The following is a 144,179-nucleotide window of genomic DNA, read 5'->3' as shown; positions in this document are numbered from 1 at the left end:
TGCTGGCCTCAAGAAATGTGGATATTCAGTTGTCCCAGCACTTTGTTAGAGGTAGTATTCACAAATTCCCTCCTCTTGTATTTTGAGAGGAACTGATGTTAATTCTTTAAATTTTGATAGATTTCATCAGTGAAGTAAGCTGGTCTTGTGCTTTTCTTTGTTGGGAGGTTTTTCATTATTGATTCAGTTTCTCTGTTGTAGGTCTGTTTGGGTTTTCTGTTTCTTCTTGTGTCAGTTTTGATTGAATGTTTCTTGGAATTTTTCCATTTCGTGAAAATTATCTAATTATACAATTATAATCTTAATAACAGTGGTAACCTTTTTTTCTCTATAATGTCAGTAGTAATGTGCCTACTTTTCTTTCTGATTTTAGTAATTTGAGTCTTTTCTCTTTTTTATTGGTCAGTCTAGCTAAACATTTGTCAGTTTTGTCAATCTTCTTGAAGAACTAGCTATTTTTCATTTCAATTATACTTTTCAGCTCCAGAATTTCTATTTGATTCCTTCTTATAATTTCCATTTTTAATTGATAATCTATTTGGTGAGACATTGTTCTGGTTCCCTTTAGTTCTTTGAGCATATTTAAGACAGTTGATTTAAAGTCTTTGTCTAGTAAATCCAGTATCTGGCTTTCCTCTAGGACCGTTTCTGTTAAACTTTTTTGTTATGAATAGGATATACTTTTGTTGTGTTTGCGTGCCTAAAGGTTTTTTTTGTTGTTGTTGTTGGAAACTAGACATTTTTAATATTATAGTGTAGTTGGAAATCCAATTCTTGCCTGTCTCCAGGGATTATTATTGCTGCTTGTTTTGAGTTATTATTTGTTTGTTTAATGACTCTTCTGAACTATTTTTATAGTCTATATTATTTATTGTTTGTGACCACTGAATTCTCTGTTCCATTCTCTTAGTGGTCAGCTATGATTTGGCAGAGATTTTTCTTAAATACCTCAATCAAAAAACAAAACAGGCCGGGCGCGGTGGCTCACGCCTGTAATCCTAGCACTCTGGGAGGCCGAGGTGGGCGGATCGTTTGAGCTCAGGAGTTCGAGACCAGCCTGAGCAAGAGCGAGACCCCACCTCTACTAAAAATACAAAGAAATTATATGGACAGCTAAAAATATATATAGAAAAAATTAGCCGGGCATGGTGGCGCATGCCTGTAGTCCCAGCTACTCGGGAGGCTGAGACAGGAGGATCGCTTGAGCTCAGGAGTTTGAGGTTGCTGTGAGCTAGGCTGACGCCACGGCACTCACTCTAGCCTGGGCAACAGAGTGAGACTCTGTCTCAAAAAAAAAAAAAAAAAAAAAAAAACAACCCAGACAAAAACCAAAAAGACTCTCCTGGTCTTTGCAAATTGCTTCTTTGTTGGGGTATTCAATGCTCAGTCAAGCCTTACTACTCTGCCTTAGCCCTCACTCACTCCGTGCTTCCACAGAGCTGAAAGATGAGCCAGAGGTGAAGGTTTAGGGTCTCATGGAGTCTTTTCTGAGTATATGGCCAGTCCTTGGCATGCGTGTGGCCTTCTAGATTTTGCTGTGTATGTGGGAGCTTTGCAAAGCTTTTATTTCCTTAAGGATCTCTTTCCCCAGCTTCTTCCTTTCCATGCTTTTTTAGGTCTGCCAATTGCTTGACCTAACTGTTATCTCTTATCATGCATGGCTGTGGCTATTTACCTTTAAATGCTTTTGATAGACACCACCTAGGAAGCTGCTTCAGGCCTATGAATCTTCAAGCCAGGTGGAACAAAGACAAGCCCTTGAGCCAGTCCTTCAGGGAGCCACCACATAGTTCCAAATACGCAACCACATTCTTTGAGAATAAGGTCCATATTGGTCTTTTTGGTGCCAACAGTGCACACCACTGTGGACTGCTATTATTGTGGCTGTGGCCATGTAGGGGACTTAGGAGTGGTAGGCAGGTAAGTTAAAATTCCATAGGGCTTTCTTACCCAAAACTCAGCTTTTTTCTTTATTACGTGTTCCCTTGGTTGTTGTAAGATTTTGATTAGATTCTAGACTTATGAAAATGTTGATTCTCATCATTTTTGCCAGCTTACTCATTGGTTTTTTTTTTTTAGAGAGAGTGTTCTGGAGTTCCCTATTCTGCCACATTTTGAGATGTCATTCCCACTTTTTTGAATGAGCAGAATATAAATGGATATAATGTTCATTATCTTGAATCATCTTAAAAGCTATTTTTTTAAATATTGTGTTTAAAAATAAGGAAATGTGCATATTTACATTTTTTAAAGGTAAATCTTTGTTCATATATTTAAGTATTGGTGTTAAGATGGAGAAAATATCTGTCTGTTACTATCTAGTCTAATGCTGCTTTATTCAAGTTGTTTTTACCAGATTCTGAGGACCATAACCACTAGGTTCCTTTAGCTTTTTATTTTTATTATTATTTTTTTAGAGACAGGATCTCTAAAACAGGTCTCTTGTCAGGCTGGAGTGTGGTGGCGAAAGCATAGCTCACTGTAACCTCAAACTCCTGGCCTCAGGCAATCCTCATGCCTTGGCTTCCCAAAGCACTGGGATTATTGGCTTAACGCACTGCACCCAGCATTCTTTTGCTTTTTGTAGTAAACTCACCATTCTAAGAAATCATTAATTTAAATCAGTGTTTCTCAACCTGGGGCAGTATTGCTCCCCAGGGGACAATTTGGCAATACGTGGAGACATTTCTAGTTCATCACAATTTGGGAACAGGTTATGCTATTTGGCATCTAGTGGGTAGAGGCCAGGGATGCTGCTAAACATCCTCCAATACATAGGACTGGACTCCACAACAAAGAATTGTATGTCCTAAAATGTTGGAAGTGCCAACATTGAGGAACCCTGATTTGGATTTATCAGATCTCCCAGATTCCTTAAATTGGCTGCTGTATGTGTTGCTATAAAGTTTAGTGACTGAGTTTGGACCTCTAACCACTTTAACTTTCTTTCTTTTGTGACTACTCTTTCTGAAATAGTGTTACCTGTGAATAGAATAATAGGGAGATGTTGATCTAAATTTGCATTACTTTCTCTTCGTGAAACATCACTATAAATTGAATTTAATTTTTAATATAACTTAATTCTTAAACTTTCAAAGAGAAAAGACTTTAATAAACCTCTATGAATTGATTACCCAGCTTCAACAATTATTAACATTTTATCATTCCCCAATGTTTTTGGAGTATTTAAAGCAAATTGAGTTTTCATTTCATTTTCATTTTCTTTATGTCAGATGTCTTTTGAAGGTTAGTTTGTTAGAATAGATCTAAATAGTTTGAACACTGCATGTGATTAAGTCTTTCTATAACAGGTTCCCCCTCCCTTTTTAAAAATCCATGTATTTGTTGAAGTACTTGTGCCATTTGTTCTGTAGAATGTCTGACATTCTGGCTTGGCTGATTGTATCTTTGTGGTATCATTTAACATATTCCTCTTCCCCTATTTTTCTCTGTAAATTGGTAGCTTTAGAGATTTGATTAGATTCAACGGGGTTTTTTAAAAGCAAGAATGTCGGTATAATAAAGCAGGTATTAACATACGTATAACCACCTATCACTTTATTCTATGTCACGTGTGTTATAGATTGATAATATATGCATATAATAAATACATATATGTAAATATGAACACATACATATATAGATCCACAGCAGGTGGGCACATAACAAGTTCCATTCTTAATGATAATACTGATCCGTGTAAATGTTGTCAATTCAATGCATCATGTTTCCATCAATCTTTTACCTAATGTTTTCATTGATGATTATCAAAAATGATGATTGGTCTTAAATTATTTCCTGTGTAGTTCTGTGTGGCCAAATTAATATTCCATGTACAAATCACCGTATCTTAATCTTTTGCTTTGTGCCTTTGAGGGCAGGGGATTTTTTTATTTTGTCAGCTCAGCTTGGCTAGCATAGTACTTTACACATGCCCTATCAGTGATTCTAAACCTTGGCTCTGAATTAGAATCATTTGTTTAAAATTATGGATTCCCAGGTTCCACCCCTAGAAATTTTTAATTTAATTGGTCCAGCAGCCTTTGTGTTGGAGGAAAATAGACTGACAGAGTAAAATGAATCTGTCTTTATACATTTCAGCTATTTATTGAGCAAGCCTTGTTCTAAGTACATTAGTATGCATCTAATTCATCTGTGTAACTTTTAAAATTTAATTTTAATAGGAAATCTTATGGTTCATGATCTAAAAGGAATAAAAAAGTTATAAAGTAAAAATTCTCTTCTACCTTTATCCACATCATCCCCAAGTCATCTGGTTCCCTTTACTATAACCAATCAAAATTATTTTGTTTATACCTAGAGATTTTACAACTATATAAGCAAATATTTTTGTTACTCCCATTTTCCAAATGGATTATCCATTTGTTCCAGGACCATTTGTTGGAAAGATTATTCTTTCTCTGTTGAATTGCCTTTGTACCTTTGTCAAAAGTCAGTTGACCAAATATATGTAGATCTGTTTCTGGACTTTCTGTTTCATTCCGTTGGATCTGTATGTCTGTCCTTACTTCAGAATCACTACTGTAGCTTTCTAGTAGCATGAATCCTCCAACTTTATTCTTTTTCAAAATTGTTTTGACTCTTCTAATTTCTTTGCCTTTCTATATAAACTTTGAATCAGTTTATTTTTATAACAAAAAGCACTCTGGGATTTTGATTGGAATTGTGTTTCACCTATAGATTCAGTGAGGAAAAACTGACATTTTAAGAAAGTCTGGCTGGGAGCAATGGCTCACGCCTGTAATCCTAGCACTCTGGGAGGCTGAGGCAGGAGGATCGCTCGAGGTCAGGAGCTCGAGACCAGCCTCAGCAAGAGGAGACCCCATCTCTACTGAAAATAGAAAGAAATTAGCCAGACAACTAAAAATATATAGAAAAAATTAGCCAGGCATGGTGACGCATGCCTGTAGTCCCAGCTATTTGGGAGGCTGAGGCAAAAGGATTGCTTGAGCCCAGGAGTTTGAGATTGCTGTGAGCTAGGCTGACACCATGGCACTCTAGCCTGGGCAACAGAATGAGACTCTGTCTCAATTTTTTTTTTTTTTTTTTTTTTAAATCTTCCCATCTGCCAGTGTGGTAGTTCCCCCTTATCCAAGGTTTTGCTTTCTGCAATTTCAGTTACCTGTGGTCAACCATGGCCTGAAAATATTAAGATATTTTGAGAGAGAGACTATATTCACATCACTTTTATTACAGTATATTGTTATAATTATTCTATTTTATTATTACTTGTTAATTTCTTACTGTGCCTAATTTATAAATTAAACTTTATCATAGGTATGTATGCACAGATTGAGTATCCTTTGTCTTAAATGCTTAGGAACAGAAGTGTTTCAGATTTGGGGTTTTTTTTCCCTCAATTTTGGAATATTTGCATATATGTAATAAGATATCTTGGGGATAGGACCCAAGTCCAAACACAAAATTAATTTTATGTTTCACATATGCCTTATACACCTTGCCCAAAGGTAATTTTATACAATATTTTTAATTTGTGCTTGAAACAAAGTGTGTTAAGTACTTAAGTGTGAAATTTTTCACTTGTGATGTCCTGTCAGTGCTCAAAAAGTTTCAGAGCTTGGGCCCGGTGCAGTGGCTCACGCCTGTAATTCCAACACTTTGGGAGGCCAAGGTGGGAGGATCACTTGAGGCCAGGAGTTGGAGACCAGGCCAGGCAACATAGCGAAACCCGTCTCTACAAAAAAAAAAAAAAATTTAGCTGGGCCTGGTGGTGCGTGCCTGTAGTCCTGGCTATTTGGCAGGCTGAAGCTGGAGGATCATTTGAGCCCAGGAGTTCCAGGTTACAGGTGAGCTGTGATCCTGCCACTGCACTCCAGCCTGGGTGACAGACCAAGACTATGTCTCTTTAAAAAAAAAAAAAAAAAAAAGATCTTGGAGCATTTCAGATTTTGAATTTTTGGATTAGGGATGCTCAATCTGTATAGGAAAAAACATAGTATATGTGGGGTTCTGAGGTTTCAGGCATCTGCTGGGGGTCCTGGAACATACCCTCTGCTGATAAGGGGGACGGTTATATCTCACGTCGTTTAAATTGTCTTTGATTTCTCTTGCTGATATTTTGTAATTTTTGGCATACAGATTCTATACATGTTTTGTTAAATTTATTCCTTAGTATTTCCAAGTTTTTTGCTTGGAAAAGCATATTATAACTGGTCCAAACTATTATAAATGGTGCTGTTTAAGGTTTTGATTTCCAGTTTTTCATTGGTAGTATGTAGGAATAATTGGAGTCTATGACTTTGTTAAACTTACTAGTTCTAGGAATTTTTTTTTTGTAGATTCTGTGGAATTTTCTATAGAGACAATAGTGTTGTCTGCTAATATAGGCAGTATTCTTTCCTCCTTTCCAAATTTGCATATCTTTTATTTATTCTTATAGCCCTATTACAGTGCTGGATCTTTCAGTATGATACTAAATAGGAGTGGTAAGAGGAGACATTCCTGCCTTGTTTCCCATCTTAGGAAGAAATCAGTCAGTGGTTTTCCTGGTACTTTTATATCTTTCTAAATATGTAAATCTCAGTATAGTGATCACTTAGCAAAGGAATCTTATTTAATTTTATTTTCCAGGTTGGTCTCCAGTTTTTCTCATATCATTTGTCACCTGATATATCTTGTAATTCCTAACATACCAGATGCATTAGAAATCACAAGATACACTGTGTATGTCTATCTCCCTCTCTCAAACACAAACACACACATGTGAACTTCTATGAAATCACTTATTGTACTACTTTGTTGTTTACTTTTTACTTATCTTTCTCCTTACTAGACAATGAGCACTTAGGGGAATGAGACATGGTGCCTACCCTCTGCTAACTTATGTTGTGTACAAATGATACTAGGTTGGACCATGTGAAATTGCCAATGTTAATTTATAACTTATAAAATCTTGTATCTAATTAGAACCAAAAAAAAAAAAGGAAAAACCCATTATTTCTGCTGACAAGATACAATCATTAGTATGAGAAATTGTTCATCACTGTTATGTGTTAAGCAAAATCATAGAGCTGGGTATACTGACGAGGTGAATGAGACACAACCCCTACCCTTGTAGGGATGTTCTCTGTGGAATACTGGACCTTTACAATATTCAGATGTGTTTAACTCCGATTAATTTGTTGATATATGTACAAATTTAGTCTCAGTTTGAATCCACATGTGATGATGCTTCACAGTGTCTTGGACTATAAGACGCTTTGGCAGTAACTTCTATAAATAAATTATTAAGTTTCATATACTTTGTTATGTGATACTAGTGTGTTGCTCTATTAATACATACATTTTTCACTTTTTTTTTTTTTTTTTGAGACAGAGTCTCACTTTGTTGCCCAGGCTAGAGTGAGTGCCGTGGCGTGAGCCACCGCGCCCGGCCCCATTTTTCACTTTTTGATGTAAATTAAATACTTCAGTCACTTAGTATCTAGTGGGTTGAATAAACAGGGTAGTAAATAAAGGACACCAAACATTTGTCCTTTGAAATAATTTGATATTTAAATAGAATAGAAAGACATTAAGGCAATCATAATAGAAAAAATAAAACTTCCTTACTCTAATTTTTTTTGTGTAGTGTTTTTTTCACTGTAAATTATAGATGGAGAGGAGGTATAATATTTTTGATCCATAGGCTCTCAAGCTGGTCTTTACTACCCCGTATTACAAATCTGGGAAATGGAAATAGATGAGAGATTTTGTGTAAGTTCCATGAAGCCAGAACCGATTTCTCATGTTCAATGCTGTATTCCTTACATTTAGCACATAGTAGTATTAACAGACAGTTGTTAAGTATTTGTGGAGGTATGAGGCTAGGTTAGCTGGATTGGTTGAAATAAGAAAATGTAGGCCAGGCGCGGTGGCTCATGGCTATAATTCTAGCACTCTGGGAGACTGAGGCAGGTGGATCGTTTGAGCTCAGGAATTCAAGACCAGCCTGAGCAAGAGCGAGACCCCGTCTCTACTAAAAATAGAAAGAAATTATATGGACAAATAAAAAAAATGTATACAGAAAAAATTAGCCGGGCATGGTGGTGCATACCTGTAGTCCCAGCTACTCGGGAGGCTGAGCCAGTAGGATCGCTTGAGCCCAGGAGTTTGAGGTTACTGTGAGCTAGGCTGACGCCACGGCACTCTAGCCTGGGCAACAGAGTGAAACTCTGTCTCAAAAAAAAAAAAAGAGAGAGAATGAGAGATGTAAATTTAAGTTAATAAAATTAAAGTCATTGCAATTACATGTTGCTTGATAAGCATCAAAAGTCACATAGTTTGAGGCAATTAAATTGTTTTGGCCAATGCTATTGTTACAGAAGGCTATTTCAGTCAGAAATTTGTTCATGATATTGTTTTGAGCTTGACCTTTAGTATAACAAAATATTAAAATATAATTATCAAAACCTCCTCTTTCATTTGTTTAAAATACATGACTCAGGGAAGACTTTACATTTGTATTGATAATACAGTAAATAGAAGTGCTCAGGAAATTTATTTTCTTTTGTATTTGCTGCCACCAAATGGCAAATTATGTTACCGTGTCTGTTATATGCTGTAGAACACACATACTAAAAATAATGTCCCTTTAATATTTTTTGATGAGGTTGATTTGTTCATAGATAATATTGACAAGAGGAGAAATAACAAATTTTATTATGTTTAGAACTACAGCTAGCCTTCTTCCACCAGAACGTATAAGATAGTTTATATCTTCTAACATTTTGGAAGGGCATATTAGGACAATAAGAGTAATTACTATGACAAAGATGATGATAACTGATGATTCTTCCAGACTAATAAGAAATGTGGTTGGCAGCATAGTTTATATAGGGAATTTAATTCTGACATTTGTTCTTTCCAGGTCATTGCACCTGAGAATTATGGCTCCATAATTTTTTAGTCCTATTTTATTTATTTGAAGACATACCATTTCACTCAGGTTAACTGGTGAGAAATTTATTTTTATCCTGGGAAAATTATTATATAAGAATATATAATCTTAGAAAAAATATTATATAAGAATTTAAAAATAGATGAACCCAAATTTTTAATCTTAGGAAATTGGCGAAATAGGATATTACTTTCAAGTGGAATTTTACATAGTCATTCAAAGTGTTTTAGAGGAATGTTTAAGGACCTGGGTAAGGTCCACATTAAGTGGGAAGAGACGGGGAGAAGCAAGTTACTAAATAATATATATTATTATATTATCCTAATCTTTTTAAAAGTACATATATAGAAAGTAATTATCAGAGTTTATCTTTGGGAGATATAGAGATTTCTTAAATTTATATATTTCTCAAATGAATATGTTTTACATATTCAAAAATTATATAGATTGAATATTTTATATTTAGTACTTGAATATGTTATTATTAGTGAATATTTGAATAGATTTTGTATCTATGTTAAAGATATACGAGGGCAACTTGTTGCTAGCAATTCTAAGAAACAAATCATATTTTTTGAGTCTCTTCTGGGAAGCCAATTCTGTTTCATATATAAAGCCTTTAAAAAAAAGTCTTGTTACACAGACTAGTAATTTTTTTTTCTTAGTAGAAGGATAAAACTAAATTCCAAATTAGTAAAATCCAAAGTAAGTGTTTGAATATCATCTAATAATTCAATGTTTTGTCAAGGTGTACTAGTTATTTATAACATAGCCCTTCATTTCTAGGATCAGCATATTCTTGCTTTTGATATGTGTGTTCTGCCACAGGGCTGTGATTGGGATTGAAACAATACAACTACTGCTTCTACCAGAGGAAAATAGTATGGGAATTCCTATTATGGTAGGTTATTTTCTGGTAGTCTCTCTGCAGTAATATAGGCAGCTCTTATAATACATCAGTTTGTTGCTATTTATGCCTCCTCATACCTTAAACTTGACTTTTATGTATAACTGTGAATAAATACTTAGTGTCAGCCAAACTTCTTTCTTTACTGTAGACATTTTGTTTAAAGTAGTGGGCCCTGTGTTAGAGGAAGACTTAGTATAGCAAATTAATAATTCAAATAGATTTCCAGGGGAGGGGCTTATAAATCTGATTTAAAATCACTGTTTTGGAGAAGAAAATATTAAGTAACTGAAAACAATGGTATTGTAACTAGTTTTGTTTTGTGCTGAAAAACTAATAAATTACTAGATGTTTTCATAGATTTGTCCAGTTACATGCATCACTTTGCTCATGGCTCATTCTCTTACGTATTAAATGTTTGTGGTACACACTTTAAACATTATCAGCATTCAATAGTCACTGGGGAACTTCAATTATATGAGTGACTCCTATGTTTTTAATGAAAGTAGTTTTTAAAATCTCATAAACCCTAGAGGTGTTGGACTGAAGGCACTAGTTGAAGACAGTATAAGCTTGTTTGATATCATTAGTATTTGTTAGACTACTTATTTGAAATTCAGACATATTGAAAGATTCTAGTGGTCCCCAGCCTTTTTGGTAACAGGGACTGGTTTCATGGGCAACAGTTTTTCCACAGATGGGGCAGGGGTGGGTAGGTTGGGGTAGGTGGAGCTCAGGCAGTGATGCAAGTGATGGGGAGCCACTGTAAATACAGATGAGGCTTCCTTGGCTCACCCAGTGCTCACTACCTGCTGTGCGGCCCCCCATCTCCACCCCTGGTTCCTAAGTTTCATGGAAGAGAATTTTTCCATGGGGGGAGAGAAGGGGCGGGGTGCAGCAGAGCTCTGGGACCTGGTTCCTAACATGCCGCAGCCCGGTAGTGGCCTGGGGGTTGGGGACCGCAGTAAGGAAGAAAACTATGGCCCAGTAACTTTTTTACCATTACCAAGCTGCAATATGCTGTACTTTTTGTTAATTAAATATCTTATGATCCCAAATAGTAATACCATTTGATACTAAGTGAAGTGCATTGGTGGTATAGTGGTGAGCATAGTTCCCTTCCATTTGATACTAAGATTTGATGCAAAGTTGTTTCAAAATGAAAAATCACCCTTACTGGGTTTTTGTTCTGGTTTGTTTTTAGTTGTATTAAACTTTTAATTAATTTATTTATTTTAAGGAAGAGGAGGTGATTAAAAAGCTGTTATGTTGGAAACTGAAAGATTTTATCCATCTGTTTTCTGGTGGGAGAGGAGCAGATTATTGGAAACACGCTATTTAGCTGGTCATTTTCTTTAAATTGGAGTAAATATGATCACATTCAAGATTCATGTTTCCTTTAGAAATCCTAAATTCTGTATGAAACAACTGATTGTAAATCTTTACCTGGCTGTTTTTCAGGAAAATCTAGATTACCTACCAAATGTTCACTTTTTTCTTTTAAGTGCATAGGCTGACTCATTTGTTGTTACTTGGGGGATGGCTGTTGGTGACTAGAATTCCACTGGAAATTCACCCCCTCACACACTATATTCCTGATCTTTATAAACCATTTTCTAGCCTCTGACTCAGTAAAAGCTTTGGATGCATCGTAGTAATGCTCCTATCCTAATTCTATTCTTAATCAAGCATTTGAGTAATGGGGTGGGCAAGACATGGAAACAAAAAAATGCCAAACCTAAGACAGTAAGGATAAGATTTGATTAGGAAAATGGTGACAATTAGCAGAGACCATCAACATTATATAGGCCATTTATTTTTTTCTCTCCTGGTAATGTGCATTGGGGAAAAGGCAAAGTCACAAAACATTTAACAACTTTTGCCTTTATCACAGTATAAATTGTAATTATCATCTTTTGCCACTGGATGGTGCTTTTGCATTGGTTACTGCAAACTCTTTCTAAATTTACATAAGGGAATCATTTGAAAATTCATCATAAAGAACAATGAAATTCCGATAATGGTATAGTTGGACATACAGATAGGCAAATTCAAACTAGTAAAACATAACTATCACTTGTGATATAACATGCAAATTATATATTTTTAAAAGATAAATCCTTGTATATGAATGAAATTGGTTAAGAGCTATACCTGGCTGTATTTTCTAATATAATGTTTTGTTGTTATTGTTGAATACTTAGGTCTGTAGAGTTTATTTGAGATTATAACAAGATTATGGAAATCTCAATTCAGAGAAATAATAATCTCATGTAATAAAGTATTCTCTTATTTTTTTAAAGAGCAAAATAAGTACAGACTCTAGAACATTAATGTTCCTTAACAGCTTATTCTGAGGCCTTCTTTCTCTAATTCTGCCTGTCATTATTTTCTTCTCTGTTCTTCGAAGTGTTACTTTAGATAAAAATAAAGTTGTAAAAACAAGCATTTTAAACTACCTCCTTCTTATAGTCTGCTTTTCGTCACTAGCTATTTTATAGCTTTTTATTTATGAATTTAGAGGCTGTTGTAGCCCAGCAAATTTAAAGTCTCAGAAGCTTTGGTCTGCCTTCAAGGCCCAACTATTCTAGACTCAGAAGAGCTGTGGGTTAAATGGCTTTGTCTTTGCACATTTGCTTCTTGGCAGTGAGTCTTCATGTAGGCAGTGTTCAAGTTTTGGTCATAACTCTCTGAATGTGAACTTTTGTCGTTTAACCTCTCTATGCCTTATTTTTCTTACCTATGAAGTAGTGATTGAATTTAGCAAATAAAGATCATGGTTAAGGAATTATGTTACTCAGAAAAAAAGAAATATGTGAACAAATTACCCATAATCCTACCTCTAACCTAACAGATCTACTTTGCTTCTTTAAAAAAATGTTTAAATCCTTTTATTATGTAACATAATTAAGATTATTTTGTATGTAGTGTAGTGTTGTGTTCCTCGTAACATTTTTTAGTATTATCCTATGTTTTTAGAAATTCTCTAAAAATTTGGTTTCTAAATATCAGATACAATTTCACTATATGAGATATACTATATTTTAAATCATTCTTTTGTTCAACATTTAGGTTTTCATGCTTTTGTTATAAATGATACTTAAGTAAAATCTTGATAAATATATTTTGTGGGCCTCACATTATTTCCTAATGTTTACATTCTTGCAAGTGGAAAGGCTGTTTAAAGAGTTTAAAAGGCTTATCAGTGCTATTGCTAGCTATTGCCAAGCTTTGTTTTTTTTTCCTAGAGAAGTTGTCCCAATTTATTCCTTTCACCACCTCAGGTGGCCTGTGGCTTAGACTATTGCAATGGCCTGCTAATTGTTTTCTTTGCCTTTAGTATCACCTCATTTTTAGGTCACCCTTCATGCTGCATCCACAGTGAGTCCTCCAAAATATGTCTGATTTTGTCACATTTTGACTTAAAATTGTGTAGGTTTACGTGTATATACTTTGATGTGTCCTTGAAGGCCTTTCATGATTTGGCTGCTATCTAATTTTCCACCTTATTTTGTGCAACCCCACTGTATATTTTGTGAATAAGGAGGTAGGAGGGGAATATTCTAGGCAGAAGGAACAGAATATATTGATACAGCGACACAGCTGCATAAAATGGCATGGTGTATTTGAATTGCAATAAGCACATTGATATATGTGAAACTTAAAGGCAGGGTAGTGATAGAAGTCTTTAGTGTACTTTAATAAAATTTAGTTGACTAAAAGTAAACACAACATTTTATCTGTGATTTAGAAAAGTACTTGGTAGTATAGAGAACTGTTAATCAGGATTGTTGGTTACCAATGATGGAACTCCAATTCAAACTTTCTTACACAACAAAGGAAATTTTTTAGCCAGGCAGTGGGGATGGTCAGGCAGAGTTTTTTTGTTTGTTTGTTTTGTTTTGTTTTGTTTTTTATGTCTCCTTCTGCAGGCAGTTTAAAATACTGGGATTGTGTCCTTATTCACAATCCCAAAAGAAAAGAGTATTTTTCCTGATAGCCTTGGCAGGAAGTAAAGTCCTGAGGAAGACCTTGTCTGGTTTCAGTCATGTGCTCGTTCCTAAACTAGGCATGTGGCTAGGGGTATGTGGTACTCTGGCCAGGTCTGGGTTTCTTGTAAGTCTCCGGACCAGAGGCACCGCTTAAAGGATGGGATTCTTGTGAAAGAACCTGTATCTGCTACAGCATGGATAGAACTAGAGGGAGAAAAGTCAAGAGTTAAGAGACTTGTTAGAAGGCAGATAGGATAGCTTAGGTGAGGACTGAAGTGGGTTTAAATTAGGTCACTGTAAAGGAAGAGTGTTCATGAAGCTTTTAGGTAGAATGAGTAGAACTTGGTGACTAAAAGTGGGAGATGAAGTAAGGGAAGTCTACTGTGTGTTGGGTTACTGTTCATATGGTGATGCCATTATTGTTAACCAATGTGAGAATTCAGAAAAAGAATGCTTTGGGGGGAGTAAGCTAGAGATGATAAGTTGAATTTTGACATGGGATCGTCCAGAAAAGAGAGAAAAGCAGTTGAAGAGAAAACAAGTATTTTTAAGTATGGGCGGTACAAGAAAAGCCAAGTGAAAAGAGCCAAAAAAAAGATTTAGAAAAATAGGTGAAAATTTTATATAAGCAACAAGAAGAGAGTTGGATAACACCCCGCTAGCTTGCTTACATAAAACACTGCTGTGAGGACCCAATGGGAGAATAGATGTGAAAACATTCTTAAACTATTAGGAAGTATTGATACTAATGGAAGGAAGTAATACTTCATTTTTAGCATCTTAATTTTGAACAGGACTTCAAATCAGATGATATTTGGTTCTTACCAGCTCAAAAATCCTGTTTGCTTCCTTAACAACTGCTTTTAGGTATGTCATATGTGGGAAGAGTTGGGGCTTTGGAGATGGATGGGCCTGGGATAGAATCCAGTTTTCCTTACTAGTTAGCCTTATGATTTCTAGTATTTAACTAGTCCAACTCAGTTTTTTGTTTGTGAAATTGGGGTTAAAAACTACTTTGCAGGCATGTTGCTAACAATTAAGTGAGTGTGCATAAAGTGCTTACAACCATAGTAGCTGTTTAGGTTACCTGGAATGTTCATCCCTACCCCAAAGAGTAGCCAACCTTGTTACATCTTCAGATTAAAAAAATGCTGGATAAAAGTACTGTCTGATATTGAACCAGATTTTGTCTTCCTGTGTTTTATTAATTGCTTCTAGTTGTTATCTCTAGAGCTGTGCAGTTTGATATCTCTTCACAATGACAGCACTTCAAATATTTTAAAGCTATTATACTCTCCCTGACTCCTTTTCAACCAAAACATCTTCAGCTTTATCAACCCTTAACGACATGGTTTCTAGATTATCCATTATCCTGGCTGCCTTCCTTGAATTTGTTCTAGTTTCATTACTCTAGATGTGATCTGCCCAGTGTCTAGCAATTAGCCTTTTCATAGAGGAGAAAAGTGAGATTAATAGGAAATATTTTGGTGGTAAAACTTTCATTTTAACTGGCCAAAACTAAGGTGTAATTTTACTGTTTCATATTCTTAAGTATATTGTTTTCTAAGTTTTACGTGTTTCTTGTTATGTCAATGCCATTTATAAAATGATTTAGTCTATTTTAAGGTGGATTACTGATTACTGATTTGTTTTCCCCCTTTTAAAAATCTTTAGGGCTCTCAAAGTGTCTAGTACTAATATTTTGTGATTAATTTGTAGTGATGGGAAAATTAAATTACTGTAAGAAGATGCCAAGGTTTAATTTTTCTATGTAACACTACATAGCATCTTGTTGATTGTCTCATTATGGGCCATTACCCTCTTCCTTCTTGCATGCTTACCCCCAGTTTTGTTTGGGAAATCATGACTAGTCTAAGCTAGTCATGATAAAACTGTTTTGCCTAATACTGATTTGTTTGGGAAGAGACATGTGATCTCAGCCTGGCCCTTTGCATGTCAGGGAAAGTCAGCAAACTTCTAGTAAAGTCTTCCTTGTACCTAAAAAGGGACAAGGAAACAGAAGGAAACTCCCACTCCTACTGGATGACAATATGTGTTTTACATGATGCCATGAAGTATGGTAAGTATCTTGTGACTATTAAGGGAGTTATCCTAAGGTCCGTGCTGAGTCTGACAGAGGAAAAAGCTGAAAGGAGCCTAGGTCATATGTGATAGCATTGAATAACTGAATTAGTCACCCTGTTTGTGATGATGATCCTTTTAATATTGAAGCCAGTTGAGTGTAACATGTTACTTTTATAAAGTATTTTCAATTTAAGATAGCCTTAATAGTAAAGAACAGATATATTTAATAATCTATTACATATTTTGTGGAAGGTTCACTAAGATATAACGATGAACCTTATAATTTTAAGATCAGCATTATATTGGGTTAAAAGTTTTATAAGTATTCTTGCAATACTGGATGTCCTGAATATAAACAAAACAAAATTTCTATAATACATATGGTTTGCAGGTTTAGCAACCCTTGTTTGTCAGGAATAGGCTAGGTATTCTGACAGGGCCTCTTCTTCACATTTAAGAAGTTTAAAATTGACTACATCTAAAGGGCTTGACATTGTTTTACTCTGGATTAACATTAAGTTATAAGCATGGTTTTTTTTGAGGTTTATCAAGGGCATGAAAAATCTATTTATACAAAAAAGAAACTCCACATCTGAAACACATTAGAAACACAGTTTCCTTCTTTCAGCAATAGAAGTTGCTGTATAAAAATTATAGCACTCTTTGATAAAAGGAATGAAGGAATATGAAAAATGTTCTAAACTATGAGTCATTACTTGAATTTTAAAATAGTTATGTTCATTCTTTTTGTCTCCACCCTTCCATGGTTCAGAAAGACATGAGTCATTTTGTTTAGTATTTCCCAAATGATAGCTACTTTGAAACGGAAGTGATATATGCAGTCAGGTTCAATATGTATGTGAAATAACCAGTATGTACTTCAGATACTGATCTTACTGTACTTGTGGGAGTTCCTTGGATGTCTCATGTAATTATTGCTTATGAAAGTAAACATTGTGTAACTATAGCAACTTATTTTTAAATTGAAAATTTTCTCCCTTCAGCTTTTAAAGTGCAGTAACTTGATACTACATTTACCCCAATGTCACCATATTATAGAAACCAGAATAAATTGCAGATAATTTTTCCTCAATCTATGTTTTAAGAAGGGCAAAAATTCAGCCTGTTTAAAATAAAAATTTTATATTCCACTGATTTGTAATATGTGAGCTAAGTTGTCTTTAATACAGTTGCTGAAAGACAATTAACTATGGAAATAATAATATAATTAGATTTCAAAAAATGTGTTTATCCTGGGCCTGATAGAACATAAATCATATGCCAGGGATACTGCTAATCACATAAATCCTGGCTAAAAAATTATACTAATAACAGACTGAATAGGATATTTGAAAGTAATACAACTTCCAAAAAAAAAAAAAAAAAAAAATCACCATGCCCAGCCCTCAAACTACTTTTCAGAGTAATCAAAATTATGAAGAAAATCTAGCTTTTAAAAATATTACTTAAATATAGTACTACATTCTTGCTAACAGAGTAGTTTTTCCCCCTTCTTAGTTTTGACATATTAGGTATATTCTAGAAAGCTAATTTGTATGTTGGGCTTGTTGAATTTTTTTGTGTATATTCTTTTGAAAGGAAATAGTTCTTTCAAGACTCAAATCTGAAAATAGTCATCTAAATACTGATTTAAACCTTAAGTTCTTATGTATAATTATATTGCCTCAGAAAGTCTATTTCATCTCCTGAACTAAAACTCAATATTTTTTATAAGTACATGCTTCTCCAGAGGTCTTCTCAAGTGTTAGCTCTTCCTTTGCTCACATCCAGTATATCTTGGGAGAGTGTGTGTGTGTGTGTGTGTGTGTGTGTGTTGGGAAGAGAGTAGAGGGAGCAAAGTCAGCATTCTATTCCCCCATTATAGTCTTAAAATGTTACTAGTACTGTCTATCTATAAAAACCTTCCTTCTTTTGAGTCACATGCCATCTGGCTAGGTGACCCTTCTATTTCTTGTTGCTATCATCTATCAAATCTCACTCTCCAGTTCTACATCTGGATCATATTTGTCTCAGTCATCCAGGGGATTTCATTTCTTCATAGATGACATTTGGAACATCATACTTAACTCCACACTGGTGCTCATCTCTACTTGGCTTTAACCATGCCAGTGACTACATCTACAACTTGAATCTCATCTCCTGAAACTACCTTCACTTCTCTTTGTTCTTATCCAGCCTAGACACCATGATCACTCATATTCTTTCTCAACTTAGTCTTTTCTCTTCTGCTCATTAATTTACCCACACAACCCTTCCATCTGATTTCAGAGGCAGAAGGTTCATAACTCAAGATAAATTTTTCTACTGTAAGACCCACCCCGCTTTCCTGCATCTTTGTGATTTTCCTTCACCAGTTATTCCTCTTTCCTACATCTATTCTTTTTGAAAATAAGTTCGTTAGCCTTCAACAATGTTCATCTTCGTCTTTAAAATAGGGAGGTGGGGGTGAGAAAAAAAGAAAGAAAGAAAATAAACTTTAAAAAAAACTCTTCTTCAACAATTGCTCAATTTATTCTTTCTTCATAGTCAAACTTCTTGTGAAAACCTAATCTGTGGTCACTACCACCTCATTTGGTACTTCCCTTTTATTAATCAACCTACTCTTAACAGAGAAAAGGGACATAAACTTAGAAAATTCTAGAACTGAAAACAACTAGAAAAATAATTTGATCAATTTCATTTTTAACAATAAAATGAAGATACTTAAAAAAATGAAATAATAGGCTAGCAGATAGGTAACTGACTTTTGTTAACTTCAATTTATGAAACCTATATGGATCCCTAATGTATGTGAAGAGGCAGACCCCTGAATAATGAAGAACACATTGGCTATGAAATTGGTGCAGTTTGTTTTGTGAGAAAATATGGTGTCGCTCTCAAGCCATGGTTAATGTTGTAATAAAATTTAAAAGGGGTATGTGTGTTTTAAGGGAAGACACAAGAGAGGGAGAACTAATCAGCCATTCAAGTTAGGGCAGAAATGGGAAAAGTCAGCTAAAGCCATTAGTTGCTAATGTGGTTATTGTACTATAAAGTGATCTAACAGTGTATATTCATATCATTGACTCTGGGCCACCATAAAAACCTAAACCATGTTCTTTTCCTTGAGACACTGATATAGATAGCATATTTTAGATTTCTGTCTAGAACAGTTAAACTTTGAAAAAGTTGGTCCTTATAGGACCAATCGTTGTTGTGCAATGTGATAGTTACTACTAGCCAAATGCTGATAATTAATGTAACTGAAGAACTGAATTCTTAATTTTGTTTAATTAATTTAAATTTTTAAAAAATAGTTGATAGTTATTGGAAAACTTACAAGTATGTTTGGAACCACTTGGGCACATATATGTACTTCCTCAACTGTAAATTTTATGAAATCTAAATACAGATTAGTTATGTTCAATGAAAATATAATATTCATGTTGAGATATACGATAAGTGTAAAATACATAACAAATTTTGAAGACTATTAAAAATGTAAGATATATAATAACTTTATATTGATTCTAAGTTGAAATAATATTTTGGATATGTTGGGTTACATAAAATATTGTTAAAATTAGTTTCATCAGTTTTGTTTTACCTTTTTAAAATGTAGTTACTAGAAAGTTTAAGCTTATATATGTGGCTGTCTTTATACTTCTTCTAGACCATACAGATCTAAACTTTGGGTAGCTAAACACTTATTCATGTATTATAAATAATAGTTTTACATTTTTAATCATTTTTTCAAAAATATAATTTAGAGTAAGATTTGATATGAAATGTTCTAGCTAGTAGACCATGGGTTTCTTTGAGAAAGTATCTTTCCAATTTTTCGAAAGAGGAAAAAGTAACAATGAAGTTTATGGGTAGCTTTATAAAAAAATGTCCTTTTTTTTTTTTTTTTTTTTTTAGAAAATGGACAGTTAGAAGTATCTTTATATGTCAATTACAATTAATAAACTTATATGCTGCACTCTTTCCATGATGGAATTAGTGGCAGATATAGTCTATATCTAGTATTTAGGCCTTCAGTATACAGTGCCTTTAGTATTACATCTTTTGTGCCCTTACCTTGTGCTGGTTAAATTTTTTCATGTATAATATAGTGCCCTATTTAAGTTGCATAAGGTCTTTGAAGGTGATATATGATACTTTATAATTCCTTGACATGGCATGCATAGTAGAAATATGAATACTAAATGTTTGCTGAGTCAGTGCTCTGGTATTTTTGGTGAATGTTTTAAAAATAAGGTATCCTTGCCAAAAGGTTTTTAGATGATTTTGAAGTACTGGACTGAGTAGAATTGAGCTAGGTCTCACCATTCTTTGTGAACTTTTTAATCTTCACCTACTTTTAGGCAACATTGAAATTGTTAAGCACTTCATTTTGAAATCGTGAGGGTAGATGCTAAGATATGGGCTTGGATTAAGATTTAAAACCGACTTCTAGAGCTTGAAAGGAACCTTAGGTATTGATAAAACAAGTCACATTCCTCATTATACAAATTTGGAAACTGAAAAAGGCCCAAAGGGAGTTGTTTGTGGTTATCATCTTCTCCCTCATCAGCGTGTCCTATAAATCCTATTTCTAAAATATATCTCTATCTTCCCATCTGCATACCAGCATCCTGGTTCAAATCACTCTATTGGATTACTGCAATAGTCTCCTTTTTTTTTTTTTTTTTTTTTGAGACAGAGTCTCACTTTGTTGCCCAGGCTAGAGTGTGCCGTGGCGTCAGCCTAGCTCACAGCAACCTCAAACTCCTGGGCTCAAGGGATCCTCCTGTCTCAGCCTCCCGAGTAGTTGGGACTACAGGCATGCACCACCATGCCCGGCTAATTTTTTCTATATATATTTTTAGCTGTCCATATAATTTCTTTCTATTTTTAGTAGAGATGGGGTCTCGCTCTTTCTCAGGCTGGTCTCGAACTCCTGAGCTCAAAAGATCCGCCCACCTCGGCCTCCCAGAGTGCTAGGATTACAGGCGTGAGCCACCGCGCCTGGCCTGCAATAGTCTCTTAACTACTCCCTTGGCTTCCATTCTTATACCCCTTTAATCCATTCTTTACACTAAAGCCACATAAATCTTTTTAAAGCATAACGCAAATCATGACTGCCTTACTTAGAAATCTTTAATAAGTTTGCAATCACTTAACAAAGATACAAACTTTGTAACTTAGCTTATAAGGCTACTGTATAACATAACTTTACCTGTTTCTCCAACTACATGTGTTATTGTCTCTCATGATTCCTTGCTCCAGCCACATGAGCGTGCCTTCAGTTCCTTGCCCTTCAGAAATTTTTTTTCTTGCAGAATTTATCAGTTTGCTGTTAGATAGTATTTATTTGTGGTCTATTAGAACAAGGATTGACTGTGTATTCATAATTGTGTTTTCTCTGCCTGGCACAAAGACTGGTACATAGTAGATGATGAATGAATACTAGATGAATGGGTGCGGTGGATAAGTGATTGGGTGACTGGATGATGCTGAGCCTTTGTTTGCCATATATAAATTAGATAAGAGTACCCACCAATGGTGGCTAAGAATTCATTAAGAATATTTGTGATAACTGTTTGTTTCCTTTTCCTTCCTCTGATTTCGTTCACTTACCCAGGATAATACATGAATTGTTTTCCAAGCAGATTTCTGGTCAGTTACTGTTTCTAGTACAATTTGTTAGAGCTAGTGTTTCTAATCCATCTTACTAAAAATTTAAGTAGCTATGCTGTACTGGAATATAGATGGTGGAAGAACAAGGCAGGAAGGATATATGCCCACTCATAGATAAATTAAAGGAAAAGTAAGATTATCACTTAAAGTTAGGTTCAGCTCCAAGTCCCAGAGACACAAAATTACAGTGACTTAAATAAAGCAGAAGTTTTTATTTCTGTCTAACATAAAAGTCAGAAAGCAGGCAGACCAGGACTTGTATGGCAGTTCTGTTCCGGTCCTTTCTAGCCTTGTAGTTCTACTACCCTAGACTTGGTTTATGATGGTGGCCAATCATATGTGTTCCCAGAAGCAGGCTGGATATACCAGTTGGCCTTTAAGGAAGTTTTCTGAAAGCCACATTAACACCTCTGCTTAAAATGCTGATCAGAACTTTGTCATGTGGCTCCTAGCTACAAGGGAGGCTGAGAAATGTAGTCTTTATTCTGTGAAACTCTGTATTTACCTAAAAGCTAATTATTATAGTTCAGTCGAAGACTGGAAGAATAGATGCAAAATACAGATCTTTGCAAAGAATGTGTGTAACATTAATGTGTGCTAGCAATCTGCAGAATACAATAATATTCAAAGGGTTAACAATTTATTACCATTGTAACGTACTGGTGGGATCTTCAGATAACATTGGTTATTAACAGTTTTTGAAATATGACTGGGTAAACATTTTTTAAAATGTCCTAGGTCATAAATATATTACATGTAGAGAGTTAAATCTGATGTATTTTGAGGATTTTGTGTTCATTCATTGTGTTTTAAATATATAGTGAATTCTTACAGTGGCTCTTCTAATCCTATAGTTGCATAGCTTCTGACCTGTAGCCTAGAATGCAGCAGTTATTTCTTGATTTTTCTTTTTCCTCCTCTTACTGTCCACCTCATTTTCTGTAAACTCTATTCATAAGACTTTTTTCCTTAAAGTATATGGATAGATAGATGAAGCATAGCTCAAGAAGATTGTTCAGGATTCTTAATCTACCAGAAATGTTTTCTGAAACATGGTTTGAACCCACTTTGTTATCTTTCACCACAAGCTTTTTATTTTTGAATACTCAGAGACTAGTTTGGCACTTGGCACAGAGAAGCCAATTAATATATCCTAAGTAAAGTATTTTATTCTATGGTAATCATTATGGAGCTCGCAGATGTGTAAACTATAAGGTGAGGTTTAGGTTGAATCTCAATGCAGAAGGGAAAAATCATTTGTGCCAAAAAAAAGGAATTTTGGTGTAACAAAATTAGGAACCTAAAAATAATCTTTCAGAGCTTTGAGGGTTTTTTTTTTTTTATCAGTAAAGATTTAAACTAGTGTAGCCATTATGTAATCCTATCAATAGTAGAATAAGCTCTTGGTGGAATACATTTTAGTATAAAGAATGGAAGGATTATGAAGTTGTCAGTGTTGAACTTGTTAGTTTATTTAAAACTTAATATAATTTGGCCTAAAAGAAATAAATACCTAAAATAAAAACTACATCTTTTTGCTATTTCTCTAACTGGAAAAAAAAATGTTGAACTTACAGTTTTTACAATCTTTGTCAGTAATTTTTCATCTGAAGTACTTTCTCCATTTTTAACTTCTTAAATAGTTATTTACCTCTCTCCTTTTCCTTTAAGATGTGAGTTCCTTTGAGGGTAGGGGCTTGTCTTAGTAGAAGTTAAGAATATACAAAATAAGGCTATATATGGTGCTGCTAATTTAAATAATTAACAATGGAAGTCTTTCCCATCTATTTTTGATTTTATAATATACCTTGGGCCAGTAATTTCTACCCTTTTTCTTTCCCTAAACTGTAAAATACAGTGAGTGTGGAAGAATGGAAAAGCTTGTAGACCTTTTTGCCTGAATTTAATGCTCCCTGCCCGCAATAACACTTGTCTGGTTACTGGAGTCTAAACCAAGCTTCTAGCAATCTCTTTAAAGAAAGGCTCTATAAAGTGTGGGGACTTAGCAACTGAAGGGAACTCTAGACACTGGTCTAAATTACCTCACTGGTACTGGGATTGGGAGGAATTCAATAGCCTTTTATTCATTTACTGGCTTCACAAGTGATTTCATTCAACTACCTGACATATCCATAATATTATAATCTTGTTTAAACTTTACAACACTGTATTCTGTTAATAACATTTAAAAGATGTTGAACACAGAGAGGTTAAATAACTTCTTCAAGGTCACAGAGTTAGGTTACTTAGTGGGGAAGTCTCGATGAGAACTCCAGGCAATTTGACTACAAAGCCTCCACTCTCATGCACTATGTTGTTACTGTATTTCTCCTGATAAAACTTTCTGGAGATGATTATTCTTGTTTTGTAAGTGTCAAGGAATTTAGGCTCAGGGAATTTAAGTAGCTTACCCAGGCATAGATCTAGGAAATGATAGAATCAGAATTTGAACTTCAAGCAGGCTGATTTCTGAGCCCTTCATTTTAGCCATCACTTTATATCCTTGTTTTATATCCTGTCAACTTCTGAATTTTAGTTTTTCCCTTATTAAAGGTACAAAACTCAATTTGTTGCACCTTAATGCCTCCTATATTTTCTGATTAAAGTATATCAACACCCCCTCAATTGTTTTTTATAATTCTGCCACTCTATTCCAGAGTCTGTGACATATAGAATTCATTTCAATAAAATTATTTACAGGTGGAAGAAAATGGATGGAAACAATATGTATGTAACATGGTCTGTGCCTTCAAGGAGCTTACTTTCTGGTTGGGAAAGACCTAAGTATGGAGGTTGACCTAGAACAAGAAACAGGATACACCTGCTTAAATCAAAGTGGGTGAATTTATGCACTAGATACTTTAGAACAAGATTGTCTATATAAAAGATTTTGTTTTGGTGGGGTGGGGGGACCCTGAAGATGGAATATAGGATATTGTTGCTGTAGTGGTTTCATTTTCAGATATTTCAACTATTAAGATGATATTTTTGATAAGTCATGTAGAGATGAATAACATCATTTGTATATGTTAAAACATTTGCATACCTTAATTTGGCTTAAAAGCATTTTATATATTTTAAAATATAACTAGTGAATTGTTAGCATATTTTAGTTATCTTGGTACAGATAAACTAGGGTTATAGCTTCTTTCATGAATTGATATAGTGTAGCTTTCAATGCTTTTTTGTTCATAAATTCTGGCATTCTTATTTATATCATGCTGGGTTTTTGTTTTTCTTTTTATGGTTTTATAAATTAACTTAAACACATGAGGTAAGACTAGCTTTGACATAACCATTTAAAAATAATGTGTTTTGGAATATTGCAATAAATAATATATTCCTTTGTTACTGAAACTTTTCATAACTGTTTAGGGTACCTGTTAAGCTCACTTTTGCAAGCTAGTTTTATAGGTTGCAAAAGATCTGGAGAGAGTATGTGTGTACTCAGTGGGAGCAGAATAGCTTAGAAAGAGCATGTGTTTGGAATTAGATACAACTTTACTAATTTGCATAACTGAGTAAAATACTTCATTTCTGAGTTTGTTTTTTCCTGTAGTAATATGAGAATATAGCAAGGTTATTGTATTAGATGAGCATGTACAGCACCTAGCACATCATAAATGTTAAAAAAAAAAAAACTTATTGATGAAAATGCTAGTTAATAGAAGAAAGAACACAGATTGAAGGGGGACCATGGTATTTTCTTTGTAAGTTTTCTTTTGGGAAATATCCTCATTGTTGAGTAAACAGAGAAAAGAGGAAAAAGCCAACTACAAAATGATTGGTTTTGACACTTATTTGTAGCTTTGGGAAAATAATTTTATAAGGAGGGAGGTTTTTTGGGGTTTTTTTTTGTTTTTTTTGGCATTACCTTATGCCCTTTGACATATAGGTAATTCAGGACCAAGGACAATCATTTCTTGTAGCTGTTTTATAGATTTTTAAGGCTTTATTCCATAACCAGATGGGAAGGTAAGATTATTTAATTTATTCAGTGAAAATTCAAATATTCATAGAATTTTGGTTACGATTTCTACATTATGGAATTTTTATTTTTCACTTTAAAAATATGAATCAATGATTGGCTAAATGTACCAATTTAGAAATTGTTAGAAAAACTTAAAAATGTCTTTGCATTCTAGAAAATAACATCTGGCAGATTTAAAATGGTCTTGGTAAAAATAAAACTCAAACCATAACTTAGTTCCATGATTTTTATAATCTCATAACATATTTCTCTTTCGTTTCTAAATCTCTTTTTGAGTTCACTGCACATGTTCTTAACTGCATTTGTCATTATAGGGTTAAACATTTGCTATATTGTAACATACGAAAGCAGTTAAGCTGTTTGGAATTGTTTACTTGCTAAAACCGGTGTTAGTCAGCAGAGGCAGTACACCAGATTTCCTTGTGGCTTTTAGTGGAAAATGTTAAAAGCGCACTCATTTTTCAGTTATAGAATTTTTCAGTTTGATCTGGATTAGTCACAGAACTGGCATGAACCTTCTAATTGTGAAGGCTGTCCAAATGCACTATTTTTTTCTTCTGCTAGAGGAAGTTACATCCTGAGCAGTAGCTCAGATCTCTGGTAAGTGTAACATGTGAGCATTACTAGGCATTTCATCCTGCGGGTCTGCAGTCTTTGCTCTTCAGACTGTTGCTCAATTGGAATGCTTCTGTGGGTCCGATCCTGAGGTTCTATAGATATTTTTAAGGATCTACTCACTTGGGAATGGCAGTGGCATTTTGCAAGATCATCTGATGAACAGGAAAGCATCTGAAATCTACTGAAAAAGGATAACTGTAGCGGTTTTCACAGGGGAAGGAAACTATATTGGCACAGAAGCAGATGATTGAATAAAGTAGTTGGCCCAGAAGATGCACAGTCTGCTGTTTTTTCCTCTGAATGAAGACTATTTAATGGGAGCTGTATTCATGTGGAGATCAAAGGAAACACTGGAATGATAAACTACTGGGTTTTTTTTTTTTTTTTAAACAAAAAGCTGAAGCAGTAATTTGAGCTCAGATGCCTTCTAATTCCTTCGCAGCCTGCTTGTTGTATTAGGATTCGCCACTAACACCATTTCTGCCTGGTGCCTGTGCCCTTTTGCTGGAGCAGCCGCAGACAACTGCCTGAGGGAGAAAGAATGAACGCTCTGCCTTGCTTTTGCTATCGATGGGAATAAAGCTATCTGTGTTTCTTCTATTATATTGGAAATCTGGATTAATCAAGCTGTATTCTAGTACCAAGAGTCCTATTGTCTCTTGTGGTCTGACTCATCACATGTAAATGTACTGCAGCTTTGCTATTAATGCAGAGTGCTTTTTTTTTCCCCCTTTTCTAAACACAGAAAGAATTGTCAACCTCTGAGCTTCATTTTCAGGATTTGTGCTGAGCTCTAGATCTTTTTTTTTTTTTTTTTTTTTTTCTGGATACTATCTGTAATAAACCAGTGAAGCTAAAGAAATGAAGACAAATTAGAAGTGGAAACAGAATAGTGAGATTTCATTTTTATTGTCAATTATAAGCAAGCCAGCTTCTGGTAACTATATGACCTTGCGGGCAAGAGTGGGTATAGCTGTGATCATCTCTGTCACAGCACTTGTTTCTCATTTCATTCTTCATCGGGTGGTGTTTGGGTCATCAAAAACAATAATCATTTTGTCAAGTAAATTTCAAAGATAGAGCAATATGACTATTTTGGTAGGGAAAAATATTTTTAAATGAGCCTATACTGGACTCAGTTTTAATTATTGACATATTGATGTGAAATTTCTTTTAAGTATTGCAGTAACCCAACAGAAAACAACAGAATTTTATTATTTTTAGGAAGTTACAAGTTATGTAGTCATAATTTTAAACTTCAGTTTTTCCAGTAGTACTTAACTTTAAAAAACCAGCTGCGCTGTTCAGAGAATGTTTATAAGTATTGTACAGAAGAGGAAAAACTACTTGTGCCCTTCCAACTGTGACTTTTATCACATAGCTTGGAATTTAGCATTTTAAAAGAGCGAATGAGTCGAGTGTGTATTGTTGTTTTGGAGGAGGTAGAAGATGAATCTCCTGCATTCATTTCTAAATTGCCACAGGAAAACAAATCCCTACCTTCTCCACCTTCTGGAAATGTATTGGTAAGATATGAGAGTTTATGTTATTGTGTTCTGCTGAATTAGTGTTAATCTTATTTTTTAACAATAAATATGTTTCCACTAGTTTCATTACAGACTCAAAGCAATGTGTGTGTAAATATGATGCAATATTTGTGTATAAAAAGCACACTTTTTTTTACTTTTTCAAATGCTTAGATAACATTTCAGACTTTACTATGTCTTAATCTCTTAAGATTTTCAAAAAATAATTTGAGAAATAGTAGTTACAGCAACCGTGTTTCTGTTTTCATTTTGTGGTTTTAAAAACTGATGTAACAAGAATCAGGAACTCTGCATATTTTAGGAAAAGTTGCCCACTACTACTACTACTTGGCCGTTTCTGTAATGAATTTTATGTATTTACATGTAAGACTTTATATGAAAAAGAATCTTTATATGATTTATTCTTCATCCATAACCTTGTTTTAATGCTGTTGTCAACTGGCTCCTTATTTGACTAGTATAATATGATACCTTATCAGAGAAGCTGTGTCGTTGATTAGGAAGTTATATTTAGACATGCATGTGTTTGTCTTCATGTTATTCAGGCATGTAGTATTTTTTGATCTTTTAATAGTAGTTATTTTCATCAACTGCCAGGTTTGCTTTCTTGGGATTTATGTCTTTATACATGTAATGATAATCCATGCAAAGTTATTTCAATGTGAACAGACCTTTTCAAAGGGTCCTTTCTTCATGGGGTGGGAATTTCTTGACAAGTTCTATCTCACAAGTAGACGTTGAGATGTCACACTTGTATTTGGAACAGTCTTTCTTTTTACTATATACAAACAAAAGACTTCCACTTTTAAGAAATAAAATCTGATCGTGTTTATTATGCTACCAAATTTTGGTCAAACTGAATTGATTTTTTTTTTTTTTTTTTTTTTTTTTTTTAGGTTAGGTCCTCTTTTTTTTTCCTAAGGAGGAATCCTGTATTGTTATATGATTTGGCTTCATGAAACTTATGGTTAATGTCAAAAAGTGGTTATTGCTGCAGGGAAGAACACTTTTAGATTTAGAAGTTATGTATAGAAATATCTTTAGAATCATTCATGTGGTGTGACTTAATGTTTTTATTACTCTCTTATATTTTAGCCATCCCTGGTCCAAGCAATATTTAATGGAGATCCTGATGAAGTTCGAGCACTAATATTTAAGAAAGAAGATGTTAACTTTCAGGTAAAACAATTAATTCACTACTTTTTAAAATTCTTTCCTAGAATCATGATTTTTGTTTTTAAAAAAACCCACAATTTTGTAACAGTTGTTTTAAATAAGGGCAGAAGGGTATTGAGATAAAAAGGAAAGCATTGGACATATATTCAGGGTAACAACTAAAAATATAAGAGTTCTAGAAGCCAGTTAGGTTCCTTTGTTCTCCCAGCTGTTTACTTTGAAAATTTTCAAACACAGGAAAGTTGAAAAAAATACCTTGACTACCCAAATACCCTACACTTACGTTCGGCTTGATAATATTTTGCCATATTTGCCTTCTCTTATATTTACACAGATTTTACATATATGTGTATTTTTTTCCTCTTTTTCTTTTGCTGAACCCCATTTGAAAGTAAATTGAAGAAACCATGACATTTCACCATTAGTTCAGTGTGTACTTTAGATAAGAGTTCTTTTTGAGTTAAAACATATTTAACTTGATTATTTATAAGACAAAATTTGCTTTCTGTGAATAATCACAGTGAGCATTTTGCAAAAACTCTTGATTAATTTTTGTCTGAGTAGTCTCAGTATTACATACTGTTTGAAAAGTTTTCAAACCTAAAGATATAGTACATTTAATATTTAGGACTGACATGTGGGACAGTTTGGGAAAGAGTGAATATATGGATAATCTTCTCTTTTATATGTTTATTCAGTGGCCAGTAGTTTCTTTAATTTACTAAACTGTGGCTGAAAGTACTTAATTACTAATGTATATATTTTTACTGGAAACAAATGTACCCCTGAGTTACTGAGGGGGTAAAGACTCATATGATTCATAAAGTTGCTATAGCAACACCAAAACAAATGACAGAAATGACTGTAGTTCTAAGAAAGTACCCCGTGCAAGCTCATTTTGAGCTCTCATCTTTCCTCCTTATTTTCATACAATACTACTGTGACCACTTAATGTTAGGTAGAAATAGAAAGTTTTTACCTTATTTTTAAAATATGGATTATGTGAATAGAGTTGAATCGTTGGCTGAAATAGTTAATTCTAACCTTGGGTAGTGACCAAAATGCTATCATTACATTTTTTTCTTAAAACTTTTCTAAGTGAATTGCTTGTAAGTTTATATTTAGTTGGAAACACGCACCTAATTCAGGATTTATTTATTTGAAATGGATCACTTTACCCAGGGTGTCCTGGAGAGTCTACTTTTCTTAGAACAGAAAATAGCTACAGGGGTATAGATTTATGAAAACATGGAAAACAGGCTTTCTGTTCTGTTTAACTCTGGGTTTTTTTGTTTTTGTTTTATTTTAATAGTACTAACAAATTTTATCCTGGTGAGGAAGTTTGAACTATGATCCCCCCTACCAGGACTAATTTCTCCATCATTACAAAGTTCATTATAGTCAACATTGCTTTTCTGTTATAATTAATCAAATTATACTAAATTAAAAAAAAATTATTCCATTATTTTGAGGATTGCTTTATTCATCAGTAGCACCTTCCTGAGGGTAACCTTTTGACTGTTGTCTTGGGTGGTGATAACAGGTTTTTGACAGATAATTTTATGATTGCTTTTAGGCCATTTCCCTTGTGACTCTTAGTAGTTGAAAGTATTGCCATAATGTTAAGATTTGTTAAATCTTTGGTCGTTCTCCTAATTTAAGATGGCAAATTTTTTTCTGTTTTTGTCCTCTATTATAAGGAAATTATGGCGTTTTAAGAAGCAATGGGTGTTTGGAGTGAAACTTACACTGTTTTGTCATGTAAAATCCACTGACCAGTAATGGATAATAAAATGTTAAGCTTTGTCAGTATGATGATACATTTTCTTCTAAAATGAATTTATTTAAATAAGTATTTGAATAATAACATGACTTTGAGAATCAGGTTTCTCATAAGTTTTTTAAAGTTTTTATGAACTTTTAGAATGGATATCAGTTCAAATTTGTTTCCATATTGTTAAATAGTCATTATTTAATTTTATATTCTTTAGTCAAATCCTGAAGTTTTGAATTTTGTAAACCACTAAACAGCATTTTTCTTGTAACACAGCTGATTTTTAACAAAACTCTAATTTTTAAGATTATCTTGCTTTGTATGAGGCAAAGTCTTCTATTGTAGAAGTTAGGTAAGATGATTTCACTAGAAAATACTGGAGTTTTATATTTGAGGGCTTTTGGTCACAAATAATTGACTACCTGACTAAATAGAGGTTTATTGCCTGTGTAATAATTCCCATTTGGGGGTTGGTTAAGATAGAAATATCAGAGCTTCTCTGTGAGACTCTTGGCTTTCTCCTCATGGTAAAGAGATGACTTGACATCATGTAGTTATGTCAAACAACCAAAGAAAGTGGAAAGGGGACTCCTATACAGTTCCTTTTTTTTTTTTTTACCGTGAAAAACATCTTTTCCAGAATCCCCATGAAACTTCCTCCTGAGGTTCCATTGGTTACAGAATCAGTCTAAATTAATCCTCCAGCAAAGTAGGATGGGATTAGCTTTTTGCTAAATCAGTCATGGTTCATCACCTGGTTCATCCCTTGGAGCAGGAATAAGGGTTCATCTTCATTGACTATATTGTCAGGAGTAAATCAGGATTTTCATAGGAAGCAAGAAAGGGAAAATAGTTATTTGGATAGGTCACCTAACAGAGGAAGATTATTGGTTGACTAAAAATAGTGATACAGCAAACTTTTGGAAAAATAAGTCACCTTGGATGTGGGAAAAGCACTATAAACCAAGAAGGGGAAATATAATCAATTTTGAAAGGTAGAGTGGTATATATGATGTAATGAACAACAGTTAGACTATAAATTGAAGGGCCTAGGTTTTCATATTTCCTTTTTGTGTTTGTTTTTATTTTGTTTTTTTGAGGCCAAATCTTGCTCTGTTGCCCAGGATAGAGTAGAGTGGCATCATCATAGCTTACTGCAGCCTCAAACTCTTGGGTTCAAGTGATCTCATACCTCAGCCTCCCAAGTAGCTGGGACTGCAGGCACATACCACTGCACCCTGCTAGTTTTTCTGTTTTTTTGTAGAGACAGGGTCTCACTCTTGCTCAGGCTGGTCTCAAACTCCTGACCCTAAGCAATCCTCCTGCCTCAGCCTCCCAGAGTGCTGGGATTACAAGTGTGAGCCACCATGCCTAGCTGGTTTTCATATTTCTTAGCCTTGTATACAGCTTGAGCAGATCCATTTAACTGCTTCAGCACTCATTTTTCTTTTGTTGTAAATGTATGGGTTTAAATTATCTTCAGGGTCTTTCCCCACCCCAAATTTAGGGTGCTATAAAAATTGTGAATGACCTTGAATGACCTCCTGTTTTTGCCCATAAGCTTTCATTTGTGTTTCTAGATTTATTTGGCCAAAATAATAATTAAATGCCTGTCCCTAGGATTTACTAGAACTTAATGCTATGTAATGGAACCCAAATAATATAATGTGAAATATTAATGATACCACATTTCTTTTTTATAAGAAAATTATTTTCTATAAGTAGAATCTTTTTTAATCCAGAGTGATAGAAATTATTAATACTTCTGAAATAGACATATTCATAAGCCTTTTTATGTTACTCAGTTTAACTCATAGTACAGTCTTGTAAAGTTAGTAGGTTAACATTTCCATGCCATCAATAGATGACAAAACTAAAATTCACAAAGGCTACATCTACAGGATTAGTAAGTATAGTAGAACGGGAATATGAACCCTTGTCAGACTCAATCAACAGTAATTGGGGAAATAAAGCATATTGTTGAGAGGAAATATTTTTTCTTGTGCTAAGTAATACTATCAGCAATCATGGTTCAAATGCTTATTTTTTCCCCCTAAAAGTTATGTCTATGCCCTATGGACACCTGTCTTTTAACTGTGATACAAATGTAATCCTAATTTTCATATCAAATGCTGTTAAATTTTAACATTGGAAACAAGGGAATACCCAAGACACCCTTAATGCCATATTTTTTGGGTGGATAAAAAAAAAAGTCATTCAAAGTAGTAGTATACTAGGGATAATTATAATCCAGCCAAACTTTTTAGTGTTTAAACAAAGGAAGGCTTAGATTTTGAGTGGCCCTTTTTGAACTCAAAAGAGTTGATTTAAGAGCTAGGCAGTAAGTAGATCTTAACTGTATCATATAACTTAATATTTTTTTTGAAAATGCTACCCTGTATATTTTGCTTATTGGCTTCTGAATTTATATGTATTTTATCGTTCAAGAATGTTTTGGGATTGCTTTTGCCCAAGTAGTTCTTCAAATTATTACCATCCTTTAAGTTTTCAAAAGTGCTTTCTGGGATCATTTTTCAGATGAAGTGCTCAGCAAATATATTCATGAATACGTACATACATGTATGTGTCCAGTCTCACTAGTTTTCATTTTTACTGTAATAGTATTGTTGGCACTTAACATATCACAGTAAACCCTAAGTTTCCACAGGTTTCCTTAGTGCCACTTACCCTCATTTTTCAGAGTCCTTTAGCCTTTTCTGAAAATTAGCAAGAAGTACTCACCAGCAAATCTTTCTTGGTGACCACATGTCACTTCTGCTGGCTGTCAGTATAGTTTCTGAGCTCTTAAAACCTCTTCACTCATTACTTGAGGTTATGTGCACTCTCTGTGCTACAACCATACATGTGTACATGGTCTTCTCTTGTAGCTATTCTCAGCAATTAATATTGGAGCCCACAGCCCTGTATCCCCATGTCAGGTGTATACACCCAGCTCCCAACTGGCTTGTATGGAACATGGAGTGGAAATAACTGTTTCCATCAGGAAAGAAATAGCACCTCTCACCAACTGTACCCAGTGCCTCTAGATTCCAGCTTCAAATTTTTAAATTTTCTTCGTCAATGTTCAGGTTTCCTCCAAGATCAATAAATCGGTGTATGTTATTGTGACTAAATGACTGTGATGGTGGTCCTGAAATGAAGAAGGTGTTATTCACTAGGACCAGCAGTTTTGGCAGCTAGAAACTGATGATGACTTATTTTTATATTCCATTCGTGTATTTTTTAGTTATCGTGTTATATTTGTGTTCTGCATTTTCCTTTTTACATCCCCAGTATATTTTAGGAGTCAGTCCATATTAGTCTCTTAGGGACCTTCCACATTCTTTATAGCTACATAGTATTTTATTGTGTATTTATACTAAAATTAGTCTTTTAGAGAGCATTTGATTTGTAATTAATCTTGTTCATTGGTAATAAATGGGATATTTTCATTAAGTAAACAATTCTGTTTCAATGGACAAGCAAAAATTTTAGAATGTTTGTATTTATTATGAATTACTATGTTACCAACTTCCCAGATAGACTATGTGTCCTCTAGATTCTGTGTTTAAAGTTGTTTTAGTGGACATGTATATACAAATTGGCAGTGGGTAAATAATGGCATTTTTATAGAGATCAAGTATCAATACTTGCATACTTAGAAATACTGATTATTTGTATTCATAATAATATGTAGATAGTGATAGTTATGTAGTTTAGCAAAAATATCATAAATTATGTCCTAAATTTCAGACTGAACTGAAGTTAATTTGGTCTGAAAGGTCTCAGCACCTCAGGCTATTTTTTAACACTTTTATTGAGATATAATTGACATAATAAATTGTATATATTTAAAGTGTACAATTTCAAAGTTTTGATATATGCATATATCTGTGAAACCATCTCCACAATCAAGATAGTTTACATACCCGTCACTCCCAAAGGATTCCATTTGCCCCTTTGGAATACCTTCCTTCCTCCGCTCCCCTGATAACCCTGACTTGGCTTATGTAACTATAGTTTGTATTTTCTAGAGATTTATATAAATAGAATTTTATAATATGTCCTTTTTTGTCTAGCTTTTCTTTTTTAATAGGCTTTATGTTGTAAAACAGTTTTAGGTTCACAGCAAAATTGAGAGGAAGGTACAGAGATTTCCCATAACCCCCCAGCTGCCACATATGCATAGCCACCCCCATTATCAACATTCCCCAATAGAGTGGTACATTTGCTACAACTGGTGAACCTACATCAACACATCATTATCGTGCAAAGACCATGGTTTGTTTACATTATGGTTCATTCTTGGTGTTGTACATTGAATGGTTTAGACAAATGACTTATGTATCTACCATTACCGTTTCATACAGAGTAGTTTCTGCTATAGCAATGCTCTGTGCTCTGCCTGTTCATTTCTCCCTCCAGTCTCTGGCAACCACTGATCTTTTTACTATCCCTGTAGTTTTGCCTTTTCCAGAATGTCATATAGTTGGAATCATAGTGTTTAGCCTTTTCAGATTGGTCTCTTTCACTTATTAATATGCATTTAAGTTTTTTCTGTGTCTTTTAATGGCTTGATAGCTTATTTCTTTTTAATGCTGAATAATAGTCTATTGTCTGGATGTACCACAGTTTATCCATTCACCTACTGAAGGAATCTTGGTTGCTTCCAAGTTTTGGCAGTTATGAATAAAGCTACTATAAACATCCATGTGCAGGTTTTGTGGGGACATAAATTTTCAACTTCTTTGGGTATAGTCAAGGAGCATGACTGTTGGATCATAAGATAAGAGTATGTTTAGTTTTGTGAGAAATTACCAAAGTGGCTATACCAGTTTGCATTCACACCAGCAGTCACACCAGCTACTAATGAGAGCCCCCTTATTCCTTCACATCCTTACCAGCATTTGATGTTGTTTCTGGATTTTGGTCATTCTGATAGATGTGTACGGGTACCTCATTATTATTTTAATTTGCATTTCTCTGATGACATGTGATGTGGAACATCTTTTCATATATGCCATCTGTATATCTTTGGTGAAGTATCTGTTAAAGTCTTTGGCCCATTTTTTAAACAGGTTGTTTTGTGTTCTTATTGTTGAGTTTTAAGAATTCTTTGTATATTTTGATATATCTTTGATATATCTAAAAAGTCATCACCAAACCCAAGGTCATCTAGGTTTTCTCCTATATTATCTTTTAGGAGTTTTATGGTTTTATGTTTTTACAGTTTTGGGCACAGGTGCCTGCCATGGGGCTGAGGGTTGGGGGATCCCTGGCTGCTACTGTGCTAAGAGCTGAAATTGACTGAAATTAGTCACAATTTACCATGACCAAAATAAATCATGATTTATCTCTGTAAGTCTTTCCTTGAAAGTGTCAAGCCTTCAGTAGACTACAGAGTTTCAGAATAGTTCCTTTGGGCAGATTGTGCCCATACAATTCTTTTCTAGTTGGGGAGACAGATTCCTTGTGCTTTTCAGTCCTGCATATTCCCAGAATCCTTTCCATCTGTTTACTTTTAACCTGTCTTTATATTTAAAATGGATTTCTTATAGAAAACATACAGTTGGATGTTGTTTTTTGATCCAGCCTGACAAGCTTTGCCTTTTAATTGCTGTCTTTGGACCGTTGACAATCAAAGTGATTATTGTTATAGTTGGATTACAGTTTATTATTTTGGTACTGTTTTGTTGTATTATATTTGTTGCCATTGTCCTTTGTCCCTATGTTGTCTTCTGTTCTTTTTCTGCCTTTTGTGGTTTCAATTGAGCATTTCATGTGATTCTATTTTCTTTCTTAGGATATCAGTTATACCTCTTTTAAAATTTTTTTAGTGTTTGCCCTACAGTTTACAATATACATTTACATCTATAGAAGTCTACTTTAACATAACACTATACTTCTTCATGGGCAGTGCAAGGACTTAATAATAACAAAATAATGCTAATTCTTCCCTCTCATTCCTTTTTATCATTGCTGTCATTCTTTTCACTTATGTATGAGCTTATTGAATTATATTGCTGTTATTTTGAACAAACATGTTAGATCAATTCAGAATAAGAAAATTATTTATTTCACCTTCACTTATTCCTTCTCCAGTGCTCCTTGTTTATGTAGAACGGAGTTTGACTATAACATTTTTCTTCTCTCTAAAGAGCTTCTGTTAATATTTCGTGTGGGGCAGTTCAACTGGCAACAAATTCTCTCAATTTTTGTTTGTCTTAGAAAGTATTTCTCCTTTACTTTTTGGAGGCAGTTTTGCAGGATACAGAATTCTAAGTTGGTGGTATTTTTCCTCTCATTACTTTAAGTATTTCACTCCACATTCTTCTTGATTCCATTGTTCCTGAGGAGGTCAGAGGCAATTATTATCTTTGCTCTTCTATGGGCAAAGTGTTTTTTTCCTCTGGCTTTTTTCAGGGTTTTTTGTTTCTTTCTTTTTTTTTTTTTTTTGAGACAGAGTCTCACTCTGTTGCCCAGGCTAGAGTGAGTGCCGTGGCGTCAGCCTAGCTCACAGCAACCTCAAACTCCTGAGCTCAAGCGATCCTCCTGTCTCAGCCTCCCGAGTAGCTGGGACTACAGGCATGCACCACCATGCCCGGCTAATTTTTTTTTTTTCTATATATATTTTTAGCTGTCCATATAATTTCTTTCTATTTTTAGTAGAGATGGGGTCTCGCTCTTGCTCAGGCTGGTCTCGAACTCCTGAGCTCAAACAATCCGCCCACCTCGGCCTCCCGGAGTGCTAGGATTACAGGCGTGAGCCACCGCGCCCGGCCTGTTTCTTTCTTAATTTTCTGCAATTTAAATATGATATGCCTAGGTATATTTGGGGGGACATTTTTCTTGCTTAGTTTTCTCCTGGATCTGGTTTGGTGTCTGACATTCATTTGGGAAAGTTCTCAGTCATTATTGCTTCAAATATATCTTCTCCTTTTTTCACTCAGCATAATTATTTTGAGATTCGTTTATCTGTGGTGTATATTAATAGTTCTTTCTGTTGCTGGGTAGTATTCCATTGTAATGATATACACAATTTGTTTATCTACTCTTTTAAGCATTTGGGTTGTTTCTCTTTTTTATCTATTACAAATAAACTTAGTATGAACATTTGTTTAGACATCTTCGTATGAACATGTGCTTTCCTTTTTCTTGGGTAAATATCTAGTAGTGGAATTGCTGGACCATATGGTATGTGCATGTTTAACTTTTTAAGAAACTGCCCAACTGTGTTTTCCAAATTGATTGTGCCATTTTATATTCTCATCAGCAGGATATAAGAATTCTAGTTTTTGCGCATTCTCACCAATATTTTATATTTTGTATAACATTTTAATAAAAGCGGTATCTCTTTGTGATTTTAATTTACATATCTGTAATGACTAATGATGTTGACCATCTTTTCATGATCTTCTTGTCAATCCATATATCATCATTAGGGAAATGTCTTTTCAAATATTTTTTGCCAGGTTTTTTTAATTGTTTTCTTGCGTTTTCAGTGTTCTTTAGATGTTGTCAATACAAGTTCTTTTGTGTTTTCGTTCTCTTAGTGTTTTTGAAGAGCTCAAGTTTTTGTTTTGATGATGTCCAATTTAACAATTTATTCTTTTATGCATCTTGGTTTTGGTGTTGTATCTAAAAAATCTCTATCCCATTGTCACATAGTTTTTCTTATACCTTCTAGAAGTTTTATAGTTTTAAGTTTCACAATTGTTAACACATCCACTGAAAAGGAATTTCTTTTAAAAAGGAAAGAGATTTTATTCCACTGAACAGTTTGCAAATCTGGGAGAGGCATCCTTCAGTACAAAACAAAGGTGCATTCAGAAAGAACAAAGAGAGGGTTTATCAGTTTATCTTTTATAAAGTTCTTGTCTATGTTCCCACTCTGGTCATCTTATGCAAAGGAGGCATGTAGATTTGCTTGGTCCTGATTGGTTGGTGCTTTTTGAGTTCTGATGGTTTGACACAAGTCACAGTCTCTATTGGTTGATTCAGGCAGCATAAACAGGAACAGACAACTGTGAAAGTCTCAAAGTTAAGCAAATAGGGAGATTTTCCAGGAATACAGAGTACATGTGTGACCTCCAGTCAGCAAATGGCCGCTAAGCTCTAGTTTGAATTCAGGCCCCATCTTGAAGGATTGGCTCTTTCAGGGTTCACATGTATAAATATACAGTCATATTTTGACTTAATATTTGTATATGATGTAAGGTTCATTAATTTTTCTCACCAATATTTTGTAGTTTCATTGTGTATATCTTGTCAGATTTATCTGTATTTTATAACTTTTATCCTAATGCAAATATTAGTTTATTTAACCTAAATAGCCTAATTGGCCAGGCACGGTGGCTTACACCTGTAATCTCAACACTTTGGGAGGCTTAGGAGGGAGGATTGCTTGAGGCCAGGAGTTAGAAACTAGTATAGACAACATAGCCAGACCCCGTCTCTACAAAAAAATTTTTTTTTAATTAGCAGGGCACAGTGGTGCACACTTGTAGTCTCGAGGCTGAGGCAGGAGGGTGACTTGAGCACAGGAGTTCGGAATTACAGTGAGCTATGATCATTCCAGTTTACTCCAGCCTGGGTGACAGAGTGAGACCCTGTCTCTTTACACAGAAAAAAAAACAGAAAGGAAAAAACTAGCCTAATTATTCTCCACTACTGAAACAAGTTTCTCCTGAGTAGTCTACCCCATGCTCCAAGTGTTGAGTTTTCCCTGCCTAGCTGATTAGAACAGGGCACTTTGTTCCCTGTGATCCATGCATTCTCATTGGAGGTGGTTTCCCTCCCAACTGAGCACAAATAGATTCTTTGTGGGCTTGTGTGGATGAAACTAATCTTACATATTCCAATAAGTTCTGTCCCTCCAAAGGGCCAAAGTATGTAAATTAGAAATACATTGGCATTAAAATTTCATGGGGAAATGATTAGGAAAAAAATTATCTAAAATGGATAATAAGGAAAAAAGTTTGACAAACACTACTGTAATTGTTTTAGGATGATTCTTTCACCAGCTCAGGTAGTATTTTGACACACAAGTCCTAACCAGTACTCAACTGAGTACTTGGGAGATACTCTGCAGATCTTTGGAATTCTCTCCTTAAACTACTCTCTCCTCTCTGTTACTCTGTCCTGAGAATTCTAGCTCCTTAGTTTTCTCCAGATTGTTTCCTAAACTCAAGGAATTAAGCAAACAAACAAATAACCAAAACTTTGTATAGACCATTAAGAATTTTATTGATTGAAGCTGCTGAATGAGATTTCACCGAATGTTTTCAGACCTACACATTACATATTTTGTGAAATGGCAATTTTCTGTTGTACTTTAGCAGTATTTTTGAAAAAGAAATTCTATACGTTAGCTTCAAAATTATCAATATTGCATTTGATAATTAAACTTGTCCAATCATAGGTGGCACCACCTCTACTTTTTTTTTTTTTTTGAGACAGAGTCTTACTCTGTTGCTTGGGCTAGAGTGCTGTGGCATCAGCCTAGCTCACAGCAACCTCGAACTCCTGGGCTTAAGCAAAGCAATCCTTTTGCCTCAGCCTCCCGAGTAGCTGGGACTACAGGCATGTGCCAACACTCCGGCCAATTGTTTCTGTTTTTAGTTGAGATGGGATCTTGCTCTTACTCAGGCTGGTCTCAAATTCCTGACCTCAAGCGCTCCTCCTTCCTTGGCCTCCCAGAGTGCTAGGATTATAGGCGTGAGCCACTGCACCCAACCTCTACTTCTTATTCTTTTATTATTATTAATAGTTGACAAATCGTAATTGTATACTTTTTTTTGAGACAGAAGTAACATTTTAATGTGGAGTTGGTAATCGCCTAGAGTGAATGGATATATGGTTTACTGCATCCTCTAATGTGCAAAGGCGGCAGGACAGCAATACTCATTACAATCTTAAGCAAGCCAGGAGTGTGCTAAAAAAGGTGGGCGTTGGCTAAATTCAAAGGGAGTGGGGCCCAGTTCACTTGGTGGCAGGCTCTAGATGACCAAGAGGAAGGGAAAGAAATCCGTTGGTGGGTGCAGGCTGACTTTAAAGGCAGAGCCTGCGGCAAGTGTGTCCTAGGCCCGAAAAATCTAGAAAATCTACCATGGGGCTCCACAGGCTTGGGTAAATAAGGGGCTTCAAGGAAAGGGCTCCCCAGGTGCAAATCATTCATTTTGTGACTGACTGTGGAGCTCAGAAGGAGCTGAGACTATTCACCCTGTGGCCAAATGTGGAAGGGATAGGGAAAGTGGGCTGCAGTGCCGAGAGGAAAGCTCAGGCGGTAGGTTTGGCCTCCACAGGCTCCAATTGGGCCCACTGGTTTTCGAGGCCTTAGAAAACCGGAAGAAACCCAAGCCTTGTGCCCAACCCCTCCCTCATTCTACCCTCCCCACCCTAGCCCTTTGGCAGCTATCCTAGCTTTTCCTTCTTTCCTAGCAGAGGTATCCCGTCTCCTGTTTTCCACATGGCGTTCAGGGGCATGAATTCACCGGTACTGTTTTTCACGGCCTTGTGTGATCCAGGTTACAAGTGGGCTCCTACGTCACTCGCCCAGGAGTCTGGTTCCAAAGCACCTACTCACACAGGCTGCAAAACCCATAATTGTATACATTTATGGAGTACAATGGGATGGTTTAGTATATGTATACGATGTGGAATGATTATATCAAGCTAACATCTATTACGTCACTTAACAGTTTTTGTGTTGAGAACTTTAAAATTTACACTCCTAGCTATATTGAAATATACAATATTAATGAGAGTGCAGGTATCTCTTTGGCATATTGATTTCAGTTCCTTTTTTGTGTATATCCAGACAATTGATAGATCGTATGGTAATTCTATTTTTAATTTTTTGAGGAACTTCCATATTGTTCTCCATTGTGGCAGTTTAACAGTGCACAAGGGTTCCACTCCCACATCCTCATCAACACTTGTTATCTTTTACCTTTTTGATAATAGCCATTCTAACAGGTGTGAGGTGATATTTCATTGTGGTTTTAATTTGCATTTCCCTGATAATTAGTGATATTGAGTATTTTTCCATTAGCCTATTGGCCATTTATATGTCTTCTTTTGAGAAACGTCTGTTCAGGTTCTGTATTAAGCGTTCTCCAGAAAGACAGAAACAATAGGCTATATAAAGGTATATAAAAAGGGATTTATAAGGGGAACTGGCTTACATGATTATTGAGTTGAGAAGTCCCACGATAGCCTGTCTGCAAGCTAGAGAACCAGGGAAGCTGATGGCGTGGCTTAGTCCAAGCCTAAAAGCCTCAGAACCAGGGAAGCCAATGGTGTGTAACTCCAAGTCCAAGACTAAAGTCCCAAGAGAGCTTGGGGACTACCTCGTGTGAGTCCCAGAGTCTAAAAGCCAGAGAACCCAGGGTTCTAACATCCAATGGCAGGAGAAGGGTGTCCTGGCTCTGGAAAAGAGAGAGAGAGAATTTGCTCTTCCTTCACCTTTTTGTACCGTTCAGGCTTGCCCCCATAGAGGGTGGATCTTCCCCACTCGGTCCACTGACTCACACCTCAGTCTCGTCTGGAAACACCCTCACAGACCTAGTCAGAAATAATGCCTTACAGCTGTTAAGTATCCCTTTAATTCAGTCAAACTGACACCTGAAATTAATTATGATGGGTCCTTTGCCTCTTTTAAGTGGGTTGTTGTCTTGCTATTGAGCTGAGTTCCTTATATATTAATATTTTAGACATTAACCCCTTATCAGATACATGGCTGAAAATATTTTCTCCCACTCTGTGGGTTGTCTTGTCACTTTGTTTATTGTTTGGAGTGTGTTTAGTATTTTTGCTGTGCAGAGCTTTTTGGTTTAATGCAGTCCCATTTGCCTCTTTTTGCTTTTGTTGCTTGTGCTTTTGGGATCATACCTAAAAAATTATTGCCTGTACCAATGTGGTGGTGCTTTTCCCCTGTGTTTTTTTCTAGTAGTTTTACGGTTTCAAGTCTTACATTTAAGTATTTATTTTGAGCAGATTGATGCATATGGTGTGAGATAAGGATCCAGTTTCATTCTTTTGCATCTGGATATCCAATTTTTCCAACACCTTATATTGAAGAGATTGTCCTTTCCACACTGTGTGTTTTTGGCACCTTTGTCAAAAATAAATTGGCTATAAATGTCTGGATTTATTTCTGGGCTCTGTCGTGTTCCATTGATCAATGTGTCTGTTTTTATGCTAGTACCATGCTGTCTTGATTACAATAGCTTTATAATACATTTTGAAATTAGGAACTGTGATGCCTCCAGCTTTGTTTTTCTTGCTTACTATTGTTTTGGCTATTTGGTGGGTTTTTTGTGGTTCCATATGAATTTAAGGATTGTTTTTTCTATTTTCTGTGAAAAAATGACATTGGAATTTTGATAGGGGTTGTGTTGAATTTTTAGATTGCTTTGAGTGTACAGACATTTTAACAATTTTTTTTTTTTTAGTCCATCAATAAGTATATCTTTTATTTGTGTTTTCTTCAATTTTTTGCGTTACAGTTTTTAGTATACGGATCTTTCACCTCCTTGGATTTATACCTGAGTATTTATTTTTTGTTGCTATTATAAATGGGATTGTTTTATGTTGATTTTTGTATCCTATAACTTAATTTGTCAGTTCCGACAGTTTTTGGTGGTGTCTACAGGATTTTCTGTGAAAGATCATGTCATCTGCAAACAGTTTTACTTCTTTCTTTCCTATTAGGATGCCTTTTATTTCTTTCTCTTGCCTAATTGTTCAGGCCGGGACTTTCAGTGCTATGTGTTGAAAAGAAGTGGTGAGAGTAGGCATCCTTGTCTTGTCCCTGATCTTAGAGGAAAAGCTTTTAATTTTTCACCATTGAGTGTGATGTTAGCTATGGGCTTGTCATTTATGGCCTTTGTTATGTTGAGGATATTCCTTTTATACCTAATCTGTTGAGAGCTTTTACCATGAAAGGGCGAAGAATTTTGACAAATGCTTTTTCTGCATCCAGTGAGATGATCATATGGTTTTTAATCCTTCATTCTGTTAATGTAGTGTATCACAGTATGCGTAGCACATATTCCTTTGCATATATTTGAACTCTCTTTGCATCCCATGGATAAATCCCACTTGATCATGGTGTTTTTTTTTGTTTTTTTGTTTTTTTTTTTTTTTGAGATAGTGTCTCACTCGCAACCCAGACTGGTCTCAAACTGCTGGGTAAAGCAATCCTCCTGCCTCAGCCTCCTGAGTAGCTGGACTACAGGTGCACACCACCATGCCGTACATGAATGGTTGTATTAATGTGTTGTTGAATTTGGCTTGCTAGTGTTTTGTTGAGAATTTTTGCATCTGTATTCATCAGGGATATTCGTTTGTAATTTTTCTTTTGTATTGTCCTCATTTGGCTTTGGTATCAGTGTAATACTGGTCTTGTAAAATGGGCTTGGACGTACTCCCTTCACTTAAATTTTTTGGAAGAGTTTGAAAAGGATTCGTATTACTTCTTTAAATGTTTAGTAGAATTCAGCAGTGAGGCCATCAAATTGTTGGCTTTTCTTTGATGGGAGACCTTTTATTTTTTAATTACTGATTCAGCCTCCTTTCTTGCTAAATGATCTATTCAGATTTCCTATTTCTTTTTGATGAGTTTTGGTAGCTTGTATGTGTCTAGGAATTTATGCATTTCTTCTAGCTTATCCAGTTTTGGGTGTATAGTTGTTCATAGTCTTTCTTATGATCTTTTGTATTTCTGTGGTATCAGTGTAATGCCTTCTCTTCCATTTCTGATCTTGAATCTTTTTTTGTTAGTCTAGGTAAGAGTTTGTTGATTTTGTATATATATTTTTTAAAAATCTCTTAATTTCGATTTTTTACCTCTATTTCATTTATTTCTGCTCTGATTTTTATTTCCTTTCCTCTGCTAACTTTGGGCTTAGTTGTTCTTTTTCTAGTTCCTTGAGATGTAATGTTAGATTGTTTACAGTTTCTTGTTTGTTTCTTGTTTTCTTGTTTCTTGTTTCTTTCTTTGTTTTTGATATAGGTGTTTATTGTTACAAATTTCCTTACTAGAACTGCTTTTGCTGCATGCATTAAGTTTTGGTATGTTGTGTTTCCATTTTCATGTGTCTCACAGTATTTTTTTTTATTTCCTTTTTGATTTCTTTGACCTATTGGTTATTCAGAAACATGTTGTTTAATTTGTACATATTTATAGATTTTCCAAGTTTTCTCCTGTTATTAATTTCTACTTTCATGCCATCGTGATTGGAAAAGATACTTTTTTCTTTTTTTTTTTTTAAGGGACAGCCACAGAGATATGAAAGAAAAGATACTTGATATGTTTTCAATCCTCTTAAATTTTTTGAGACTTGTTTTACGTGATCTATCCTGGAGAATGTTCCATGTCCACTTGAGAAGAGTGTATATTTTGTTGCTGTTGGTTGAAATGTTCTGGTATGTCTGTTAGGACCATTTGGTTCAAGGTGTTATTCACATCCATTGTTTCCTTATTAATTTTCTGTGTAAATGATCTATCTATTGTTGAAAGTGGGGTATTGAAGTCCCCTACTGCTATTCTATTGCAGATTATCAAATCACTTGGTAATTATATATTTAGGTGCTCCCATGCCAGTTGCATATATATTCACAATTTGTATATCATTTTGATTAATTGACCATTTTATCATTATTAATGATCTCTTTTGCTTCTTTTTATTGTTTTTGTCTGATAAACTATAGCTGATATAAGTTTTTATTTGATATAAATATAGCTACACCTGCTCTTTTTTGGTTCTATTTGCATGGTATATCTTTTTCAGTTCCTTCACTTTTAGTCTGTTGTATCTTTTTTCCCCCCTAAGAGACAGGGTCTCACTCTGTCACCCAGGCTGGAGTGTAGTGGTGTAATCATAGCTTACTGCAGCCTTGAACTCCTAGGCAGAAGCTACCCTCCTGCTTCAGCCTACTGTGTAGCTAGGACTACAAACATGCGCCACCAGGCCTGGCTAACTTTTTTTGTTGTTGTTTTGTAGAAATGGGGTCTCACTATGTTGTCCAGGCTGGTCTCGAACTCTAGGCCTCAAGTGATCCTCCCGCCTTGGCCTCCCAAAGTGCTGGGATTATAGGCATGAGCCACCATGTCCAGCTCTATGCCTGTGGTCCCCAAACCCCAGGCCACGGACTGGTACTGGTCTGTGGCCTGTTAGGAGGTGGGCCCCACAGCAGGAGGTGAGCAGTGAGCAATCAAGCGAAGCTTCATTTGTGTTTACGGTTACTCCCATTGCTTGCATCACTGCATAAGCTGTACCTCCTGTCAGATCAGCTGCCGCATTAGAGTCTCTCTCTTTTTTTTTTTCTTCCTTCTTAGGAAACTGGGAAACATTAGATTCTCATAGGAGGACGAACCCTACTGTAAACTGCGCATGCAAGGGGTCTGGATTGCGCACTCCTCATGAGAATCTAATGCCTGATGATCTGAGGTGGAGCTGAGGCAGTGATGCTAGTGCTGGGGAGCAGCTGCAAATACAGATTATCATTAACAGAGAGGTTTGACTGCACAGTAAATGTAAGGTGCTTGAATCATCTGGAACCACCCCCCAACCCCCGTCCATGGAAGAATTGTCTTCCATGAAACTGATCCCTGGTGCCAGAAAGGTTGGGGACTGCTGGCTCTATATGTGTCTTTACTAGTAAAGTGAGTCTCTTGTAGGCAGCATATATTTGGGTCTTGTTTTTTCTTCTTTAGCTATTCAAACACTTTATGTCTTTTGACTGGAGAATTTAATTGATGGTAATTATTGATAGGTAAGTACTTACCCATTTGTAATTTGTTTTCTGGTTATTTTATAGATCCTTTGTTTTTTTCTCTTTTGTTGTCCTTTGAAATTGGGCAGTTTTCTGTGTTGGTATGCTTTGAATTCTATATTTTAGTGTTTTGTGCAGTTACTTTAGGTTTTTGCTCCGTGGTTACCATGACTCATACTGATAACAGGCTATTCTAAACTGATAACAATTTCACTTTAATTGCATACAAAAACTACACTTTTACTCTTATTTTATGATTTTAATGTCAAAATTTACATCTTTTTGTAATTTATATTGCTTAACAATTTATTGAAACTACCATTGTTTTTAATAGTTTTGTCTTTTAACCGTCATATTAGAGTTAAATTGCTTTATGTACCACCCTTACAGTATCAGAATATTTTGAATTTGACTATGTATTACTTATACCATCAACTATTTTACTTATGTTTTATGTTATTAATTATCAGCATTTCATTTTAGCTTTAAGAACTCCTTTTAGCAATTTCTGTAAGGCAGGGCCAGTGATGGTGAACTTCCTTAGTTTTTATTTCTCCCCCATTTCTGAAGGACAGCTTTGCTGAGTAACGTATTTCTGGTTGGCAGGTTTGGTTTACCATATATGGGTAATTTTCAGCCATTATTTCCTTAAAAATGCTTTCTAGGTCTTTTTCTCTCTTCTTTTTTCAACTTCTGTTATACAAAAGTTAGTTCTCTTGATTGTGTCCCATAATTTCCATAGTCCCTCTTCATTCTTTCTCTTTTATTGTTTTTATCCCTCTTACTGGGTAATTTTAAATGTCCTGTCCTTGAGCCCAGTATTTCTGCTTGATTCAAGTCTATGAGTGAAGCTTTCTGCTGAATTTTTCAATTAGTATTGTATTCTTTATTTCTGTAATTTCTATTTGTTTTATTGTATTTTTTCTATTTCTTTGTCCACCTTTTTACTTTCATAAATTATTGTCAAATTTCATTGGATTTTTTTATTTGTCCTTACAGTTCTCTGAACTTTCAGTCTTATTCTGAATTCTTTGTCCTTCATTTCCTAAATCACCATTTCTTCAAGGTCTGTTATTAGGAACTTTATTAGGTTCTTTTGTTAGTGTCATATTTCCCTTATTCTTCATAATTCTTGCATCCTTGTGTTGGTATCTGAGCATTTGAGGAAACAGACACATCTCCCAGCCTTTGCAAGTGTTCTATGCTGGTGATAGATCTTTAGTATTTAGCCTGGGATTCTGGATAGGGCAGGTATTAGCCACCATGGGCAAGCAAATCCTGCTGTTGGGTTCTCTATTAGGCTGGGCCACTTTGGGACCTAAGGTATAGGGTCAAGTAGAGCTGCTGGCTGTGTTCTGTGGTCTGGTGACATGGAGCTACCAGCTGGGCTTTGTGACCACCTCTGTTTGGGCAGAGTTGCAGGCTATTTTCCCTGGCTGAGTGGTACTGCTGTTAGGAATCTGTAGTTGGGCAGGGCTGCAGGCTGGGCTTTAAAGCTGGGTGAGGTTTCTGGGGGTCACTGCTCATCCATTGGGACAGCCAGGGCCGCAGGCTATGCTCTACAGATGTGTGGATGTGGGCTTGCCTCCTGGCCTGAGGAAGCCTTATATAGAGCTCCAAGGTTGGGTGGGGTTCCTGCTAGTTCCCTGGGTTCAGACAGGACTAGATGCTCCCCTATGAAGATGTTTGTAGCCATTAATTTGCCCTCCTGGTCTGGGATAGCCATAAGCAGAGCACTGAAACTGGGTGGATAAGCTGGCTTAGGAACTCAAGCCTGGCAGATCTGTTAAACATGCTGACAGTGATGCTGTTGGCTGGTCTATCTTGTGGAACACCTCTGTTAGCCAGAATGCAGAGAAATTGCCAAAGTCCTCATGCTTGTTGCTGTGATGTCCATCCCCCTTCACTGTAACTGATTCAGGTGATCTAGGCTTGTCGGTACCCCCAGTGTTCCCCATGGGGCAAGACAGAAGTCAGCCTTCTGTAACAAATCCCAAGATGTTGGGAAGCTGGATGTTTGCCTCCAGCTCTCTTCTTACTGTAGAAACCATGGGCCCAGGAAAATCCTTTGTGTGGCACTGTGCCAGCTTGAAGGAGAGGTGATGTAGTCAAAATGAAACTGTTCCTCTTCTAATGTGCCTTTTCTAGCTCTGTGGTCCAAAGGAATGTCTCAGCCTCACTCCTCTGAGTTTTGGGATATTTATTAATAAAAAGATATTCTTGTCTATGGATAGTTGCTAGTTGGGTTTCTGTTGAGGGGGACTGGAGCTGGGGAACTCCTATTCCACATTCTGGCTGATGATACTCCTATTTCCTCTTATTCTTCCAGGACCTGTTTTTAATGTATAACTTTAGTGTTTTATTTTGTATTGTAAGAAGTGAATAAACCTTAGGAGTATCTACTGCTAAATTTGTAGAATGGAATAATTTCAGTACTAAAAATAGGATGCTCTGTATTTGTCTTTTTAATATTGTTAATTATAGAGCAATATCTAAATTACAACATGAATTAATAACTAGATTCTAAAATGCCCACATGGATTTGTCCTAGGGCAAGAACCATACCTTTCATTTGTAGGATTAGCAGCACTGGAAAGCATTATTAGAGATGAGATAGTTAAATCAACTCTATTACAGATGAAGCAAAACTAAGGCCCTTGGAGTTATTTGATTTGGTCACTTCCATTTAGCAGAGATCTCTTGTAAGAGCCCAATTTTCTTTTTGTCAAGTTTAATTTTCTGTCTGTGTTGTAACCCCTGGGATGTCACCTCTAAATTCTGTGTAGGAGCTTAGCATTATAAAAATCTCTCATCTTTTCTCTTGTAACTATAAGCATATAAGCTCTTTAGTAAATACTTGCTTGTTTAATTTGGTACTTTGATTCGTTCTGACAAATAATATGCACCAATTACCATGTTGGATCCTGGGATGGCAAGTCCAGTCATACATACAAAGCTTTTTTCCACCTGCCCTTGGATGTTATGTCCTTACCCCAGATGTCATTTACACCCACATTTTCTCCAACTCCTTTGCCTCATCTTAAACGTCTGTGCATTTTTTCAGGCTGCTGCTTATGGTAGGCAGAATTTTAATATGGTCCCCTATATAAGTTCTGACACTGTAAATATGATGGGATAACATTCTCCATTATGTCATCGGACATAGCACACAGTTTACTTCAGGAGAGTGAGATTATCCAGATGGGCCTGCCCTAATCACACAAACTCTTTAAATCTGAATCTAGAGTCAGAAACAGAGAGAGTAAGAGATTAGAAGTATGAGAGGGATTTGAGGTGAAGGATATTCTCTGTTGCTGGCTTCAAAGATGGAGGGAGTCACGTGGCAAGGGCTTGGGCAGTCTAGTCTCTAGGAGCAGAGGGTGACCTCTGATTAACAGCCAGGAAGGAAAATGGGGGTCTTATTCTTAGAACCACAAAGAACTGAATATTGCCTGAATGAGCCTCAAAGCACATTCTCTTTAGTCAGGCCTCCAGGTGAGAACACAGCTCTTCAGCACCTTGATTTCAGCTTTATGGTGACCCTCAGCAGAGAACCTAATCACACCATGCGTGAACTTCTGCCTTACAGAACTGTGAAGTAAAAAAAATGACTGCTGTGTCTCATTAATTTGCAGCAGTTCTTTATATATTCTAGATAAAAGCCCTTTTTGAGCTAAGTGTGTTGCAGATACCTTCTCCCATTCCAACTTGCCTTTTCAAAACTCTTTATGGGTTGGTCCGAGTGCAGTGGTATTTACAACTAATTGATCACAACCAGTTACAGATTGCTTTGTTCCTTCTCCACTCCCACTGCTCCACTTGACCAGCCTTTTTAAAAAAAAAAAAAACACAACTCTTTATGGTTTCATTGAACATGAGGTCTTAATTTTAATGTCCAAGTTTTCAGTGTTTTCCTTTATAGTTAATGCTTTTGATGTCTTAAGTCTGTCTCTAACTTGAGTCATAAAGATAATATCCCATATTCATATCTGAGAGCTTTAAAATTTTGCTGTTTACATTTAGCTTAATAATATACTTGTAGTTAAATTATGCATATAATGTGAGGTAGTGATTTGGAGTTTGTTTTTTTGTTCTTGGCTCTTCTTTTTCCAAATGAGTACCAAATTGTCCCAGCACAATTTAATTTTCCGTGTTTTGTTATGTGATTTTCTTATTTTTGAGTTTTGAGAGTTCTTTATATATATTCTGAATTCAAGTTCTCTGTCAGATATGTGATTTGCAAATGTTTTCTCTCAATGTGTGTTTTATCTTTTTATCCTCTTAACTGTGTCTTCCTCAGAACAAAAGTTTCATTTTGATGAGGTTTAATTCATCAGCTTCATGGATTTTGCTTTAAGTGCTGCAGCTAAGAACTTTTTGCCCAACCCACAATTTTCTCTATCTTCTAAAAGTCTTATAATTTTATATTTGGGAGTTAGGTCTATGATCTTTTATGACTTAATGTATAAGGTATTAGGTAGAGATCGAGGTTCATTTTTTTGACATATGGATATCAAGGATCTTTTGTCGAAAAGATTATTTCTACATTGAATCATCTTTGTACTTTTGTCAAAAATCAATTGATCATATTTGTGTGAGTTTATTTCTGGACTCTATACTGATTATGTCTGTCCTTTTTCTCATACCCTGCCTTGATTATTTCAGCTTTATGTTAATTATTGAAATCACACAATTGGAGGCCCCCAACTTTGTTCTTTCTAAATTGTTTTGGCCGTTCTGATTTCTTTGCCTTTGCACATAAATTTTAGCTTTTTTGTATCTATAAGGAATCCTGTTGGGATTTTGATTGGGATTGCATTGAATATATACATCAAATTGGGGAAAATTGGCATTTTAGCAATAATGAGTCTTCCAATCCATGAATATGGTATTTCTCTCTATTTAGGTCTTCTTTGATTTGTTTCATGCATAGTTTGATTAGTTTTCAGCATACAAATCTTGCAAGTTTTTGTTAGATTTATACTTAAGCAATTCTTTTTTTTGTCTCTCCGCTGCTTTTTACATTTTGGTGCTATTGTAAATGGTACAGTTTTTAAAATGTTTGACTTCCATTTGTTAATTCCTAGTCTGTAGAAATCCAATTGCTTTTTGTATATTAACCTTGCATTCAGCAACTTTTCTAAACTCATTCTAGGATTTTTTTTGTCAATTCCTTGGAATTTTCTAATAACATGCCATTTTTTACTAGAGGCAGTTTTATTTCTTCCTTTCCAATTGATATGCCTTTTATTTCTCTTTCTTAACTTATTTTACTGACTATGACTTGGAGTGACAAGAGTAGACATCCTTGCCTCATTCCCGGAAGGAAAGAATTCAGTCTTTCACCATTAAATTTCATGTTAGCTGTAGGCTTTTGTAAATACCCTTTATCAGTTAAGAAAGTTCCCTTCTAAGTTTGCTGAGACTTTTTAAAATCATGAACAGATGTTAAGTTTTGTTAAATGCGATAATTATGATTTTTTTCTTATTTAGTCTGCTAATACATTGAATTATATTAGTTGACTCTAGTTGAACGAGACTTGTGATCACAGAATAAACCCTAGTTGTGATATGTTATCCTTTTCATATATTGCTGAATTCAATTTGCTAATATTTACTTGAGGATATTTGTCTGTGATTTTCTTATAATATCTTTGGTTTTGCTGTCAGGGTAATAATTTTGGTTTTCAAAATGGAAATCTTCTGTTTTCTAGAAGAAAATGCACAAATTGGTATTATTTCTTCCTTAAATGTTTGGTAGAGTTTGCCTTTGAAACTATTTGGGTTTGGAGTTTTCTTTGTTGGCAATTCAGTTGTATGGATTCAGTTTCTTGGATAGCTGTGAAACTTCAGGTTATCTATTTTTTTCTGGAGTAAGTTTTGTCTTGTAAGGAATTATTAGTCTTTTGCATCCAAATAGTTGAATTTACATATATAGAATTATTCATGATATTCCCTTAATCTTTTTATGTATTTGGAGTTTTTACTGATAATCTCCTTTTAGTCCAGATACTGGTCTTTTTCTTTGGTCATTCTTAGAGGATTAACAATTTTATTGATCTTTTTGAAGAACCAGCTATTGGAGATTCATTAATCTCCTTTATTTTTCTATTTTCACCTTTGTTGATTTCTTATCTTTATCATTTCCATCCTTTCGCTTGTTTGGTGGTTATTTTGCTCTTTTTCTAGTTTCTTAAGTGAAAGCTTAAATTATTGATTTGAGACCTTCTTTTCTAATACAAGCATTTAATAGATAAATTGCCTCCTAAATATAGATTTAACTTCATCCCACAAATTTTGGTATGTTGTATTTCATTGTCATTTTATTCAAACTTTTTCTAATGTTCTTTGAGACTTCCTCTTTACATGGGTTATTTAGAAGTTGTTTTCTACTTTTATTCTACTTTACTACTGAAGTATTTGATTTACAAATACTTGGGGAAATTTTTTCTAGGTATGTTATTAACAATTTAATTCTCTTATGGTCAGAGAACATACTTTATATGATTTCAACTTATTCTAATGTGTCAAGATTTGGGTTTGGGCTCAAAATATGGTTTATCTTGATGAATATTTCAAGTGCAGTTGAAAATAACATGTATCCTTTTGTTGTTAGGTAGAGTGTTCTATAAATGTTGATTGGGTCCAGTTGCTTGATAGTGTTGTTTCAGGTCAACTATATCTTTGCTTATTTTTCTACTTGTTCTGTCAGTTACTAGGAGAGAAATAATGAAGTCTCTATGTATGATTGTGGCTTCTCTATTTTTTCATTTATTTCCCATCCCATCCCGTTTCATCCCATCCCGTTTCATCCCATCCTCATAGGCTCAAGTGATCATCCTGCCACAGCCTCCCAAGTAGCTGGGATTACAGGCACGCCCAACCCCACTGGCTCCCTATATAAGTTTTTGCTTGGATATACATTGAAGATCTGTTATTAAGTGAATATACTTTAGGATTGTCAGTCTTTTTTATGAATTCACCTGTTTCCTATTATATAATGTTCCTCTTTATAGCTCATAATTTTCCTTGTTTTGGGTACTATTGTTGTGGTTTTTTATTTTTTGTTTGTTTTTGGTTTTTTGTTTGTTTGTTTGTTTGTTTGTTTTATTTTTTTTTTTTTGAGACAGAGTCTGAGTCTATTGCCCAGGCTAGAGTGCTGTGGTGTCAGTCTAGCTCACAGCAACCTCAAGCTCCTGGGCTCAAGCAATCCTCCTGCCTCAGCCTCCTGAGTAGCTGAGACTGCAGGCACGTGCCACCACATCCCAGCCAATTTTTTTCTGTTTTTAGTAGAGACAGGTTCTCACTCTTCCTCAGGCTGGTCTCGAACTCCTGAGCTCAAGCGATCCTCCAGCCTTGGCCTCCCAGAGGGCTAGGATTACAGGCGTGAGCCACTATGCCCAGCCAAGGATTCTCTTAATATAGCCACTTCAGCTTTCTTATGATTAGTATTAGCATGGTATCTTTTTCTTTCTTTTCTTTTTTTTTTTTTTTTTTTTTTGAGGCAGAGTCTTGCTCTGTTGCCCAGGCTAGAGTACCATGGCGTCAGCCTACCTCACAGCAACCTCAAACTCCTGGGCTCAAGCAATCCTTTTGCCTCAGCCTCCCAGTTAGCTGGGACTACAGGCATGTGCCACCATGCCCGGCTAATTTTTTCTATATCTATTTTTAGTTGTCCAGCTAATTTCTTTCTATTTTTTAGTAGAGACAGGGTCTCGCTCTTGCTCAGGCTGGTCTCAAACTCCTGAGCTCAAACGATCTGCCTGCCTCGGCCTCCCAGAGTGCTAGGATTACAGGTGTGAGCCACCGCGCCTGGCCTTTTTCTATCTTTTAAACTTTTAGCATTGCTATAGCATTATATTTAAATGGTTTCTTATAGATAGTATATAATTAGGTCTTTTGTTTATATCTAGAATGAGAATCTGTCTTTTAATTTGTGTGTATAGATCTTTTACATTTAATGTATATATTAATATGGCTGGATTTAGGTCTGTCATTTTATTATTTTGGTTGGTTTATCCCTCTAATTTTTGTTTCTCTATTCTCCCTTTCCTACTTACGGATCATTTGGATATATTTTTGTATGTGTTTTAAATTATTTTTTGGCATTTTGACTATGTATCTGTTTATTTTCCTAATAGCTGGTTTAGGGAGTATAATATGCACATTGCTTTGGGAGGCTGAGGTAGGATGATCACTTGCAGCCTGGAGTTCAATGTGTAAAGATGAAAATGGGCCATGTATTCTGTTAATGGAAATTGACATTTGTGGTTCCAGCTATAGGTTAGTGGCTTTTGAATATCAGGCTCAGGAGGCAGAATGGAGATTGACGATCATGATGACAGCCAATAAAGGTGATTGAGCAGAACAGCAAATGATATAATGAAAGTGAAATTGTCTTCCAGGTTTAACACATTGCCACACTAGAAAAAAAAATTTTTCCTTGGGGCCATGGTGTTTTATTATGAAAATAGAGTAAAAACTTCAAAAACGAAACAATGCTTTCTAATTTAATGAAAAATGAAATATTTATCGACTTATATTCATTTAATCCACATTTTTAGAATTAATTTGTCAATGTTAATTATAACAATAAGAACATCAACAGCTAAGATTTTCATGCAAAAATCTGCAGGGTTTTGCCCAGGTTTTGCTTTACGAGGCCTCGGGCTCCAAACTAGCGTGAGTTAAATACAACTCACATGGCAGTTAATGTGTTAAGCTGCCAGCATGTAAGCCAGTTGGATCTCTAATGTGGTTTGAGAATGAAAGGATAAGGTCCTATAAGGTTAATAGTGAATTTTAAAATGAAGTTAACCAAAAATACAGTCTAAGGGTTCTCCCAAATAGCTGTACGAGTGCAAAGCATCACTTCTGGACTAAAGTAAGCCATAGTTCTCTTATTTGAAAGAGCTACAGATATTCATCAGTATGCTACAGAGCTGTATCCCCAAGGCTGAGAGTTCACCATAGGGCTTCCCTGAGAGTGCAAGTCGTGAGAACAACTGGGCAATCCTAGCTTGTTTTATAAAGGGGGAAGAGAAGAGTGGCAAGTCCTAGGCAGGTCTGCCTTAGTTCTGTGGACCATAACCTGCAGATCGATGATGTGCAAATATTTAGCAGGTAAGTTTTGCTCTGATAGCAATAGGAATAAAGGAAAAAGCCAACATGATAGGTGCAAGAAAGAGAATGATCATTAAGTGTAAATGGGGAATATAAGAGAAAGGAGAGAAAAAATTACTGAGAAAACTGTGCCACCATCAGTAAGAAAAAGTGAAGTCAGACCACAGAATGTTTTGAGGGAGAATGATTAGTTTTAAGCAGACCAGGGTTAAACAGTAGAGCATTATAAATAGAGGCAGCATAATATATTCACAACACACACCCTGGAGCCCAATTGCCCATGCTTGAATCCTGATTCTGCAACTTCCATATCATTTTGAGTAAGTTCCTTAAACCTTTCTTTGTTTTGGTTCCTTATCCATAAAATAAGGAAATGCATTCACATACTTAACCCTATGAGATAAAGTACTTAAAGCATTCCTACCGTAAAGTAAGCACGAGGTAAGTGTTAGTTGTTGTGGTTGCTGTTACTACTATTCTTCCTCAGGAGTTATAGCTAATGTATATGAACACTTTCAAGATCTGGAGAAAGGTAGAATTATAAAATTAAGTCATTGCTGTAAAGGTTTGTGATTAAATCCATGTAAATGGTTGAATTCTCTGAGTCACTTTTAAGTATTTTGTCTTGAACAAATGTTCTGTCTTGCTTTCTGTCACTTTGCCATTTGTAACTCCCTATTCTACTCTATATGTGTCCTCTTATTACTTGATCTTGAAATCTGCTTTAAGATAAAGCTTTCACAGAAAATGTTGAGAATGTATAAGTGTAGTCTCAGTTCCCAGATTTGATTTAAGACACTACATAGATCTAACCCTTTTCTGTCCTGTGCTTGAATCCACCATATTCTCTTCTTTCTCACAGCCTACTTCCTAGTGTTTTGTTGCTTGCTTCCAGAGTTCACCGTAACACAACATATAAAGTATAATTCAGGGTGTTTCTGAACACTTTTTAAAAACTTATTTTGAAGAAATTATAAATTATCAGAAATTCCAGAAATGGTACATAGTAGTCTCATGTTTGTATCAGCAAGTTTCCTTCAGTGGTGACATCTTCTAGTGCATTATCAAAACCAGGAAATTGATACTGGCACAATGCAACTAATTAGACTACAGACCTTACTTGGATTTCAGCAGTTTTTGCAAGCACTCATTGATGGTTGGTGGGCAGGGGTTGTGTGTGGTAATGTATTTATGTATAACTCTGTAATATTTTGGCTTATGTATAGATTTGTATAACCACTACCATGTTCAAGATACAGAACTGTTCTGTCACCACAAAGAAACTCTCATCTTTCAACTATTTATATAATTCTTTGGTATTGCACTGGCCTAGCTCATAACTATGACCCAACTCCAGTGGTTGTGGTTAACAATTATTGATCTCACTGAACCCTTCTAATGTGTTTCATCTTCTGTCTTTCAGGATAATTGCTCATAAGAGCTAATGCTCTTTGTTGTTTACTTTTATTTGGGGAAGGTGGGCAGGCAGTCACTTTTGTAGTCCTAATCTAATATGTACAAAATATCTGTCATAGCACTTACGTAAGAACTATAAGAAAAATGTATTCACTGAAAATATTTTTACTAGAAAAATGAGTTTGAAAACTTAAATCTGAGTCTTATGTCTATGTATTTAATAATTCTAGTTGGGATTATTTTGGAATACTACATTGAGATGTAATGGTTTCTAAACTAAACTTACTAAAAAACAGTTTTTTAAAAAATGGGCACCTAGTATTGTAAAATACCTGGTATAGGAAATTGTTTTTAGGATTTTTATTAAAATGCTTCTCAGTTTATTGAAATAAGGTTTTAATTTTTTCTTTTAAAAACATGTATATAGTATGAACTGCAAATAGTACAGAAGACCACAAAGAGTGAAAAATAACTCTTAACTTCAAACCCTAGTCAACCATCTTTCTTCCTCAGAGACAATCACTGTATTCTTTTTTTTAATATTCTTCCAAAGATATTTTATGCATATTCAAGCCCAAGTGTGTATAGAACCTTTTATACACAGTGGCTCTGAGCCTGCATTTTTTCATTTAACGCTGTGCTTTAGAGATTTTTGTTGATAAGAAATACTGAGATCTGCTGCTAATTTTAGATTGGAAGCATAGTATTTCATTTTAAGGATGTACAACTAAAAGACCTCTCATTGATATGTTCACAAGTGGTAGTTGGGAATCGTAAAAAGTAAATCTCTAAGCATTTCAGCGTGACTGTGTATTTATTAGCTAATTTTGTTGAAATTAGACCAAGGCTTTTTCACTGACAGTGTAGAGTCTACTAACAAAGGAGTTTAATGTCCTCTTCCTTGCTTAGACCATGCTCACAGTGCATTATCTGTAACTTCCATTTGGGTTCTTTAAGTGATGTGAGAAATTAGACCCTTAAGAGACAATCTGAGAGTAAAACTCCTAAGATTTTTACTGTTTACTGTTTGCCTTAGTGTTTCAATTGTATCAGTCATACCCAGTTCAGTAGCACTTTCCTTTTTTTTGGTAGCTTGCTTTTACTAAGTCTTTCTGTAGTATTCAACCTAGTGATCACAGAAACAACTTGCTTTTTTCATTCCTATTTCATCAGTTTAACTGCTATTCATACAAATCATTAGTTATCATAGCAAATGCACTTAGCACAAACAGTTGTGGTAACAACCACATCTTATCCTTGATAAACATATATCCTGTCATGGGAGCAAAAATGTGTGGGCTTATTAGTGGTAGACTACTAGTCAAAGTATTTAGTATGCCAAAGTCATCATAAATTTTACTTAGAAAACCAAGAATATTGATTAAAATCAGTTAAGTTAAAGATTAAGAGCTTCTTGTGTTTCATAATTTTAGGTAACCATTTGGTAGGCATTTAAATTGTTTTCAGGAAAAAAAAAATTGTTTCCAACATTTTGCTTCCCATAATGATTCAATAAATATGCTGAATCATTCTATCTGCACACATAAAGGCTTAAAAAAACCTTGAAATGGAATTACTAAGTATAAGGAGATAGTCACTTTTTACTTTCAGTATATTTTGCTGAAAGGAATCTTAGATATTTTATTGCCTAATTTTTAATATTTAACTGTAATAAAATATGTAAATTTATTCTTTCAGAATTAACCAGCTTTATGTTCTCCTTTTTCTCCAATTTGATTTATAAAGAGAAAAAAAAATTTTCCTATGAGTCATAAAACACATTATGTGGCATTGAGTCATAGGATTCCAGACATCTCTCACACACAAATGACTGACTTTCTGTGTTGTCATGCTGTGTGTGTGATTTATCCTGTGCAATAAATACAGTTTCTCAATTCGACTAGGTCTGGTCATATTTAAACACTTTAGGAAGTTTGGTATGAAAATAAGTAACACTGAAAAGCCTAGGCAAAGGATCCTTTTTCAAAAAAATAACTAAATTAGGACACAGCTTATATCCTGTTATCTTAATGGTTCTGTGGTAGTTTCTTCAACAACTATTTGTTGAATAATTTCTGTGTAGAACATTCTGTTTCCTGGGGTATACGTTGGAATAAAAAACAAGGTCATGTGTAAATTGTGGTTAGACAATAACTCTTAGCTTACTAAACAGTTTACCATTAATAGCACTTTACTCTCCTTTCTTTACTGGAACACCTATTACTATTTTAAGGACAAAAATAATATCACAAATATATTAGAATTATAGAATGAAATGTTTGAAGAGATCAGTGATGATTATATGTTACATACATCTTTATAATACCTTTATATACTACAGCTAAGCCTTTTTTGTATTACCTTTGGATATTTAATCCCTCTTTTACCTGACAGGTTTCTTTTTTTTCCCCTTATTTATTCTCAGTGGCCCAACTACTCTTAGAGTAATTAAGGGATTCCCAAACTAGAAAATTATTACAAAATGAGGTACATTTTTCATTTAAATCTTGAAACTGTAATAGTATTCTAATATGGTAAGAGACCTCAAAATACAGTACCTATTAAGTTTATTTCTCTTAATAGTCTAGAAGTCAGTTGTCCACGCTAGTGGGACATCTTTGTTCTGTAAGATCATTCCTGGAACTTGTGTCTTGACAGTGTGCCTACATCAGCATGACCAAAACTCGCTCAATTTTTCATCTGCCTTCCAGCCTGAGGGAAATGAGAAACGTAGTCCAGCTCCAGAGTAGTTGTCTTTTAAGTTGAAGATGACCTGGAAGTTGTGTCCATTAACTTTTACTCATATACCATTGATCAGTACAAAGTAAAATAACTTCAAGGGAAGCTAGGAATGTACTTTCTCCTTGGGTGCCTAAGTGACCAGCTAAAATTTTATTCCTATGGTCAAAGGTGGAACATAGTAGAAAACAACAATTAGTCACAGAAGCCTTCATCAAAAATGAAGGATATAAATTTCAATATAAGTATTTCTAAATAAATAGTTTTCTCAAATGCACCCAAGTCAGCAATACTCTGTTGTAACTGTAGATAGAGTGTAGGTGTGAATTAAAAATCCTTAAGACTTTGCTTCTTAAACTGGAGAGCACTGTTGTTTTTAGGGACAGGGTCCATGAAGCTGTGCATTAAATATAGCTTCTCTTCCCGAAAGAAGATTTGGAGGAATATGTATTTTTTATATTAAAACAGGCATGAATATAGTTTAGAGATAAAAGCAAAACTGGCATGTACATTAAGAAAAACCTTAAGATGCTTTAAGGGATAATTTCAAATCCCCAGAAATATTTTATGTTTTTGCCACTGTACAGGTACTCCTGTGGAAACATTGTGTTAAGCAAATCTTTTGTTTTGTTAAGATTTGTTTTATTTAATTAGGTCAACAGTTCTAAACTGTAAAATTGTGGAAATATATTGGCAAAAAAACAGTAATATGAAGCAAAAGAAACTTGCATATGCAGCCGAGGCATCTTTATTCAAATAAAGTCTAAGAAGCTATTTCTTTGTCATTTTAGATTTTTTTTTTTTTTTTTAATTCTTTGTTGTACTTTTTTGAGATAGGATCTTGCTCTGTTACCAGGCTGGAGTGCAATAGCGCAATCGTAGCTCACTGCAACCTCGAACTCAGAACAAGCAAAGCAATCATCCCTACCTCAGCCTCCTGAGAAGCTAGGACTACAGGCATGGACCACCATGCCATGCCTGGTTAACTTTTTTATTTTTCGTAGAGCCAGAGTCTCACTATGTTGCCCAAGGTAGTCCTGGGCTCAAGCGATCCTCCCGCCTTGGGCTTCCAAGTGCTGGGATTATAGATGTGAGCCACTGCACTGGGCCTTTGCTGTACCTTACACCAGTATTTTGAGACCAAAATTTTTTTTTAGGCTTTTCTCCTACCAAGGAAATGCCCTATATTTTATTAATGGGACTTGCAGACTGGACTAGTGGAAGTAATAAGTTGATAGTTCATAATGGGTTTTTTCCCCCATTTAAACTGTATTAAAATTAACCTTATCTTAAAACTTACATTCCACCTTTCCTTATCATCACAGGACAATGAAAAGAGAACCCCATTGCACGCTGCTGCCTATCTTGGAGATGCAGAAATCATTGAACTGCTTATTTTATCTGGTATGGTAACTTCTGTGTAATAAGGACACATATATTTTTGTCATAATTAATGTTTCTCGATCATAATTGACTTGCATGATGTGGTTTTTCATATTTGTCTCATAAGCTGCCAATCACATATTCTGTTCTGGGTGCTTAGGGTACTTTAAAGAACAAAACAAAAATTGCTGCCCTCTTGGAGCTTTATACTCTGATAAGGAGAAACAGACAATCTAATACGAGTAAATTTTATAGTAAAATGGTAAATGATAAATGCTTTGGAAAAATGAAAGGATAGATCAGGATAAGGGAATGGGATAAACAATTATGTAGGGTATTATATTTAGTAGTTATAGTAGGTCTCATTGAACACAGAGTTTCTGATTCTCGAAAGAGGAGGTGATGGTGGTTTCAGACTAAGTGCAACAGTGGAGGTAGTAAGAAATAGTCTGATAATAGATATATTTTGAAGGCAATGTCGGCAAGATTTCTGCATTTTAAATAGCTGTTATCTAACCTTATTTGAGGGCCTATAAAAATGCTTTTTAGGAAATTGTACTTTATTTTTTAATTTTTTCTAAACCGTTTATAAGTCTTTACAAATGAAGTAATGTTAGAACTATCTCTTATAGAATAGCTCCTGTTGTGGTAGATTGCCTACAGTCCTAAAACAGGTAGTCCAGTAGAGCTTAGAAATATTTTTGTTGTAGCCAGATTATTGTGATGACATTTATTGGGAAAGGATATATGTAGTTGAATTGAGCTTGTGTTGCCAGATTGCATGGATACGTGCACAACAAAATTGGAGAAGTAGTATCATTCTTTTGATATTTTGTGGGAAGGAGGGCTCAGAAGGAGAAATTTCATATGAAGATCTCGCTAAATAGTAGTCCAAGTAGAATTTTGCCATTGCAAATTCATAAAATTTTTAAAATGTTTTTTTGTTTTTTTAAAAAAGTCCAGTTTCTATTATATAATGGAAATGTCATGATCATATAAAATTAAATATGGTTAAACATGGACCCAGCTAATATCCTATTAGTTTATTTATCAATAATTTCACCTCGGCCGGGCACGGTGGCTCACGCTTGTAATCCTGGCACTCTGGGAGTCCGAGGCGGGAGGATTGCCCAAGGTCAGGAGTTTGAGACCAGCCTGAGCAAGAGTGAGACCCCGTCTCTACTAAAAAATAGAAAGAAATTAGTCAGACAACTAAAACTATAGAGAAAAAATTAGCCGGGCATGGTGACGCATGCCTATAGTCCCAGCTACTCAGGAGGCTGAGGCAGAAGGATTACTTGAGCCCAGGAGTTTGAGGTTGCAGTGAGCTAGGCTGACACCATGGCACTCTAGCCCGGGCAGCAGAGTGAGACTCTGTCTCAAAAAAAAAAAAAAAAAAAATTTCACCTCTAATGTACTTCCTTAAAGATGTCTGCTCCTCTGTAGATGCTAGCTCCTCACTACTTTTCAGCTGAAATTTACTAGAGATAAGAAAAATCTTATTTCCTTTAAATTAAGGCATCTTATCTTTAATAATATGAATTGATGGGACAGAGGCTTATATATGAAATTTTTTTCCCGAACATTCTCCAAGAAATAGCTACTGTTTATATGTTAAGAAGTAGCTATGCTAGAAACAGTACAGTTCCAGTTAATGTCTAGGACTTTGGATAAGAACTCCACTGCTGTGTTTTTTTATTTTAACACAGAATTCTGTTTTTTTATTTTCATTTTGTCATAAACATATGATCCAACATGGAGGGGTTTTTTTTTCCATTTTTAATTTTTATACCCAAGAGAAACTTTTGAAGCACTCAAAGTTGACTTACTCCCTTCCTTTTCAAAGTGAATGTTTGCAACAAGATTTTTTAGTTAGTTGTAGAAGGTTGACATCCTGATTTTTGTAAGTATGATAGTCAGATGAGCCTCACTGATGAGTGTGATAGTATTGAGATGTCAGCTTTGAAATAAGCATTTGAGAGAATGCTTAGTTTCTGTTGAATAATTCAAGTAAAAATCATGTATACAAATAATCATGGTACATGTATGAAAAGCTGTTTCAACTTGCCTTTGAAAAATACTTATTATATTGCATCAATTTCAAGAGGTTTATATAGCTATTTTTCAAAGGAAAAATAAAGTTCTAAATGAATTTAGTTATTCACAGTTCTCAGAATAAAAAACTAAATTTTTACATTAGCCTCAAGGCTGTTGTACATTATCTCCTCACCCCAAATTTCTATTTCAATTTCTCCTTTTTACTTCTCTTCTCTAACCCCACTGGCCTTCTTCTGTCTCTAGGTTTTTGAACTGTTTCTGTAGTCTCAAACCTTCTTTTCTCAGACAGCCACATGACTTATTCCCTCACCTTTTCCATGTCCTGGCTCAGATGTCACCTCATCTGTGAGACTTTCCCTGATAAGTACTATGGCCACCCAGTCCCCTTCTCCTCTGTTATCTTTTTTCTTAGCGTTTGTTGTTATCTGACATCCTTTTTAAATTATACTTACTTGTTTACTGTCATTCTCTCCCCACTAGAATGTAAACTCCAAGTAGGCAGGCAGGCAGTGTACTTGGCCTCCCTAGAATATTTATTTACAGTGCTTAGAACAGTGCTGAATAGATAATAGGGTCTGAGTGAATACTTGCTGAACAGATGTATAATTACAGCAATTTAAGTTTAGGGTCTGTCTCCTTTTCAGAATTTTTTTAAGACAAGAGTCTTGCTTTGTCACCCTGGGTAGAGTGCAGTGGCATCATCATAGCTTATTGCAATCTCAAACTCCTGGGCTCAAGCAATCCTTCTGCCTCAGCCTCCCAAATAGCTGGGACTACAGGTACACCACCACACTAAGCTAATTTTTTCTGTTTTTGGTAGAGATGGAGTCTCGGTCTTGTTCAGGCTAGTCTCAAACTTCTGACCTCAAGCAATCTTCCTGCCTTGGCCTTCCAGAGTGCTAGGATTACAGGTGTGAGCCACTGCGCCTGGCCTCTTTTCAAAAAATTGTTCAGGACATTGGGGGCGGAGAAAAAAAAATTGTTCATATTTTGGTCTCAGTTTCTCAAATTTTTAATGGAAGTGAGAATGGGAGAGGTGGGATGGGGTATGAGTTTAGGGCTGAAGGGGATCAGGTAAATAAAAACGGAAAGAAGGCAAATGATCTGTTTTATAGATGGAAGTCAAGCTCGTCCTTATACTTTGTTTTCTCTTTAGACTTACCAGTTAGGCTCTAATTTAAGAAAAATAAATAAGAACTTAATTTGGGTTTGGAGTAAAATCCAAGACTAGATGTATATTAAACTACAGCCTCAGTTTTCTACTTACAAATGAAAGAATAAAGAAATAAACCAGACTTTATGTTGCCATGAGAGGCACTACAAATTGTTGTAAAGAGCACAGGCTCTTTGGGCAGACAGATTTGGATGCACATCGTGGCCCTGCCTCTTACTATCTCTGTCGTCTTTTGGACCTTCTTCAATCTCTGAGCCTCAGCTTCCTCATCTGAAAAATGAGAATAATATAAATTTTATAGGCTTGAAGAAGCAAATGAGATGATGTAATTCAGATACCTAGAAAAGCAGCTGGCATATAATACTCAAAATTGTGGCTATTTTTTAAGCAACCTTTGTTCTTTTTCCTCAACTTTTTTGGTCCTGCTGGATAAATAATTTCCTTAATGTCAGAGATTATCATTTTTCTATTTTAGATAGGCTTCCTTAAAAATTTTTCTCTACAAATTTTTAAATCTAATTACATTCTGAAATGATAAAAAGGAGAGAATGACTTACCTATTTGGGAAAGGGAATGAAGAAGAGTTTATTTCTACAACCTAGATAGACAAAGATTAAAAGAAAATAGACTGAATACTCTTTGTAGATAAGTGTATTCTGATTTCAAAAATTCTAGAATCAAGAAACAGTCTTTTGAAAGCTTTATACAATATATTAATAAGTACCTTACTGAACAGGGCCAAGAAACTGAGCAAATAGTAAGTGCTCACATAATTTATGGATAACAGAGCCCTAACAAGTAAGAAGGATAGGTAGTAATGAGAATGTGTACCTAACTTTTAAAGTTGACACTGTAGAGAATAACTGCCATTGCCTTCTATAAAAATACTCTTTATAGGACAGGCACAGTGGCTCACGCCTATTATAATCCTAGCATTCTGGGAGGCCAAGGTGGGAGGATCCCTTGAGGTCAGGAGTTCGAGACCAGCCTGAGCAAGACCCCATCTCTACAAAAAGTAACAAAATTAGACGTGGTGGCATGCTCCTGTAGTCCCAGCTACTCAGGAGGCTGAGGCAGGAGGATCACTTGAACCCTGAAATTTGAGGTTGCAATGAGCTATGATGGCACCACTGCACTCTAGCCAAAGGGACTTGAGCCCAGGAGTTTGCGGTTCCTGTGAGCTAGGCTGACGCCATGGCACTCTAGCCCGGGCAACAGAGTGAGACTCTGTGTCAAAAAAAAGAAAAGAATTCTGAGTTATATGTTGGAAATAGATTTCCAGAATAGCAAGATAGTGGAAAGACTAATCATATCCAAATTTTAGTTCAGAATAAATATCAGAAGAGTAGTCCTCAGACAATATAAGTATATAGGCTCATAAGGCTCTATAACATTGCTTCAGGGGCTCTACTTAAATTTGGTTTAAATGCTGTGGTTGCTGAGGCCCAAGTTAGACTCACTGAATATCCATACCCCTGATTTTAAATTCTGGGCTCATCAAAACATCCTTATAATGAATTTATAAGGAATTGAGTTATAAATTAGAATAGAAACTAAGTGTTTGACCTGATCAATTCTCTAGGTAAAGAAGGGAACAAAATACATGGAGAGAAAAATAGGCAACAAGATTAGGCTAATTTATTTATACTTAGTAATGAAAACCTAGTATAGGAAAGTTTAGGATAGATTGCTCTTAATATGTCATGTTAAGCATTATAATAGTACAACATATTATAATAGTAATTAGGTTAACCTTAACTGATACAATCTTAAGTAAACAATATGAAATAACTCCCATTCAGCCCTTGCATTATATAAAAGTCATGATATGCTTCAATAAGAACATGCAGGCCATGTGGAGTAGCTCACACCCGTAATCCTAGCACTTTGGGAGGCCAAGGTGGGAAGATTACTTGAGGTTAGGAATTTGAGAACAGCCTGACCTGAGCAATAGCAAGACCCCATCTTTTCAAAAACAGAAAAATTAGCTAAGCATGATGGCACACGCCTGTAATCCCAGCTACATGGGAGACTTGAGTCAGGAGGATCGCTTGAACTCAGGAGTTTGAGGTTGTAGTAAGCTATGATGATGCTACTGCACTCTAGCCCAGGCAACAGAGCAAGACTCTGTCTAATAAACAAATAAATAAAAATGCAATAAAGTCAATTACTATAATTTTATATTTTAAAAACTACTTTGGCCGGGTGCAGTGGCTCACGCCTGTAATCCTAGCACTCTGGGAGGCTGAGGCAGGTGGATCATTTGAGCTCAGGCGTTCGAGACCAGCCTGGGCAAGAGTGAGACCCCCGTCTCTACTAAAAAAAAAAAAAAAAATAGAAAGAAATTAGCTGGACAACTAAAAATATATAGAAAAAATTAGCCGGGCATGGTAGTGCATGCCTGTCGTCCCACCTACTCAGGAGGCTGAGGCAGGAGGATTTCTTGAGCCCAGGAGTTTGAGGTTGCTGTGAGCTAGGCTGACACCATGGCACTCTAGCCCGGGCAACAAAGTGAGACTCTGTCTCAAAAAAAAAAAAAAAAAAATTTTGATATCCATGGAAAGATTTTTATGTTCTCCAAATATATTTCTCTAAAATGAAAAATGAAGACTATAAAAAGGTTGAGATCATTCTATGGGGTCATTTCCTCCCAAGTTCATATTTCAAGATTTGATTGTGTCTGACTTCCTACAATGAAAAGTTAGGAAACAAGGACATTTATATGTTCTCCAGTCTGTTTCACTCTTTTGTGTATTTATTGTCAAGAATTAGGACTTTACATTCTATTCTATAATCATAATTCTCACATTTTTCCCACAAATGTGTGCACACAGTCCTTATCTATAGCCTCTCTGTTGCCAAGTTTTTGTTGTTGTTTTTTTAATCTCTTGGTTGAATGGAAATCATCAAGTAGTTTTGTTTTTACATTTTCAGTAAGAACTTATGGAGGTCGTCATATTCCCTGGTATCTTACTTATTTAAAACTATTGCTTTTTTATTTAACTGAAGGTTAGATTGGCTAGTTTTAAAATTCTTTTGTCATGTCCCTTCTCTCAATTTTATAGCTGTTACTCCAGTTTTCTAGCATTAAGTGAAAATGTTGGATCAAGCTGTTCTCAGCTTACCATGTCCATCTCTCCATGCTACCCCCCTCTGTGACAATGACTTGCCTCTTGTGCTTGGATGCCTGTAGTAATCAATTCTTTATCCCTAAAATTCAATACTAACTTCCCTAGGCTAAATCTATTGATTATTTTTACTGAGACAGAATGTGAATATGCACTTTGTTTTGAAATTCAGATTTTTATTTCATTTATTATATCTTCTATTAAATATTTGAATATTTTATGTTCATGTGTATTTCTACCAATAATGTCTAAGTTGGATCTCCTTCATTTGTCTTTATCAGCTTTCCTCTAATTGTAATTTTGTCTTTTCCATTTAGTTTTAGGTTATTTCCTCATACCTATTTTTCATTCATTTAATAATTTGGTGAGTTTGTGTGTCAGACACTGTTCTAGGTGCTGAGGGGTACAACAGTGAATAAAATAGATGAAATTTCTGCCTTTGTGGAGCCTATGTTTTAATTGGGGAGATAGTAACAAGTAAATATATTAATATATAGTTTGTCTTACAGTGATAATTGCTATGGAAAAATTAAAGGAATAGTATGTGGGATGGGAGGCAGTTGCTGTTTTATATTGTGTTATCAGGAAAGACTCAGTGGTAATAAGACATTGGAGCTGATAACTGAAGGAAGTAAGGGAGCCAGCTTTCTATACTAGGCAGACATTTGGAGGAAATTGAAAGAAGAGCAGAAATGCCATGAGGTGGTAGCATGTTTGGAGGCAAATGAAAACTTGTTAACTCTCTGCTAGCTCTCATTTTCTCTTTGCATTGCCTTATCTCTTCTTTTTTTATAACTTTTCTTTGTGGTCTCTTCCAAACTTAATTTCTCTAAAGTTGAATATTTACAGTAACTCATGAGTTCATCTTCTTGTTTCCTGGGATATTTTTTTTCAACTGTATTTCTGTTTACCCTGCTTCATATATTTTTGTCCTGGTCCTGTGATGCTTTCAGATTCTTATATATCTTTGAGAAATATGCTTCTCTCCAGAACATTTGCTAAAGAGTAGGAAAGGAGCAAAAGGGGAGCATCAATAATGTTTGTTCAAATAGCTGTCAAAACAAATATTTTTCTCTTATCCCTAGCAGTGTAGCTTTCTTTAGTTATTGATGTACTACAGGTAGTTAGGATGGCTCAGTAGCTCCTTAGGTCGGTAAGTTCTTAGGTAGTGATCTGCTGGTGGTTAGCTGTTACCCTCCCTCATCTGGCTGAAAAATATTGAAGGTGCTTGCTTGATTCCTACTTTAGCACTGCTCCACCTTGTTCATCTGTAGTGTGAGGTTAAAATTCTATAGGAGGCTTTCCCTGTGGATTACCCAGGCAGCTGTAGATCATTTAAAAGATTGTTAAGGACTTTAGGACACAGAGAGAAAAGAACAGATGGTCATGCACACAAACATGCCCTTTTAGGTTACTTAGTACCTTCCTAGGATCTGAACAGGCCTCAGTGTCCTTCCTCATTTGGGTACATATTTCGTTATAACTCATAGAAATTTTTCATAGTTTGGCTTGTGGTCGTAACTGTTGCCCTGTTGTATTGAAGGTGGTGTCTCTTCTCATTCTCTATTACACTTTGATGACTTGTTTTAGAATAAAACTACTCTCTTGCAATCCAGAATTAAATTCAGTGGAAATCAAATATTTGTACATGATACAACTCCAAGATTTGTGGATAAGGGGTATCGTTTTTTACATGGTAGATGTAATCAGACAAGTGAATACTTTACTTCTATAGAATCTTTAGTAACACTAAAGTCCACTGGAATTAATTTTATAGTTATTATGGAATGAAGTGACATAATAATAGCAAACAATGAGTACTTATTACATCTTCAAATACTGTTAAATTTAGCCTTTTCATTTATCTCATTTTATCCTTTTAAGTCTATGAAAGTATTATTATAGGTAAGGAAACTAAGCCATTTTAAAATGCTTTTACTAGCAGTACAACCTTTAGCTTAAACTCAAACTTTAAAAGTTGGTGTAATGTTGTAGCTAAAAGTTGTACTGCTAGTAAAAGCTAGAGCCAGAATTCAGACTGAGGTAGTCTCACTACAGAATGTATATATTCTTAACTCTGCCATAATCCAAATCTCCCTTCATCCCCACTTCCCACTTTACTGCTTCCTCCACTGCCTACTTAGCATTTAGTAAAATTTGCATATGTAATCGCTTTTATTGAATAACTTCTGTTTTAAAGACTCAGTTTTCTGGCCACCTAAGTATAGATACTAATACTTTGTTTGAGAGCTTATTCATTTATGCTTGCATTCAAAACCATATGTGTTTAGTCAATATCTCAGACTTCCTCCAGCACATATTGTTGTTAAATGACTGCATCGTGGAAGGCATTAGTCAAAAGTTCATTTGATTGGCCTTTTATAGAAAATATCTTTAATAAAGAAATGAGAATCTGATATTTCTGGTGTTAAGAATTAAACCTAAAGTATATGTGTCCCTTGAAAGACAGCAATGCTGATGCATTAGTTTGCTGGGGCTGCCATAACAAAGTACTACAAACTGGGTGGCTTAAACAACAGAAGTTTATTTTCTTGCAGTTCTGGAGGTTAGAAGTCTGAGATCAAGGTGTTAGCAGGATTGCTTTCTTTTGAAGGCCATGAGGAAAGAATCTATTCTAGGCCTCTCCCATTGGCTTGTATTTATTTATCTATTTTGAGACAAAGTCTCACTCTGTTGCCCAGGCTAGAGTGCCGTGGCGTCAGCCCAGCTCACAGCAACCTCAAACTCCTGGGCTCAAGCAATCCTCCTGCCTCAGCCTCCTGAGTAGGTGGGACTACAGGCATGTGCCACCATGCCCGGCTAATTTTTTCTATATATATTTTTAGTTGTCCATATAATTTCTTTCTATTTTTTTAGTAGAGACAGGGTCTCGCTCTTGCTCAGGCTGGTCTTGAACTCCTGAGCTCAAACAATCCACCTGCCTCGGCCTCCCAGAGTGCTAGGATTACAGGCGTGAGCCACCGCGCCCGGCCCCATTGGCTTGTAAATGGCTGTCTTTTCCCTCTGTTTTCCCTCTGTCCATGTCTGTGTCTCAATTTCTTCTTATAAGGATACCGGTCATATTGGATGAGTGCCCACCCTAATGACATTACTTTAACTTAATTACCTCTGTAAAGACTGTATCTCTAAATAAAGTCACATTCTGAGGTGCTGAGGGTTAGGACTTCAACATATAAATTTTGGGAGAGACACAATTCAGCCCACAATAGCTGGTGTCCATAATATTAGATGATACAGTGCAGCCACCATTTTTTTCAGCATTATAGGTGGAAAAGTGGAAATGTAATTGTTTTTTGCTCATTCCACTCCTGGCCTGAAACTAGAATCTGAAGCTTTTGCCACTACTCTGTTAGACAGCCAAAGGAAGGCATTATTTCTAGTTTGGAAAGAAGGATGCAAGTACTTGGCACCTGGCCTAGCTCACTGGGTATGGACTCTTTCCTGTGTAATTTAGGAGCAGAGAAGAAAACAATTCTCTATAAATAGAAGTTTTGGAGAATGATTAGGGAGACTATGTATAATTATTATAAACACATATGAAAATAGAAAGGTTTTCTTCATCCATTCATACTGTTGTAACAGAATATCATAGACCGGGTAGCTTATAAACAACAGAAATTTATTTCTCTCAGTTCTGGAGGCTAGGAAGTCCAAGATTATGGTGCCAGAAGATTTCACATCTGGTGAGGGCTCTTGTTCATAGCCAGCAGTCTTTTCATTATTACCTTATATGGCAGAAAGGGCGAGGGAGCTCTCCTGGGCCTCTCTTGTAAGGGCACTAATCATGACCTAATCACCTTCCAAAGGCCCCACCTCCTAATACCATCACATTGGTGTTAGGATTTCAACATAAAAATTTTGGGAGAATGCAGACATTATTAGACCATTCAATAAGGTATTTAACAAGTATGTATAATAATTATTCTGAGTATTTCAAAACAGCATGGAATATTATAACTGAAAATGGATCATAAGGATCATTTAGCACAATCCCTTATTTTACAGGTACAGTTCACCCTTGAACGATGCAGAAGTTAGGGACACTGACCCCCACACACAATTGAAAATCTGGGTGTAACTTTTGACTTCCCAAAAACTTAACTACTAATAGCCTACTGTTGACCAGAAGCCCAACATAAACAATTAACACATACTTTGCATGTTATATGCATTATATACTGTATTCTTGCAATAAAGTAAGCTAGAAAAAAGAAAATGTTACTAAGAAAATCATAAAGAAAACATTTACTATTTATTAAGTGGAAGTGGATCATCATAAAAGTCTTCATCCTGGTCATCTTCACATTGAGTAAGAAGAAAAGGGATTGTTGTTAGTCTTGCTCTCTCTGGTGGCAGATGTGGAAGAAAATCCACATGTAACTGGACCCACGCAGTTCAAACCCATGTTTTCAAGAGTCAACTGTAATTGAGGTTCAGAAGTCAACTGGCAGAATTTTGTGACTGATTAGAGAGAAGGCAGGTGACCGGTTATCTTGCAAAATGAAATCTAGAGTCACATGGGATACTCCTGATAAGAATTGCTGACTGTAGAACTCACTTTGCAGAAACAGTACCTGGTGTTGTTTAAGCCTAGGGCGCACCCTCGTTCCATACATATTCATAGTCTCTCTTTCTTTCTCTCTCTCTCCCTCCCCCCTCCCTCCCTGTCCCCTAGACACACACACACACACACACACACACACACACACAGCATAGGAGGCAGGGATTGTGATTAACAAAATGAAGATCCAGTCTCCAGGGAACAGTTCCAGGTCACACAGCCTACTGGTTACAGAGCCATTATTAGATCACAAGTCTCCCATGCACCTGGGTTCCTGCCCCTAAACCCTGTCTCTTCACAAAGCCAGACCTCTCTTTGGCTACATTGCTGTCTAGAGCCCAAAACAGACTAATGTAAGTGAATCAGGTTGTTTTTTGATTACTTTATGGTTTATTTCCAGTAGCTAGACATTTATTTTTTGAAATCTCACTGTAAGTAACCTTTTCTTTTAGAAAACTATTCAGAGTGCGCTTTTATTTATTTATTTATTTATTTTTTGAGACAGAGTCTCACTCTGTTGCCCAGGCTAGCGTGAGTGCCGTGGCGTTAGCCTAGCTCACAGCAACCTCAAACTCCTGGGCTCAAGCAATCCTCCTGCCTCAGCCTCCCGAGTAGCTGGGACTACAGGCATGAGCCACCATGCCTGGCTAATTTTTTTCTATATATATATATTTAGCTGTCTATATAATTTCTTTCTATTTTTAGTAGAGATGGGGTCTCGCTCTTGCTCAGACTGGTCTCGAACTCCTGAGTTCAAACGATCCACCCACCTCGGCCTCCCAGAGTGCTAGGATTACAGGCGTGAGCCACCGCGCCCGGCCCAGAGTGCACTTTTATATAGATGAATTGGTAAATGAAAAGGTTGGGTCAGAGGAAGCTGGTTAGCTGAATTTTTCTGTATAATCTAACTGGGATGTCAGTTAGATACAACCTATTGATCCTGCAGTTGATTTTTGCTTGTCTGTGGTGTTGTTGCACATAATATCATAAATCAAATCACATCTCTATCCTGGAAAGGTGAATCCAAATTCAGATATTATGTTGTGAGTGTAGGCTCTGGCTTCTTACTTAAGGGAAAATTCAGTTGATGATACATAAATTTGTGGGGGGAAAGGAAGACTTGTAAGGAAAATATTGATTATACAGTTGGATATAACCATTTTGGATTTAATGAGATGTGGTCCTGGCACATAAGAGGTTTTCTGTAAAGATTGGTTTATAGTAGCCATCAATGAAATCTTCCTTAAATTGCTACCTGTATTGTCTCCAGTTTCTTAACAGTGCTTTCTCCTGCCACAGGGTCTACCAGTAACCTAACTTTGACAGTTGACATAGAGCTGTTATTTCATATTATTAATAATTATTTTCTGTTTTAACAAGTAGTAAAGAAATTAATCTTTTCATGGTGACTTAAGGTCATCCTTAAAAGCCACAAATATTATCTTCTGCCATATATAGAGCATGGGATGATCACCCCAGAGGTTGTTACATTTGGTTTTATTTCTCTCTATGAAGACTGTTTTGTGTTTTAAGTAGATACTATTTCTTCCCTCTTCTCCCCTACCCCTATCTCCAATCTTCATTGTTAGCCTTTGTGGATGGTTTTTTTAATACTCCAACCAGCTATTGGACTAATTAACTGTACTCTGGAAATGTCTTTTTCCATTACTGGAATGACTTTGTAGTTTAATGTGTATATGAATATGTAGCTAACTTTCTGTGTAGAACTGAAGTCTGTTTACCTTCAGAGAGTTCATTGAGATGGGCTCTGTGAGTCTGAACAATCTGAAGTTTGTTGTTCTTAAACTATTTTCATTTTACAGGAACACAGCCAATTACTACCCTTGTAGTGTGCATTGCTGTGTCTATTAATAAGTGAATCACATGCTAATTAATCAATGTGGGCAGGGTTTGTTTCATTGGTGCCGTCAGAGAGGTAACCTGATGATTTCTCATATTGTTGACTTTTATTTTCCAAAGAATTAAGATATTTGGTTAGGCTGTTAGGAAAACATATGCTTTAATAAAGGATTAGATGACTGTCTTCTGAGACAGATTATGATCCATTGTGCTAATCTTTAGACTCAAAAGAAGCTGAACTTTTTTTATCAAATTGTCTATTAGTAGCAAGTAACAGAATGATGTATTTTCACTTAGCCATTAGTGGATTGTTTGTTGTAGTCACGTATGTGGGGTTTTTGTTGTTGTTTCTTGTTTTTTGTTGTTGTTTTTGAGACAAGGTCTCGCTGTGTTGCCCAGGCTACAGTGCAGTGGTATCACAGCTCACTGCAACCTCAAACTCCTGGGGCTCAAGCGATCCTCCTGCCTCAGCCTCCAGAGTAGCTGGGACTACAGGTGTGAGCCACAACACCTGGCCACTTATGTGTTTTGATAAATTAACTTTGTGTTATTACAAGTAAATAGAAAGAAAGACAAATTAATTGTCGTAACTTAAAATGACAGAATGAAGCCATCAGGGTTTTTTACCTGGGTCTCCCAAATACACCATTGAATCATCATACAGTTGTACATCTGAAAACCCATATCCAAAGAAAGAATAAAACTGTCTTTACCCTATTCCTAGTTACTATTTTTTTTTGTTTGTTTGTTTGCACTTGAAACCAAATTCTTGGAATGTTTTCTATGACCACTTCTTTTATTGCCTCTTAAATATATTTTATTTTTTTTGAATAGGCAATGTTTCAGTTTTGTTTAAAAATTACTATCTATAGTAAATATATGTACATATGTATAAATTTAAAGGTATGCAGCATTCAGTGAAGTTGCCCTTCTATCCATTCCCCCACAGTGTATCCAATTTTCAGTATGCCCCACCACCAACACAAACATTAGGCACCCACTCTTATTAATGCCTGAGCATTCTTATTTTTTAAAGGACAAGGTCTCACTCTGTCACTCAGATTGGAGTGCAGTTATGCAATCATAGCTCACTGTAACCTCAAAATCCTGTGCTCAAGCGATCCTCCCACCTCAACCTCCCAAGTAGCTAGGATTATAGGTGTATGCCACAGTGCCTGACCTCCTCTAGGGTTTCTTTATGCATACAAAGCAAATACAGTAGTTTCCCCTTACCCAAGGCAGATATGTTCCAAGACCCCCAAGTGGATGCCTGCAACCTCGGTTAGTACCAAACCCTATATACCATGCATGAATTTCTTTTTCTTTCTTCACAATTTCGCAGATTTCTTCTCACCGTAGACCTTAGCAACCTCAGCACACACTTTCTTCCCTTACTAAGCCGAGAACTTTCACCTTTTCACTTAAAGGAAATACTGTGTTTTCTTTTGGCATATTTGACATCCCAGCATCACTGCTCTTGTGCTTTGGGGCCATTATTGCATAAAAGTAAAGTTAAGGGTTGCTTAACACCAGCACTATAATACCACGACAGTTGATCTGATAATGAAGATGGCTTCTAAGTATCTAATAGGCACGTAGTATATACTGGATATGATGGACAAAGGGATGATTCATGGGCTGGGTGAAGGGACCAAGGCAGCACCACATTTTATCACACTACTCAGAAAGGCAAGCAGTTTAAAACTTAGGAATTTTTTATTTCTGGAATTTGCATTTAATATTTTCAGACCATGGTTGAACAGGTAGCAAACTGCAGAAAGTGAAACTGTGGATAAAGGGGGACTACTGTATGAAGATAGATACTTATTTCTTTTTTTCTACATAAAAGTAAAGTATATTATTTGTACAGTTACTGCTTTTTTTTTTTACTTTGTATCAGATCTTTATCAGCACCTAGGGAGCCTCCTTTTTTTTTTTTTTCTTTTTTGTATTTGACAGCCACTTTCTATTCTCTTGTTAATACGTTGAATCAGACTTCTCAGGTTTCTTTGTGAGAGCTTTTTCTTTTTTGCCTTTGTTGATCGGGGATACTGTCTCTTCTGGGTGTCTGTGTTAATAGCCTTTGGGCCTTACTACCAGGGCTTGCCTGGCATATATATCTATCTGTATATGGATATATATATGTGCACATAAATATAAACCTATAGAAAGAGGCACAGGGATTAAAGAGAACCATTGATGTTCTAAGCAGATAAATGGGAGAATGAAAGACCCTAGATTCTGTATTGCCTCTTCACTATGTCTGGGGCTCCAACTTTCCAGCTGGTAAACATTTCAAATATTTGTACTATCTACCTTCTACCCCAAACAAATGCTGACATTACTGCGGTCAGGCAAATCACCTTAGTCTCCACAGTGCCTGGTAGATAGTTGTCCAAATGAACATTACCATGCTGTCTAGCTGGTTCTTTATTTTGCTGACTTCCTTCCTTCTCCTAAAGCCTAACTCTGAGCATTCTTGAAAGACTAGTTGGCTCTTGATTCTTTCGTTGTCCTCACTGCCACGGTCCACAGAGAACATAGCAACTTTTAGAATTTCAGCTGCTACATTTGTGGATGTTTCCTACGTCCCCATTTCATTTATTTTCTCTTATGTTCAGGGCTTTTAAATCTGCCTCTAACACATCTATGCTTTGTGTACTAGGTATATTTATTATGTGTTAATCTTTGTATCAAGGTATTATGCATTCTTTTTTATAGATGAAGAAACTTATGTTCAGAGGGATCACATAACTACTTAGGGACCTATGGCTAGTAATTTTTGGAGCCATAACATGAAGTCACTGTACTTGACTATTCCCTGGACCCTCACACTCAAAACATAGAAATAATGTAAACATCAGAAGGTATGAATTCTAGCCTTGGTTCTGCTAGAGTTGACTCTGATGTTGGGCTATTTGCATTACCTATATTTCATCATCTAGAAAATAAGGAGTTAGTTAGGATTTGGGATATAAATCTAAGATTGTATATAGGACAGGACTTATCAGCCAGTTCTTCTATACTTCTAAGAGTTCTAAGAGCCAGGGCTGTTGCTTCTCTACTTAGATATACGTGGAGTGATCCTACCGTGCGCTACTTTTGTTTGGTTGGAACTTTGGTACCAAACCAGTGGATTTACTTAGGAGATAGATTCACCTCCCCTCCAAATATGCAGTTTTTTGGTCTTACTAAATGAGTTTGTCCATTGACTCCGTGATTTTTAGACAACTGTACAAAGTTGATTTGTATTAAAAAATTCTCCTTTTTTAAAAGTTAGGCATAACCCAGAAAGTTATATGGGTTGATTCATTTTTCTTAGTTTTTTTCCTAAGTCTATTACCATGTATCCATTTTATACAACAACTATAGTACTAATGTGTTTTTAATCATGGCTGCAGATCTATTTTGATATTGTTATATTACTTTATGACATGATACATTTGTTAGTAAAGATTGTAATAAAGACTTTGGAATAGTCTACATTTTATCTCTGAGTAAATTCTTGTATTCATTTATTTAAGTATTTGAGCTTTTTAACATTCTAAAGTGGGATCTGATTTTTACCTTGGATATGCTCTGTATAAAGGTGGCTTTTCTAGCCTTCATATAAAATGTTTATTTTATTTTTAATAGAAAGCTAATACTTTTTATTGGATAATTACATCAATTTAAAAGGATAATCTTGTTTTATAATTTAAGGATAATTTATTAGCAGAAAGTGTAAAATAAAGTACTTTTTAAATTGTCATTTATCCAATTTGGATTACATATAACTATAGGAGATTTATTAAAAATATTTTATGTAAAATATTTCAATTTATTTTTTTCTTCTTGTTGCAGGAGCTAGAGTTAATGCCAAAGACAGCAAATGGTTGACACCTTTACACAGAGCAGTTGCATCTTGTAGTGAGGTATGAAATTTCTTTTAGTAAATATATTGTATATAAGAACATGAAATAAGTAGGCCTGTGTATGAGTCCATATTCAAATTCTGTGTTTTCATAGTGGAAAAAGCTACTGAAATACCTAGACTGGTCATTTTACTTTAGAATTTGTACAAACCAAGTTAATTGTTCCATTTCTCCTTTCGTGTATAAAGCGTCTTGGAGAGTCTGAAGTAGCAGAAAATAGAAAAAACACTACTTCTATTCCTTCTACAAGGGAATTATTTTTCTATCTTAATTCTTCTCAGGGCTTTACTGGTTCACAATAGCTTGTTCCAAAGATTCTGCTGATTGTGATCAAGAAATAATCTCATCAGTGTATAAGATTAATTGAAATATTATTTAAACACTGAAATTAGTTTCAAAAACATTACTTGATTGTACATTTTATCAGTTCTAAATATAGAACCTTAACATATGTGAGATGTCTTATACAGAAGAATACTTCCTTGTTTACATCCCTGTATATTGTTTGCTAATCAAGAAAATGAACATTTTTAGAGAATGTCCATTATTGCAAGCATTTTTATATTTTTCATATTTTCTAATCCTACACTTGATCTTAGCCAAAAGGCCGAGAAGCGATCTCTTCTAATCTTAATGACATCTTTATAGGATAGATGAAACTATGTAATGATTCACCAGAAACTACTCAACTTGAATAGAGATAGAACAAAAACCTGGACCTTCTTTTTTTCTGTCATTTTACTGCCTTTATAAAATATATTGGGTGCTTTTCTAAAATGCTGTGTCCAAAGCACCCCTCTTACCTACCTTATTATAGTTAGTACTTGTTGCAAATTTTAAAAAATTAAAATATAAAAGTATGTGATTGTATAAGTTAATGTTAATCCATTGTTTCTTCATTGTCAAATTGTGAGAGACAAGAAAGGAATTCACAGTGTTGCTACCGCTCCTTCTCTCCATCATGGGACTAGGTAGTTCTGGAGAAGGAACAGGAGCTCTAACTAGTGCCTCAGGAGAAACTAGGGGAAGCTTCTGCCTCTTTGTCATTCTGTCTATTCATTGTGAACTACGTCTTGAACCTAGAACATGAGCTGGGCAAGTGAAAAGACATAGAGGGGAAAAGTGGTTGGGAAAGATTATAATCCTTATGATGTGACAGAGACAATCTGTTAGCTGTAGCCTCCTAGTTAGGAGGAGGATGGGTACACCTGAGCATGCAACCCCTGGGTCCTTAATGTCCTATGGCTGATAAACTTAAGAGAATTTAGATTTGGAGACACTAGCTTCAGTTAGCTAGTGCAGCTGGTTCAGTTAGCACCTGCAACTTTTTGGCTATATGGTGTTGGACAAATCTGGGAGTTATCATGAAAACTAAGACATATTTGCCAAAGTACTTTGAATTCTGAAATTCCATGGTAATGCTGTTAATTCTGTGCTGTTAATTCCATAAAGATGTATCTTTAAATACAAGCAGTTAGCTGGGTGCAGTGGCTAAGGCCTGTAACCCCAGCAGTTTGAGAGGCTGAGGCGAGAGGATCACCTGAGACTAGGAATTCAAGACCAGCCTGGGCAAAACATAGTGAGAGCCCATCCCCCAAAAAATAAGAAAAGTGAGCTAGGCGTGGTGGTGCACACCACACCTGTAGTCCCAGCTACTCAGGAGCCTGAAGCAGGAAGAAGATAGCTTGAGCCCAAGAGTTCGAGCCTTCAGGGAGCTGTGATCACACCACTCTACTCCAGCCTGGGTGACAGCAAGACCTCATCTCTTAAAAAAAGAAATACATACATACATGCAGTTAAAGAAGATAAACATTACTATTTTTGGAACCTATTAATATCAGTCATACCTACCCATTTTTCAGTATGACTCTTAGAAATATGGCTCTTAAAATTAATGGAATTTTACCAGATTAAATCATTAGAAGGTACATTTTGTATATGTAGAGGTTGTAAAACAGACCAAAAATTCTTAAAGAAAAATTGTTAGAAGATGGCAAGTTTCACTAGACATGGAGCCTGAATCTAAGGGCAAGCTGTAGGTTAGAAGGCAGTAATACTAGTAAGTTTCTTAAGTCTGCTCTTCAGCCTAAATTTCTAGGCTATGTAGTGTTGATACTCTTTTGCAATATTATGGGGAAGAGCTATAAAATGTGGCTGTTCCATGCAAATATAACTTGTATAAACAAGGTATCATTTTTCTTTTGGAAAGAAAATCTCATAATTAGCAAAACTGCTAGAAAACCTAGATTATACTTATTTCATTTAATAGAAAACATACCTGAGGCCACAGAGAAATATGTAAAGAGATGGGTCTTTCAAAGGCAAAATTTTAGGTAGCTTTTGGTTTATATTTTTGAGATCTATCATGGGAGAAGTAAACCCTATACAAGTTAATTGGAGTGACTATTTTCTAAATTCCCCCAAAGACTAATAGCTAACACAGTGGTAGATGTGTATGTAGGAGAGAAGTTAATTTATCAGACACAGTAATGCCTTAGGGCTTAATTCCCTCACTGAACCTGGGTTGAAAAAGACTGATTAATCAGGTTAAATATCCCAGATTCATTTCCTAACTCTCCTTCAGTGACACGGTTTACACACACCACATCCTACTAGTCACCTGCCTCAATCTATCTACACCACTCTGATTTGTGACTTACCATTCGTAGTATACTGGCAGGGCACAGCGACTGATGCCTATAATCCTAGCACTCTGGGTGGCCGAGGCAGGAAGATCGCTTGAGCTCAGGAGTTCGAGACCAGCCTGAGCAAGAGCGAGACCCTGTCTCTACTGAAAATAGAAAAAATTAGCCGAGTGTGGTGGCACACACCTGTAGTCCCAGCTGCTTGGGAGGCTGAGGCAGGAGGATTGCTTGAGCCCAGGAGTTTAAGGTTGCTGTGAGCTAGGCTGACACCATGGCACTCTATTCAGGGCAACAGAGTGAGACTCTGTCTCAAAAAAAAAAAAAAAACAAACAGTAATATACAGAAATTATATTATTGTGTGAGATGTTAGTGGTCCATCCAAACTTTATTTATTTGCAAATATATAGCCCTTCTTTTTCCTGTGCCTTGAGAGAGAGCTGGTGCTGTGGAGTTTCTTTTAGATTGACTGCAAGATATTATTAAATATTCTTTGAGTATAATTGTTTAACCTTTTGTCATCACCTGCTATTTTATAATGTCATTTAAATTGGTGTCATGGAGTGTTTACTTAGCTTTTTTTTTCCTAAAGCACACCAGCATTTTTTACACTCATCCTCTAATAACTGAAAAGTTGGAATTGAAGTTATTATGGTAACACTGTTAGTGAAACCATCTATGCCATTGGTTATTCCCACATTTTCTGTATGTTTATAATATGCTGATAATATGATCTAGAATTAGACTAGGACATGACATCAGGTTCTTTGGTTTGTAGTTCTAGGAATTCACGTGTTCTTATTAAATGTCTGCAGCCTTTAGAGATTTTCTTCAGTTTTCTCTGAATTTTCAAAGATCACTGCTGTTATTATCTGACATGTATTAATATTACTCTGAGTAGGAAATAGGACCCAGGGTTCAAACTTTGATCTCTCTTGATATTCTAGAGTCTTAGTTGCTATGTTTACTACCTTTACTTACCATGAACTGGATTTATTCTTGCTTTTTAGTGAAACAAAAGAATAGTCTTGATTTTCTTATTCTTCCTAATGGAACATAAATATTTCCCAAACTTTTCAGAAACTTTAATGTTTGCATTGTGAATTCCAGAGCAGGAATGAATAAGGCAAGGCTGGCATCTTATTCCTGAGTAATGTCGTTTCACAGATGTACCACTGTTTGTTTATCCATTTTCCTATTGATGGACATTTGCATTTCTGGTTTTTGGCTATTAGGAGTAAAACCGCTATGAGCTTTCATGGATGAATTTTTAAATTTCTTTTGGGTAACTGACTGGAGTGGAATTGTAGGGTCATACGCCTCCATGTATCTTTGATTAGCTGGGTTACTTCATTACAGGTTCATAGATTACCAGACATCTCCCTAGTCTTTTGCCAAACGTATTAAGTACTTGTGCTATTTCCCATATTTCAAGCAGTTCTGATTACTGTTTAGTTTAAAGGCTTAAAAAGCTATGGATGATTTATGGCTAATAGTATTTTGTTTAATCTATAAATATACTCTGCATATTTATAGCTATTTTTACTTTCTAACACTTTTCACATACGTTAGTTTATCCTGCCTTGTAGCATACTTGAGAAGAGTGGTGGGCAGGTAGTATTCCCCACCCCTTTTACAGATAAGAACACTGAGGGTATTTTTTATAAGACTTGAATAGTATGCCTTATAAGTAATACTATAGAATTGAGATGGAAACCCAGAGTTTGTTCTCATTCTGGTCCTTTTCATTTTCATATGTAGGTTGTCATTCATCTACCAAAAAATAGTATTATCACTGTAAGGGGAAAATTTTACTAAATTTAGTTCTGATTATATTATTTAATGTTGTTGGCATACTGAATTCCATAGAATCCTTGCATGAGTCCAATTTATAGACATGGTAATGTGAGGTTTTCATCCTTCTGGGAGATAAATCCCTTTGGACAGTAAAACTCTTTTTCTTCCTCCCTACCTCCCTTCCACAAATTGGACAGTAAAACTTTTAAATTGCCTTAACTTTCCCACTAAGCAGCATTGTAATAAATACCTCGTCTTTTTTTTTTTAGTTCACTAGATCCTAGTGGTTTTTCATTTTGTAAAATATATCATGTATAATACTTTTGGAATTAGTATGTTTTTAATTTGTATATATTCAGTCCTTAAAACTGTTAAAGTATAAATTAATTGTATCTTGCTATCTCAAAAAACAAAATAAGAAGTGAATATATTTGAAAAATGTTTCTCAATATTTCTTCTTACACATTTTGATAGGAATTGCTTTTATTGGGAGGGTAGGGAAAGGGAATACTTTAAAGGGAGGGTAAGGAAAAGGAATATTTTTTCTTGATGCATCTTATATGACTCTGAGTACTGCCTTTACATTCAAAATATTTTGTTTTCTTAGGTAAATTCCTGCTTGTTTGTAGTAGGTTCTATCAGAACTTTTTATTTCCTTCATATATATATTTTTTTTTACATAGTATATGAATAATTTCTAAATCTCTTATTTGTATAACTTTTATCTTCATATGTTTTAGGAAGCAGTTCAGGTACTTCTGAAACATTCTGCAGATGTTAATGCTCGAGACAAAAACTGGCAAACCCCGTTACACATAGCTGCTGCTAATAAAGCTGTAAAGTGTGCCGAAGCTTTGGTACCTCTTCTGAGTAATGTAAATGTATCTGATCGAGCAGGGAGAACTGCATTACATCATGCAGCTTTCAGTGGACATGGTGAGGTAGGTGGCATTTAATTAGTGATTTTTCTCTTCTAACATCCATCCCTAGTGATTAATGAACTTGCCCTTTTTAGCCATTCATTAGTTCATGGTAAAAGCAAATAAATATCTATTATATCTTGCTAATTTTTGTCTAATTTTGCCTTTAGCAAACCCTCAGACATGTTTTTTGTGATTTAACTTTCTCAAATTTAGAAATTTACTTAGTAGATGACTGCCCATGCACTTAAAATTTATAGCCAACCTACAGTGACAAAGGAGAACACTGCCAACTTAACACAACATAAAGAGTATTTTCTATAGTTGTAGAAAAAAAATTTTCTAGGAAAATAGAGCAATCTCACTCTTCTCCCAAAAGAATAGTAGCAAAGGAAGGCAGAGTTTGGAAAACATATTTTCTTATTGTTTATTATCAACATTTAGTCAAGAGAATTCTTCAATGACAAAGCCATCAAAGAAAACAATTTAAGAAAATTAGTATTTAGTTATCTTATACAACAAGCATTGCCTATGCTAGGTGTTGTCATAGTAAAGGTTGGGGTTTATGTGTATATAGAAGACTTAGGGAAGAACAAAGCAGAAGAACCTTTGAGGCCAACTTGTCTAATCCTTCACTTTTTTGCAAACACAAAAACTCAAAGAGGTGAAGTGACATTCCCAAGATTCTGTGGCTGGGAGCTAGTGTTTTTTTTTCACGGTATAGTAGTCCTCCCTTATCTACAGAGATACGTTCCAGGACTCACAGTGCATGCCTGAAATATCAGATAGTACCAAACCCTATATACATTATTTTTTTTTTCTATACATACGTACCTACCTATGATAAAGTTTAACTTTAGGCATAGTAAAAGATAGACAACACCAATAATAAAATGGAACAATTATGGCAATATACTGTAATAAAAGTTAAGTGACTGTGGTATGTCTATGTATGTGTCTCTCTCTCTCTCTCAAAATATCTTATTGTAACGGTGCTGTACTCACCTATTTTCACACCACGGTTGACCGTGGGTAATTGAAACCACAGAAAGTGAAACTGCAGATAAGAGGGGACTCTGTACTTCTCCGATTTTGTGGCATAAGGAATCCTTGTCTCCACTGCAGTTAAGGTCACAGATATCCCTATTTAAAATCTATAGTGCCTTTTCCAATGGAGAAACTGTTGTAAATATAGTTAGGCATTATTATTATTCTTGGTACATTATGAGGTAAGTAGCCTATTCAGTGACCTTCAGGTCTAATCGTACTTTAGATACTGTGTTGGTGCTTGAATTAAGTTTAAGACATTTTGAGATGAGAACGCACTTTGCATTTCAATAACATTTTGGGCTACAAGTAGGAATAAAACCTTTATTAAATATTCCAGCTTTAGACTTTCCAGATTTGTACTTAGTTCATAAAATAGCAGGACACAAAGTAGCATCTTAAAAAGATACCAGTGGTGCCTAACTTCAGTAATACCCACAGTTAACCCTTTTTTCATATTTTGTCCTGTTATTATGTTAAGTGGCCTTCAATATTTAGTCTAGCTCCTTCATTTCTACAAATGCAGACATTCAGTGCCAGAGATAGAAAAATGAGTAGTTGTTACAAGTGGTATTAATAAACAATTCTACTTCAGAATTTTGGTGAAAGTGTATTTACTTTTATTCCAGATGATCAAACTACTGTTGTCTAGAGGTGCCAATATTAATGCTTTTGACAAGAAAGATAGACGTGCTATCCATTGGGCAGCATATATGGGTATGTACTTTTTTAATTTGCCTTTTGACATTATGTATTGCTTTTTGACATTATATGTGAAAAATTGTTTTAGTTCTTGCTGTTTGCATAACATTTGTCTTTCAGGGTAGTGTAAAGTTACACAGTATCTGAGTTTGCTACCCAGGTGAAACCAGCCTGATGGTGGGGGAGCTTTGGAGTGCTCTGGATCCAGTTCATCTAAAAGCTGTTTGAAATTAATTCTGTTTACCTACAAAGGGAGAGATATCCCAGACACAGGCCTAGGGTACATAATTTAGGATTGGTGTTTAGTAAAAGCCCATTCTCATACCCATCCTTGTTCTTATGGAAATATTAAGGTAGAAGTTACGAAGATACATTAAGGAGCCTTACAGTAATGTTATAGAAAGAATTTGAGGGTTGGAAAACAGGCTCTTCTGCTGTAACATGATATACATGTTCTTTAAAAATCTTATAGTCTGCAAAATTGCACTCTAAAACTAATAGAGCTCGTGGTGATAATAGGACTATGGTAGACTACCCAAAACCTATGCAACTGTGTGACAAGAGCAGTAACAAAAACATTAATTGCTTCTTGAGATAACTTGGAGAGCCAGGGAGGCAGATCAGCCTATCAGGATATTTTAAAATGCACAAAAACAGCAGAGTAGAAATGCTGGCTTCTGGATGCTGGGACCAAGCAGATGAAAGTAGATCTCTAAACATGAGGGAAATACAACCTACCATGGGTTTGTGGATTGCCTCCAGTTGAGCTCCCAGAATAATTGAGTGTGTGTATCTCAGGGGGCCTAGAATGGTTTTGTTGTCCCTGATCCACTAAGTGTCCCTTTTCAGGCCTCTCATTTGTGGTTGAAGAAAGCATTCTGTGTGTCTTGGACCTCACTACATATTTTCCTCCGTTTTGTGCTGCTATGACAGAATACTTGAGACTGGGTAATTTATAAAAAAAACAGGAATTTATTTCCTCACAGTTCAGGAGGCCAGGAAGTCCAAGATTAATGTACCAGCATCTGGTGAGGGCCTTCTTGCTTCATCATAACATCGCAGAAGGCATCGCGTGAGGGGGCGAGAGGGAGCCAAACTCATCCTTTGTAAGGAGCCCACTCTTCAGATAACGGCATTAATCTGTTCATGAGGGCAGAGTCCTTATGGCCTAATCACCTCTTAAAGGTCTCAACTCTTAACACTGTTGCCTTGAGGATTAAGTTTCCAACACATGAACTTTAGGCAACATATTTAAACCATAACACTGCCCATTTAATTTTTGAGCATAACCGTTCAGAGATTCATAATTGTCCTTTTCCTTCCCTTACGCATGGGACAAGGTGAGTATTGACAGACAGCTTTTTAAAACTGTTCGTTCAAGGGATACAGGATTAAGGAGTTAAACCTATGAAAGTAGAAAGATACTGACTGGTCACTGATCTTATAGACAAGCCTGAAGTCTAGGCCATTGTCACCTCTATGTTTTATTCAGAGAATTCATCAGTATCAGTGTAAGAGACATTAGGGATTACATGTAGTCTCGTAATCTATTTCTCACAGTCTTAATAACCCTGGCCTTTTTCCATCACCTGGTTGAGGCTCCCTTAATTTTCTCTTAGGCCCTACCTCTTAGGCTTGAATTCTCTGTCAGTGTTCTTTAGTCCCACCTCTTCCCCAAGTGAATTGATCATTTTCTTCTCCCCACCCTGTGCTTGCTCCTGCCATCAACCTTCATTGAAATCTCTTTACATATTCATCTTTTCTGCTGCTCTCGATACTTTTAGCAATATCCATCCGAGTTCTGCCTCAAATTACCTTAACTGTGATGACTTGGACATAGAGGTACTGAATAAATATTAATTACCGTGATTAACAAGCCATCACAGTATGTCTTGAAGCAGTGCCTAATTCGAATGGACGTGAGATGATGTTTTTTCCCCTCCTCCTTTCCTTGAAAACTTACAAATTCTAAACATAGCTCATTTTACTTTTCTTATGCATTCATGAACAAAAGAAAAATGGAGGGAATTTTCCAGATTTCTGAAGGATAGTTATTTACATTTATCCAGTTCACATTACATGGACATAATTTTTAAGAGGATGTCATCATTGACTCCTGAATAATGTATGCCAAACATGTCTGATAGATGCCGTGCTAAAAATTGACCTAGATGAATTAAATGAAATCTAGTCCCCTTGGTCACATCATTCTGTAAATTGCTAAAGAAGACATACTTATTTCTGCCAGGATTTTACCTAGCTGGAATGATATCATTTATTTTACTCTAGAACTTTCTTACCTTTTTTCTTTTAAATAAGTCGCCTCCAAACTGGGTATGGGAAGGCCCCTTCTTCATATTTTCGATGGTCAATTAAAGGGATTTATCCATATTTCTGAAATGTGCTCCAATATTTGTCACATAGCCCCTTTTAAAATAGGGCTTTTTCAATGTTAGGAAACATCATTCTGCCTGGAATCTGCTAGTTTATACAAACAATCAACATGATCTGCATTTTTTACTTAGAATGATATGTTGGTTTTAAACAGTTAATCTAATGTTTGTATATGTGCTTTCTAGTCTTAAACATCAAGAGAACTTAGTTTCTTTTTGGCTATTAGTGAATAATATGCACTTGCTCTGTTTAAAAAGCTGTATTTATGTATGAGCCTCTTGGGCTTGTAAGTCCTAATTGTCACTACATTACTCTAAATCCAAATAGCTGTCCTTTTTGAAGCCATAGATAGTTATGTGTAGTGAGAGATCTTTTGTACCAGTTAATACTGTTATACTATAGTCACATTTAATTTGGCACCTTATGATTTGATAAATAGCCTTTTTGGTTTTTTTCTAGAAACATAGTAGTAGATGTTTCTTTTTCATATTGAGATGGGGGAAAGAAGCTGAAAATATCCACTTTAATTGATAATTTGTATATAAACAACTAAATCTGCCTGAATCTTTTATGTATCTTGCAGTATCCTGGCTTAATTTTTTCAAGGGAGGGGTCCTCTGTTTGAAAGCTTTGTTTTATAGTTTATTAACTTTATATACTCATTGTCTCTGAAGGAATTTTAAAAAATAGCATCACAAGCAATTTATTCAATGGAACAAATATATATTGGGTATTTGTTTTGTATGTAGCGCTGCTCTTGGCCCTATGGAATATACCAAGAAGTAGAATATACAACCTTTTGAAGGGATATAATATATTTGAGAAGTTAATACATAAAGAGTAATTAAAGGGTTAGTAACTAATGATTCAATTTAAGAAACATCACAAGGTTTATAAAGCTTCTAGGGAAGAGAGGTGACTGGGTTGCTGTGGGAAGACGGGGTCTAACGTTAGTAGCAGTGATTGGGAGGAGACGTCCAAGGAGAATATTTCCACATAAGGAAGGAAATCTCATGAACAAAGAGGTAGAAAGGACTGGGAAAGGGAGAAAGCACTGTATAATCTAATCTGATAAAAAGTAAGGAGTCATAAAAGGAAAATTGTAGTTTTCTCACCTTCTGGATACAGGGCTCCCTTCCTGGCCTCTTCGTGGGGTTGGGTGGGGCCTGAGACTAGTCTTGGCTAAGTGAATTGAAAGCAACATCACTTCCAAGTCAGAGCATTTAATTACTCATATGAGACTCTGCAGTCTGTTCTTCCTTGCAACACCAGTGATCGCCCACACTCAAGATAATGTGAGCAGCATGAGCCCAGGTTCTTGAATGACTTAGCAGAGCCCTCTTGTTCACCAGTTACAGTGTGAGTGAGAAATAGAAACATCAATTGTTTAAGCCATTGAGACTGGGGAGTTGATTGTTAACTGCAGCACGGTATACCCTAGCCTATCCTGATTATTACAAGGGTGAGTAGCAAACAAAGTGGTTAAGGAGATCTAGTAGAAATAATAAGGAAAAAGGTTTTCAGCTGCATGTTTTACAGACCTAACATTCTTAAGAAACAGGTCCAAGTCATTCCCAGATTTACAAGTTAGAAGATTCCAATAAGGTGAGAAATATAAACTGATGTCTTATACAGGCATACTTCAAAAATATTATGAGTTTAATTCTAGATCACCACAATAAAGTGAATTTCGCAATAAAGTGAGTCACACAAATTTTGGGGTTTCCCGGTACATATAAATATTTATACTATACAGAAGTCTATTAAGTGTTCAATAGCAGTATGTCTGAAAAACAATGTGCACATCTTAATTAAAAAATACTTTATTGCTAAAAAATACTAATGATCATCTGAACGTTAAACAATTCTAATCTTTTTGCTGGTAGAGGGTCTTGCCTCAATGTGGATGGCCACTGACTAATCAGGGTGGTGGTTGCTGAATCTTAGATGGCTGTAGCAATTTCTTAAAATAAGACAACAGTGAAGTTTGCTGCATCAGTTGACTCTCCTTTCACAGATGGTTTCTCTGCAGTGTGCAATTGCTATTGATAGTATTTTACCCACAGTAGAACATCTTTCAGAATCGAAGTCAGTCCTCTCAAACCCTGCCATTGCTTTATCAACTATGTTTATGTAATAGTCAAAATCCTTTGCTATCATTTCAACAGTGTTCACAGTATGTTCACCAGGAGTACATTCTGTCTCAAAAAACCACTTTCCTTGCTCATCCAACCAAAGCAACTCCTCATCCATGAAAGCTTTATGAAATTGCAGCAATTCTGACACATCTTAAAGTTATACTTCTAATTCTAGTTGTCTTGCTCTTTCCACCATATCTGCAGTTACTTCCTTCACTAAAGTCTTGGAACCACTCAAAATCATCCATAATAGTTGGAATCAACTTCCAAATTCCTGTTAATACTGATCCTCTGCCTCCTCCCATGAATCATGAGTATTCTTAATGACATCTAGAATGGTGAATCCTTTCCAAAAGATTTTCAATTTACTTGGCCTAGCTCCATCAGAGGAATCACCATCTATGTCAGCAATAGCCTTATGAAATATATTGCTTAAATCATAAGACTTGAAAGTTGATATTGCTTCTTGATCCATAGGCCTCAGAATGAATGTTTTGTTAGCAGGCATGAAAACAACATTAATCTGTTCATCTCCCTCAGCGCCCTTGGATGACCAGGTGCATTGTCAATGAGCAGAAATATTTTGAAAAGAATCTTTTATTCTGAGCAGTAAGTCTCAACAGTGGGCTTAAAATGTTCAGTAAACCATGCTGTAAACAGATGTGCTGTCATCCAGGCTTTGTTACATCTTGGAATACTGGCAGAGTCAATTCAGCATGATTCTTAAGGGCTCTAGGATTTTCAGAATGTTAAATGAGCATTGGCTTCAACCTAAAGTCACCAGTTGCATTACCCCTAACAAGAGAGTCTGCTTGTTTTTTGAAGCCAGGCATTGACTTCTACTCTCTAGTTATGAAAGGCCTAGGCCGGGCGTGGTAGCTCACGCCTGTAATCCTAGCACTCTGGGAGGCCGAGGTGGGAGGATCACTCGAGGTCAGGAGTTCCAGACCAGCTCTGAGCAAGAGCGAGACCCCATCTCTACTAAAAATAGAAAGAAATGATCTGGACAGTTAAAATTATATACATAGGAAAAAAATTGGCCGGGCATAGTGGTGCATTTCTGTAGTCCCAGATACTCGGGAGGCTGAGGCAGAAGGATTGTTAAGCCCAGGAGTTTGAGGTTGCTGTGAGCTTGACACCACAGCACTCTAGCCCGGGCAACAGAGCAAGACTCTGTCTCAAAAAAAAAAAAAAAAAAAGAAAGTCTTTTCTTCCAATAGAAGGCTGTTTTGTCTACATTGAAAAATCTATTGTTTAGTGTAGCCACCTTCATCAGTGATCTTAGATCTTCCGGACAACTTGCTGTAGCTTCTACATCAGCACTTGCTGCTTCACCTTGCACTTTTGTGAGGACAGCTTTTTTTCTTAAATCTCATGAAGGAACCTCTCCTAGCTTCCAACTTTTGTTCTGCAGTCTCATTACCTCTCTTAGGCTTTATAGAATTGAAGAGAGTTAGGTCCTTGCTGTGGATTAGGTTTTGGCTTAAGGGAATATTGCGGCTGGTTTGACCTTAAACCCAGACCACTCAAACTTTCTCAGCAATAAGGCTCTTTCGCTTTCTTATCATGCATATGTTCACTGGAGTAGCACTTTTATTTCTCCTCAATAACTTTTCCTTTGAATTCACAACTTGGAGAACTATGTTTTCCTCACTAAACTTTTTAAACTTTCCTCACTAAATAATTGTTTCTAGCTTTTGATTTAAAGTTAGAGACATGCAACTTTTTTTCACTTGAACACTTCAAGGCCACTGTAGGGTTATTAACTGGCCTAATTTCAATATTGTTCTCAGTGAATAGGGAAGGCCCAAGAGGAGAGAGACTGATGTGGGAACAGAGCAGTAATAACACCCAACATTTATTAAGTTCACCATCTCATATGGGTGTCATTCATTGTGCCTCAAAATAATTATAATAGTAACATCAAAGATCACTGATCACAGATCATCAGAGCACATACAATAATAATGAAAAGGTTTGATATTGTAAGAATTACCAAAATGTGAGACAGAAACATGAAGTGAGCACATGCTAATGGAAGAATAGTGCCAATAGACTTGCTCAGCACAGGGCTGCCGCAAACCTTCAGTTTATGTTTAAAAAAACAAAAACCATGCAATATCTGTGAAGCACAACAAAACAAAGTATGCCTGAATTAGACATAAAAAGCTAACTTCAGAACTTAAGAATGTTAAATGTTAAAGAACTTAAAATAACCTTGGAGGAAAAAAACCAAAAAGATCTAGGCAAAAGGAATATTACAGATTGCAAGCTTATCACTGAAAAAAAAAATAATCAAATATATTACAGTTGTCCCTTGATATCCTCAGGGGGATTGGTTTTAGGACCCCTAATCTCCCAATACCAAAATCTGCAGATGATCGAGTCCCTCATATAAAATTGTGTATTATTTGCATGTAAACAATATACATCCTCCCATATACTTTAAAATATCTCTAGATTACTTATAATACTTAATATGATGTAAATAGTTAATATACTGCATTTTAAAATTTGTAATTTTTTTAATTGTTTTTATTTTCTTTTTCAAATATTTTCAATCTACAATTGGTCAAATCTTCAGATGTGGAACCAGTGCATACAGAGGGCCAACTTTATCTTTAATATTAATTATTTCTACTAACATTTATCAAAATTATCCAGAATTCTTATGTTTTCCTTCTGTCCTTTCTCAAGTTACAATGTGATTTATTGGTGACCTGTGCATCATCTAGTTAATTTGCATTTTTAAATTTCTTTAAAGATTTTCTGTATTTAATATTTTTCATATGCTCATTTCTTAATTTTTTCTTCAAAAACACGTTTTTAGGTCACATTGAAGTAGTGAAATTACTCGTGGCACATGGAGCTGAAGTGACATGCAAGGATAAGAAGTCTTATACACCTCTTCATGCGGCAGCCTCTAGTGGAATGATCAGCGTAGTCAAGTACCTTTTAGATCTTGGAGTTGATGTAGGTGTATAGATTGAACAGTATAAAATAATGAAGCATTTTATGTAATTCTGTTGTTGGCAAAAGTTATTTCAGGTTTAAAAGATGATTTATACAATAATTTTTGTTTTTTAACTGGATATCTATAGTCCTTTACTTATTCTCTAGTGTACTGATTAATGATCAAGACATATATAGTCAAATTATATTGAGGTAAAATAACTTTCAAGGGTGAATGATTAATTGCCATTTTTCCTTCTCCATCACATTCCAGGCCCTGTAGTTCCATTTCACCTGAGGGAACCAGCAGATCAGATACACATGGATTAGACAGCCAGGTTATTGTTGTTTGCCTAGTTAGTCTAATATTCTCTTTAAATGACTGTAGCAGTTCATGTTGCAAGAGATTGGCAAGAGCTAGGCAGGAAAACAAGGCTTTTTGTCTACCAAGTATAAGTGTTCCTTTCCATAGAATTCTCTTTGGTTAAAAAGAAATGCTACTTTATCTGGATATCTTTGATTTCTAAATTGAGATAGCTAAGAATACCTGGAGCTTTTACAGGACATTCCTTAAACACATGTACTTTACTCCCACTCTTAGTATATTTACTCTTATTTTAGGGACAGTTCTAACAAACTCATTGGTTCTTCAAAACAGCAAATTAGAAGAGAGTGGGTAAGGTTCTGCTAGAAGGAAACAGCTGCAAAAAAACTAAGAAAAGTAGGTTATAGCCTAGTTGGACACAGAATACATGACAGAACTGTAGAGGTGGACAGGCTCTTGGTTTAAGAACCATGTGAAACTCTCTGCCTAAAGCAAGCTAGCAATTATTGAACATGTGGGCTTCACAAGAAGTTACAAAAATCCATGCACATTGTTATGTAGAATTTTGTAGAGTTCAAAACAGATAAAAGTTTCATTTCAACTCTGCAATTCTTGTATCTATTTCAACAAGAGTAACATAATACCTTGAAAAACCCCTGATCTAAATAAATGAGGCAATCTTGTTTCTGATCACTTATTCAAGTTCATTCTAGTGCAATTCTTAAGACTTATTTTATTGACAGTAAAATAACATTTGTAAACTCTGGTGACAGTATATTCTTTGAAATAAGTGATCATTCTTAACAGTCTTTTAATGACATGTGGCCTCCAATTGTGTGGTTTTTTTTAGTTTCCTGGGGACCTCATAATAAATTACCACCAACTGGGCAGTTTGTGAGACTTAAAACAACAGAAATTTAATCTCTTAAAGTTCTATAGTATGGAAGTTCTCAAGATGTCATCTAGGTTGGTTCCTTCTGGAAGCTCTGAGACAGAATCTATTCGCATGTCTCTCTTCTAGCTTCTGGTGACAAAATCTAGGTACTTTAATTAAAGTTAAGTGTTATTATTTTCTTACTTCCTCAGATGTCTGTTACCAGTGATTGCAGAAAAGAAAATGTTAAAGTTGTGATACATTGGGGCCAACTATGAGGTTATGGGGCAGAGTCTCTTCACAAGTCTTATGACCAACTACAAGTTGTGGGTGAGGGGTTCTCAAAGCTACTTTCAGGTTTGATAATTCATTGGAAAGACTCACTAAGCTCACTAAAAGCTATATACTCACAATTACAGTATATTGCAGGGAAAAGATACAAAATAAAATCAGCCAAGGGAAGAGAGACACGTAGGGTAGAGTCTGGGAATGTTCTAAAGGTGAAGTTCCCTTTGTCCCCTTCTCATGGATTCAGGACACATTACTCTCCTAGCATCAATGTGTGACAATATGCACAATGTATTTCTAATTAGGAATGCTCACCTGAGCTTCATTGTTAGTTTTATTAGGGTTCCACTACATAGACATGATTGATTGCCCATGTGGTTGATTAGTCTCCAAATACACTGATACCTCATAACCCAAAACCCCTACCCTATATCACATAGTTGGTTTATATCTGGCATGGTCAGCCCCCATCCTAAACAAGGACACTTCTATCAGGTATAACATAGATTACTTCTCTGAAGCCAAGGGCAAAGTCCAGACCTCTCTTTGGATCATAATTCTTTTTTTTTTTTTTTTTTTTTTTTCTTGAGGCAGCGTCTCACTCTGTCACCCTGGATAGAATGCCATGGCATCAGCTTAGCTCACAGCAACCTCAAACTCCTGGGCTCAAGCAATCCTCCTGCCTCAGCCTCCCAAGTAGATGGGACTAGAGGCATGTGCCACCATGCCTGGCTAATTTCTTTCCATTTTTAGTAGAGACAGGGTCTCACTCTTGCTGAGGCTGGTCTCAGACTCCTGACCTCAAGCAATCCTCCCACCTCGGCCTCCCTGAGTGTTAGGATTACAGGTGTGAGCTACCACGCCTAGCCAAATCATTTTCTTTACTGTAGAGAAATCATGTAAACTTCAAAGTATTCCTTGTTTTATTTATTAGAAAGAAAAAAAAAAAACCCGAGTTGCATGAATTATTTCTCATTCTTGAGCACATTCTTTTGCCTTGTGATAAAATGCCAGCATGTGAAGCTGGAACATATTTACAGCCCACGTTTGCAGCAAAAATGAATTAAATAAGTAGAAGAACATGCCCTTCATTTTTAAAATCCTGATCTGTACTTCATTACTAACTTACTGTTGTCATTGCAAAGTGAAAAGACTGAAAATATGCATGCTATTGACTATACCTCAGAATCTTCAGTCTGTGTTTATTTTTTGAGTCTTAGAATTAATTCTACAGTAAATCCCTAATGTAAAATACATTAGTTTACATTTTCCTAAAATATTTCTTTTGATATTATTCAGTTTTGTCATGAGGTAGACATTGTATATGTGAATTATATTCCCTGAATGTACAAAATCTATTTAGCTCCAAAATGCCTGTTAATGTTCATTTTTTTAAATGAACTTCAGAATTATAAGCCTCAACTGAGTATTTATCCCTGTTACTGTTTCTCACTTTAATAATTTGATTGCAACCACAAAATTGCTAAAATAGCTGGCAACAATGATAATTAGTGAGACTTTAACATTCACCGTTTTTTCCTTCCAATAGATGAATGAACCAAATGCCTATGGAAATACACCTCTTCATGTAGCCTGCTATAATGGACAAGACGTTGTAGTGAATGAACTTATAGACTGTGGTGCTATTGTAAATCAAAAGAATGAAAAAGGATTTACTCCTTTGCACTTTGCTGCTGCATCAACACATGGAGCATTATGTTTAGAGCTTCTAGTTGGCAATGGGGCCGATGTCAATATGAAGGTATGAAACAAAATCAGAATCCATACTTTATTTAGGATTTTACTATTTAAAAGAATATCAATAGTGAATACTCTTTAGCAATAAAAAAGGAACTACTAATTAACTCAAGAACACGGCTGAATCTTAAAAATATGCTGAGTAAAAGCCTCACACAAAAGTGTGTATGCTCTTTCCATTTATATAAGGTTCTAGAACAGATGAAATTCTACTTGTATAGGGTTCCAGAATCTATAGTTGAGAAAAATAAGAGCAGCGGTTGCCTCTGGGAGGAGGGGAAAGAGGCATGAGGAAACTTTATGGGGCAATGGTAATGTTTTGTATTTAGATTATTAAGTATGAAATGTCTAATTTCCTTAAGTACTAAGTTTGACAGTTGATAACTCTGACATTTCACTTTGACACTTCTTGTTTTATTTGTATTGTGAAGGTACATTCTTATTCTTTCAGACACACAGTTTGGCTTGTGATTATCTATCAAATTTTTTTAAGAGCAATTTTTGTGAAACCATACATAAGTCAAAAATTCATGTTATTTTCAAATATAAGTTCCGTTGTGGCATCAATGCAGCACAGACAGCTTGAAATAACAGTGAAGTGTTTGGGAAGGATGTGGCTAATGAATGCACAGCATGTAGTTGGTTTGATAAGTTCCATTCTCGTGATTTTAATCTCAAAAATGAGCCATGTGGGCAACTTGAGACCAAGGTGGAAAATGATGAGCTGAAAGCTACAGTGGAAGTGAATCCATTTCAACCTGTGCTTGAATTAGCGGCAAGGTTTGACGTTACTATTCCAACAATATTGGACCATTTGAAACAAATCAGCAAGGTAAAGAACCTGGATAGATGGGTTCCGCATGAATTAAACAAGCACCAGAAGAGAAATTGTCTCCAAGCTTGACTTTCTTTGCTGTTATAAAAGCAAACCATTTCTACACTGTATTGTTAGGTGTGATGAAAAATGGATTTTGACAGTTGCAAGTGCTCGGCACAACGGTTGGATAAAGATGAACTGCCAACATAGCCCAAAACCAAATATTCATCCAGAAAAGCTAATAGTGTCTGTTTGGTGGTCCAGTGCTAGCGTTATCCACTACAACTTCATGAAACCTGGTCGGCTGATTACAGTGGGTATCTACTGCAACCGGTTGGACGAAATGATGAGAATGTCTGTGATGAAGCAGCTGAGACTGGTCAATAGAGACAGGCCAACCCTCTTACAAGACAGCACTCGACCACATGTCACACAAACAACGCTGCTTAAACTATAGCAGCTGGACTTGGAAACGCTGTCATCCAGCATATTCACCAAACCTTGCACCAACTGACTACCACTTCTTCCAGGCTTTAGACCACTTCTTGCAAGGAGAAATATCCAATTTTCAACAAGCTGTGGAAAATGCCTTTCGTGATTTCATCACCACTCGCTCTCTAGGCTTCTTCGCTGCTGGAATAAATAAGCTACCATTAAGATAGCAAAACTGTGTCGAGAGTTTAGGTGCATACTTTAATTGTGCTGTTTCTTGTTTGAGATATAATAAACTAAAATTTTAATTCAAAATCTGACATTTCATATTTAATGATCTAATATTTTGGCAGGCTTTATATTATGTAGATAAGCATTTGTCAAAATTCATAAGGGACTACATTTAAGATTGGTGGCCAGGTGTGGTGGCTCACACCTGTAATCCCAGCACTTTGTAAGGCAGAGATGGGCTTAAGCCCAGGAGTTGGAGACCAGCCTTGGCAACATAGTGAGACCCTGTCTATACAAAAATTTTTTTTAAATTAGCCAGACATGGTGGTGTATGTCCTACCTACTGGGGAGGCTAAGGTGGGGTGGTGGTTAACCCTGGGAGTTGGAGGCTACAGTGAGCTATCATGGTGCTACTGCACTGCCTGGGCAACAGAGCAGACCCTGTCTTTAAAAAAGAATTTTTTTTTTTTTTTTTGCCGAGTTGCCCAGACTGGCATTCAACTCCTCACCTCAAGCAATCCCCTTGCCTCAGCCTCCTAGAAAGCTAGGATTACAGGTATGATCCACCTCACCAGACCTCAAAATCTTAATTGCTTATGCTTTCTCACAGAATTATGCAGTAAAAGCACACTATTTTAGCTCCAGAATTTTCATGTATTTCTAAAATTCAAATGCTTACTCCTGAAAGTGTGACCAAGAAGCAACTATTCCTTATGTATAATTCACTGATATCGTGTTTTTTCCTAAAATTTCAAAAAAGACTTTTAGAGTGAACACCTGTATATATACCACCAAGATTCTACCACTAGTATTTTACCATTGGTTGTTTACTGTTTATCCATCCATCCATCCACCCACTCAGTTGCCCAATTATTTGATGCTTTTTTATTAGCTGGACACCAGTGATTGGATTGATGCTTTTTAAAGTTAGTCACAGACATCACTACATGTCACATCTAAACACTTCAGTATGCATACCATTAAAGACAGGACCAAATAAACTGAAAGATATATAATAGCTAATGATGTAGGTTAAGCCTTCATCATTTTTATGATACTTAATATTTAACACACAAAGATGATTTTAACTCAGCCATTTTATTATAAACGGGTCTCATAGAGACTGAAAAAATTTGGTTGTGATCTTTGCTTTTGAAGAATGTTGATATAAATTCAAAATTCTTATTTTTTTAATTTTAATTTTATTTTTATTCTTTATTATTTGAGACAGAGTCTTGCTCTTTTGACCTGGCTAGAGTGCAGTGGCATCAACATAGCATAGAGATTAGGCTTCCTATTTTATACACTGCCATTTAGGCATGAATATTTAATACAATTTGATGATAATGAGTCACTTGATTCATGTCAGTGTCTACATAGTTGACACTGTGATTATATTTTCAGTCTATCTTTCAAGAATCACTCCTGTAAGAGGCTCACTTAAAAGTAAAATGCTCAGAACAATGAATGTCCTATTTGAAGTTACCTCCTTAATTTGTAAAATTCATTGGTAGATTTCATACATAACAAGGGAAACTTTTAACAAAGGGGTTAAGATACGTTTAAATACATTTGAAGGCAACAGCTTATGATGTTGGTTTCAAAACAGATTTCATGAAAGTTGCCTTAATCTCACCTAAGGAGATATGACATCTCCTTTATATGCAGTTGTCCAATTATTTTATTGCCAAGTTCTACTGAAACATGTTTCCCATGTTGATGACTTCTAAGGTCCCTTCCAGCTCTGAAATTACACAAAAATTGTTAATAACTGAGTTTTCAACCAACAAGACTATGTGCTCATGCATTCCCAACACCTGTATTTCCTATATTTATCAAATGGGTATTTATTATTTGGTTGATTGACTAAGGGGCCTAAGTCCTTGACACTTGCTCTATGTTATAAAAATTTAAATTTGCTAACCTTCTTGTTCTCCTTATCAAATTATCTCTTTGTTTCTCCCTGCTTAATCTTTTCCTCCTATCGCATTCTCCGTTTTGTTGTCTCTGGGTTTGATTAAGTTATAGATGACTAGGAATTGGAATGTGAATTTAAGTTTGTAATAATTCAATTTCTAAGATTTTAAATTAGTTATCCTACAGAGTGATAGAGTTAAAATGAATAGGGTTTAAAAGGCAGTATAGGTCTGGTTTAATATGAGCCTTATTAATTGATTTCTTCATTTACATGCACACGTTTTCCCACTCACACTATTCTTTTAGAATAGATTTTGGTCGGCTAAGCAAATACACTAAATATTTGATTTAAAATTTGAGGCTAATTATTGTGAAATGTGAGCCTTATTACTGGTTTTGGTCACCTGTGAAACCAACTCTTAGAATTTTTATTGGTTTTTCTATTTTCTTGTTTAAAACTCTTAGTTTGATTCTAAAATGATTTGAGGTGATTGAAAAAAAAATTCACACAGTGTTTCTCCAGTTCAGAGAAAAATAAATGTGCCTTCCCCCTTCCTAACATGTCTTAAGGCAGACTTTTCAGTTGGTAATCTCAATCTTTTCCTTTTATATATCTAGAATACGTTTTATGATTAGTAAAGTAAAAATGTTAATACAGTTCCACCTGTTGGATTATAATAAAGGATACTATCTGGGCACAGTGGCACAAGCCCAGTCCCAGCTTTCAGGAGGCTGAGATGGGAGGATCTCTTGAGCTCAGGAATTAAAGGGCAGCCTGGGCAACATAGCAAGACTTTATCTCAGAAAAGAAAAGAAATAAAGGACTTTATCACTCATTAGTTATGAGGCCTGATTAAATTATTTAACTCCAGGGCCTAAGTTTCCTCATCCTCAAAACAAGATTAATGGTATCCATCTCATAGGGTTGTGAGGATTAAATGACTAATATTTATGAAGTGTTTTAAACTGTACCTGAAACATAGTGCTATATATATAAATGTTAACTATAGTTATATCTTCCAAATTTCAGCATTTTATGAATTCAAATTGGTGGGAATAAAGTCTCAGTCTGTCATCCAGGCTAGAAAGCAGTGGTGTCATCATAGCTCACTTCAGCCTCAAACTCCTGGGTTCAAACAATCCTCCTGCCTTAGCCTCCCGACTAGCTAGGACTACAGTTGCATACCACCGTGCCCAGCTAACTTTTCTATTTCTGTAGAGATAAGGTCTCCCTCTTGTTCAGGCTGGTCTTCAACTCCTGGCCTCAAGTGATCCTCCAGCCTCGGCCTCCCAGAGTGGTAGGATTACAGACATGAGCTGCTGCACCTGGCCTCAAATTTTCATTACAAGTTTCTCTTTCTTTTGTTTTTTTGTCTGTAAAAAATGGCTATAGGCAAAAGATTAACATTAAAAATCAGGATTTGTCGTATAGGGAACATTTTGAAAACATGAAAACAGAATCTTTTTGTTAAAAATGCTTTTGTGCTTTTTGTTTTGTTTTATTTTTCTGGTTGAAAGAATAACAACTAGCATATTAAAAACAATGATTAAAATTAAAATGATATAACAAGTACTGGTATGTCACATGAGTGTTTTACACAAAAAGTTTATTGTATTTACTCTGTACAACAGAGACCTATGAGGTGTAGATGAAATAATCTTCGTTTTCTGTTGAGGAAATGAAGGCACAGAGAAGTTAGGCAACTTGTCCAAAATCTTGCCTGGACAGAACTGAGAATCCACACTCAGATTGTTCTGACTCCAGAGCCCACACACGCATGCATTCTGTCTCTCTTTTTCCCTTCCTTTCTTACAAGGTCTCCAAAAAATTAGAAATTCTTCAAGATTACTTGCCAGTTGTATAGTTTGTTTGCTTGAAAAAATCATATAAAATTATGGAATCAAATACCTAAGTAGCTATTTATGATACTGCTCTAGTACTCCAATATCATAATGGGTTAAGGATTTCTTAAGGATATTTGCATTGTATAGTGTTAGTATAGACTTAGAAAAATTGTCACATTTCAATGTTAGTACAGACACAGAAGCCATGCTGAATGTTGCTGTGACATTAGGAGCTCCAAAACAGTTTCTTTCCTTTGCATTGGTCACACGTATGTTTTGATTAACTAAAAGATTTTAAGGAAGAAAAGACATTGCCTAACCCAGAAGAAAACATAGCACCTAATTCAGGAGTTGTTTTTCTTCATATTTGGAACGCCTTTAGAATTTCTATATGAAATACACACATGTCCAGCCAATCTGCTTTATTATTTTAAGAGATTTGAGAAAATAGCTAACAATATTTATAAATAATTATAGATAATATACACAGTTTTTTTTAATGAACTGTAGTGGTTGATGTTAATTCTGATACTCACTTTTCCTTGGTTGAGGAGGGATTCAGGGTTTCTTAAAACATTGGAGCAATGTGAAATTTTGAGTCTTAAATTTGGGAAGCGCATCCTGACTATATCACTCCTAATTTATAAACTGCGGGCATAGAGTTTTTGTATATTTGTGCTTTCTGATACACATTCTAAAAAAATTAGTTCATAATTTTAAACAGCTCTTTTACCTGCATAGGCTTCAATTAAATTTAATGGTTTGTAATAGCTATAGAAAATAAAGATGCAAGAGGATATTCAGAACAAGACTAAGGATTACATACTATGGATATAACAGTAATCTAAGGGGGTTTTTTGTTTATTTCAGAGTAAAGATGGGAAAACCCCACTGCACATGACTGCCCTCCACGGTAGATTCTCCAGATCACAAACCATTATCCAGAGTGGTAAAAAGTATTTCTGTTTGTTTTTTTTTTCTTAAACGTAGTAAAAAAAAAAAAAATCCACCAAATGAATGGTATTAAGGATTTGTCATAGCAGTCTGTATATTTTTAATATATGATTTCAGATTATATAAAAATCAAATATTAAAGAGTATAAAAGCCATGTATATGTATCTTTCATAATTTGTTTTTCATTTATTTTTGTTTTGTTTCCCCAAATTATAAATATTATTTCTTCAGGAGTTAATGTTGACTTTGTTCAATATTGCTAAATAAAAAACTGCCTTTCTACCACAATTTGTATTATATATTAATGTATATACTCTGTATATACATCTATCATTTTCCCCTTCTGAATATTTTGAACTAATTCTATGATTTTAATTTTCTGAACTTGTATTCTTTTGTGTTTGAATTAGCACTAAGAAAGTTAGACTTTTAACTCAAAAGAACTTTTAAGTGTGTTACTTTAAATCAATGTTTCCCAAGCCATAGTCCAAGGAACTATTTTTTTAGTAGTCCTCTAGTTAGTAGGTGCTAAGATTTCACAGGTGAAAGCTACAAATAGGCTCATGATCAAATAATTTTTGAAACACTGCATGCAGTCTTGCTGACATAGAAGAGTATGCACGCTAAAGCTCTGAAAAGTCTTGCCCTAAAGGAATGTATTTAATTTTGTTTTAATACATTGGTTTCCAAACTTATTGGACCCCAGAACCCTTTTATCAATTTAAAATCTATTAAAATCTTATGCTTAATTCACAAAATTACTTTAAGTATAAAATCTGTAACTCTAATTCCAGGCCCAATAAATATGCTATGAATGAAATCTAGTTAGGATTAGTGTATTAGTTTGTGCTTGAACAGCATTTTTTATCTTACTTTCCATGTAATGGGTTTGACTTTGTATAGTCCAGTGTCTGACAGTCCTTTGTCACAGGAGCTGTAATCGACTGTGAGGATAAGAATGGAAACACCCCTTTGCACATAGCAGCACGATATGGCCATGAGCTGCTAATCAACACTCTTATTACAAGTGGTGCTGACACTGCAAAGTAAGTAGTACTTACCGAGGTGTTGATAGTTGTCACAGGGAAGCACAAAAGGAAGTGAACTGCCCTTTTTTAGGTATTTCATATGGAAATGTGGATTATGATCTCTTTATTTTTAATACAGAAGTACTTAAAAGACTCAAAAGCTGTACATACCAAATCCTTTTTTTTTTTTTTCCATCCAAATACTATCTTTAGATAATGGTTTTTCAGGCTGTGCTGTACAGAGTTCAGGGATTCCTTGATTGCTGCTTCAAAGGATTTCTTGCCCCCCACTTTGGTCAGAACAGTTTGCTTTTATTTATTTTATATATTAAAGTTTCTGTGTAAAATTTTGTTTGAAAGATGGGTTCTTCTGCATATGCTCTGCAAAAGTAAACACCCTACTTAAATTGGGAGTTTATCATTCCTATATATGTTTTTATACTTGTATCACATTTCTATGTATTCATTAACAAGTTTTAAACCTTTTCTTACTTTCTGTAAATGGTAGACTACTGTACCTTTTGCAACTTTAAAAATTTTTTTAAACCTATTGATTTAGCCATGTAGATATAAAATTTGGTCCTTTTTCATATCTCTACATGTGGCTCCTAATTCATTTTATAGACGTTAATAAATTGATGTGTAAAGATTTCACAATTTATTCATTCTTTTTATTTGCAAACATAAGTTGCTTCCAGTTTTTCACTACTATGGAATTACTACAATAAATGTCCTTAAACATATTGCCTTACGGAAATGGTTTACAATGGCTGGGCAATGTGGTAGTGAATTTCTCTCCCTAGGCAAAGTCCAGAGATATTTTTGATTGTCACAATTTTGGGGGGAAGACATTACTGACATCTAGTGTGGTTAGAGCCTGGGGATGCTGCTGAACAGCCTACATGCACAGGACAGCCCCTTTCCTCCACCCCTCACCCCCCAACAGAGTCCATAGTAACAATGGTGCTAAGGTTTTAAAACTCTATTCTGGGAGAATAGCTGGGTAATAAGTTATGCCCACCTTCAACCTTTGGCCAAATGACTCTCCAAAATGTTAGCGATTTTGACTTATCTAGTTATCTTTCACTTAAGTGATCTCTTTTTAATTTGTTTAAATGATTGTATTTTTCTTGTGTTGTAATGAAGGCGTGGCATACATGGAATGTTTCCTCTCCATTTGGCAGCCTTAAGTGGTTTTTCAGATTGCTGCAGGAAACTTCTCTCTTCAGGTGAGTGGAGCCTTTGCAGACTAGTTCTGTGGGTTGGTTTGTTTGCTTGTGTCTCCCCAGAACCCCCAAAATTTTAAGACAATCTCTTTAGCCTGGTTTTTCACAATGACATAAAAATGGGTCCAAGTATGGATCATTCATGAACTCTTCTTAGAAGATGTTGAGTTCTTTAATTCTATGACTCTATTTTCTCTTTAGCTCTGGAAAATGTTTTCTTTTTCTAGTGATTTCCTCCCCTCTGTTCTGTTTGTTGGATGTTATTCTTCTTGGATTGTCCTTTGTATATGGAAGCACCATATCTTCATTTGCATTTCTTATTGGTCTTAGTTTCCATTTTAAGAGCCAAGAGCCATTCTACAGTTTCTTCTAGGTTTGTGAAATTATTTATACAGTATCTAATTACTAGTTTAAAATGCTATAATCATAGCTGGTTTGAAACAATAGGATTAATGGTTTTCTGTAAATATTACTACAAAACTGATCCTTATTAAATGTATAAAATTACTAAACATAATAAGACTGGTTGATTTCAAATGATATTCTATTTCTCAGACTGTTAAGAAAGTTGAACAGATTTTGTATATTAACATTCATGGATTTACTGAAAAAATTATGAGAAAGTTCCTGTGAAAATTAACATTATAGAGTGAGACAGGCTGGGTGTGCTGCCTCACACCTGTAATCCTCGCACTTTGGGAGGCCAAGGCAAGAGGATTGCTTAAGGCCAGGAGTTGGAGACCAGCCTGAGCAATATAGAGAGACCCTGTCTCTAAAAAAAAAAAAAAAAAAAAATTTAAAATTAAATTAAAAAGTTAGCTAGGCATGGCAGTGAGCCTATAGGCCTAGTTACATGGGAGGCTGAGGCAGGTGGATCACTTGAGCCCACGACTTTGAGGTTGCAGTGAGCTATGATGACGCAGTTGCACTCTAGCCCCGGGCACCAGAGTGAGACCCTGTCTACAACAGATAGAGAAACAGACACTTCTGAGTTTTTCTTAATGATATTTTTAAGTGAGTTAATTCTGTTTTGATTTTTTTGACGTGTGTGCGTCCATAAGTATTCACTTAACCTGTTTTCCATGAAAGAAATGTTAAGATCTCTTCTCAGTGGTAATAATAATTCACAGGTAACAAAACACCTATGGCTTTTTTTTTTTTTTAAATAGCTTTACTGAGATATAATTCACATACCATACAATTTACCCATTTAGAGTATACAATTCAATATTTTTTATCTATTCATGGGGATGCTTAACCATCATTGCAATCAATTTTAAAACATCTTCATCCCCTGTCAAAGAAATGCCGTTAGCAATTAGTCTGCATTTCTTTTCTCTTCCAGGCCTAAGCAACCACCAATCTTTCTATCTATAAAATGTGCCTATTCCGAACTGTTCCTATAAATGTAATCATGCCATGTGTGGGCTTCTGTAACTGACCTCTTTCACTTAGCATAATGTTCTTAAGGGTCATCCATGTATCAGTATCAGGGCTTTATTTCTTTCATTGCTAAATAATATTCCATTGTATCCTATGACCTTTTAAACAAGCACTTTAGTACTTGTCCTAAAACTCCCAATCTAATAGTGGTAATTTCTTTGTAATATTGTACATTATTAATTTATTTTTCTCTTCAATCACTTTGTTAGCTATTCAGAACTCATAGTTTTATTTGGAAGGGGAAGATAAAATTCTTGATATAATACTTCAGTGTAAAGTAACACATCTATAATATTATATGATAGATAAGGCATATTCCTTCTTACAGGATTTGATATAGATACCCCAGATGATTTTGGCAGGACCTGTCTACATGCAGCTGCAGCTGGAGGGTATGTTAATAGTATTTTTATTTCTTTAAGAAAAAGGTAACTGGTCATAGCAATTTTTCTCTTACCTTTGTTCTTTATTAGTTCTGGGCTACTAGAAAATAGAAAACAAAACAAAACATAGCAGGAATGGTTTGGGAATAGAAAGTTCGGGGTGGCAGAAATTACTTTTTTCATCCTCTTCCACCTACGTCATGGGTTGTGAGTGGGAGGGAGAGAATTAACCTACAAAACTAAGTATTATTGCTTTCTGTAAAAGAACATAATTCCTGGATAAATGAAAAACTAATAAAATGATTTCTTAAAAATATGTCCTCAACATGAGAACATAAAAACACTGGGATGTTCTGAATAATGCTATACTACTACTGTTTAAGTGGGGTTTTTTAAATCATATTTTCAAAGGGGGAAAAAAATGATATGTTTATGTCTTACCTTTACTAGGAAGAGGAAAATTTGAGATTGGAAGATTTTGTACTAAGTTTTAGTGCTACTAGGGTAAACTAGGCAATTGGTTCAAATGAATGACAAACTTCAACTAAAACTCTTGGTCTCTGAAAGCATGCTGCTAATCTAATGTTTCTGATGATTTATCTGTGATAAGCCATTTAATTCATGATTTATGAAAAGAATATTTTACAAGAACTTTATTCCCAATGATAATTCCTTAAAAATTTTAAATGATTTCAGAGGACAAGTGTGCTGAGCCAAGAATACCAGCAGGCCAGTCTAAGTTGTAGAGATGGATTGTGAGCGTGTGACTGGCTCCCTTGATCTTTCAAGGTCACCAGAGAACCTTCCAGTTAAAACCTAACTTCCATGTAACTTGCCTACAGAGAGAGGGACAACAGACTTGAGTGTCTGATCACTTGGCAGTTACAGCTTTCATTGTAACATAGTAAGTTGATATTCAGGTTTATAAAAACTAAATTATAGAAATACCTACGTATGTAATGTACTCTCCTACAATATTAACTAAAGTTACATCTAAGAAAACAATCATAGTATAGGAGAAGATGAGGGAAGGCTGACTTGGGATGTTACCGTATTTTTAGGTTTTTTTTAAAGTCCATTTTAATTTAGTATTAAAAACCACTTAAACTATTCAATTAGAAGCATGTTGTTTCCTAAAAATTCCTCAGGATCTCTTTTACAAATGTGGTCTTCCATTTAAACAGTGACAACATGATTTATTTGTTATTTCCTATCAGTGTGCCAATATGTGTTTACATATAACTTTCTAAATTCTAGATAAAATGAATTTTTATGTTTTATTTTTCACAAAATGTAAATCATGCCATTTTGCTCATAGTTATCCTCATTTAAAAACATGCTTGTGTGCTTATTTAAACCTACCAATATAATTATAAAATCATTGACAATTAAGTTTTTTAACTATATTTTCCCTCAATAGGAATTTGGAGTGCCTAAACCTTCTGCTGAATACTGGTGCAGACTTCAACAAAAAGGACAAATTTGGGAGGTATGGTATGATAATAGTTCCTCTAGAGAGCCTAATTTTATTAATGATTTGCTGAACCTTATAACTGGCTTCTGAGAATTAACTGAACAATTCAGCGTTTTTTGCATTATGATCATGATTCACTGAGAGTCCCAAGTAAAGTCTGTAACTTCTAAATATTCGTTCTCATTCATAGTTTTCTTTTTGGGGGGTGGGGGGTGGGGGAGACAGGGTCTCGCTCTGTTGCCCAAGCTAGAGTGCCATTGCATTAGCCTAGCTCACAACAACCTCAAACTCCTGGGCTCAAGCGATCCTCCTGCCTCAGCCTCCGGAGTAGCTGGGACTACAGTTGTGCACCACCATGCCTGGCTAATTACTTTCTATTTTTAATAGAGATAGGGTCTCAGTATTGTTCAGGCTGGTCTTGAACTCCTGAACTCAAGCCATCCAACTGCCTCAGCCTCCCAGAGTGCTTGGATTACAGGTGTGAGCCACTGTGCCTGGCCCCTCTATACTTTTTTATCATTTCTCCCCCTCCCATAATTATGACCATGGAAATGTAAAACCCCATAGTAGTTTTCCTTCAAGAAACTCATAATACATAGAGCACAGTAAAAGAATTCTCCTTTCCCCAAGTAATTTTTTTTTCTTTTATTTTCTTTAGGTTTTTTGGTTTGTTTCTTTTTTTTTTTTTTTTCTCATTTTTTTCTTTTTTCTTTATTTTTGGTTTTATTTGTTTGTTTGTTTTTGGGGGGCGGTTTTTTTGTTGTTTTTCCCTCAAGTCATTTCTTTGTGAGAGATTCTACTATGCACATCTTGTTACAGAGCCAGTAAGAGGGAGGAAATAGGTTACAAATATATATGTGTTAGTTTTTCTTTCTCCTCTTCTATATAAATCTCACATACACATACATCCACACATCCCACCGAGTATTTCACAGCAAGAAGGCAGCTGTGAAATGACAGTCTTTGTAGTCATTCAGCCAATGTGCTCTCTCCCTGTTCAGTCCTCATTGTTACTAGCATTTGTGATAGCAGTATTTAAAGCTACATTAAGTTACTTTTAGTAGGAATTGACACAGAGTGCATTAGAATCATACAGGAAAAAATTGAAGGCAGTTTGAATTAGTTTGAAAGATAGAATTGGTGATACAAGCAAAATTATGTGTGTCAACAGTTTGAGGATTATACATATCAAAGCGTAGGACAGGAAAGGGTGTATCAGGAAGAAATGTATAAATGTATGTCAGTGCATGATGTGATTGGACCAGTTCAGAAGAGAAGTAAAAAGAATTATGTATGGTAGGAAATCAGAAATGAATAGAAGAAAAGAAAAAAACTGGTTGACCCCATCATTACTTTGAAGAATAGACTGCTCTCATAAGCCTGCTAATGGAAAGAACTAGTGACCCACAAAATCAAAAATCACTTTCTTTGGTTTTAAAATGCAACATTTGTATAGATAATTTGTTTTTATGATTATATTTTAATTCAGTTTATATTAGTTAATTTGTAATACTTTGAGCATTCTATTATACAAATAACAAAGAGGGCTTTCTGAAACATTCTGAGTTTAGAGGCTTGGAAGTAATTCAGGGTTAATGGCTTTTAAAAAATATTTTTTCTCTTTTTTTCTCTTTTATTTATCTACTAAGACATAAACAGAGACAACTACCTCTGTACTATGGAACATTTTTATTAGTATAGAGGAAACTGTTAAAATAAAAGTTTTCAAGTTTCTGAGAAGAATATGAAGTTTGTTTGTAATTCACTTAAAGGATTGGGATTGCTACTGTCTGGGGACCATGAAATAATTTAACTATGTTGCCATCTTATTGCATATATTTGAAGGTTCTCTGCCACCTTACTTTCTCCTTCTAGCTTTATGTCCAACCCTCCACAAGACTTAGTATATGACAGAAGTCAATCTAAGGCTCACTATACATATTTGTAGCTGGGTGTAGTAAGAAAAGTCAGCTATGCTCTTGTTTACTAGTTCTGTCCCTGGCTTTTATCTTTCTTCTATTAACTTGGACACAAAAGATCTCCACTGCACTATGCTGCTGCCAACTGCAATTACCAGTGCCTGTTTGCTCTTGTGGGATCAGGAGCAAGTGTGAATGACCTTGATGAAAGAGGCTGCACACCCCTGCACTATGCAGCCACTTCAGACACAGACGGCAAGTAAGTATCATATGGGTGAGAGGAAATGATTCTTATTTCTATAAACTGGCATCTTCCATATGGATGGCTGTTTTTATTGCAAATTTATTTTTCCTTTTTTGTATTTTTGGTTATCTTTCTGTGGGGTCCCTATTTTAGGAAATAAATTGGTTTTGTAATTATTCCTAAATCACAGTTATTACACCTATTCTACTCAGCAACCTGCCTTACTGACTTATCTGGTAGAAGAAAGACAAAGTTCCCTTCTTGTCCTCCCTGCCAAAAGGACATCTTAATATCACTTCCATGTTTTGTTCCATCTGACTTCTCAGAGGTTGCAGCCTTGAGTATATCATGGGGAAAGGGAGAAAAGAGGGATGATGAACAATGTGATCAGAAGATTGAGAAGAGATTGGAATACAAGTATCCTTCAGAGGTAGAGAGTTAAAATTTGCAAGGAATCCTTGTAAATTGGTATTAAAAAGATAGTAATTGAACTCACAGAATCTGGCACACCGTAAGTACTAGGTGTTGCTTAAATAAGTAAATTAGATGACAGAGTAAGTAAATGTTGGCCGAGAATGAATGAGTGAAAACAAAAGAATAAGTGGTGCCTAAACTGTTTCATAAGTAATATCCACCTAAAGCTATTAGACCCATTTATAATACTTTGTTTGTTCTTGGAAGAAAATAAATCCATTGAAGCTAGAAAAAAGCTCTTTCATGCCTGGTATTCTCCTTGTGTCTGGGTCAGTGAAAAGTAAAAATACCATTGGGAAAAATAAATAATAAATAATGGTTTCTGGGAAAAGATGTTATAAAATATCCTTCAAGGAAGTTGCATTTAACGTAGAATTACTTAGTTGGTTTTTCATATTTACTTTTTGCCCTCAAAATAAAAAATATAATTCACTGGTATTATTTACAAATGTTATTTTATTATACATTCTGTAACTAATTTCTAAGCCATTTCTGTTTGATCATCTTCCCCACTCTGAGACAAAGCCGTTTTTGTAAGTAACATATTGTTACATTGGATTTGTGGCTAAAATTCTAATCTTAAAGACACTAGTAAGATAAAGTGTACTTTCTGTTTGCAAGAATATATCACTTTATACAATTTCATATATATCAGAAAAGTTAGGTGTGGATAGATTTTGGGAGAAGTCAAATTATTTGAAGTATGTTTTGGGATAGTAGCTATTTAAAGAAAATCTGTGTTGAAGACTGTAAATTAGAAAATACTTTATTAAACTTAGATAAGTAGATTATCCCTAATTTATCAATTTCATAATTTCAGGATTTGATTTATAGATGTTCTTAAAATAAGTTATACCTAAAATGGCATTTATCACTATCTATAGTCCTTTACCAGTACCAGGATTTGATTTATAAATTTTCTTAAAATAAGTTATACCTAAAATGCATTTATCACCATCTATAGTCCTTTACCAGCACTTCCAGACTGGTTATTGGGTACAATGATCTAAAGTCCACCAAAACGTTGTCTCCATACCTCTCTCCCGTCTCCCTCCCCACACACAGATTACACTGTGGTCCTCCTGCCCTTAGACAAATGCATTAAACCTGAATTCTTATTTAAAAAAAAAAAAAAAAGGAATAACATGGTGTTCAATCCATAGTGTTAGGGCTTTGTGGTTTCATTTTAAGCCAGTCTACTTTTTCTATAGACAAGTACTAGTGCTAAAGTGAATTAAATCACTAGTTTTTTTACATAATATAAACTGTTTTGAGCAAGTAGGCTAGTGACTTTTATTATTGAAACATGTAATTCTCAGTATCTAAACAGCCTGATGTACTGGAAAGAACATGAGCTTTGGGATCAGAAAGACCCGGATTAAATCTTAGGGTCTTGTACCTGTTTGAGCCTGAGGAGGTAATTGCTAAGCAAAAGTTTATTTGTAAAATTAAAATGAAACCTACTTGTCAGAGTTTTAGGGAAAACTAAATGAGACTGTCTATAAGAGAATCTAGCACTGTTGCTTGGATCCTCTGTTTCCTGTCTTTTAAGTTATCAGAACCCCAGAGATTCTGTCTAATGCCAGCATTTATTGATTCAGTGATTTGTTCCTTGGGAACCTTCGGAAGGCATAAGTCATAATAACCATTCTAGGGTACCAGAGGCAGCTTTTTAATAAGCAGTTGTTTTGAAGGCTTAAATTTAGTGGCATTAAAGGATTGATTTATTTTTCTAAATTCTTAAGGATTTAATTCCCAGGAATAGATTGGGTACTAGGAGAATCTGGCATGATTAAGTCATACTTCTGCCAAAGCAAGAGTAAAACATTTTTCTAAAAGAAGAAACAAATTTCCCATTACTTCAAATTATTATTATTCAATACTGTATATTTGCTTGTTTGGTTTTTTTTACTAATCCCCTGTCAGTATCACAATTTCTGCCTTTTAAAAATATGTGAAATTTTTCCTGACTCATTATACTCATTCTTCTAGACACTGATGTTTGTATTCATTCTCCATAGACAATCATGAGTCAGCAAATCCTCTGAAGTGTCTATTTCACATCATGTAAGAACCTAGCAAACACATAAATGGTTGCTATCACAAGAAACATATTAAACATATTGAATATTAATAAATAAAATTCTATTTGCCATTTGAAGAGAAGTGGGGCTTGCTTTAAGCCAGATGGTAAGGGTCTCCCCCACACCTATGTGTAATGTATATAAGAGAAAGGGAAGATAGGGAATTGTTTTTCCTGATTATAAAAAGGAAGAAATCCTCCTCATACCAACTGTCCTGAGGTAACCACCACTAACACTTGTATTTCTGTGTGTGTGTGTGTGTGTGTATGTAGATCATCTCGTGTCTCTCATAGCCTTAATCAGAGTTAAAGCCCTGTTATATGCCTTTCTATAGCTTTTTCTGTATCATATAATTTGTATGTAGTTTTAGAAAATGTTTTATGCAATGTGACCTCTAGCATGCCCCTCAAAACTCTTCCAGCCTCTATCCATTACCAAGTTCCAAAACCCCTTTCAAATTTTAAGACATTTGTTACAGCCTCACCCCTGCTTCTCAGTACCATTTCTCTGTCTTAGTCCATTTGAGCTGCTATAGTAAAATACTAACAACTGGGTGGCTTATAAACAACAGAAATTTTCTCACAGTTCCAGAAGCTGGAAAGTCCAAGATCAGGGTGCTGGCAGATTCAGTGTTTGCTTTGAGGGCTGTAGTCAGTGTTGAGGGAGTATTCTTGCAGCGTCCTAATGTGGTGGAAGGGGTAAAAGAGCTCCCTAAGTCCTCATTTACAAAGGCACTAAGCCCATTCTTGAGGATTCTGCCTTCATAACCAAATCACTTCCGGAAGGCCCCACCTCCTAATACCATCACCTTGAGCTTGGAATTTTACCATATGAATGGAGGAGTGGAACACATAAACTTTCAGACCATAGCAACTCTTATGAAATGGGATCATATTTTGACTTCTAATAGCATTGTTTATTTTTGTCTGTTTTCTAACTTTATGTAAGTGGAAATATGCAGTTTTTTTGTGTAGAGATTTTGTAATCCTTAGATTTATTACTATATGTTTGATATTTCTATTGTCAAATCTGTCTTTAAATTTCCTTTTGTTTGTGGTGGTATATAGAAAAATATATTTGCCTTTTGTACATGACTTAAATTCAGCAGCCTTGTTAAATTCATATATGTATGTAAGACAACACTGTGTTTGATACAGGCACTGCCTCTTACTGTGGGACCTTGGGCAAGTTACTTAACCTCTCTGGGTTGGGTTAGCTGTATTTCTAAAACTATGCTTCCCCACACCCACCCCAAACAGAAACTGTTGTACACCATGGTGGAAGAATAGAGAGGAGGGAGGGCCTCTGGGAATGACAATGCCATGTCCCTTTTCCCGGGCTCAGTGTTCTTATCCAGGGCTCTGACCAGCCATGGGACACATGGACTTGAACTTGCATCAGAACTCCAAGTGAGGGACTGGGGGTTGGGGAGGGGGAAGAACTCAAAGTGGTATAGTTTCTTGAGTGACAGAGGAAGAGCAGGAGAAATTTAAATAGTTTGAAATGCACTCTGATTTAACATTGTATTAATTGAGGTGAAGATACTTAATTTGTCTAACATGTTGATATAACAATAAGAATAGTTCATTATTTAGCTATAAATATTCTTTCAGATTTTGTATATATATTTTAACTTCAGGGGACAGAAATAAACAATGAAGAATCTTCATTTCTTAATTGGGTTTTATAAAATGAGCATATGTAAATATTAATAAATGTATAATCAGGAAAACAGTTGGAATAGACTCTCCTTTTCCCCCATTTGCAAATTAAAATTGAAGCCTATATTTTCAAGATCAAGTAATTTTGTTCAGCATTTTATAAATACCTTTTATAAATTATCGCTATTGTGCTGAAGCTTTGTGGGAGCATAGAAATAACAATAGATGAAGAGTAGAAGACCTAAGGTTTAGTCCTTGATTCACCATATTCTAGCCAAAGGATTTGGGACAAGTCATTTAACTTTTCTGAATATCAGTAATTTTTTTCATTTGTTAAAGATAATACCCAGCTTATCTCACAAAGTAATTATGAAAATTTATATTGCTTAGCAAAATCTAAAAGGCGTACAAATAGACATTTTATTAGTATAAATCAACTTAGATTTTCTTTTGTTACATGAGCCCAAGCATCTGAATAATGTGAATGTAGAAAATTAAAGAAATAATACAATTTGATAAGAACTACTGCAGGAATAACAATTACATTCTTTTAAACCATTTAGCACTGTAAACTTGAAAGTAGTCACTATAAATAATGTGTTGGGACATACTCTCCCACTTTAGAAAGTAAACATGAACTTACCTACTTGTTTTGCTTTCCTTAAATAAATCTTTTCTTCAGTACTCATGTATCAGTGAGTTATCTTAAAATAGTTTGTTCCACTGATAGAATCTGTCTTGTACTCAGGTCTCAGTAATGGAGAACCATTTTTGTTTTATCACTAACATCCAGGGAACTTGCAAGATTTTTTTTAATGCCCTTGTGCCTATAAGGTAATGAAACCACCCCACAGAACTGCATGCCTTTTCTGCATCCTAGTGAGCACTGTCCTGAATTGGGAACCTAAGAAGACTGTATAAACAGAGCTTGCACATTGCCTGAAACACTAACTTTTCCTGACATGTCCTCAGAGCTAGTTTTTGAAACTCCTAAAAACCAGTCTTATTACTTTAGAGCCAGATTTGGGCTTTGCTTTGTTTTTTATCATAGTAATAACCAGTTTAATGATCTCATTTATTATGCTTGATTCCAGAGAATCTCAGCTGTTCATAAATATCAAAATCTTGCTTAAAAGGATGAAAATTTGCTACCATTGAAGATATTATATTAGTGTCTGAAAGTAATTCTTAAGAGATATAAAGGGTTTTAAGCAATTTGGCGTTGAAGAAATAAAGGTTAGCACTGAAAGAATGGCTCTCATATGTATATGAGACAGTTACTAAAAGATCAGTTATATTGCTTTAGAATTCCTTTTCATTTGTTTTTTATATAACTTCAGTGTGATTTTGGAAACTTGAATTAGTTTATTTATTTATTTATTTATTTATTTTTTTTTTTTTGAGACAGAGTCTCGCTTTGTTGCCCGGGCTAGAGTGAGTGCCGTGGCGTCAGCCTAGCTCACAGCAACCTCAAACTCCTAGGCTTAAGCAATCCTCCTGCCTCAGCCTCCTGAGTAGCTGGGACTACAGGCATGCACCACCATGCCCGGCTAATTTTTTCTATATATATTTTAGTTGGCCAGATAATTTCTTTCTATTTTTAGTAGAGACGGGGTCTCTCTCTTGCTCAGGCTGGTCTCGAACTCCTGACCTCGAGCGAACCACCCGCCTCGGCCTCCCAGAGTGCTAGGATTACAGGCGTGAGCCACCGCGCCCGGCCGGAAACTTGAATTTTTAACGAGGAGTATTTCATTGTAGAATTCTTTCCCCTGATAGTGTGACTAATTATTTGGGTAGACATATTGAAATACTAGAAAACTATAGACTTGGAATTTGAACATGAGTAGACTTTAGATTATTAAGTTGGCTTTCTCACTCCCACCTAACAGAGGACATTTTACCATAAAGAGGAAATGATTTGCCCAAGATCACTGGTAGCAAACTAATTCTAGAGGCAAGTCTTTTCATTTCTAATTGAGTATCTCTTTTTTTGCTATGGTAACAATGTTAAAATTAAAACAAATTGTGAGCCTTGTAGTGTTTTTTAAAATTATTTTCCTCATTTTAATATTAATAGTACAGAAATGAAGTGTCTCTTACGGGAAGGCTGTTCGTCTCACCTTCATACCACTTTTATTCTGTTTATACACCTTTCAGTCTCGTTATTTGGTTCATTGAATCCTGACCTTGGTTTCTTGGGAGTTTTTTACCATCCTTTCTTGAGCTTCCTGATGAGAAATTATACTCATTCTGTGTTCTAGATAGATAAGCAGTAATGTTACCAACATTGTATGATCACCACCACTAGGAGTTTAAATGCTATCAAGCATTGTTTGAATGGAATAGGTGGTGCCATAGATAGTGACTATGTAAAGAAGAGCCTTGGAGTATACTAAGCCCTCTGACAGACTTTAGAGGTATCCACTTTGAATCAAGATTCTTTTATGAACATTTCATTTGTATTTTTATGATACTTTAATGTCATTTAATGACAGATTATGATAGTATAGGTATATTTATGATTTTACATTATTTAAGCATAAGAAAAATTGTCAGTTTTAATTTCAGTCTCTCTTTTTATCATTGGTTAAAATGCAGGATTTAGAATTTGTACTATGTTGTTACTGTATATAGGTGCCTGGAATACTTACTAAGAAACGATGCAAATCCAGGGATTCGTGATAAGCAGGGATACAATGCAGTTCATTATTCAGCTGCATACGGTCACCGTCTATGTCTTCAGCTGGTAAGATTACTGAATTCATGTGGGAGGACTAATGTGAGTTATAGTTTAATAATGTAACAGAAATGAAAATAAATGGATCAAGAAACAAATTCTGTTTTGCCCTTTAACATATTCAGAATCTATATACCCTAAAATTTATACTTGCCTTAGTAAGATATCTCTTATTCCCTTTTCCTTTTCAAAAAAGAAAGGAAAAAGGATAAAAGTAGATCCCTGGAGAGGACTAATTATTAACCCATGTCTGTGTCTATAGCATTTACTTCTCCTGCTCCTTTAAATAAATATTTTTCATGAATTTCTGAGGAACTATAACCATGTGTCATGTAAGAAATGAAAGTCCCTATGAGAGGAAGTTCTCCTCCTTACATTTACAGACGTTCGAAAGGCCCATTTATTCACAATCCCTTCTAATAAGGGAGACTCTGCTTCTGCAAAGGAAGTTTTTATTTCAACTGTGGTCTCTTTTGAGAATATACATACCGTTCACCCCACTTTGCCAAACCAGAAGGAAAGTAAGGGGCAAATTAAAAACTACTCACAGGCCGGGCGCGGTGGCTCACGCCTGTAATCCTAGCACTCTGGGAGGCCGAGGTGGGCGGATCGTTTGAGCTCAGGAGTTCAAGACCAGCCTGAGCAAGAGCGAGACCCCATCTCTACTAAAAATAGAAAGAAATTATACGGACAACTAAAAATATATATAGAAAAAATTAGCCGGGCATGGTGGTGCATGCCTGTAGTCCCAGCTACTCGGGAGGCTGAGACAGGAGGATCGCTTGAGCTCAGGAGTTTGAGGTTGCTGTGAGCTAGGCTGACTCCACGGCACTCACTCTAGCCTGGGCAACAGAGTGAGACTCTGTCTCAAAAAAAAAAAAAAAAAACTACTCATGTGTAACCAGTGCTTTAGGTTAAAGATACTCTTATTTAGACTTACCTTATAAATTATATTAAACTTTGCTTCCCTTCAAAGGGAAATAAAATTCAAGAAGAGTGTATATAAAAGAAAAAGAAGGTTGACATATTGAATATAGCACTTAGAATCCTACTGCAAAAATAACATATTCTCTTAGGTTATTATGGATCTTAAAGGCTAAAATTTTAGACCTATGTATGTAGATTTGTGGTCTTTTGTAATGTAAAATTGTTTATTTAAAAGACTTAATTTTGTTGGAGGCAAAGGAAGCACAGGTTTTGAATAGAAGTTAACAAAGCCCAATGTTAGAGACTTTGTATATATGAATACTTTCTAAACTAAATATTTTCGTTTTTTTAACCTTTATTTCAGATTGCAAGTGAAACTCCTTTAGATGTTGTAAGTATTAGTCAATTTCTCCTCTGCCAGTTAGAATATTATATTTATTTCTTTGGTCTCATTAGAGCCAAAGCTGTTTTTACATATCCATAGGAGCAAAGATAGTGACAGAAATCATGTATGCAGAGGGAGGGAAGGTGTTTACTTGGCGATAGTTAAATAGCATTTCCCCCAAACTTAGTTGATAGCACTTCTTCAAAGCTCTTATTCCATAGTCCTTACCACACTTTGGTGATGATCCTGTTTTATGAACTTGCTGAGTTATCAATTTATACTGTAAATGGATTTGAACTGGGAGGTGGGGAGAAAAATTGCTGAAGTACATCTTTGTGACATTTAAAATACCTCTTCTTTTTTAGTTAATGGAGACCTCGGGGACAGATATGCTGAGTGATTCAGATAATAGAGCAACAATAAGCCCTTTACACTTGGCTGTGAGTACTACCTTCATAGCACCTTGATGGCTAGTTTACTGAAAATGTCTAATACCTATTTGTGTTGACTCAAACTAGTACCATGAACTTTTGGTCTGTGTAATAGTTATCATAGTTCAAAGTTTAAGAACTTTTTTAATTCAGAGAATTCTTAATGTACTGTTTTCTGGTTTTTGCTTGTGTGTGTGTGTTGTGTGTAAACAGTGGTCTTTGGTCCTTGGTATTCCTTTGAATTTGTCCTCTCAGTGTCAGTCACTAAGTGAAAAGGTTAGGGAAGAGTGTGACAATTCTTTAAAGGGAATGAATTACCTTAGGAAATTTCAAGTAGAGCTCAATCTAGCTCTTTCTATATTGAAAGAATTTATTTTTGAAACAAAACATATTACAGTTGGGGAGGGCAGAGGGGACTTTCAGAATCAGGAGATGAGGGTACTGTCACTAGCTGTTTGTGAGACGTCTCATTTTAAACATAGTAAAATGCTTATAAGGATGTATCCCTAATTTAATGTAGATCACTACAAGTTCAGTAATCCTTTAATTATTTCTTTTCATATGTACTATTATCTTTTATCTTAATATTCTCCTTGCACTGATACACATACATTGGATTTTTTGTTCTTTCTGCCCCTTTCTCCCCACTAGTATTTCTTATGTTCTGAATAACTAAGAAAGCATTCTTGAAGCTTCCTGCTTCCTTGCCTTTTGAGTCCTTGAAAACACTGTCACCTCTCCTAGACTTGCATAGTAAGAACCCTGAAAAGGCAAAGCCAGCATGGAGAAACTAGCCTATTGGTGGCAAGAAGTGAAGTCTGAGCAGATGACTAGGCGTTCTTGCATTGTCATCATCATTCTGTCCATAATAAAAGAACTGTCATTTCTTGAGCCACTTACAAGGTGCCAGATTATTTCCCCCTCATGGAGATTCAACAAATAGCATGTTAAAGGGTCCCGAAAGTCTTGCAGTCTGTAGGACTCTCTTATTAGCTTAATGATGTTTCTTTAGAAATTTCACGTTTGTGGGCTCCCCACCCCCCAATTTGGCAAGTTTCTCTTTTTGTGCCTGTACATTAACAATGCACTCTACATTGATTAGTGGTTTTTTTCCTCTCTCTCTCAGTTACTTTTTTTGGGGGGCGTCAGATTTTTTCATGTGGTGGTTAAAAAAAAAAAAAAGCACAAAATTTACCTTCTTGACCATTTCTAAGTGTACAGTTAAATAGTATTAAATATATTCACATTATTGTACAACTAATCTCCAGAATCTTTTTATCTTGCAAAACTGGGACTTTGTACCCAATAAACAAACGATTCTCTATTTCTGCCTCCCTTTAGCCCCTGGCAACTACCGTTCTACTTTCTGTTCCTATGAAGTTGACTAATCTAGATAGCTCATTTAAGTAGAATCATACAGTATTTCTTTTTTTGTGACTGGCTTATTTCACCTGCCTTTAGGTTCATCTGTCTTGTAGCATGTGGCAGAATTTCCTTCATTTTTAAGGCTAAATAATATTTCATTGTTAAGGAAATGCCACATTTAGTTTATCCATTCATCTGGCATTTGACACTTGAGTTGCTTCCATCTCTTGGCTATTGTGAATAAGTGCTGCTGTGAATAAGGGTGTATTGAATAGTGTTTTTAAGCTGAAATGGAAATTTTGTAATTTAGTAATTAGACTCAGTGAAATGTGATTATACCACCACTTTTGCATTTTGTATCTATCTCTAGGAGGTTTTCAGAAGTTACTTGAAGTAGTTTTTCGTTCCAAATGCTCCCATTCAGGACAGCTCAGTGCAGTGAAAACATACTGGCCAGAGGCTCAAGGAAACTCGTCTTTATTCATGTCTTGCTTCTAGACATACAGGCTCCGTCCTATACAAGGACATTGTGAGAGGAAGAGTCCTATGACAAATCATCATGGCTCCTTGTCATCCTTATTTTCTCTCCTTTTTATACAATCATCTACATATATTGTGGGTTTCCTCAGAGTTCATTCTTTTAATAGCATAATTTCATTGACCTGGTATTGAGGAGCAAAGTTAAATGTGGTCTGAGAACCATAGAATTTTGTAATCAACAGTCACTTTAATCCTTGAGGTAGTCGAGCTTGTGATAGTTAAGCCTTCTACCACAGAAACATCAAAGAGATCAGTAAGGCCCAGAGCAAATTTATCTCTTGCTTGGTATTTTCCGTAAGAAATGGCTTTATGGTCCCTTGAAGCTTATTATTGCTTCATGTCCTGCTCAGCATCCTGTCCAGTGTAAATAATACATGCTCAGTTGACATGTTGGATTTTGAAATGAATTATCTGGGAAGCCCCTTTATCAGACTGGGTAAAGAAGGGGGCTTCAGTCTGACAAATCTTCAAACCTTACTCTTACATAGTTAGGAAAATGCCTGGTATGTGGCAGATACTCAAACAGCGCAGTTAATAAGTATTTCTTTGCTAAAAGAAATGCTTATTTTTGAGCTATAGCACATTATGAGGTCAGGGTAGTCACTTTAATTTGAAAAATCAGAAGATTCAAGCACTGACTCAACTCAAGTTGCTGGCCCTCTCTGGAGTTCATGTAGAGCACTGAACTGTGATTGAAAAGGTGGGCTTTGGTATCATAGACTTAGAATCAAAGCTTTAAATGAATTCATGTCACACATCCATTGAGTTTTCTGCCGTGAACCAAGCATTGTATATTCATAAAAAGATTACCTGTCATTTGAACTTTTATTGTTTGCAGAATACCTGTTCCCTAACATTGTAGACTACTATGTTTATTGTTAGAAAAATCTGTAGTTTCTGAGTACTGAAGTTTTGAATTATCTCAAATAAAATAATGTGAAGATAAGTTTTCTTATTTACAGTTTCTAAACTATTTGGAAAGTCAGTCTAAATATGTATTTTTTTTTAATTTATATTTTTATTTATTTTTAGGCCTATCATGGTCACCATCAAGCATTGGAAGTGTTGGTACAGTCTTTGTTAGATCTTGATGTGAGAAATAGTAGTGGAAGAACACCCTTAGATCTTGCAGCATTTAAGGGCCATGTTGAATGTGTGGATGTACTCATTAATCAGGGAGCCTCAATTTTAGTAAAAGATTACATTTTGAAGAGAACACCTATACATGCAGCAGGTATGCCAAATATTATGCTTGATTTATTTGCCACCATCTAATATTCTTCTCTTTTTCTATTTCCAGTATTTAGTATTGCTAGTAATTATCTTAAAATTTTTGACTTTAAATGGTTGAATGATTGTATTCTTGGGGGAAAATCAAAAGCAAGACTGTAATCACTTAAAAAATCATTGTCTGCCTTAGAAATTAGATTTATGTAATAGTTTAACTTCTGAAGTTCTTTAACAATTTATAAGCATTTTGACTTATTTTACCAGTGTACTGCATTAAACATTTATTCAGACAGACTTATAGAACCCCTACTTTATGCAAGAACTACTCGACGTTGTGATTTATGAAGTAGCAGATATATTAAATGCAAAGATCTATAACCAAGTCATTGAAATGACTTGGTACCAGCTGTATATCACTAGTATATGCAGATTCACAACTGTCTACAGAAATTTCTATAAGGTAGTATTCATTTTAAATAATCAAGACTGGTGTAATTAAGGAAATCTTAGGCAAGTATTTTTTGTATCCCCAGTAGGCTATCTTTATGTGATTAGATTCAGTTCATTTAGTCTGTTTTTATAGAGTGACCTTAAGAATACATTTGAATATACATCTTGGATTTTATTTCTAGTTTTTTGGGGGAAGCTTGCATTTTAAAAGACTATTGATTAAACACACCCACCATTGCTCCCAAAGCAGCCTTTCAAAACTATCAAGCAGGGTTCAGAGATAAATATTTTAATAATGGAGACACACACACACACACACACACACACACACTTCATGGTTTGAACAAGAGGTTAAAATGCTATCACTTTCTATTATCTTATTCTGAAAAAAAGTTAAGTTATATATCAGTCTGCAAAGTTGACTTCCAAGTCCCAGCTACTTGGAAGGCTGAGATGGGAGGATCACTTGAGCTCAGGAGTTTGAGTCCAGCCTGGGCAACATAATGAGACCCTGTCTCTAGAAAAATTTAGAAATAAAATATAAATACAAATATGTATATATCGGTCTACAACTAGAAGAATTATGTTGCAACAGATTATAGGCAGAGCTAATTTAAAGCTTTCATGAAGTAGTTATACTCTTAATAGATAAATATTGAGCTAAGACACTACAGCAGTAGCTGGCTGATGCCATATAGTCCAGCATAAGTCCTACCTACAAAAAAGAGAGCCAGGATACTGTTAGTGCCTACCTTTTCAATAAATACAAGCCTTGGTTATATGGATGCCTTTCAGATTTGGAAGTCTGCTAAGGAACATCTTATTATTCCTAAGTCCTGAAAAGAACACTGAGATTTTTTTTCTGGAGGTTAACCTTAGCATCCCCATGGTGATGCTAAGCCTGGTGTTTGATATTGAACTTATAGGACACAAATACTTAATTAGTAGCTACTGTGCGCTGTGATTTTTAAAATGATGGGCCAAATAGGATCTCCTTGAACTATCTCCAGGTTTTATAAGAACTGCTGGCAGAGTGCAGCATACAGATTGGGCTAGCGTGGGAGGGGTAGTGATTTTGAGCCACAAGTCATAATTAATAACTTAAAATTTATAATAATACAGCTATCAGAAAGTACTGTAGAGACCAGGCACAGTGGCTTATGCCTGTAATCCCAGCACTTTAGGAGGCCAAGATGGGAAGATCACTTGAAACCAGGAGTCCTAGACCAGCCTGGGCAACAGAATGAGACTTGATCTCTACAGAAAAAGGAAAAAGAAAAGAAAAATTATCCGAGCATGGTGGTGTGCTCCTGTAGTCTCAGCTACTCGAGAGGCTGAGGCGGTTAGATCCCTTGAGCCCAGAAGTTCGATGTTACAGTGAGCTGTGATTACACTACTGCACTCAAGCTTGGGTGACAAAGTGAGACCCTGTCTCAAAAAAAAAAAGAACTATATTAATAGAATATTCAGCACCTAGCTTGCTTTCACCAGTTTTGTCATCTTTTACTTAGGAGGAATAGTGATAGACATTGCTTTCTTCATCATTATGTGCAAAATGTATTTTTCTTATATATTTCTTTTAAACTTCAAACTTCATTATATATGAGTAGGACCTGAATTTTGCAGGGGATTTATTTTAAAATTTTTCTGTTTTCTTTAAGCTACTTCTGTACTATTGCCCATTTTATGTATTTAGATTTACAAATATATTCTTTAGATGTATCATTTTTTTTTACTATATATATATCTCATTTGAAATTCTTTCAGCCCTAAGTAACAGAGTACTTTGAAAGTGGCTTAAGTGACCATTGTTTAGTCTCTCACATAAAAATGTCTGAAGATAGATACAGTTCCAGGGTTGGTTGACTCTGCAGTGGTGCCAGAGCTCTGGACCATTCTCTGTTCTCTTGCCTTTGCATTCGTGTCACAAATGGTTGCTGCTACTTTACGGGATCGTGTCTAAAATCAGAAAAGAAAAAGGGTAGGGGTTCATTGTCAGGGATAAAAGGATTTCCTAGAAGCCTTTTACTAAGCCTTTCAGTGGTCAGGTCTCAAACATGTGCTCACCTCAAAACTGATCACTGTCAGAGGCGAATGGAGTGGTTATGATTGACTTGGTCTAATCATGGTATCATCCCTTGACTAGAGGCAAGCCACTCTTCCTGACCACATTGCCAGGGAACTACATAAAATGAGCATTCTTTTAACAAGGCAGATGATTAAGGATGGGTGCTAGGTAAGCAGCCTGACTTCCATGATTTGCCATGCAGAATTTATATCAATTCAGCTTTAATAACCAAAGGCAATAGAAACCTTCTTTGTACCTATAGTTTTCGTTCTTGCATACTAAATTCAGTGAAACTATCCCAAAATTAATTTCTAGAAGATGAGCTCTCAGGTAGACATTTTCTATTTTATCATTATATATAATTACTGAAATTTTAAAATTTCACTTTACAGCAACAAATGGTCATTCCGAATGCTTACGACTATTAATAGGAAACGCAGAACCACAGAATGCAGTAGATATTCAAGATGGAAATGGACAGTAAGTTTCAATAATTTTTAAATTATTTTTAGGATGATTGTTAATCTTCATGCTTTTGCTCCTATTTTAGTAAGTCTTTCACAGTATGTAACTGAGTAACATCAAACATAGTTTTTTAATTTAAGTATACATTAAATTAGTGTCACAAAAGGCATATTTAGAAAACCATAGAATATAGTCTTAAGTGATAGCATAAACATATTCCTGTTGTTTCTCAGAACGCCTCTGATGCTGTCTGTTCTTAACGGGCACACAGACTGTGTTTACTCACTGCTAAACAAAGGAGCAAATGTAGATGCCAAAGATAAATGGGGAAGGACAGCACTACATAGAGGGGTAAGCAAAATTATTCTCATTTCCTTTCAAAAAGCTTTTCTGACCTCATATTACCTAGAACTGAACCTAGGTTATGTTTATTTTTCTCCATTAAATTTTTTATCAAGTAATCTTTACTATTTCCTTTAGTATCTTAGTTTTTAAATGCTAATTTTGAACAATCACAAAGTACAACTTAATCCAGAGAACGATAATGTTAGAACAAAATTTTAAAACCTTGAGTAGAATTAATGTCAGTTTGACTTTTTCCCATTATCTTACCTATTCTTAATACATTTTTATCTTTTTTACCTTTGAAATATTTTCTTTGAATTACAAGTTTCTCTCTTCCTGTTTTTTGTACAACTTGTGTTTTGACAAAGTTGTTGCTTTAACTGAGGTTTTTTAATTTCAGGATATTGCGGGGATACAAATGTTTAGGTTACATATATTGCCTTTGCACTGCCCTAGTCAGAGCTACAAGCGTGCCCAGCCCCCTGACAGTGCACACTGTACCCATTAGGTGTGAATATACCCACCCCACCCCCCACTAACTGAATTTTTAAACCACTTCCAATAAAAATACAGAATTACTCAGAAAATGATAAATGGCCTTAATTGATAGAAGGGTATGGGGAGTATGGACTTGAAATTTTTTAAATTAGCTAAAGTTGGCATGTAGTGTTTAACATAATATATTTGACTAGATGTAAATTATTATTCTTTCAGGCAGTTACTGGCCATGAAGAATGTGTAGATGCATTACTTCAACATGGTGCTAAGTGCTTACTTCGGGATAGCAGGGGCCGGACACCTATACATTTGTCAGCTGCCTGTGGACATATTGGTGTTCTTGGAGCCCTTTTGCAGTCAGCAGCATCTGTGGATGCAAATCCAGCCATAACAGACAATCATGGATATACAGCACTTCACTGGGCTTGCTACAACGGTTAAGTATACAGATATAAACCTGTATCAAATGCCTGTTATGTGCTGAGAAGAGATAACTAATTATAATAATTCTGATATTAATGAGAATGACATATTTATAAGGCAAACTTAAAGTTTAGATTTATAGGAAGCTTAGGAACAATCTACTATATAGTTATAGCTCACTCCTATTGTCATGCTAAAACTGAGTAGTTGTCAAAGGTGTTTTGCGATAAGTTTTTCTTAGACCTTTATTTCAGCAAATATTTTGCCCTTTTAAGAAGTTTTTGCAATATTTCCACTGTTTTTATATAGAATGCTTATATTTTGGTAATTGTTTTTACTTTGTAAATACACTTGTATTAGGAAAAAATGACCAAGGTTAGGAGAAACAATGAAATGCATCACATTCTAAACTGAAATCTCTGTATGTTTATTCTGAGTATATCACAATATAAGATCCTTACATCACCCCTAGCGTATATGCTCAATGTTTTAAAGGAATGAAACCCTAGCAGATCTTAGAATTAGAAACTTTAATGGGTTAACTTTGCTACATGGTTAGAACAGACTTACTTTTGGCTTCCTTGAGGCTCATACTCACAGTAATCCCTTTTACAGACCTCACAAAAGGTCATTCAGGGAAACATAAAGCTCTTTTTAAGGAATAGATGTTAAAATGGAGTTTGGCTTACAGAATGTCACAAATTAAAATTTAAATAATGAAGCAAATTGAGATACTAATATTTTCCTTGTGCAGAGCCAGAGATTTTATCATTTTAGGAAACACTCAAGTGTATTACATATAGTGCAAGCATCATTCCTATCAAAGTTTGAGGTCAAGGCTTTCTTTAGCAAAGAAATAAGAGGTTTTAAAAATTTGTTTTGAATTTCTCTGTAGCTTTGAAATAAACGTTAAGTTATGACAGCATCTCTACAAAGCTGTAATCCACAGTTCTAACAACTTTCCCTCAAAATGTAGAGAAAATATAAGTTGTATCTTTAGTTAAATATCTATTTGCTAAAATAGGTAAGTATAGTAAGTATCTATTCTACAACCATCTAACTGCCTTTACCAGAGAGTTGAGGTTTTCTTTGTGTAGGATGCCGCTTCATGGTTCTTTTCGCTGGGAGCCATTCTGACAAATAATGTTGTTGAGTTATGGTGAAAGAGGAGAATTCTGAATCTTGCAGAATTACTATTAAATGTTTTCACAAGTATTTCTGAGATATACTATTTTGATTTTCATATTAATCCTATGCCAGAGTTGAGAGTTCCATTCTTTTGTTGTGAGAAAGTTTTGGGCTTTTCTTGAAGATGGTCCCGTGACAACTATTGGTCATCTTCAACTGAGTACTGATGGTACTATAAAAAACTTAAATGGTTACATCTATTGCTAATTCAAAAAGTTTAGTTTACTTGGTTTCCTTTTTACTACCTCAGATCCTTAACCGGTTTTGAAAACTATAAAACCTTTGGAATTTGACTTCTCTTTTTCCCATTTCAACTTACTAAGCCTGTTTGGTTTGTTGTTTGGTTGGTTGGTTTTGTTTTGTTTTTGTTTTTGTAGAGACAGGTCTAGCAATGTTGACCAGGCTGGTCTCAAACTCCTGGCCTCAAGCAGTCTTCTTGCTTCTGCCTTCCAAAGTGCTGAGATTACAGGCATGAGCCACTGTGCCTAGCCTAAAACCTGGTTTTTAATGAGTGTAATGAAGTGGCCAAACAGTGCTAAATCAAAAAAGATGCTGTATTTTGCTGTTGATATTTGATATGTTTTTATAGTGTGACTTAACATTTTACAAGTATAAGGAAAACCCAAAATATCTAATATAGTGGGAAAACATCCACAGATGTGTGATCTTTGTTTATAAAGTCAGTGAGATAAAACTATTTTGAAGCAAAGATTTACCCTGCTTGATTTTTTTAATATACCGGTGAGAATTAACCATCGGAAAAATCACACAGTGAAGTTTTTTTCCTCAGGTAGAGCATTTAGTAAATACACTGCCATAACTGTCCTTTGGAGAATTGCTCTGTATTATAACATTTCTTAACAGGTCTATATGTAGAACACTGTTTCCCTGAAGTGAGTTCCTACTCTATTACTGCTAAATTTAGACTCTGTAAGGCATTTTGTACAAGAGACAGAATTTTGCATGAACTACATGCCTGGTTACCATTTGAAGATCATAACAGATGTGTCTAATTTTCAGACTGTAGCAAAATTGTGATTCTGAATTGAGCTATAAGGAATTAAATGGTGTGTTGGCTATATGCAATAAGAGACTATACAGACAGCCTAAAATTAATGCCATATTTATAGCCATAAGCCTGTTTTATAATTTGGCATTCTGAAAGTAGAATATGTAAAATGGTTTTACTTTGACTAGTAGTAATTATTGTACAGCTGGAAAGAAGATTGGAAGCACTCCAAAAGAACAGAAAACAACCTTTCTCCCAAAATTAAAATGAAGTGATAGCCAAGTTTTAGAAAAAATCAGGCTGAAATTTAAAATTTTAGTTTATATAGTCATTATTCATAGAAATTGAGTACTTACCTTATTTGTTCCTCTTAAAAATTTATTAATTTTTATGAAGCTCTAAACATCTTCAGAAAAGCCTTCCAAAACATCAAAAGGTGGATGGATCAGTTGTATATTTCATAAACTATGATACAAAGTGATGAGAGTGTCTACTTGATATCACCCAGTATTGATTTCTGCAGGTAACCAAGAGCCTGAATGCTCCCCTTTTCTCAGTCTGACTCTAGTCAGATAGTGGTTCTCAAACCTTTTGGTCTCAGGATCTGTAGGGTTATAGCTATTAATATTGACTGTATTAGAAATTGGAACTGTGAAATTTAAACATTTATTTCTTTACAAATAATAAATCTATTATGTTAATATAAATAACATTTTTATAAATAACTATTTTCTAGAACTTTTTTAAATGAAAAGAGTAGTAAATTCTCGTTAATGGCTAGTTTAAGAGAATAGTTCAATTCTTATATATCTGCAGCTGTATTCATGCCTTTGCAACATCATCCCAGGGTTCTCCAGGCCACACCTTAAGAACCCACATATGAGGAGAATGGAAGGCTCTTAAGTCAATACTGGATGACTTTCCATTGCTATTTCTTAATAACAAGTTAACATTTGGAAAGATAGAATTAAAGCAAAATTTCTCAACCTCAGCACTATTGACATTTTGGGCCAGATAATTGTTTGTTATGAGGGACTGCCCCGTGTATTGCAAAATGTTTAAAAGCATCACTGGCTTCTGCCCATTAGTTTCCAGTAGCACTTTCCTATCCTCAGTTGTGATAAGCAAAAATATCTCTAGATTTCGCCATTATTTTTCTGGTAAAAACAATTATAGAATAAAGTTTAAGTTGAGCTGTTGTTTGAGAATGTTAGGGTAATCATGCTGCAGGTGGTGGTTTATTCCTGTAATCCCAGCACTTTAGGAGGTGGAGATGGGAGGATCACTTGAGGCCAGGAGTTAGAAACTAGCCTGGGCCACTATAGTGAGACCCTATCTCTACCAAAAAATAAAATAAAATAAATAAATAAATAAAATAAACTGGCAAGTAGCAATACCTAAAAATTATTTATCATATACTGATACTGTGAAACTCTTTGGAACATTAAAGAATAAGATTTCTATATGCTCTTATGGAAGGAATAGATAACAATTCAGTAAAAGCAAGTTGCAGCCTTTTTGTTATGACAAGGGGTCCGTCCGTTTGTCATCTGTGGCTAATGTGTCTTGCTCTTGCTCTTGCTCTATAATCCTGTCCTCCTTTCCTCCATAAACCTCATTTCGTGCTTAAGGGAAAAAAAGGCAAGCTGCAGAACAAAACATGCCATTTCCATAAAAAAAGAAAGTATAGGATAGGCTCCATGGGCTCAGGTCTGTAATCCTAGCACTCTGGGAGGCCGAGGCAGGAGGATCGCTCGAGGTCAAGAGTTCAAGACCAGCAAGAAGGCCGGGCGCGGTGGCTCACACCTGTAATCCTAGCACTCTGGGATGCCGAGGCGGGTGGATCGCTCGAGGTCAGCAGTTCGAGACCAGCCTGAGCAAGAGCAAGAGCCCGTCTCTACTAAAAATAGAAAGAAATTATCTGACCAACTAAAATATATATAGAAAAAAATTAGCCAGGCATGGTGGTGCACAACTGTAGTCCCAGCTACTCGGGAGGCTGAGGCAGTAGGATCGCTTAAGCCCAGGAGTTTGAGGTTGCTGTGAGCTAGGCTGATGCCATGGCACTCACTCTAGTGGAGGCAACAAAGCAAGACTCTGTCTCAAAAAAAAAAAAGACCGGCAAGAGCAAGACCCCATCTCTACTAAAGAATAGAAAAAAATCAGGCAACTAAAAATAGAAAAAATTAGCTGAGCATGGTGGCACGCGCTTGTAGTCCCAGCTACTCAGGAGGCAGGAGGATTGCTTGAGCCTAGGAGTTTGAGGTTGCTGTGAGCTGGGCTGATGCCATGGCACTCTAGCCCAGGCAACAGAGAGAGACTCTGTCTCAAAAAAGAAAAAAAAAAAAAAAGAAGAAGAGGAAGAAGAAAGAAAGAACATTCATTCCTTCTTATCCATGGGGGATTGAGTCCACAACCTCCTGTACATACCAAAACCCACAGATGCTCTCAAGTCCTTTATATAAAATGGTATAGTATGCTCTGGTTTCTCTTCAGATCGTATAAATCTTTCGCCTTTTAAAATGGTGTAGTATTTGCATATAACCTACACACATCCTCTGGTATACTTTAAATCATCTCTAGATAATTTATAATTCCTAATACAATGTAAATGCTATGTAAATAGTTGTTATACTCTATTGATTAGGGAATAATGACAAGGAAAAAAAAATCTATACATGTTCAGTACAGATACAACCGTCCATTTTTTTCCCCCAAATGTTTTGTGTCTGCAGGTAGTTGAATCCATGGATGGCGGAACCACGGATTTGGAAGGCCAACTGTATGTGTGGGTGCAGTTGTATACGCCTAGAAGTTTCCTGAAACTAATATTAAGTTACCAGTGGTTACAGTCTAGAGAGTGGACCAGGGAGATAGGATAGGGGCAGGGACTTATACTTTTTCCCTTTAAACACTTACATATATATTCAATTTTTGCTAATATCTTTTTTTAAATTTTAATAGCTGGGTTTTTTTTTTATTTACTTAGGTCATGAGACATGTGTAGAACTTCTTTTAGAACAGGAAGTTTTCCAGAAAACGGAAGGAAATGCTTTTAGTCCATTGCATTGTGCCGTGTAAGTAAATCCAAAATAAATCAGATTTGGTTTGAGTTTTTAATAAAAATAAACCATTGCTGTGAGAATGATCACTTTGTTACCTTACACAGGATAAATGACAACGAAGGTGCTGCTGAGATGTTAATTGATACATTAGGTGCCAGCATTGTGAATGCCACAGATTCAAAAGGAAGGTAGGAATCCAGCTATGTAGGAAATAGTTTTACTTGAAACAGGAAAAAATTTTAACTACTTACCCTAGTGTGTGAAAATTTATAGAAAACCCATTATTAATTGAAAGTTGATTTTTGTGTTTACAAGTATAAATTGTTCTAAAATCTTATTTTTTACATTATATAAAATGCTTTTCTATTAATTTATAGTTTTTAGCCAGTCTCTCTCTTTTAAAACTATTTTTTGAAGGATTTCACCCTGTTTTAAGATGTTATATTTATTACCCAAAGATCATTGTTTAACAAAGTTAACAGTTTTCTAAATAGGAATAAAGGCTAGAAGAGAGTCCAGCAGTTGTGATAGGTGGCAATACTTGGATCAGGATTAATTTTCTTCAAATTTCCCTTTAAAAATGTAATGTTTATTTTAGCTATTTTATAGCTATTTTATAAGTAGCTTAATTAAGGCCTGTTATTGAAATACAGATTTCTATGGCAGAAATTAGTAAGCTCCATTAAGCTTATTTGTATCCAGTGTTTTTATAGCCTAATATGTAAACCCTTAAAAATTGCGTGTCATAAGTTAAAGAATAATTTTTTTGCAATGTACATAACATTCAGATTTAGTCAGGTATTTCAATTTCTCTATATCACAGAACTCCTCTTCATGCGGCCGCCTTCACAGACCATGTGGAGTGTTTACAGCTGCTGCTGAGCCATAATGCTCAAGTCAATTCTGTGGACTCTTCTGGGAAAACACCTCTTATGATGGCTGCAGAAAATGGACAAACGAATACAGTTGGTAAAGAAACTGTTTAAGAATTTTATTTTTCTAAGCATGTATATCACTTATGTATAACTTAGATCCCAAGCCTTCTGACTTCCACTAGTTATTGCATCATTCCTAAGACTTAAAACCTTTTACCTGCTTGCAACCCGCATTTTCATTTAGGGACACAATGTTTTAATTTGCCCTTACTGATTGAAGAGTCTACTTTACCAAGGCAGTGTACCATAGTGGTTAAGAACACTGGCTCTGGAATCGGATTGCCTGAATGTGAGTCCTAGATCTTTCAGCTAAGTGACCTTATGCCTCAGTTTTTTCATTTATAAAATGAGAAAAATAACTACCTGCTTTGTACGGTTATTATGAGGGTAAAATAAATTATTATAAATCCAGAGCACATAAAAGAGTATTTGAAATTTAGTGCACACCCGCAAAGTAAATGTTAATTGCTGTTATTAGTGTCTGTGATTTACACAACAAAATTGTCCTATAAGTCTACTAGAGTATGTATACATTATATATTATAATATTTTTCTTGCACTTAAATTTTTGCGAGAGGGATATTTTTTGCTTTATATTTTCGTTTCTCTACAGTGAGTTATTGGTAATCTAAGAAACATGTTCATAAACATAAGAATTGATGCACTTTTTCCTCCCAGAGATGCTGGTTAGCAGTGCTAGTGCAGATCTGACTTTACAAGATAATAGTAAAAACACCGCCCTCCATTTGGCTTGCAGCAAGGTATGTACACATTTTAAAGACATCTTTTCATTGTTAATATTAACAGTGACATTAAAAGCTTTTTCATTTCTCTAAAATCAACAGACCTAGGGGACCAAACCTCTCTAATGATTACTGGCATCAGGTTTCTTGAACAAAAATACTGACTTATTAGGGCACCATGGTGTATAAAAGTCTCCAGTAAGCCAAATAAGTTTTAGAACACAAGCCTAAACACAATTATCATCTTTTTTTAATCTTATAGTAATTCTCCCCCTACCTCCTCTCCCAATACGTTTGGACAGATATTTTAAAGTATTAGCCAGGAAGATTCATGGCATTTATATGGTGTTGTACATATTGTATAGACTAGGGTTGGGGATTACTGAGTGTGTAAATTTATCTTTAATGGTTTAAGGTTTCTAAGAGTTATTTGCCACAATTTTAGGGTCATGAAACTAGTGCCTTGTTAATACTGGAAAAGATAACTGATAGAAACCTCATCAACGCAACCAATGCAGCCTTGCAAACGTGAGTACTTGCAGTGTCTAATGAAACTTTGTGGCCTATAATTTTTTATAAAAAGGATAAATGGGTATTTTTTTAGCATGTGACTGTTGGAATAGGCCTCAGTCATAGAATCAGTTAAAAAGTAAAGAACAGGTTTACAACTGACAAAACTCATTTTTAAAATCATCACAATTATAAAGGCATATTATTAATATTTTAAAAGCTTTTGAACTGAAACTCTATTACAATGTTGACAATAATGTAATTTTTCTTAGTCCATTTACCCACATAATTTTCGGAAGGAAAGTTGTACTATTGTGTATATTTTATGGAAATAATGTAATTTTTCTTAGTCCATTTACCCACATAATTTTCGGAAGGAAAGTTGTACTATTGTGTATATTTTATGGAAATCAGCCGTAATAATATGTTATTTGACACTAGCAATAAATGAGGTAAGAAATTATATGTGTCTGTAAGCTAAAGAGGTTTCAGAAAGAATCAAGTTCTTAATACTGTGAGCAGCCAACCTCCAGATTGACTGACAGAGATCTTAGATCAGTGTCTCCCATTGTTCTCTCCCGATTTTCATTTGCTGTTCCACTTTGAGACTTGGTAAAGAGAAAAATCTTAGAATATTGGTTCCTGTTCTGGGATCAGTTAATCCCTTAAAGGTCTAAAAATTAGTCATGGGGCTTGTAAACTTTTTTCAATGCATTATAATATATGCTATTGCAGTTTACGGTTTTTATTATATATTCTGTTATATATGTTTGCCAACTTCATTTCTCAACATAAGAATGCAGTTTCAATGTTAAAATCTTTTTAAACATCAAGTCTTAGAAGAAAAGTAACAAAAGGGTTTGGTGAAGGTGGGAACTTGCTGGTGTGGAGCCTATGACAAAGCTTACACACATTGGTACAGTGTGACAGTACACTGCACAGAGGTGCTGCTGTCCCCACGCCCATCTTTGCTATTAGGACTAGGTGCCTCAAGTTTGTACCTCTGAGTCTTTACAACTTGACAGAAATGCCTTCTGACAGCCAGATGTGTGTGTGTGTGTGTGGGTGTGTGTGTACGTATATATGTATATGCGCATATGTGTACATGTATAATTTTTGCCCCCAGACCTCTGCATGTTGCTGCCCGAAATGGGCTAACAATGGTGGTTCAAGAACTTTTGGGGAAAGGAGCAAGTGTGCTTGCAGTAGATGAAAATGGTAAGTAGGTTCTTCTGTATTCTCTTCCCTTCACCTGTATCTTACCAGAAGCTCTTACCTTTTGATGATCCATATTTAAAGTAAAATAAACTTGAATATTTCTTTTTGGTCAAAGAGGAGAGCTGAAGTTAATATTGAACAATACTTTGTGGCAAAGGAATTAAGAGCAAAAGAAACAGGAAAAGTTTATCTAACAGATGAAATTCTGAATTCATATATCATCTATTAAACCAAAGCCAGTGTTTGCTATTTATATTTACCACTTTCGTTTACCTTAGTAGCCAAAGATTTTGATCTTTCAACAATATTTACCAAGGTCCTACATAAGTGCCATATTCTTACATAAAGCCAGTCCTTCCACTCATGCACTAGGTCCTATGTACTAGATCCTGTCCCCTTTTCCCTCCTTTAGAATATCACTTTAACACATTCTTCCCTTTTGTGCCCTGCAATAACAATGTTTTGCTTTCTTCCTAGATTATTTCCATCAGTATATAAATGTTAGTTTTCTCATCTTAGAGAATCTTACATTAATCCCACATCTCCTACCAGCTGCTGCCACATTTCTCTGTTCCCCTTTGCAGCAAAACTACTCAAGAATTGGCTCTCTTGCTGTCCCCAATTATTCTCCTCTCTCATTCTTTCATTCTCTCTTAAATCCTCTACAGTCAAGCCTTTGTTCCCCTCCTCCACCACCACCACCACCACCACACACACACACACACACACACACACACACACACACACACTCTGCAAAACTGTTCTCATCAAGAGTACCAGCAACCTCCACTAAACTAAGAGTTCATTCTTAGTGCTCATTTTACTTGCAGTTTTTGGCACAACTGATTACTCCTTTTCCTTTGCTAAAGTTTCTTTACTTAGCTTTTAGGATCTCACACTTTCTTGGCTTTCCTTCTATATTACTAGTTATTCCTTCTCAATTTCTTTTATAAAATTTCTCCCTCTTCTCCCCAACTTCTTAATATTGGAGGTCTCTAGGACTAAATCCTTGGTTCTTTTTGCTTTCCCTAGCTCTACAATTACTCCCTAAGTAATCTCATCTAGTCCCTTGGTTTTAAATACCACCCATATGCCGAGAACTCCCAAATTTATATCTCCAGCCAGACCTCTCACAGTCTCAAACCTAACATGTCCAGAACCAAACTGTTAATTAATCCTTTTTCCCCTCCCCTCACCAAACCTGCTCTTCAAATAGCTGTCCTAAGCTCAGCTGAAGACATTTCTCATCCTTATAGGTGCTCGGGGCAAAAACCTTAGGGTCAATCTTGATTTCTCTCTCTCATACCCAGTATACAGTCCATCAGCACATAGTGTTGATTCCACCTCTAAAGTATATCCCAAATCTGCCCACTTTTTCTTTACTGCTACTACCCTGATCTGGATCCTTTTAAAATACATGAGAACATGTTACTCCTGAATCTTGGTTCACTCCTAGTCTTAAAGTGACCTACAAGGCCCTACATGATCTGTCCTCTACCCCATTACATTTCTTATCTCATTTTCTGTTCTTCTCCCTTCTCTCACTTCATTTTGCCATGCCAGCCCCCATAGCAGGGTTGTCCGTGCATTATGATCTTTGTTCTGGCTGTTTCCTCCGCCTGGAAAACTCTAAGCATTCTTCGACTAAATCTTTCACCTGTTTCAAATCTTAGCTCAAATTTCATCTTTTCAACGAAGCCTATTCTGGCCTACTTTATTTGTACTACAGCTTGCTATGTACCCTACCACAGCATTCTCAGTCCTTGTTAACCTACTCTACTCTTTCCTCTTTTATTTTTTTCATTGAGCTTCTATTAATAACATACTGTATATAATTTACTTTTTTATTATGTTGTGTGTCTCTCTAATATAAGCTCCACAAGAGCAGTGAATCTTTGTCAGTTGCATTCACCAGTGTATTCTGAGTACTTAGAAGAGTGCCCAGACGTAGTAGAGGCTCAGTGAATATTCGTGGCATGAGTGATCATACCAAGCACTGTGCTAAGTTCTGAATATGCAATATGGAAGACATGGTCTACTCCCTTGAGTGGAGATGAATGTGAGCAGGCTGTTACGATGCACTTGAAATAGTTTACTTGGAGTAAATCTAGAATGCTATGAGCATACAAAAAAGGATCTTCAAACCCCTTTTTGCAGGATCAGAGAAAGCATCCCAAAAAGTGACTTCTAAGTCAAATCAAAAGGACAAGTAGAAAGTGCGGAAGGAACTTTCTAAGCAGAGAGTGCATTTTAAAGGATAAAACCCCATGCAGAGGACAGGAGCCTTGTTTTAGTCATATTCTGACAGGAAAACACTCCTGAGACATGCTTTTTCCCCCAACCCTACCCTCATCCAAGGTATCATGGCACGTCTGATGAGTGGTTCTTCCTGCCAGCAGCCCCAGCAGGTACCCTCAGACCTTCAGAAGAACCTTTGAAAGAACTGCGCAGTGAGGCCCTCTCCTGGTTACTTTGAGCATATATGGTTTAATCAAAAATATGCACACCCTTTAGCCACTCTGTCAAGCTTGGAGGAATATCAGTTGTTCCCTTTGACACTTGACAAAAAGGAAAATTTATGAAGAGGAAAAAAACTATTTTTTCTTTATCAAGCATAGATGAAAATATATAGGAGAACTGGAAACAGCATCTGCCCAATAGTTAAAATGTATAACTAAACCATGGTACAATCATACATCGAAGTACTGTGTAACAATGAAAATGAACCAAGTACAGTTAAGTACAACACTGATAAATCTCACACACATAATGTTAAGCAAAAGAAGCCAGATGTAAAATATAAAATAGTACATAGTGCATGATTCCATTTATATTAGGTACCAAAAAAATCAAAACTAAACTGTAGTGTTTATGACTACAAGTAGAAAGGAAAGCAAGGAAGTGATTACCACATAAGTCAGAAATGTGGTTACCATTGTGGACATGGAAAGGTATAGTGATTGGGTAGAGGATATGTGGGGCTTCTGATAGACTGGTAATGTTCTTTCTTGATTTGGATGGTGGTTATTTGAATGTTTGTTAAAAGTCATTCAGCTAGTTAAAAAACAAATGTTTTTTGTTTGTTTGTTTGTTTTTTGAGACAGAGTCTCGGTCTGTTGTCCCAACTGGAGTGCAGTGACGTCATCGTAGTTCACTGCAACCTCAAACTCTTGGGCTCAGGCAATCCTCCTGCCTCAGCCTCCTGAGTAGCTGGGACTACAGGCACATGCTGCAATGCCTGGCTAATTTTTGTATTTTCAGTAGAGACAGAGTCTCACTCTTGCTCAGGCTGGTCTCGAACTCCTGAGCTCAAGCAATCCTCCTGCCTTGGCCTCCCAGAGTGCTAGGATTACAGGCATGAGCCGCCGTACCCAGCCTAAAAACAAATGTGATTTTAGTTTAGTTTAGTTTAGTTTTGCTTTGCTTTGCTTTTTTGAGACAGGGTCTTACTCTGCTGCCTGGACGAGAGTGCAGTCGTGTCATCATAGTTCACTGCAACCTCAAACTCCTGGGCTCAAGTTGACCTTCCTCTTGAGTAGCTAGGACTACAGGCAAGCACCACCACACTTAGCTATTTTTTTTTTTTTTTTTTTTAATTTTTGAGAGAGACAGGGTCTTGCTGTGTTGCTCAGGCTGATCTTGAATTCTGGGCCTCAAGCAATCCTCCCGCCTCAGCTTCCCAAAGTGCTAGGATTACAGGCATGAGTCACCCAACCATAAAAAACAAATGTGATATTTTAATAAATACATGCATATGTGTGTGAAGGCTAAAACTGGGGTAAATGTAGTAAGCAATAGGGAAAACAACGTCTAGATGTACAACAGCAAATGAAGCTATAGACCAAAACCAAGTCATTTCCTGCTAAATACCTATTGGCTTCACATGGCTTAAAATAGAAAGTGTGAACGATTTTAAAGTTCCATATGGTATAATTAAAACTTCGCATCACACTTTGTGTTCAGCATCAGGACTGGGTCTTGTACCAGCAGAGGTACCAAATGTTACCTCCTCAGTTTGCTGTGTTGATACTTTTTGGGGCCTTATGCCTGAGGTCAGTCATCTTCTGCTACAAAAGGGAACATTTACAATTCCTATTTGTTTTGATTTAGTAGTTTTTAGAGTTCAACTCTTGGTAGTTGATCTGCTGTTTTTCTTCAACGGACTGTGACCCCGTGAGAGAAAAGTTAAATTGACAACCAAATGTCATTTCTTCACATATCTTTTGAGCACCTGCCCAGTGCCTCCTTCTTCAATCTGTACACATTTAGACTTCTCAGTATGTAAGGCCCTACTGACATAACTGAATTAACAGTAAGTCTCTAGTCACTATTCTGAAAGAAGATTTATCAATCTATATATTTTTTCTTATTCTAGCCCAGTATCTTCTATGAATTGAGATGGATATGGATAAGTTGTGAGATCTTGGGAAAATCATTCTTAGTTTCCTCTTCTGTTATCTAGTCTGTAAGGTCTCCCAGATTTCTATGGCTATTTTTTCTTTTCCCTACTTATTGGAAAGTTGTGAATCATCCTGGTTAAAACAATTTATTATAAGCCGAGTAATTTAAAATAATGTCTAAAGGTGAATTCCTTAAGTTTATTTCCTTATACTTAGTGAAATAAGTCTCAGGATGTTTAATTTTTAAATTTTATCTTTAATTCTAGGCTATACCCCAGCTTTGGCCTGTGCTCCCAATAAGGATGTGGCTGATTGCTTGGCTCTCATTTTGGCCACCATGATGCCTGTCTCATCAAGTAGCCCTTTATCATCCCTGACATTCAATGCCATTAACCGTTATACCAACACCTCAAAAACAGTCAGCTTTGAAGCTTTGCCCATCATGAGGAATGAACCTAGCTCCTATTGCAGTTTCAACAACATTGGCGGGGAACAGGAGTACTTATACACTGACGTGGATGAGCTCAACGACTCCGATTCTGAGACCTATTGAGAGGCTGAGCCGGGGTCTAAGGGAGTTTGGACACTAAAACTGCAAACTGTGCTTTTTCAGGGAAAAGGCACTTCATATTCACATACAAATTCAACCTAAGAGGAAAGATCGCACAGTGAGCCGATGTAAGAAATGTGATGACATTAGGAAGAAGAGTTTTAAAGGCAAGTTTTACAAAAGGAACTTTTAGAATCTTGAAATAGACTTGATCAGAGAAAAACACATTGTTATCAAATTGCTTTGTGGAATTGTTTCATTTGATTTTGCAGCGCCATGAATAATTTGGGACACTGTGCACCCTAACCTGCTTATACAAGCAACACTATCGTAAAAGAAGAAATAAGGACACTAGATTTAAATTTTATCAATAAAATTACAACTAAATTTAAAGGCAATAAAAGTTTGGTACAGTAGTCGTTATGTGCACAGCAAATTGCCAAAGGACCAAATAACTTAAAGGTTTTTTAATAGAATGCCATTTTGTGGAAACCGAAGTAGGTAAAATGAAACATTACCTAAACCAAACTTTAATATTTCTGGAAACGAAGCTGAGATTTGGTTTTAGATGTTGATTTACTTATTTTTTTTTTTTTTAGAAAACATCTGAAAGCCTTCAATTCCATGGAAAAAAAAAAAGCAGATGTATTTTTACATTTTTTTCTTTTACATAAAAATTTCAAATTTTTATAATATTAGAATTGAAAACCAGCTGACTGGGTGCAGTATGGGTGAAAATACTTGTGAAAGAGACATTGAGACAGATTGGGGTCAGGCTGTTGCCCAGTTTTGAATGCTTTGGGTTTTAAATTGAACTATTTTTGTTTAAAAAATGTAAGGAATTTCCTAGGAAGAAAATCCATGAAATCAGAAAGTAGATTATTTCACCCAGTTGCAGCTAAGTTGTAATGGAGTCTTCAACCTTACTGCTTTTGATGGCACACGTTAGTCACTTTACAGTACCTTTGTGCTCCCAAAAATGGGTTGGGGCGTTTTTGTTGTTGTTTATTTTGGTCTTTGGGTTTTGAAAAAGTGATGAATCAAAAGGAGAAAATAACTCTTGTTATTCATAAGTTAAAGTTTAAATCTCTTAGAAGGCATTTCTGTAGTGGGCAAGATTTAAAATACTGAAGCCTAGTCAGATTTAAAGTAGTATGTTTGGAACCTGTTAGTATTGGGAGAGAGAAACAGTTGCCTGCCAAATTGAAGACTACCTTTCAAATAAAAAAAGAGAGAGAAAAGGCTGACATGTAGGCTTTTAAATAACAATCTATGTGGTTCTGCTTTTACTGTAACTGTCACTTCCCAGTAAAAATGATTTCACATGTGTAGGGATCTTGCAGGTCTGGGTAAAGTTCCATAAATTACAGCAAAATGATACCCATTTTCATTTTATCCTTTTTGTATTGTGAAACTGGAAACTTTATGACATTGTAAATTATCAGCTGGTTTTTCTGAACATAAAGTGTGAAAACACAGAACAGTATTTTGATCTATTTGATAATTTTGTGGGTTTTTTGAAGAATTAATGAGCATGTACATAGAAATAGTGACTGCTTGAATACTGTATTTACTTGCACTCTTTCAGTACATCAAAATTCCTGTATATTTTAGAGTATAATAAAACACAGATGTGAGTTGTATTTAATGAACAAGTATTTGTATCTGTGCATATTATCTAAAAATCTATAAAGTTTCTAGGGCATTGACTACTAGATTTTAAGCATTTTTCTAAAATATTTACAGAAATTATAAATGTAATCTTCCATCTTTTCTTTGTAATATAAAAAAGTCAGAATGAACCCTTCCTAATTATTAGTGGAAGGTGAATATGCATTTTAAAGACAGTGGACTACTTTTCTATTGTACCTTTTAAAAAAAAAAAAAATTCAAGCGGATTCTAAAAGTATACATATGTGTGCTTTCTCTTTCCTTTTAGGAATTCTCTTCTGAATTCCCTGGGGGAATTTTCTAGAATCTCAGAATTGAAAGAGACCTGAGGTTCATCCACTCTCTAACCTCTTAACAAATGCAGGAGTTCCTTCTACAAGGGTGATCTTTCCACCTTGAACACTTCCAGTGACTCTACCTCACCAAGCAGTCCATTCAGTTGAGCAGCTCTAACTGTTAGAAAGGTCTTCCTTAGATGGAGTTGAAGCCTCCCTCCGGGTAACTTCTGTCCTTGGGTCCGGGTCTGTCCTCCGAGAGAACCCTGAGAATGTTGGAAGGATGAATCTCGCACGCTCTGCCATGTCTTCTCTTTTACAGGCTGTTTGACTCCTCTGCTGAAGTGATTTCCAGAAGGACTCATTTGGCACACTATTAGAGTTACCACATTTAATGAAATCCGAGGTGTAGCTATAAAGTAACGAGCTGTTTTTAATTTATCCTTACACATACCAGAACTTCGATCCTGCATCACTTATATGTAACTGATGCTATTACCAAAAACATTTGTGAGGTGGTTCTTGAAATTGCCAGCCCACTAGGAAAACTGCACCCAGTGAGTTGAAATCTTGAAGTGCTGTCCCTAATCGTATTTGAACAGTACCAGTATTGTTGGAATAAGTACATGAACTACTTGAATGAACACAGCACCACAGTAAGTTCCTTTATAGTTACACCTTTGTATGTCAGAAGCATTCGGGCCCTGTTCTGTAGTGTTTTTTTACCCTCACACGGAGTAGAAAAGCCTGTTTGCTTTCTTTAACTTCTGCATGAAAGGTAACATCTGAAATATCTGATGTGTATTATAATAATACCAGCTTTTGCTCTAGAACTACTTTGGAGGAAATGGTGGTAATAGCAAATGACTCCCTTTAACAAGATACTCAGCTCAAACAGTGCCATTTAGTTCAGGAGATCTCTAAGTATAGCTGTAAATTTGGGGTTTAATTTGGCTTATATTGGACCTTTTAAAGAAATAAAGTTTTTTAATGCAATATGTCAAGTGTCTGTCTTTTTTACATACAGACTTCTTTTATCTTAAACTGTCTAATTAGTGTTCAGTGATGGCATATTTTTACCTTCCTTTTAAAAACTTAATGACCTTTCAGTAAAGCTGTTTTAAATTTTAAATGAACCTATTTGTGGGATTTTCAAATATATTTATTCAACAAATATTTATTGCTTGCTTACTGTATACTTGGGGGCTAGAATGGGCAGAAAGCCTAGAAGCTGTGGTCTTGTCTTGTAGGAGCTTACAATTTCATCATGGAAAGGTATAAATAGAAAGTAATAAAAGTGTAATTGAGGTAGAGGCGAATTGCTAAAGAGAGTCAAAGAAGATCTTGCTGGGAAGGAAGATCAGAACAGGCTTCACGGGAGAGGTGGCACTAGGGCTGGACATTGAGGACCAAATAACAGTTTGAGCAGGTGATACCCTCCGTGGAAAGAACAAAACCAGCAGTTCTTAAAATGGCTGGTGGAGGGATGCTGTGCAATGGAGTGGATACCAGCGCTCAGCATTCCTGAGCATAGAGAGTTTATGAAAACATACAAAACAGCTAATTATAAACATGTACAGAGATTAGATAACAGAGGTGAGAACAAATAGGTGATTGGAGGAACAAGTTGAGGGCTTTAATAACCTTTCTGAAAATCATCTCCATGCAGCTACTAATAATGGAAAACGTCTATACAGCATTTATCAGGCAGCAGGCAAGTTGCAAGTGCAAGTGTATCTCAATCCATACAACTGTCCTGTGTGGTAGGAACTATTTATAGTCCATTTAACACATGAGGAAAGAGAGACGAAGTAACATTTGCCCCAAGGTCACCTGGCTGGTAATTCATGAAGCCTAGGTTCAAATCCAGGCAGTTATGTTCATAGTCTTAATCCCTTAATGACCACTAACATGCTTTCTGGTTCTTGTCAAAATTGGTGATTTTGAAGTTGGGACACACACTGATGACTAAATTAAGTAAGCGCCCTTTAGTTTTATTCTCCTAGGTCACTATTTTTAGAAGAAACATAAATCTGACTGCAACAGATGTTGATTGAACACCTGCTATGTGCCAGGAACTATGCTAGGCTCTGAGCGTACAGCAGTGAGGAGGTAACATAGTTTGCCGTTATGATGAAATGTTCCCTGAAAGAATGACATCTACTTATGTTTCAGTTGCTGTTGCTGCCTAACCACCCCAAATCTCAGTTGCTTAAAATAATCATTCTCACTGATGCCTTTGCAGGTTGGCTGACATAGGGTTGTGTGGGTGACTGCTTCAAGCAGGGGCTCCGGCTGAGCTTGGCTTCCTGCTATCGGTTGGGCTTTGGCCTGCTCCATCTGTGTTCATCCTTGGGCCTGTAATGAAATACAAACGTTGTACAGAAGTTTTCACCGTGATGGCAAAAGCACAAGAAGGCAAGCCTGACCACACAAACGTGTTTTGTGTCTCTCTGTGCATCACATGTGGTAACACTTCACTGACCGTTGCGAGTCACGTGGCCAAGCCCTGCCTCAGTGGGATGGGGCAGTGTTCTTTGCCAATTGGGGGGGAATAGTTTTGGTTCCATTTCCTCAATTCACCTGCGAAATGATGAGCCAACCAATTTGTCACTGTTTTCCATTTTTTTCCTTGGGCATGCTTGGTAGTCTCTCTTTTTGTGGTACCCTTCTGCTGTGGGTGGTCCAGCTATGCAACTGGATAGCAAAAACGTACTTTGAGTTGTAAAGTTCTTCCTTGGCACTGCAGGACTGATGGGGCAGTTGTTGGATCTGCTCTTTCCCAAAGGTAGAGAACCAACCTGTTGCCTCCCTCAGCCTCCAGAAGAACGCAGCACCAGTCTCCTCTCTCCTGCATTCCTGTGCCCATCCCTTCCAAAGCAGATCATAATCTAAAAGAAGACAGAATGGAAGGCTTGGCCAGTGATACTT

The 144,179-nt window shown here is 35.7% G+C and overlaps 1 protein-coding gene and 1 pseudogene across 3 annotated transcripts; one reads left to right on the top strand and one right to left on the bottom strand.

The window, feature by feature from the left end:
- Window positions 1–27,604: 27,604 nt before the first annotated feature.
- Window positions 27,605–139,834, top strand: ANKRD28 (ankyrin repeat domain 28). Of its 3 annotated transcripts, none has more exons than XM_069473267.1 (28): window positions 27,605–27,721; window positions 28,838–28,921; window positions 61,076–61,154; window positions 77,779–77,849; window positions 83,030–83,230; window positions 84,886–84,973; window positions 92,321–92,463; window positions 95,479–95,691; window positions 101,800–101,878; window positions 102,816–102,930; window positions 104,059–104,141; window positions 105,910–105,973; window positions 107,385–107,453; window positions 109,476–109,616; window positions 116,455–116,566; window positions 117,849–117,875; window positions 118,235–118,309; window positions 121,238–121,439; window positions 124,346–124,433; window positions 124,652–124,769; window positions 125,478–125,697; window positions 130,871–130,958; window positions 131,051–131,134; window positions 131,770–131,915; window positions 132,560–132,642; window positions 133,070–133,152; window positions 134,261–134,352; window positions 139,019–139,834. In XM_069473267.1, exons 1-28 carry the CDS (start codon window positions 27,605–27,607, stop codon window positions 139,303–139,305), a joined length of 3,252 nt encoding a protein of 1,083 aa, XP_069329368.1. In that variant the 3' UTR covers window positions 139,306–139,834. The 3 variants fall into 3 exon arrangements, with proteins under 3 accessions (XP_069329368.1, XP_069329367.1, XP_069329369.1); XM_069473266.1 differs by having other exon boundaries at window positions 27,605–27,748; XM_069473268.1 differs by lacking the exons at window positions 27,605–27,721; window positions 28,838–28,921 and having other exon boundaries at window positions 61,070–61,154.
- LOC138388681 (U2 spliceosomal RNA) lies at window positions 78,322–78,468 on the bottom strand (annotated as a pseudogene).
- Window positions 139,835–144,179: the final 4,345 nt, after the last annotated feature.

Source organism: Eulemur rufifrons, chromosome 7 (genome assembly GCF_041146395.1).
Source record: "Eulemur rufifrons isolate Redbay chromosome 7, OSU_ERuf_1, whole genome shotgun sequence".
Lineage (NCBI taxonomy): Eukaryota > Metazoa > Chordata > Mammalia > Primates > Lemuridae > Eulemur > Eulemur rufifrons.
The sequence above is the reverse complement of the archived record's forward strand: the minus strand, read 5'-3'. Positions and strand labels throughout refer to the sequence as shown.

Excerpts from the sequence above, each read along its gene's own strand:
- ANKRD28 (XM_069473266.1), top strand. The coding sequence starts at position 27,605 with ATGAGTCGAGTGTGTATTGTTGTTTTGGAGGAGGTAGAAGATGAATCT. Across the intron at positions 83,231-84,885 it reads CTTTCAGTGGACATGGTGAG|ATGATCAAACTACTGTTGTC; the intron begins GTAGGTGGCATT and ends CTTTTATTCCAG. Across the intron at positions 121,440-124,345 it reads AACACCTATACATGCAGCAG|CAACAAATGGTCATTCCGAA; the intron begins GTATGCCAAATA and ends TTCACTTTACAG.